General features: G+C 40.2%; 1 protein-coding gene and 1 pseudogene across 5 annotated transcripts; both read left to right on the top strand.

Moving 5' to 3' along the window:
* Nucleotides 1-1155: 1155 nt before the first annotated feature.
* On the top strand, nucleotides 1156-2450 carry LOC308617284 (tubulin alpha-1A chain-like; annotated as a pseudogene). The gene has a single exon. The product of its transcript is annotated as a tubulin alpha-1A chain-like (transcript).
* A 69232-nt stretch (nucleotides 2451-71682) lies between these two features.
* Nucleotides 71683-125288, top strand: CXADR (CXADR cell adhesion molecule; the record flags this gene model as incomplete). Of its 4 annotated transcripts, XM_081235416.1 has the most annotated exons (8): nucleotides 71683-71745; nucleotides 103636-103802; nucleotides 109457-109661; nucleotides 116357-116512; nucleotides 117468-117590; nucleotides 118398-118536; nucleotides 121045-121228; nucleotides 124932-125288. In XM_081235416.1, exons 1-8 carry the CDS (start codon nucleotides 71703-71705, stop codon nucleotides 124941-124943), a joined length of 1029 nt encoding a protein of 342 aa, XP_081091542.1. In that variant the 5' UTR covers nucleotides 71683-71702. The 4 variants fall into 4 exon arrangements, with proteins under 4 accessions (XP_081091542.1, XP_081091541.1, XP_081091543.1 ...); XM_081235415.1 differs by lacking the exon at nucleotides 124932-125288 and having other exon boundaries at nucleotides 121045-121420; XM_081235417.1 differs by lacking the exons at nucleotides 117468-117590; nucleotides 118398-118536; nucleotides 124932-125288 and having other exon boundaries at nucleotides 121045-121232.
* Nucleotides 125289-144179: the final 18891 nt, after the last annotated feature.

The following is a 144179-nucleotide window of genomic DNA, read 5'->3' as shown; positions in this document are numbered from 1 at the left end:
GGGGATGGAAGTCAGTGGATAAATGCCCCAGCCTCCTCAACCTTCACTGAAACAATTCTGAGGCACATTCTGTGTGGTTCTACAGATGATCCCCAGAGTAAATGGGCCTCAGTTTTCCACAGTGATTTCCATCTGGGTAGCATACCCTTTATTGGCTTTTTTCCTTGTCCTACTCTGCCCACTCCCTCACTCTGTTTCCTGGGATCAATATCATCGTCTTAGGTAAGTGCACTTGAACTAGCTACATCCAAGTCCTTGCTTAGGCTCTGTTTTTTCAGGAACCCAAGACACAAAACAATATTCATTATTCTTCTATTCCTTTATTAATAAAACCCCATGTTTTAGCTGCACCCATGGCCACTTAGTTATAGGTTACGTTTCTCCACCATCTTTGCAACTAAATATGTCTATATGACTTATTAGCAACGGGCTATAAGAGAACTTATATGCCAAGCCTTGACATTAAAAGAAATACAAGTGTGGTTTTCTTTCTCCTTTCCCTGTTCCTGATGGCTGAGATGCAGATACGATGGCAAGAGGTGGAACAGCCATTATGGACCCAGAGACAGAAGCTGTCTTTTAAGGATAGACTGATCTGCCCATCCCACTCTGTGATACTTCACTGTGAGCTGATACAGGAGAGAAAAATAAACTTCTCTCTTCTTAAGTCATGGTATTATAGAGATCTCTGTTAAAGTAGCTTAGACAGTATCCTTAAGAAGTTTAAGACTTTGGACAAAGTCACACAGCTTTTAAATAGGGATTCCACAACTCAAGCTCTTAGTAAGCCACTCATTTGTTGTGGCTATGTGACATCCCTCCTATGTGTCTATGTATTGGGACAGTAAAAAGATTGAGAAATATTGCATTACCTATGACATTTTCCAGAAGAGAAGATTTACCTCCCTTTTTCCCATGCAAAAGGGGAAGAGTGGTTCTGAGTCCCATCAAGAATACAAATAAGGCAGGTTCTCTTACATCGACCACCTAAGAGTTGCTCTGGAAGAAGCGACAACCTTGCCTCCTCCTCTCTGCCATCCGCTCGGCAGCCACAAAACAGCAACTATATGCTCGTGCATTTCCATTGATGCTGGCCAGGGTGGTGTCCAGATCGGCAATGCCGGCTGGGAGCTCTACTGCCTGGAACGTGGCATCCAGCCCAATGGCCTGATGCCAAGTGACAAGACCATTGGGGGAGGAGATGACTCCTTCCACACCTTCAGTGAGAAAACTGCTGGCAAGCATGTGCTCAGGGCCGTGTTTGTAGACCTGGAACCCACGGTCATTGATGAAGTTCTCACTGGCACCTACCCCCAGCTCCTCCACGCTGAGCAGCTCATCAGAGACAAGAAAGATGCTGCCAATTACCATGCCCAACATCACTACACCATTGGCAAGGAGGTCACTGACCTCGTCTTGGACCGAATTTGGAAACTGGCTGACCAATGCACAGGTCTTCAGGGCTTCTTGGTTTTCCACAGCTTTGGTGGGGGAACTGGTTCTAGGTTCACCTCCCTGCTGATGGAAGGTCCCTCTGTTGATTATGGCAAGAAGTCCAAGCTGGAGTTCTTTATTTACCCAGCCCTCCAGGTTTCCATAGCTGTAGTTGAGCCCTACAACTCCAACCTCACCACCCATACCACCCTGGTGTACTCTAATTGTGCCTTCATGGTAGACAATGAGGACATCTATGACATCTGTCTTAGAAACCTTGATATTGAGCACCCAACATATACTAACCTGAATAGGTTGATAGGTCAAGTTGTGTCTTCCATCACTGCTTCCCTGAAGTTTGATGGAGCCCTGAATGTTGATCTGACAGAATTGCAGACCAATCTGGTGCCCTATCCCCACATCCACTTCCCTCTGGCTACATATGCCCCTATCACCTCTGCTGGTAGCAGAGATCTCTAATGCTTGCTTTGAGCCAGGCAACCAGGCTGTGAAATGCAACCTTCACCATGGTAAATACTTGGTTTGCTGCCTGTTGTACCGTGGCAATATGGTTCCCAAAGATGTCAATGCTACCACTGCCACCATCAAGACCAAGCGCACCATCCAGTTTGTGGACTAGTACCCCACTGGCTTCAAAGTTGACATTAATTACCAGCCTCCTACTGTGATACCTGGTGGAGACCTGGCCAAAGTACAGTGGACTGCATGCATGCTGAGCAACACCACAGCCATCGTTGAGGCTTGGGCTCACCTGGACCACAAGTTTGACCTGATGTATGACAACTGTGACTTTCCCTGGTATGTGGATGAGGGCATAGAGGAAGGAAAGTTTTCTGAGGCCTGTGAGGACATGGCTGCCCTTGAGAAGGATTATGTGGAGGTTGATGTGGATTCTGTTGAAGGAGAGGGAGAAGAAGAAGGAGAAAAATACTAAAGTGAAAACATCACAAAGGTGCTGCTTTTACAGGGAAATTTATTCTGTTTTAAACATTGAAAAGTTGGGGTCTGATCAATTAATTTGTATGTACTCATATACAATTACTGACCGATGCTTTAAAAACTGAAACTTTGGGGCTTCCCTGGTGGCGCAGTGGTTGAGAGTCCGCCTGCCGATGCAGGGGACACAGGTTCGTGCCTCAGTCCGGGAAGATCCCATGTGCCGCGGAGCGGCTTGGCCCGTGAGCCATGGCCGCTGAGCCTGCACGTCCGGAGCCTGTGCTCCGCAACGGGAGAGGCTACAACAGTGAGAGGCCCCCGTACCGCAAAATAAATAAATAAATAAATAAATAAACGACACTTTGTTACAGACTCAAGCTATCCATTTCTCTGATGGGTTTGAATAAAGTATTTCCTATCTTAAATGAAAAAAAATACAAACAAAAATGAAGAAGCCGTGAAGCTATGGAGAAAACTTAAATCTATTGTCTTTTTTATAATACCCAAGGAAAAATATTTAATCATAACATGGGCTGAATTGTGCCCCCCAAAATTGTATATTGAAGTCCTAACCCCCCGTGTCTCAGAATGTGACTATATTTGGAAATACGGTATTTAAAGGAATGCTTAAGTTAAAATGAGGCCATTAAGGAGGGCCCTAATCCAATCTGACTAATGTCTTTATGAGAAGAGGAAATTTGGACACACACAGACACCAAGGAGGTTCACACAGAGATAAGACCATAATTAGAGGCAGCAAAAGGGCAGCCAGGGAGACGGCCTGAGAGGAAAGCAAACAGTCACCTTGATCCAAGACACCTTGATCTTGGACTTCCAACCTCCAGAACCATGAGAAATAAATGTCTGCTATTTAAGCCACTTAGTCTGTGGTACTTTGTTACGGCAGTCATAGTAAATTAATACAATCACTTACTTTCCAAATCAAGGAAGAACCTAGCATCTATTTCTATTGGATTAAACTAAGTAAATGAATAAATGAATGGTGATGTTGCCATACTGCCAAGAAACATCAAGACATTTTTCTCTGTAACAAGCCATTCATTAAATACATACATTTTAATTGACTTGACTGAGGGAGAAGAGTAGTGGCATGACCTAGCTGAGATATTTGTAGCATTCAGAAAGGACACAAGAGTCTCTGTGAACTATTCTAACTTTGCTAAATATAAAATGACATCGGTCTAGATGCATCTGCAGGCGAGTCAAGAAATCTGAAATGATGAAGCAGCAGAATTCTGAACCACAGGCTGAGCAGCTGCCTGAATTTCCAGAAGTGAAGAGTTTCTTAAATGAACCATTAAAATTTTATCAAAAGCAGGCCGCAAGATGTCAGAGGAAAATGAGGTTTCACAACTTTAAAACACATATATTTCGTGTTTGATTTCTAAGGAACCAGTTATGTCCATGGTTATTAGAAGCTTCCTATCTTCTGAAATAACATAGCTTGAACACAAAATGTCAAAAACTGATTTTTTCCTGGAAATTACCCTCTGGTATATATTCAGTTTTGGGTGTTGGTGCCATCATCCGCATAGTCACTCGAACGCAAATTTCATTTTTGTGTAGACCTAAGAACAAAACCTTCTCTTCCTTCTTTTTATAAAATAGTATCCTGAGATTCTGAGATAACATTTTAAAACTGTCACAATTTGCAACTACTTATCTCTGTGAATCAAAATTATCTTGTCACTGTACAACAAACAAAACTCAGACATAAAAGAATTGCAATGCTGAGGCTAACATAAGACATAACTGTCATCCATAATCTCTATATCAATTTTTTATTCAAACAAATGTCAGTATTTTCATTGTTTTAATTTATAAAATAATGCATACTAATTAAATTTCCTTTTAATCTAATTTTATATTGGCGTGCCACACAAGATTTCATTTGGAAAAAAATTCTGCTGCTAAAATTACTTGAAACAAATTATTATCTGTAGAATAAAAAGCAAGGTCCTCGACAAGAGACACAGTAGCATGAGCCCATTTAATCTCTTCAGCCCTATCTGCTGCTACTCAGTCACATGTAGATCCCTGAAAACCCATCCTGCTTCTCATTTATCTCCCTTCTGTCATCTTCTGTCTACAATATTCTTGCTTTTTCACTTCATGTAAGGTTCATCCTTTAAGACTCACTTCATACCTCTCTAAGAAGTCTACCCTGGACCACCAAGGCCCAGTTAGAAGGACCTCTTTCATATGTCCCTTATAATAACATATGGGTTTTTTTGGGTGGGGGGGTTGTTTTTTGTTTATCTTCAACAGGTAAATTTATTTTTAAGGAAAGAATGTGACAAAAGTTTAGTTTTCAGAAAAAGCATTCATGAGTCTCTTCTAAAATATCTTTTCTATTTTAATTAAAAAGCTTTAAATTAATAGCTCATCATGAAGTTCTTTCAGTTTGTTTGGTTTTGGTTTTGAAAGTTCTTTTAAAAACTTAGGATAGGGCTTCCCTGGTGGCGCAATGGTTGAGAATCCACCTGCCAATGCAGGGGACACAGGTTCGAGCCCTGGTCCAGGAAGATCCCACATGCCGTGGAGCAACTAAGCCCATAGGCCACAACTACTGAGCCTGTGTTCTAGAAGCCGCGAGCCACAACTACTGAGCCTGCGTGCTACAACTACTGAAGCCCACGTGCCTATAGCCTGTGCTCCACAACAAGAGAAGCCACTGCAATGAGAAGCCCATGCACCACAACAAAGAGTAGCCCCCACTCGCCACAACTAGAGAAAGCCTGCACACAGCGACAAAGACCCAAAGCAGCCAAAAATAAAATAAAATAAAATAATTAATTAATTAATTTTGAAAAAGGCCTTCAGGGTGAGAAAAATGATTATTTAAAAATATAATAAGAATAAAAATAAAATAAATGAATTCAAGTATGTAATTTCAAAAACTTATATACACAGAATATTTCGAAGGTGTGGGATGATCAACAATCCTTGAAGAGCACATACAGGAAGATACAACACAAGAAACACATATTTCATCTCCTGTTGAGTCTCCTTCGCAGAAGACCAAAAGTGAGTAGCTAATTGTAAAACCCCTTAAATGATACTAGACTAATAACATATGTTTTTAATTTTTATATTTATTTTTCTACCTTGCTCACTGAACTCTGAGCTTTGGGAGGACGGACTGTGCTAGAGGGATTAGCGCATGGTAGACATTCATAAATATTTGATAGAAAATGAAGGAAGTTGTGGGATACAAAGTTAATATACAAAAATCAATCAATTTCCTAAAAACCAAGAATGAACAAGTGGAAGTTGAAATAAAAAACATAGTATCATTTAAATTAGCACCCTAAAAATGAAATACTTAAGCACAAATCTAACAAAATATGTACAAGACTATTTGAGGAAAACTACAAAACTCTGATAAACAAAATCAAAGAACTAAATAAATGAAGAGATATTCTATGTTCGTGAATAGGAAGATTCAATATTGTTAAGATGTCAGTTCTTCTTAACTTGATCTATAGATTCAATGCAATTCCAATCAAAATCCCAGCAAATTATTTCATGGATATCAACAAACTGAATCTAAAGTTTACACAGAGAGACAAAAGACCCAGAATATGCAACACAGTGTTGAAGGAGAACAGAGTTGGGGGACTGACACTACTCAACTTCAAGACTTACTATAATGGTACAGTAAACAAATACTGTTTACTATAGTAGTAGTGCGTAGTGTGTATTGGCGAAAGGATACCCAAATAAATCAGTGAAATAGAATAGAGAGCCCAGAAATAGACCCCCGTAAATATAGTCAACTGATTTTTGACAAATGAGCAAAGGAAATACAATGAAGCAAAAATAGTCTCTTCAACAAATGGTGCTAGACCAGGTAGCTGGAGCACGCTGAGAAGAGTAGGAACATTCTGGGTCCAGAAGAGTATCTGTGTAGATAGTTCAACTCATGGTATGATTTAAATGTTTATTCCCTCAATAGACGAATACTATTTGCATTTAATAGACATCTATTGTTCTCTTCTTTGTTTTCTGTGGGTTTTTAAAAATAAATTTATTGATTTTATTTATTTTTGGCTGCATTGGGTCTTTGTTGGGAGGGCTTTCTCTAGTTGAGGCGAGAGGGGGCTACTCTTCGTTGCAGTGTGCTGGTTTCTCATTGCAGTGGCTTTGCTTGTTGTGGAGCACAGGCTCTGGGCACATGGGCTTCAGTAGTTGTGACACATGGGCTCAGTAGTTGTGTCTCACAGGCTCTAGAGCAGAGGCTCAGTAGTTGTGGCGCACGGGCTTAGTTGCTCCACGGCATGTGGGATCTTCCCGGACCAGGGCTTGAACCCGTGTCCCCTGCATTAACAGGTGGATTCTTAACCACTGCACCACCAGGAAGCCCCTATTGTTCTCTTCTTTGAATGACCAACTTTAAACTTTTTCTCATTATCCAACATGATTGTTTGTTACCTTTATTATTGACTTATTTTTGACCTTATGTATTCTGCATTCTAATATTATGTTATAGCTTTTCCAAACATTTCTCCTAGTCATCCACATGTTAATATTTATTTTGGTATCTTTAAAATTATAAAAACTTTAAATTTTGGAAAAAAGGAAAAACAAATGGTGCTAGAACAACTGGACATCAGCATATGAAAAAATGAATCTAGACATGGACATTACACTCTTTACAAAATTTAACACAAAATGGATAACAGACCTAAATTTAAAACACGAAACTATAAAACTCCTGGATTATAATGTAGGAGAAAACCTAAATGACCTTGAGTAGGGTAATGACTTTCTAGATATAACACAAAAGACACAATCCATGAAATAAATAATTGATTATTATTAACTGCATTAAAATTAAAAACTTCTGCTGTTCAGCAGGAAAACAGTATCAAAAGAATTAGAAGACAAATCACAGACTGGGAGAAAACATTTGCAACAGACATATTTGATAAATGACTGCTATCCAAAATATACAAAGAATTCTTGAAATTCAGCAATAAGAAAACAACAACCCAATTTAAAAACAGACCAAAGACCTTAACAAATACTTCACCAAAGAAAATACATAGATGGCAAATAAGCATGTGAAAAGTTGCTCCACATCATGTCTTCACGAAAGTGCAAATTAAAACAAAAATGAGATAGCACCACACACCTATTACAATGGCCCAGACCCAGAGCACTAACAACACCAAATGCTGGCAAGGATGTGGAGCAACAGGAACTCTCATTCACTGCTGGTGGGAATGCAAAACGGTACAGCCACTTTTGGAGGACAGTTTGGCCGTCTCTCATAAACCTAAACATACTCTTATCATATGATCCTGCAATCACACTCTTTGGTATCTATCCAAAAAAGCTGGAAACATATCCATGCAAAAACCTGCACACAAATGTTTATATCAGCTTTAGTCATAATTGCCAAAACTTAGAATCAACCAAGACGTCCTTCAGTAGGTGAATGAATAAATAAACTGTGGTACATCCAGGCAATGTCATATTATTCAGAGTTTAAAAAAAAAAAAAGAAAGAAAGAAGAAATGAGCTATCAAGTCATGAAAAGACATGGAGGAAACTTTAATATATGTTACTAAGTGAGAGCAGTCAATCAACAGGCTACATCCTGTATGATTCCAACTATACGACGTTCTTCAAAAAGCAAAAATGGTGGTTGCCAGAGGAAGGGACAGGTGAAAGATGACTAGGCAGAGCACAGAGGATTTTTAGGCAGTGAAAATACTCTGTATGATATTATAATGATGACTATGTCATCATACATTTGTCCAAACCTATAGATATACAATACCAAGAGGGAATCCTAGGGTAAACTGTGGACTTTGGGTGATCGTGATGTGTCAATACAGGAGCACCCTTGGTTTAAAAAAATAAAAAGTACCATTCTATTGACTGATGTTGATAACAGGAGAGGTTATGCATGTGTGGGGGCAGAGAGTACACGGGAAATCTCTGTACCTTCCACTCGATTTTGTTGTAAACCTAAAACTGCTTGAAAAAATATTGTCCTTTAAAAAAGGAAGGAAGGGGTCTTCTCTGGTGGCGCAGTGGTTAAGAATCCACCTGCCAATGCAGGGGACACGGGTTCGAGCCCTGGTCTGGGAGGATCCCACATGCTGCGGAGCAACTAAGCCCATGCGCCACAACTACTGAGCCTGTGCTCTAGAGCCTGTGAGCCACAACTACCGAGCCTGTGTGCCACAACTACTGAAGCCCATGCGCCTAGAGCCCGTGCTCCGCAACAAGAGAAGCCACCACAATGAGAGAGAAGCCTGCGTACTGCAATGAAGAGTAGCCCCCCTCGCCGGAACCAGAGAAAGCCCGTGCACAGCAAAGAAGACCAAATGCGGCCAAAAATAAATAATAAAATAAAATAAATAAATGTATTTTTTTAAAAAGGAAGGGAGGAAGGGAAGAAGGGAGGAAAGGAGGAAGGAAGGGAGGGATGGCGGGAGGGAGGGAGGAAGGGTGATTGTAGGGAGGGAAGAAGGAAGAAGACAAGTGCACAGTAAGCGGCTCATAAATGAGGTAAGTGTTGCTGCCATGGTATGATTTGAAGCAATATTGGCAAGCTCTTTCCTTAAAATTATCTCTAATATCTGGCTTTCAGCTAACTGGAAATTCCCACTATTAGAGATTCACTTTTTTGGGTTAAGAATTAGGGACTCTGAAAGTAACCAACAACTTAACCTTAAATACTCCTCTGCAGCTCAAATATGACAGCATGTTCCCAAGGCTTCAGACTTGCTTAACTGAGAGGAGAGAGCCCTGGGAAAGAAAGCGCAGAAAAGCAGAGAATGAGCCCCATTCCATGCCAGTTTCCCAGGATGGGTGGGAGGGAGGGGATGGAATGGTTACAAATTCATGTGTGGTAATTCAGTGCCCAGTTATGACATGTTTAAACACTGCTGTTTTTGTGGTTTTTTCCAGCAACTCTGTGAGATGAGAGGGAGGCACACATTTCTTCATCTGGAGAAACTGAGCTCCTCAAAGATTAGATAGAGGCAAAGCTCACAAGACCTGGCCGACTTTTCAATAGTCTTCTCTTTCCCAGACCAATTCCCTCCAAGCAAGGGAGAGAGACTGTGTTGCCACCCTAATGATAATGTGCTGATTCTGTTCGTTTGACTAAGGCTACACCAGATTAGCAGACCATAATTACAGCTACAATCCATGTCTCTGATACAGCTGAGGGAATGTCTGTTTCACTGAACTGAATCAAGGAAGGTTAAGCCAGGCAGCCTCCTGCTCTCTGAAAGTGATAGCGCTATTTCAGCGTCACAGCGGATACTTCACCTGAGCGGCAGGATTTCCTACAGCTTGGGTTTCAGATGGTTTACTTTGATTTCTTGGGGTGATAAAGAAGTTTGCTCATCTTTAAAGGATGTGTTTAGTGGCCACAGCATTGTAAAACCTTTAGTACGTTCTTTTGTGTATGGATGGGAAGAGATCTGCCTTTTTATTGTTACACAACTTTACTCAAGACTTCTTTCAGTGAATTGTTTTCCTCACAATTCTCTCCCTTTTCATCTTCTTTGATGCTTTGTGGAAATAACGAAGTCTGTTGTTCTTGGCCCTTGCTTCATCAGTCGATGCCGGGTTTTAGTTTTAATTCCTTGAGACTTAGAAGTGGAAATCAATCAGATTACTCTGTCACTGGTGATTTTCTAGAGTGAATCCGGGAATGTCGTCACATTTTGCCAGAATCTTCGAGACGGTTTCTGCTCTTTTCTCGTCTGGTCCTTTCTCTATTCGTTCTTGTCAGCTTTTAAATCATAAAGCAAATTGCAGGGGCTTCCATGGTGGCGCAGTGGTTAAGAATCCGCCTGCCAATGCAGGGGACACGGGTTCGAGCCCTGGTCTGGGAAGATCCCACGTGCCGTGGAGCAACTAAGCCTGTGCACCACAACTACTGAGCCTGCGCTCTAGAGCAAACGAAGCACAACTACCGAGCCCATGTGCCACAACTACTGAAGCCCACGTGCCTACAGCCCGTGCTCCACAACAAGAGAAGCCACCACTCACCACAACCAGAGAAAAGCCCGTGTGCAGCAACAAGGACCCAACACAGCCATAAATAAATAAATAATTAAAATAAATGATAAAAAATAAATAAATTTTTTTAAAAAGCAAATTGCAGGTTAAATTTGACTAAAATTTCAAGAAATACATCAAGGTGAGATAAGTAAGCTGAGGGCCAAGTTGGGAGTAAAGAGAAAGGGGAATGTTTCATTCTTCCCCCAAACCATCCCAGACTTTCCCTAAATAGAATCCATGGTTTGTGGGCTCTCTAATGAGTAGTGGCCAAGAGGAAGCCTCACGTTTGAGGCATGTTATTACCATTTTTTTTTTCACTGCTTCTCCTTAATTGGGGGCTTAAAAGGGAGGCTGCCCACAGTTTCTGACAAACAGCATTAGCCTCATCAGAATGAAATGCCTGATCCTGGAGCTCTTTCGTAAAGACTTGAATGCTTTTGTTGAGGGGCTGCATGGAGTCTGACATGTTCTACCTTTGTGGAATGCAAGAAGAATACCTCAACTGAGAATTAGTTGTGGAGATTTATGAAATCTCTATTCCTGAAGGCTTCGTTTTCTAGAATTGATTTTAGTATTCCTCAACAACAAGGCAGAAGGATAGACTAGATCAGTTTTCACTGAGTTTTGCAGTTTGATACCCACAATAAGAAATACACTTTACTGATACCAAACACACACACATGTACATGAATACACGTGAACACACATGACAAAAATTGCATAAAGTAGTATTTATCCCTAGTACTCACAAGTCCTTCTACTTCCCATTCCACTTTATTTCATTTTTGAAACGCAAATCTCCACCCACTGAGTTGATTTCCCACACTAAGGAGGTGCAACCCACAGTTTGCAAAACACTCAACAGGACGCCCTTTTATTGTTGTCTAACCCTGTAATTCAATATAGAGAGATTTTGATTGAGGACAATCCTGACGAGTTTGAGGCATGGAATAAAGGAGTCTGATCAGCTCTAGGTTTGTTGTATTTTTAAATCTCTCTGTGTGTTCATTCTCTTCACCCCAGAGAGGATTCCATTATCTTTGCTCAAAGAGCAGACACTGCTCTGGCTGTTTCCCCTGCTTCTCTTTGATCGCAGCCCTTCCCCCAAGCCTCCCTTCTATGCTGGTGGAGGCTGTTCAGACTCTGGGGGTTTGCTGGGCCAGGGGCCTGCTGCGTGTTCACTGTGTTGTTTGGCTGTTCCCTATACCCCCAACCTGTGCCATTCCCCTGCTGAGCTTTCATTCCCGATCTGCCAGGTTAATGGGATGGCTGTTCTTCTTTTATTGTTTTCCTATTTGGTACAGGGTTTGTCAGTTTGCTCCTGGGACCATTTTTAACAGGCTGCTGAGATGACAAAAGTCAGTGGAGATTGTATTTTAGGAATAAGTGTTTCTTCATCTGCCAGGATTCAATCTGGGAAGAAATTATGCACTCACAAAAGGCGATTTAAAAATAAGATTTTTTTTCTGACAGATAGAAGACAATTCAATGTATCTTAAGCCACATTTTAAAAAATGCATATATCATCAACATCAAATTAATTACACAGCATTTTACACAGCATTTGGGTCAGAAAGATAAATTGACTGATTATATTATTTATTTTACCCATAATATTCAACAACACCAGCTGTTGCACCTATTAGGTACAAAGTAAGGTATGTAAAACACATTCCGTGACTTCAAGGCATCTAGACCTTCAGAAGGGAGATAAGAAATGCAGGTAAATACCTTTCTTATAAAATAAGATTTTAATAAGTGACTTGGACACAGGACAGTACAAAACCCAATCACAGTATTGCTCCCTTTACAGAATTCATAAGAGTGAATTTTCAAGATATGAGCTTACAGGGAGTTCCCTGGTGGTCTAATGGTTAGGATTTGGCGCTTTCACTGCCGTGGGACTGTGTTCAGTCCTTGGTCAGGGAACTGAAATCCTATAAGCCGAGTGGCTTGGCCAAAAAAAAAAAAAAGGATAGGAGCTTACCAAATTGTCTATTTTTAGTTAATACAAAATTGAATGAATGAATGAATGAATGCATACTAGGTGCCTACTTTGTGCCATGTGCTGTTAGGGTGATGGAATGGACTTCCTATTGATCTCTGATTTCTTCATGTTCTTCTCAAATGAACTGGCTGCCCAAGAACTGGACTTGTAAGGAAAGAGAGCCCCGTACTAGGGCAGATAGAGACTGAGAAACACAAGAGCCATGTAAATAAGGCCATCAGGACTCATGTCTTTCCTTCCCCTCTGACTGGAGCAGTGTTAGCCAATAGAAATACAAAGTGACCCATATATGGCATTATAAATTTTATAGTAGCCACATTTTAAAAAGTCAAAAGAAACAGTAAAATTTATTTTAATATATTTTATTTAACCCAAAATATCTAGATTAACATAACATGTAATCAATGTTAAAAATATTAAGATATTTTACATTTTTTTGGACTATTGTCTCCACAGTTTTGAGCAGCCAGATCTCTAGAGTTCAATAACGTCAAGTCACTAGTGGCTACTGTACTGGGAGAACACGGGTCTAGATCAAGTAGCAGAATTGGAGAAAAGCCCAGGTAGTTAATGAGCTTCTCTAACATTCAGAGGAAATGACTCTTACTTCATGGAAGAGAGAAGGCTGAAAATTATTTCTCTGTGCATATTAATGGAGAAATGGGAGTTGTCAACTAAAGATCCACCCTTGATTCTCCTTCCAGCCTTTCAGACCTGGGGTGATGAGACAGAAATGGTGTGGGGTCTCTCCTACTTCCCCAGTGCACCAGGACAAACATCTGCTCCAAGGAAAACAAAGATGACCCCTCCAGACTTCACACCAGTGTCACGCCTTGCAGCTGATAAATGCTTTCATATAATATCTCATTTAATCATTTTAACCACACTGTGCAGGAGTCAGTGGAAGGTTTTGTTTTTTGGTTTTTTTGTGGTACGCGGGCCTCTCACTGTTGTGGCCTCTCCCGTTGCGGAGCACAGGCTCCGGACGCGCAGGCTCAGCGGCCATGGCTCACGGGCCCAGCCGCTCTGCGGCATGTGGGATCTTCCCGGACCGGGGCACGAACCTGTGTCCCCTGCATCAGCAGGCAGAGTCTCAACCACTGCGCCAACAGGGAAGCCCTAAGTGGAAGTATTGTTATCATCATTTTATAAATGAATGAACTGGAGCTCAGGAAGATTAAATGATTTGCCCAAAGTAGCACAGTTACTATCCAAGTGTCTTGAAGTTTAATCTAGTATGTGTCCCACTAAATCAGAACTGCCTGGTGAAGGAAGTGAAGAAAATATTTACTGAAGTATAGAATTTTTTCTCCTTTGGCAACACCCCAAGTCTCCCCTCTTTCCCTGCAAAAACAAAACAAAACAAAAAACCAACACTGATGATCACTTTACAAAAGTAATAATTAAATAACCTCTTGGCCAATTGAGCTTCTAACTGGGTTTTGTTTTGGGGTTTGTTTTTTAAGTTGGATATTGTTGTCTTGTTTAGCAATTTAGAATATCTCACCATTGAGAGCAAGCTAAAACATTACAATACATACAATGCAAAAAGGCAAAGTTTTTTCATTGGCCCTAAAATGTGTTGTAATCTTTTCTGTCTGGGAAAACAAACAGAAGTGGATCAGCAGCATGTTTGTTATATGAGATGCTGGCCAAGTCCCAGCCCCTAGGACGCTGGCTTACCTAACAACAATACCTCCCTTTCAGGCAATGCCCGCTGTTTTATGAGAAGATCACAGTCCTCTGGGAGTGAACTGCTCTAGTCAGCAGTATCTAGATTTACTAGTGCCATGTAGGGAATTAGAGCACTATCAACTTTTGATGCACCCTCCTTCTGACACTGTGAAAAAGACTGGGACAGACTTTAAAGACAGAGAGCTCACTCCTTAAGAACCCGAATTCTGTCCTTTGGGAAAAGGTCCTTAGAATAAAGGACATTCAATATGTTTATCACTCTCAATTTTAAAAACATAATGGGCTCAAGAGCCATATTTGTCTTGATCTGTTTACCCAATTGTGTTCCCATTTTTATTCCTTTCCTTTCACTCCAGAGCCCATTTGCATTCCTGGTTAGGCCACCAATGGTACCCATTCAAATTTTTTCTTCCTCTTTCATTTTATGCCTATTTTCTTAGTTCTTGGTTACTCCTTCTCTCAGTTAACTTTTGACAAATCATAATGAAATAAGCTTAGCTAGTTGTAGATAGCAAGCAACATTATGGAAACTGGGATGGCCTGGGAGCATCTTAAAAGTCATCTGGATAGCCCTCAGAAAGTAGACAAAATGTCTCTCAGTTGGAAGCAAGCTAATGTGTCCAGCTCATCTCATTCACAGAAAATCTTCTGGAGTTTCCTTACAGCTACCACAGGGATGCCAATTAAGGTGACTTGCTGATTTAAGTGCTAAGTAGTGAATCATTTGCTCTGCTTATATGCCACATACTGTGATTTCCTTAGGGGTAGGCAAATGCTGGAAACAAAAAACAAAGACACTATGGCCCACTAAACCACTCCCATTGTCTAGCTTATCACTCAGTTCTATCCTTTCCTTCCTCTCTAGGAAATGGGGAGTACAGAAAGTATAATATAAAACTTTCAGAAAAATATTAAAATATCCAGACACTTTTGTAACCAGTATTTTTCTTAGTGACATAAAAGGCATAAATAAAGGTATGTATCATGCTCCATTCCTGCCTCCCCAATAAGTCTCTAGAAAACCTACTCTGAACCTAGTAACCAGTCAATATGGCAAATTTCATGATCTGCTGGGCCAACTCAAGTAATTTATTAGCTACCTTTCTGTCGGCTTTTTTAAAATAAATTTTTAGCCCAATCATTTACTAACAAATCAGGAAAGTAGGTGAGAATCATTAGCAATTCAGGGTTAATGTCGCTAAAAACAGTCTGACTCAAAGGAACACAGATTGGAGCAAACACACCTTTATTCCATCATCATCTGCACAAGTTTGCACACACATAAGAACAAACACTTATGGCAAGTTACTTTCTCTTATAGTGTAAATTCTACTGCACATACACTAAAAGTACTTCAAAGGACCCAGATGCTGCTAAAATATTTCTCTGCTAAGATTCTGTCCTTTCTCTGTATCCTACATTTAAGATTTGAGTGACTTCTCTCTGTCTAGGCTACCCCATAATTTTGTGGTTGTTGAAAAGATGTGTTAACATTTAAAACATCAAATTACATGGCTGGAAAACTGGCTTTGCTGACCCAAGTGCCTTGCCTTTCTCAATTCCCATGTTCCCAATAGCATTTATTCAGTCTTTTCAACAGGTATATTGAATGGTATCTTAAATAGTATCTCACTTGGGTTTAAACTCGAGGGTATCTGCAAACACTGGTTTGGTTTGTAAAATACATAGAAAAGTTGCAAGAGAAATGGTCTGATTGTCCACGTAGTCTGTGTACTGGCTTGGTTTCAGGTCTTCTGTCTAGAAGTGTATAGGTATACATTCCCAGGAGCTCTCATCCAGCATTTCTTTTTCTGCTCTACTAGCTCTTCGAACACCCCACCCCACCCCTGCCCCTGCACACAAAGTTTTTGGTTCAGGAGAATCACCTAGGGTGACTCTGTTGGAACTGATGCCAAAATAGTAATGTTCTTACCTGTAAACACCATTGGGGCTGGTGAGGAGACACTAACCCACCCTCCTTCCAGCTCTTTCATGCCAAAAGAATACAAGGAAAGATGTAGCTCCCTGACAGAGAGGGAGAGAAACTGTTGCTTCACTTTAAATGAATAGGGTTTAAAGTTTCACACTAGAGTGAAGGAAGAATATCAAACCAATATTGTTCAGGGAATAGGAAAATAGAAAAGATCTGATGGGGGCGTAAGTCTTTCTTTATCATTATCATCATAGAAGTTAATCATGTTTATTTCATTAAAAGAGAGAAAACATAGAGAAGCATAGAAATCATTAAATCACTAAGGCAGATTAACAATTCTACCTCCTAAACATCTAAACATGTAGATGATGAGTGTGTGTTTGTAGACACATATAGAGAGATGGATTTTGTTACAGACACTTAGAGAAATCTTTCTTAGCCAAATGATGTCATAAATTATATTTTGTTGTATAAATTGTCTTTTTCACCTAGCAATAGATCATAGAAAATCTCACCATGTCAGTAAATAAATATTTACTACACCATTGTTGATGGGTGCATAGTATTCTTTTCTGCGCTTGCACCATAAGTCATTTAACAAATACCCTATGTTGACTATTTGAATTCTTTGGAACTTTTATAATTATAAACAATTCTACAATGAATATCCTTTTGCATACTTTTTTGTGCAGGTATCTAATTTAGTGTAAATTCTCAGAATTGTGATTGATGGGTCAAAGATAATGCTTTATTTATTTGATTTTCAAATAAAATTATAAATTACCCTATAGAAGAATAGTGCCAATTCATATCCTAACAACAATATATAATCTTTTTCTCACAATTTTTATCATTTGAAGATCATTTTCATATAGATGAGAAATAGGTGTTTTCAATCTGATAGGTGATCATTTATATTTGTGTTACTCTCGATGTACTTTACTTTGGTTATTAGTAAAGTTGTATAAATTCTTATGCTTATTGACCATCTGTATCTTGTATTTTTTTTTGTATCTTGTATTTTTTGAATTGTCTTTGCCTTTTCATTTTTTGATTTGTTTCTTCCTAACTAAATTCTTATTACATACGTTATTAGAATTTGTCAAAAACACTGCAAATATTTTTCCAAGATAATCTAGATTTCAGATGTCCCCTAATTTTATTTTTTTTGTTTGTTTGTTTATAAATTTATTTACTTTTGGCTGCGTTGGGTCTTCATTGCTGTGTGTGGGCTTTCTCTAGTTGCGGTGAGTGGGGGCTACTCTTAGTTGCAGTGCGCCAGCTTCTCATTGCCGTGGCTTCTCTTGTTGCAGAGCACAAGCTCTAGGCGTGTGGGCTTCAGTAGTTGTGGCACGCAGGGGCCCAGCAGTTGTGGCTCGTGGGCTCTAGAGAGCAGGCTCAGTCATTGTGGCGCACAGGCTTAGTTGCTCCACGGCATGTGGGATCTTCCTGGACCAGGGCTCGGACTCTTGTCCCCTGCATTGGCAGGCAGATTCTTAACCACTGCGTCACCAGGGAAGTCCCTGTCCCCTAATTTTAGAAGTTGGTGGGGGACCAGGGGGATAGCACAGTATCCACATAGCTGCCTTTGTGTTTGTCCCATGCCTCTGACTACCAGGATACATGAATTCAGCATGTCTCTGATGCTCTTAAAAAATCTTCTCATGCAAAATCCTCAGTGAACAGGAAAACATAACTGGAGTTTCCATGAGAAAGGTGGAGAACAGGTTTTGCAAAACACACCCTACAAAAACATCCCTAGTAGACAAGTCTGTTATTATTAGCTTGATGTGGGGCTGAAATAGGGAGTGGCTTACAAACAATCCAGTTTTTCTCCTCCACTTGCTTCCTCAATCATGTCTTGATGTTCAGCCAAACAAAAGGCCCTCCAGTTACCAAAACTTGCCCTCCTTAGAAAACAGCTAAACAATCATCTTAACCAATTTCCAACATGCTCTTGATATCATGCCCAACTCCAGCAGTTAATCAGAGTATTTCTTCTGATCTTTTTCTGTTGTCTCTTAAGTGTTAACTTTTCTTACCTAGTTTCTGCTCATTTCTTGTCAATTTTTTTTCTAGGTATCTTTTCTTCTTTTTCTTCTTTTTTTCTTCCTAAACCACTGGACCACCAGGGAATTCCCAGAAATTAACCAATTGCTACAGCAATTGGTAACTTTGTTCCACTATATTATCTAACCAATCTTTTTTATATATAGAAAAACTATTGATTTGGATATTTTTGCGTGTATATGAAATCAACCACCTTACTGATTTACCTCATTGTTTCTAATAATAATTTTTACTTTTCTGTTTTTAATATATTATCATCTGCCAATGATGATAATTCTCTCTCCTTCTTTCAAATATTCACGCCTCTTCTTAATTTCTCATGTCTAATTACATTGGTCAGTACTTCTCAACTAGGAGAAATGGTAATGATGATGGGGTTCTTTGTCTTTCATTACAAAAACTCCTAAATCTTTCATTAAATTGATGCTGGCTTTGGTATATTGTGTATACACACACACACACACACACACAAATATAATTTTAATGTCAAAGAGATTTACATCTTTTCCTATTACACTGATGGTTTGGGTTTCTTATTAGGATTTTTCTTTTCTTTTGCTTTTTTTTTTTTAATTAGGAAAGAATATTGGATTTGTCAAGATGTTTTAGATACCAGTCCAGGATCTGTCAAAGGCCTTTTAGATACCAGTCCTTGATCCAACTAAATTTGAATTATCATCTTTTTTAAACACTTAATTAAGGTTAGATATGTTTATGGACTGTTAATTCTATTGCACTGATCTATAAGTCATTTCTAATACTAATACAAGTTTATTTATAGAGCATTTTGACACATTATAACAGCTAGTGATACTTTTATTTCTCCAAATCTTAAGATTTTCTTGGCTAATATGGGTCAATATCCTAACTGTTATTTATATTACTATCATTTAAGTAGTTGAAATTAATAAAATAGAAATAATACAAAATAATTTGGGGTATTTTGATTTAAAAATTAAAAATAAATCAAGTAGCACAAATCTAGGGGAGGCAGAAATCAATATGAGCTTAATGAGTGATGATGCAAAGTTTCATAGAAGATTTACTTTTTCCAAGTAAAGAAGAGGCTAGGAGACAGGGGAGATAAATTACAGAATGATGGCAAAGGCATTCTGATTAAGGGTTTGTTTTTTTTAATTGGAGTATAGTTGATTTACAATGTTGTGTTAGTTTCAGGTGTACCTACTTAAGGGTTATTTAGTTTAGGCTGAAATATGTATGTGTAGGAAAGCACCCTGATTCTACTTACAAGAATAATTTCAGTGAAGAAAAACAATTTATTATTTAGCCAAAAATTACTAGAATAGGAAGTAAGGAATTAAAATTTAAGCTAAGGAAATAAACTCTGGTGTAATAATAATATTAGGTCAAAGAGGAATGAATGAAAATTTTAAAAGTCAAACAAAGTGGATACAAGTTTAACCAAACCAGGAATTTGCTATAATCATGTTTTGAATTATTTTCTTATAGAGATTATTATTCAGTTTATTTACATAGAATAATGTACATTTCTGAAAACATCTCATTAATGCTGTAGTGGTGGGGAGAAGTTAAGTGATTGCATTAAGCTCTAGGGAAATGAGGAGAGATAATTACATGGATAAAATTCAAATACGGTCTTCACAGTACGCTCCCCAGTAAGCTCTCTATCCTTATCATGCCAAACTGCCAGCAGTACACTGAACTCCTTGTACTTCTCAGAGGACATCACATCTTCCCTGTTACCCCGCCCTCCAGTGTCCACCTCCTTTTCCTCTAGATACCTGTACTCACAGTTTCAGGCACAGAATTGTAGGGAAGTCTCCCCTGTGCCCTAGTGTGGGACAGGTGCCCTTTCTCTTGGCTCCACTGCAGCTCATGCATACTTTTGTGAATCCCTGGTTTTCTTGACTATTGCCCTCAGTAAAGACACCATGGAAGGCATGTTAATTGTACATTTAGCGTATAAGGGACATTAAAAAAAATTAATGGAAATTAACTTTTTTTTTTTTTTTTTGGCCACGCCACAGGGCGTGTGAGATCTTAGTTCCCCAAGACCAGGGATCAAACACAGGCCCTCAGCAATGAAAGTGAGGAGTCCTAAACCACTGGACCACTAGGGAGTTCCTGGAAATTAACCTTTTCAAGAAAATCTTGAGAGATTTGGGACACAAACTCCTCTTCTACTGTACTTATTTTTCTCAACTCAGTATGGTTAACATGTCACATAATGACTGCATAGCTCACGTCTGTAACTATTAATTAATCAAATAAAGAAAGCCCTCCTCCTTTACCATCTATAAAGACTAGGTAAGAGAAGGAGTCCAAGTCAGTAAGCATAAGAATAAGTGGAGCATAAAGTTGGAAAGTCCCACAAAATCAGTCAACCAGTGGCTTCTAATGCTGGTTGACCATTTACTAATAATACCAATGCCCAGGTCTTACCTCAAGGGTAATCTGATTTAGCTTATCTGGTGAAGCCAAGTAGCAGTATTTTTTTAAAAAATAAATTTATTTATTTATTTTCGGCTGCATTGGTGCTTCATTGTTGAGGGCCGGCTTTTCTCTAGTTGCAGAGAGCGGGGGCTACTCTTCGTCATGGTGCGCGGGCTTCTCATTGCGGTGGCTTCTCTTGTTGTGGAGCATGGGCTCTAGGCACGTGGCCTTCAGTAGTTGTGGTGAACAGGCTTAGTTGCTCCGTGGCATGTGCGATCTTCCCGGACCAGGGCTTGAATCTGTGTCCCCTGCATTGGCAGGTGGATTCTTAACCACTGCGCCACCAGGGAAGTCCTAAGTAGCAGTATTTTTTAAAGTTCCCCAGATGCTTCTAATATGCACCCAGAGTTGAGAGCAACTGATATAATCCTATTCCTTCATTTTGCTGATGATTCAAACATGGGATGTGAAGTTACTTGGGTGAGTGGGCAGGGGACACACTGAGAATAACCAAGGTTTCTCAACATACCATGTAGTTCTCTTTTTGTTACATCATACTCAATTAAGAACAAATTATTTTAAAAAAAAGAACAAATTATTTCTGTAAAGATGAGGAGATAAATCCTGTAAAGTTTAATGGAACAGTGTGATTCATTATAGAAGGAATGATGAGGAAGTCAACAGATTTAGAAGAAACTGCTTACTTAAGATGACCACTCTGGGTAAGATCAGCTGGCCTGAAAGTAAAGCAATCACAAGCTGTGTATGGTGGTACCTCAAAATAGGCATAGTGAGAAGTAATGGGAAGAAGAAATAAAAAAGATTTCTATTGCCAAGTAAAGGAGGAACTTGTGCAGGAAACAACTTGGCTGCATGAAGAGATTAAAATTTGAGATGTTTCTAAATCAGACAAAGCTGGACTATTTAGCAACTTTATTTACTTGTAATTTCTTCCCTGTATAAATCTTACGCTGGTCATGAGCATGTATTGAAGGCACTCTTCAAGCCTTATCCCTGAGAAAGAAAAAGGAAAATTTCCTGGTTCACAGGAACTGAGAATGGAAATTACACTGGAGCAAGAGGCCAAATTTTTCTCAGATTTATCTTGCATATTTAGAATATTTAAAAAATTAAATTGGGGATGACAATGAGAAAGGTCAATTAATATTTATTGGCAGAGGAGCAAGAGACAAAGGAAATTTTGTTGCTACCTTGTTTTCCTAGCAACAGGTCTAATCTCTTCGCCCCCCCTCCAGCTCTATTTTTAGATGGCCTTTAAGTTCCAAGACTTAGAGAAATATAGTCTTATCCAGGATAAAAACTCCTTGCCTTAAAAAAAAAATAAAACAAACAAACAAAAACTGCTTGCCTTATTGTTTGACTTCTATTTTCACATAGCAATCATTTTATACTACTTCTCAATGTTTAACATATAGATTAATCCTTCAATACATAGTCCTCCTACCTCACTTTATGATCCTCATCATATAACAAGTAACATAATTTTGTGACATCTTTCAGAATATATTTCTTAGCTTCCTGTTTTTATACACACACATACACATAAATTTGTTTTTCATTTCAAGTTGAATTTTGTGCCTAAGGATACATGGTAAAAGCTCCTATCCACCATCCAGTCTCTTTTCTATCAGTTTGTTTTTTTAAAAAATTCAAATGGTTCTAATTTCAAAATAAATCTGACTCAGGTTTAGTCAGGAAAACTCACCCCCAAAACCCATTCCTTCACATTTTCCTCTTAATCCAAAATTCTTACATTTTTTCCTAACAGAATCCATGTATGATTCTTGGATATTTTACCACACATCCTCCCACAAATCTCCCTCTTCTACCCTCGCCGAAAGGTATAGTTGTATCTAACGAGTTGCAAATTTTCTTTTGTTTCCCTGCCTAAGCACTTGGTACTTGTGGGACCCTGTTACTAAACTTCTCTCAGCCAATTTTACAGCTTTAAAATAAGTGGATCAGGGACTTACCTGGTGGTGCAGTGGTTAAGAATCCTCCTGCCAATGCAGGGGACACAGGTTCAAGCCCTGGTCTGGGAAGATCCCATGTGCTAAGCCTGTGCGCGACAATGCAACTACTGAGCCTGCACTCTAGAGCCTGCGAGCCCCAACTACTGAGCCCGTGCACCACAACTACTGCAGCCTGTGCATCTAGAGCCCGTGCTCTGCAACTAGAGAAGCCATGGCAATGGGAAGCCTGCACACCACAACGAAGAGTAGCCCCTGCTCGCCGCAACTAGAGAAAGCCTGCACAGAGCAGCGAAGACCCAACGCAGCCAAAAATAAATAAATAAATAAATTTTAAAAACTAAATAAAATAAAGTAAAAAGTGGATCCATCTCTGCCTTGTATAATTACTGTGAAGATTAGGGATAAAGAGTCCCGACATAGCTGAAGCACTCATCAAGCATTAACTATTATTTTTACTATGTTCTCTGTATTCAGTCTCTTGCAGGAAGAGGTTCAGAGTGAGGACATAATGAAAAATTAATACCTAGACGGTTGATAAGAGTAGTCAGAAAAATAGGTGTTCATTCCAGAACTTGCTTCCTAGTAAAGCAGGGTCCTCCGCCACCTTCTCTGAACCTTGATTCCACTGCATTTTTAGTTTGTGAAGAGGTGGCTTAAATGAATCCATTTGAACTATTAAACTTAATGCCATTTGAGAAAATTCGTAACTCTAGAGAGAGCTCTTGCAAAGCATGAACTAACATAGCAAGCACATCCTCAAATTTCAGAGGTGGTGGGTCTTGTTTGGGGGAAAGCAGTCAATCTCTCCTGCCTGGGTGGAAACACCACACGCAAGGAAAATTACAGCTTTGTAATTTCACAATAAAGGAAGGTCAACTCCTGAGAGGGTCTTGGAGTCCATTACTCCAAATCTTCATTTAATTTCAAAAACATTTGCGAGCCCCTGAAGGCTTTTGAGAAGGGCAGTAACATGATCAGACTATCGCTAGAAGATGAGCCTGGTTGCTTAGAAGAGAACAGATGAAGAAGGTAAATGAGGGAATTCCCTGGTGGTCCAGTGGTTAGGACTCAGCACTTGCACTGACAAGGGCCCAGGTTCAACCCCTGGTTGGGGAACAAAGATCCCACAAGCTGTACCACGGCCAAAAACAAGGAAAAAAAAGGAAAGTAAATGATAAAATTTTGGTCGCTTGAACTACTGCTAAAGGTATTCGCTGTTAACTATTATATATTTCAAATTGTTGTAGAAAGAATAGCTTCTAATAGGAGATGAAAAACCAAGCATTTCATAGATAAGTCAACTAAAGAAATAAAGGGTCTGTGGAGACATAACACCCAGATGAGTGCATGCCAATTATTTGTCCACACAAACACATAATCTCCGAAATGCTCAATTTTTTAGAGGTAAACTATTTAAAGACCATTTTATTTTGAGCATTTCAAACCCTGACCTGGGATTTAGGACTGTGTCATTGATTTCTTGAGTCACCTTTGGCAAACCATGTAACTTTTTTTATTCTAAATCTTTGGGGGGTATTTCAAAACAAGCTTTGAAATCACTGGCATACACAGTCTATCTTTAATCTTTAGGATTCTTGCTGTGCTCTAAAAAGGTTTCTCTTGATTCATTCTGATTCATGGCACAATTAAATGTTGTCTCAGATCTTTGGAGGAGTTGGGGTGGGGGGTTGTAGAATTTAATGCCTCAGATAGTTGCATGAGCATCTTTTTTTAAAATCTGTGTATAATTGTATTTTTTTCTTTTTTTATTGAAGTATAGTTGACTTACAACGTTGTGTTAGTTTCAGGTGTACAGCAAAGTGACTCTGTTTTATATGTGTGTGTATATATATATATTCTTTCTCAGATTCTTTTCCCTTACAGGTTATTACAAAACACTGAGTATAGTTCCCTGTGCCAAACAGTAGGTCCTTTTTGGTTATCTATTTCATATATAGTAATATGTATATGTTAATCCCAAACATCAATTTTGAAAAGAATTTGTATCTGTTGTATATAAAAATATAAATTGCATTAAACATTTCCCTGCCTTCTTAAGCAGAGTATGCTGAATATGATTTAATGTTTTATTGATGACTCAGCCCTGTGATAAACGTCTCTTATTATCATGGTGAGCTGTGACTCAGTGATGTGTGACACAACCACCAAGTAACTGAGTGTAATGAAAGTCTACTTACCTTTGCAAATTTCAGAAAAAAATAAGCAATAAGAGATTGTTTGCTTTCTAACTACTCATTTCACCCCTGAACTCTGACTTTAGGCAGGATATCAGCAAAGTAGAGCATTCTAGAGCAGTTAGGATGGTAAATGGTCTTGAAATAAGGTCCAGTCAGGGAAATGACTGAAAGAATTAGAGAGGCTTCACTTACAAAGAGGAAAGTTAGAGAAGATAAATATTGAAACATCAGTAGTGTTGTCTTGTGAAAATGCGTTAGATATGAATCGTAAATACCAAAAGCAGAGAACCAGGACCAACAGGTAAAAATTATTTTTGGGAAGTGGATTTTGACTCAGTATAAGAGGAACCCATCTTTGCAATTCACTTTGGTTCACAATGTATATGCAAGACCTGATTTAGCTTCACAGGTAATAGAAAGATGAGCAAACCAGAGTACAGGCCTCCCAAAAAGAGATATTAACCTACTGCAGCTGGAATGTGGCATGTGTGGGGCAGAAAGCAAGAGAGTTGGAAAAGTAGATGGAACCAGACCATGGTGGGCCTGGAAATCTAAGTTGAGGATATTACATTGTTTTAAACAGGCAATTGGGAGTGATAAAGCATTTTTAAGTTCTTTTCAACTCAAATTTTAATTAGAAAAATAATTTTTAAAAGTAAATCAAGTTTATTGTTAAAAAAACAGAGATATCAAAATATATTACGTACAAGGTGAAAGGTCACCCCCAAACCCAATTCCCAGATGTATCCATGAACAATTTAGCTTGTATCTTTACTTAACCTTTTTGTGGCTCAGGTTCCTCATCTATAATAACAGATAATAATAGTGCTTACCTAACAGAGGTGATATGAGAATTAAATAATAATTGCTAAATCCATGAAAGCAGGGATTTTGTCTTGTCAAGGTTTCTAAACCTCTGCACCGTTGACATTTTAGGTTGAATAATTCTTTGCTCTGGGGAGCTGTCTTGTGTATTGTAGGATATGTAACAGCATCCCTTGGCTTCTATTCACTAGATGCTAGTAGCAACTCCCATATATGCAAACTCTTGTGATAACAAAAAATGTTTCCAGACATGGCTAAGTGTCTCCTGGGGGCCAAAATCACCCCAGGTTGAGAATCACTGACCTCATTTACTGTTGAATGCCTATCATTTAGCACAACATGTAATAAATATTTGTTGAATTGAATGAAAAGAATTAATACATGTAAAGCTCCTTGAACATAGGAAGCATGCACATAGGAAGCCCTCAGTATTAGCAGTGTTAGCTTTTTTAATTATACTAGTTTCCTATAGGACTATACCATATAAAACTATTTCCACATAAATGGAATCATATGTACTTCACTGTAACTTACAATTTTTCACTAACAATATATCTTAGACATCTTTTTATGTCATTACACATAGATGTAGCTCTATCTCAATCATTTTCTATGGAATCATAGTATTCTGGTGTGTGGAATATGTCCTATCATATCGATTCATTTATCCAATTCATTATTGATGGATATTTAGGTTAATTATTGCTATTATAAACAATGCTACAAAGAACATTTTCCATCAAGAATTTTTTAAAAAATAATGACACAATCAGAGCTACACAATGTATTACATTCTAATTTCAAAGATTCTGTATTTAGGGGTCTCCAAAGAAACAGAACCAATAGGAGATAGATAGATAGATGATAGATAGATAGATAGATGATAGACAGATAGGCATAAAATGATTTATTTTAACAATTGGCTCACATGATTATGGAGACAGGCAAGTCCAAAGTCTGCAGGGTGGGCCAGCAGGTTAGAGACTCAGAGAGGAGCCAATGTTGTAGTTCACTTCTAAAAGCCATCTCCTATGGATGGGAATTCCTTGGCAGTCCAATGGTTAGGACTCTGCACTTCCACTGCAGGGGGCATGGGTCCGATCCCTAGTCTGGGAACTAAGATCCCGCATGAAATGCAGTGTGGCCAAAAGAAAAAAAAATGGTTTAAAAGCCATCTCCTGTGGAATTCCCTCTGTCTCAAGGGAGCTCAGTCTTTTCTTCTAATCAGGCCTTCAACTGATTAGATGAGGCCCACACCCAAAATATGGAAGGCAATCTGCTTCACTCAAAGTCCACCAATTTAAATATTAATTCATCCAACAGAGACATCCAGAATGATGTTTGATGACATATCTGGGCACCACAGCCCAGCCAGGCTGACACATAAAATTAATCATTAGCATATTCCTGGTCAACTATAGAGAATCTCATCAGTAGTGACACATTAACAGAGGCTGTCTAACCATCTGAGAGGAAAACTGTAAAGATGAACCATGTGCTGACTGGGAGGCTGGCCTGGATGACCTCAGTGTTCTTTGGGGTTCTGAGTCTGGACTGTAGTGATGATGCCCCCTGGGGAGAGTGATGCCTGCCTTTCCCCCCGCCCCCATCATGGCAGTAGACTAGTGTATTCTTGTGGTTTATGTGCCAACTGCTTAGAATTCTTCTGTCGTCTTGGGGCTGTCAGGCAGTCAACTGTCACTTCTTGAAGTTATTGCTGTATCTGCCTCAAGCAGCTAAGAATGGATGTGAAAGCCCTTTGTATAATTGTTAATGCCAAGGAAATGTGCAGCAATGCACCACTCTAGTCTCCTGTGGGCTACATAAACCCAGATAACCACGCTTATTGTATAATTATGTCTAAAGTTTAAGTAAATAAACAATGAGTGAGGGCCTAAGTGGGTTTTATGGCTGAAAAGTACTGACTGACTTAATGCATGAATCTTGTAACATCTATTTATATGCAGTGACACTTGGGGGGTTACTCTAGTTTCCCATCTGGGTTCTAGATACGTGAGATGAGTGGGTGAGGTAGTTTTACATCGATGCCATGTTGTCCTAAATTACCCATCATTTCTGCCTAAATGGTCTGTGGAACAAGGCACCAACTATACAAATAAATACACTAAATAAGCACACAAATAATAATTCTCCAGTCTCCATAAGTACTTCTCTACTCATAAATTGAAAAATTAATAGTCTCTGCTTTGCTGCTTAGTATGAAGTTCCTTTACGTTAAAATTAGGTTCATGTTCATGAAATAAGGTTAGAAATTCAGAGAAGGGAAGAAATCTACTATTTAAAAATGTACCACTGTTTATGTTTAGCTAACACTTTTTAGCATCTAGATATTAAAATATATAATGATTAGGAGTTAAGGGTATTCCATAATGTCATCATTCTTTTACTTCAAGAGGCCCATCATTAACCTTTCCATTAATTCTATATCTTTCAGATCTTCCTAAATCAACACCTTCTCTAAATTACTACTCAAATTAAACACTAATTTTACATCTGCAGTCTCTCTGTTCTAGTCTGAAAAGCCTACCAGCTCTTCTGTCTAGTCCTCATTTCTACCTCACCCCAGAATCTGGCTCGAAGCCTGGACTTTCACGAATCCAACTGCTGGCAAGCAAATCCTCTACCAAACATCTCTCTCACATGTCTGTGTATTAAAAATAGCTCTCATGACCCACTAATGCTTCTTACTCACACGAAGGTGCAGCTCCAGACCCCAGGGATGGCAGAGTGGAAGAGGGCAGTGTGTGAAGAAGGAGAGCACCAATATTCAGAAATAATTTTCTAAACTTTCACATTGATGTTGAACTTGTCCCTGGTATTTCCATCAGGAAACATATTTGCAAGTGATTTTATGTGGAAATTTTTTTTAACTCACTTTCCTGGGGAGGCACATTTTCTTAAGTGTCTGGGATGACTAATTTGACACTGCCATGTTTATTTATGGGTCACACTGTTTAGACTAACATTATACCTTTGAATTCAGTCATTCTTTCATTCAGGAATCACTACTCACTACTGAACACTTTGATGGGCAGGGTTGCCATGTTCCCCAACTCCAGAAAGCACTATTTTCATTATATTCCCTGGAGTTGAGCTCTATAGAGCATTCCTTGCAGTTGCATATTTACCAAAGAGAATTTTAAAAGTATGAATGACACAGTCACATAGCCTGAGCCCTCTGGGAATGATCAATAAATATTTTTCAACATAAGTAGATTATTGTGCATTGTGTTATTCATTCATTCCTGCTGGTTATTCATTAATGAATAGCCCAGGCTTATGTTTTTCTTGGCCTCCATCTGGTGGCTCTCTCTCTATCCCTGACATGAAAGTACACTTAGTAATCAATGCAAGCACAAAACAGACAGACATTCGAAACCAACTATGAACTAGGCAATAAAAATACTAGTTTCATTAAAAGCTTCTGTCTTGGACTTCCCTGGTGGCTCAGTTAAGAATCCGCCTGCCAAAGCAGAGGACACGGGTTCGAGCCCCGGTCCAGGAAGATCCCACATGTCACGGAGCAACCAGGCCCATGCGCCACAACTACTGAGCCTGCGCTCTAGAGCCTGCAAGCCACAACTACTGAGCCCGCGTGCCACAACTACTGAAGCCCGCATGCTAGAGTCCGTGCTCCACAGCAAGAGAAGCCACCGCAATGAGAAGCCCACACACCACAGCGAAGAGTAGCCCCCACTCACCACAACTAGAGAAAGCCGGCACCAGCAAAAAAGACCCAATGCAGCCAAACATAAATAAATTTAAAAAAAAAGTTTCTGTCTTGTAAAATGTTGATAACATTTATTAACCAGTGAAATAAAGTCCAGCCCTTCTTCCCAAACAGCTGACAACATGACCTTCATAAACAACAGAAAGCCAAGTATGATTTTCACGACCATTACATTTTTTTAATCAAGCTATAAAAAATTATTTTCCTTTTTTTATTAAAGTACAGTTGATTTACAATATTGCTTCTCTTTAATACAACCAATGCAGAAAGTTCATAAAATCTAGTAGCAAGAGGTTTATTACCATTTGCAGAAGTGTTCTTTCAGTCAGAGAAGTTCTTTTCCTAGTGTAACTGACCTTTGTCATAATTCTTTTTCACCCATCAAACATTTCTAAGACTTGACATAACTGCTTATGTTAGTTGGGTCAAAAACATCTTGTGATTCGGGTAGAAATAATTCTTTAAACGGAGGAATTTATATGACGCTGCCTTTTACCATTCATTAAGCACCTTTTTATGTTGGGCCTACTTGTAATGTGTATTACAAGTGTATTGTGTATTATGTAATGCACATATGTAATGTAATACATAATGTATTACATATGTATTACACATTATGTAATGTGTATTATGTCAGCTGATAAGAGGAAATGGCGTTCAGCATTTTCACTAGCTTCCAGTAAGAAATCTCTCTTTCAAATAACCTTCACTCAAGACTCACCTGTACTGAGTGCTGGAAGGAGGTGGGTACAAAGGTGAACCACGTGTGATCTATGCTCTCTATACGCATGCAATCTGGTGCCTGAGACACTCGTTTCCTCAAAAGGCAAACTCACAAGGGCTATAACCATGGATTAAACGTAGAGCTTTGAGAATATGGGAAGATTAATTCTAACTGGGGGATTTGCAAGTGTGTATAGTGACCACGTGGGAATGTCAGAGGAACAGGAAAACGAGATTAAGGAGTGAAGAGAGACTTGAGAAATTTAAGAATGGAAGTCTGGTTGAGGAATTCAGACTTAACCCATATAAATCCTGGGTCTTGAAAGCCAGCTTGCTCAGATCTGTGTTTCCTTAGCACCACCGTATGCATTCTCCTGTTTCACACGGGAGAATGTGTTATTTAAGGTCTACCAAACTCTCCCCCACCCTCCCTTCAGCTGCTGATCCCCTTGACCTTTCAGCTCCTGGAAGAGCGCTCCACTTCCACCAAACACTTTCACTCTTACCTCCCTGTGTGACTTGAACTCTGTCACCTTTGTGGTTTTCCTCAAGCTCTACCATTGGTCTGGCATCCTTCCTTCCCCATTCCTCTCCAACTATCCAATTTATACACTCAGGATTTATTTAAATTACGTGTGTCTGTTCTTTTTTTTTTTTAACTGAGGGCCTAAGTATATATTAAGCAGTGTGTGAGCTACAAGTTATACCAGATCAGGTCAGTGCTAATCAGGGAGTTTACGGCCTGTCTAAATCCTATCCATCCTTTGAGAGAACATCTCCAGACCTCCAGACCAGCCTGGCCTGTGAAATTCTATGGTATGTTCAGCAATGTCAGTACCAATTACATAAATGATCTAAACTACTTCCTACACGTCTCCCTTTAAAAAAATGTTGTTTGAAATATTTATTATTGTTTACTTTTTTTTTTTTGGTGGTACACGGGCCTCTCACTGCCTCTCCCGTCACGGAGCACAGGCCCCGGACGCGCAGGCTCAGCGGCCACGGCCCACGGCCCACGGGCCCAGCCGCTCCACAGCATGTGGGATCTTCCCAGACCGCGGCACGAACCCGTGTCCCCTGCATCGGCAGGGGGACTCTCAACCACTCTCAACCACTGCGTCACCAGGGAAGCCCTGTTGTTTACTTTTTCTTCAGTTAAATAACGTTAAGCTCCTTCACGGTAGGGACCCCATTTCATCTATCTTTGCTTATCTAATAGCACAAATCTTAAAGCTTTCTGTATTATACTTGCTATCGGTGCTCAACAAATAATTGATCTTTACAAAAGAAGTTAATGAACATTATAATATTAGTATATTTATATTATATGTTAATATATATGTATCTAATACATACATTAGCATAATGGACCAGTGTTAAGATGCACTGCATGTATCTGCACATTTTTAAATTTCATGAACCAATACCTTCTTAAAAAAAGTAATGCATATATGTGCATGTGTGTATATATATGACGAAAGTTTATTTTCCTAATTAAGATTTCTTCAAAAATCCATTGTTACATAAATTATACCACCATGAAGTTGTTGTGCAAAAAATCTGTTAATTTATTATCAGATTTTTATAAAGCTAAAAAAATCAATTTTTCATAAAAGTAGAAACATTACCTTAGAATAAAGAGTAGGATTGTAAACTGAATAAACTAATGTGAAAAATCATTACAGCATCCTAATTATTTCGTCATTTAAATCATTTAAGCAAGCTACAGAAATCTTGAGGTGAGAAAGTAAAAGTTAGAAAGACAATGTCATAGTATTGTTGGTTGAGTGAGTTTTTCAGTTAATTCTTACAGGCAACCTACAGAGAGATCTCAATAGCTACAGTTGGACTCAAAGAAGTTAAGTAATTTACCCAAGTAAGGTCCCTAAAACCCAGTATTCAAACCCAGGTGTCTGTGACACCAAGGTCCTCACTCTCTCTACCGTGTTTCCTGGTACTACCTTTAGCAGGGAAGTATAGAGAAACTTCAAGGAGGTGGTGGCATTTTGAGTTTGGCCTCCAGGAAATGATAGGTTTCTGTGTGCCGAGATTGAGGGTAAAATATTCCAGGGTGAGGAACAAAGTGTATTAAGGCATGAATGCAGGGAATGAAGTGAATGCTATGGTGAGCATCCCAGATCCCCTCTAGGATTGAGGCATCCATTCCCCCAGCAGCTGGCAGGTGGGTGGGCGATGGCTCTCTAGGATTTGCTCTCAGAAAGAACCACCTTTCCATGGGCAACCCACACACATAACTACTCAGTGTTGGATGGAGGGTGGGAATATGAAGCCTAACCTCCTTGCCTCAAGATGGGGCCATTCTGAAGGGTCACCCCAGCTCCAGAACTTTGTTGTGACACATCTCCTCCATCTTCTGCCTAATCCTACTTCCTTCACTTCCCAGTAACTTTCTTCATGCACATCTCCATCTCAGAGTCTATTTCCCAGGGAAGTGAACCTAAGGCAGTTGGAAATATATGAATCAATCAATCAATCAATTGACAAGATGGCATACAACAATGATAAAAGAGAGAGAAAAATTCTGTTTGGAGAAAACCTTGAATTCCATGCTAAGGAATTTGGACTTTATCCTGTGGAACAATGGTTTCCATACTTTCATAAATGTCTACTTTTCTGTCTTGTAATATAGAGCATATATTAGTAAAGTAGTACATACACACACACACACAGGTACTTTTATGTGCTTTAATTTTTTTTTTTTTTGACTAATAGATGTGTGCAATCAAAGATTGAGACCACATTGGGAAAGTCAATTAGGTCTTTTTTATTTATTTATTTTTTTTTTAGAAGACAGGTACGCTCGGGGCATAAATTAGAATAGTGGGTCTCAACCTTCAACCCAGGAGAATCAACTGGGAACTATTAAAAAAAATATTAGTGACCAGGCCCCACGCTGTGGTGCTCCAAGGACAATGATGCTTCAAGGACAAAGGATGACCCTGCCTGAAAAAGTTTCAGCATTACACCCCCTACCAGACTCTTAATCGCCCTCCCCACCATGTTGCTATGGTTACGAAATTCCTGAGCCCAACCTGGGTGACGCCCACCTGGGCAACGGGACCTGTCCCAAATAAGGAAAGGCATATGCCCTGTCCCACTCCCACCCTATGGAAGGAAGGTATATGTGCCTCTACCAATCAGTAAACAAAATTTTCACCTCAGACCATTCCTTTGTTTTCTGGCTATAAAAACTGATCAATAGCACATGTTCGGGCTCGACTCTCCCAGACTACTAGCAAGTCGGCCCTCTGTTCTGTCAGTGACGCTTCCCTCTAATAAATTCTATCTTCTTTACATTCTGCCTTGTGTCTGAAAATTCCTTTCCATCCCACGTTCGGACCACAACACACCCCAAACCAATTACATTAACTCGCTGGGTGGGAAAACAACATCAATATTTTTCTTTTACCTTGATGTTTCTAATGTGCTGGGGTTAAAGAACCACTGAATTAGAGTTACAATCAAGCTTGATTTGAATTAATTAATTTGAACTATTAAAGATCCTGAAAAGTAACTATCTAGTTACAGAGGAATAGAAACCTAAATATTTAAGAAGTGCTTTTACCTTAAGTATAGGGTCTGTATTGGAAATAAATATGTTATTCTCTCTACATTTTGTTTTCACTTCCTTGTAAAGCCTAGCAGTCCCGTGGCCCCCCTCCAGAAAGAAATGAGTAACTCACCCATTAAGAGACCTTTTACATAAGCCACCTTCTTATCTGCTAGAATTTGAGTGAGCTCTCTCAGCCTCTCAGCTTGTTTTCCTGAGTTTACACAATAATAAAACACACACAATGACCCTCTTACTCTTCTTTTACCAGCCATTATTTAATACTGATTAGCTTTGAAATGCAAACTGCCATATCAAATAGCAAGCTACTTGCAGTCACCTGGGCTAAGGCTGAATTCGAGTGAAAGTCAAAATGATTTTATGCAAAGACAACATACAAAGTCCTTCCAAAGCCCCCTAGGAGATGACCAATTTTTTTCAGGATTATATTCAGGATATGAAATTCTTTGAACTAACAGATTATCTTTTCTCCTAAATTCAGTGAACCTTTGCTGACCAGTAGCTGAACTTTCAAAGCAATCAATGCTTTCAGCACTTTGTTTACATCAAAGTACGACTAATACCCGTATGAGAGGGAATTTCTATAGGAGAATCTCATCTAGCCTATTACCTTAGGACATTAGGATCTGTCTTAACTAGAGAGTAATAACTTTTTTTTTTTTTTTTTTTTTTTGCCCTGCAGCACGGCTTGAGGGATTTCAGTTCCCTGAATCCTAACCACTAGACCACCAGGGAACTCCCAGAGAGTAACAACTTTAGCACTGCAAAATATCTTCGAGATTACCTAATTCACCCTCTTCAGTTTACAGATAAGCACCGAGGTCTAGAGGGGCTTTACTAGGTCAGTATTAGGAAACAGGGTTGGTTGCTGAAGGGTAAATTCCTGGTGGGGTAGAAACTGAGCTGACATAGGCAGGTGGGTGTCAAACCAGCTGAAGTCCCTAGCCCGAAATTCAAGGTTTGAAAGGAAGATACAGAGGCTGAGCAAAACTTAAAAACAGGATATCAAGACTAGGACTGATTTCTCAAAAGCAGCAGGAGGGAATGGGGCTGCCCCTAGAGCCACCAAGCTGTGGTCAAACTAGGCATTCCTCTGTGAGGTCGATGTGGAGAAGCCAGATTACCCAGTGGGATAGTTGAGAAACGACACAGACCTGGGGCAAAAGTGCAATGCCTGCCACAAGTTATGGAAGCACCATCCTGTTTTCCTTCGCCTTAAAATATCTCCTCTTACAGATAGCTGCCTGGTGGTTGCCAAGGGCTGGAGGGAAGGCAGAATGGGGAGTTCTTATAATATTTAATGGCTACGGAGTTTCATTTGGGGATGTGGACAAAAGAATGTTGCCTGTCATTCCAGTACAACAAGTGTTGCTGTCCCGACTGTGCACCCTCAGGGGAATTCAGGATGGAGAAAAATAGGATACTGGCCCTAGACAGTTAAGATGCATGGCAAAGAAATAATTTCAATGAGCCCAGACTCTTGCATCTCCCAATACATAGAAAAGCACTGGGCCTCCCTGGTGGCACAGTGGTTGAGAGTCTGCCTGCCAATGCAGGGGACGCGGGTTCGTGCCCCGGTCTGGGAGGGTCCCACATGCCGCAGAGCGGCTGGACCCGTGAGCCATGGCCTCTGAGCCTGCGCATCCAGAGCCTGTGCTGTGCAGTGGGAGAAGCCACAACAGTGAGAGGCCTGCGTACCGCAAAAAAAAAAAATGGTTGGTGGTGACGGTTGCCTGACAATGTAAATGTACTTACTGCCACTGAACTGTACACTTAAATACGGTTAAAATACCAAATTTTCTGTTACATATATTTTACCACACAAAAAATCTGCCATTAGTTCTTAATTCACCAACGTCTTCTGCCTTTTTAATAAATTCCCCATTCTCACTTTTTAAAAAAAACTCCAAAAAATTCAAGAATTCTGCTTGAGAAAATCATTACCAGACTGAAAATCACTTGATAGATAGTGAAATCTCTGAACAAATTTAATTTTTTTTTAATTTTGTCAGAAGCAGTTGATAAACAAAAAACACAAAGAACTATAAATTTTAGAGAAACTAAAGTTTTCTCACAACCACAAATAAAAATGTTAGTTCTCAATACTACTTTCCCCAAATAAAAAAGATCTTTCAAAATAATAACATATAGAACTGTCTCTTTGTAAGCATTTAAAACATGCAAAAGAAATAGGTAGGGGAGCCTTTTGGAATTGCCATTTTACAGTCAAGAAAACAGGATTAGAGAGGGTAAGTATCTTGCCCATAGTCATAGAGTCTGGAAGAACAGGTCTACCCTGGAATCTAAAGCAGACTCCAAACCCTCATTGTTAATTTGTTCTTCATATGCAAATGTATTTCTTGCTTCAGGTTATGTAATCATTGTAAATAATGGGGTAGGGATGAGAGTAAGGCAATGGCATTGAATAATGCCCCAAATAACCAAAGTAAATTCTTTCTAAGTAATGGGAGTTCTCGTAAGGCACTCCACCTGGAACTTCCCTCCAAAAGCAGGCCATCAATAAAAAATAGCAGTGGAAGCAAAAAGAAAGCCATTTTGCAGAGGGAAAAAGGAGGGTTATATACCACATACACAGAGCTGACTGTAGCAAACAGAAATATCTGGAACAATTAGCATGATGTGGATGAAAAGTCTGAGTGTTTCCAACTGAATTTTGAATGGTTGTAGACTGAGAATTCTATACAGTTTCTGTATTTAGCCCCATAGCGGGAAGTTCCCAGCCCAGCATGAATCTGTATGGTACAGCCTAGGATAAAGACTGGAACGAGAGTTTCGAAAGAATTAGCAGGTGAATCAGAGCCAGGACAATCAAGAGAACAAGTAAGTACAGAGATGTTTATCTTACTTTCAGTTACAGGTTTTTCCAACACCCTACTGAGAAGGTGTTGACAGTCAACACCTTTGGGGTCATATATGGTCTAGATATCTTGGTTCTCACATGTATCAGGAACAATGTATTTGTACATGTATTTATATTTAGGTAAGCCAGGCCTAGGGAAAAACTATGGGCAAAGGCAGCCACAAATTTGCATTTCCCCATATCTACTCTTTATGTATCATTTGAGAACTCCAATTTTCTCCTATTCCTCCAGAATTGTTCTAGGGGGCACTAAAGACTATTTTCATGATCAACTTGGTCTAGTTCTTAGAACCAGTTTTTTCCCTCTCTGACTTCAACTCACCGTAGTTATTAGATATGACTCTGGTCACTTCCAATCTGCTGAGTAGCAACTGTGATGCCAACGTTTGCTGAAGTTGCTGCCACTGCTGTTGAACTTGCAGAGGTATGCTGTTCTGGCTCCAGTGTCTGCTGGAGAAGGCAATATCTCCTTTCTTTAATCTGTGAAGTCAGATGGCCTAAGTTCAAATTCTAACGTTGCCATTTACTAGGTATATTAATACTGACAGGACTTCCCTGGTGGCACAGTGGTTGAGAATCTGCCTGCCAAAGCAGAGGACACGGGTTCGAGCCCTGGTCCGGGAAGATCCCACATGCTGCAGAGCAACTAAGCCCGTGCATCACAACTACTGAGCCTGCGCTCTAGAGCCTGCAAGCCACAACTACTGAGCCCACATGCTACAACTACTGAAGCCTGCACGTCTAGAGCCTGTGCTCTACAACAAAGAGAAGCCACTGCAATGAGAAGCCCGCGCATGGCAATGAAGAGTAGCCCCCGCTCGCCACAACTAGAGAAAGCCTCTGTGCAACAGTGAAGACCCAACGTGGCCAAAAATAAATAAATAAATAAATAAATAAATAAATAAATAAATAAATAAATAAATAAAAATTAGAAAAAAATACTGATAAACATTTGTATATTTATCAAATAGGGATTTAAATAGCCCTTACCTGAGAGAGTTGTGGTAATGATGACACAATGCACGTAAAACATTTCGTTAACATTTACTGAGCGCTTCTCTCTTTTTTGAATTGCAATATCATTTAATACTATTTTCAACTGCTTTAATGACAGTATCAATTCTGACAGTTTGAGTACAGTATACAGAAGTCAGATTGTGGGTAGCATGGTGCAGTTGAAAGAAAAGAAGCCTTGGAATCTAAACCCAAATGATCAAGATGAGGTCACCAGTAAGGGAACAAATGGGCAGGATGTGATTGAGTGCTTCTTTTACTCTTTTTTTTTTTTTTTGCGGTACGCGGGCCTCTCACTGCTGTGGCCTCTCCCGTTGCGGAGCACAGGCTCTGGACGCGCAGGCTCAGCAGCCATGGCTCACGGGCCCAGTCGCTCCGCGGCATGTGGGATCCTCCCGGACCAGGGCACGAACCCGTGTCCCTTTCATTGGCAGGCGGACTCTCAACCACTGCGCCACCAGGGAAGCCCTGAGTGCTTCTTTTAAACTGTCTTAATCTGTTTGGGCTGCTATAACAGAATACCATAGACTGGGTGGCTTATAAACAACACAAATTTATTTCTCGCAGTTCTTGAGGCCAGGAAGTCCAAAATCAAAATGCTCACAGATCTGGTGTCTGTTGAGAGCCTGCTTCCTGCATTCTGGAGAAACATCTTCTCACTGTGTCCTTACATGGTGGAAGGTACAGGGGACTCCCTGAGGTCCCTTTTATAAGGGCATTACCTTACCATCATATTGGCAGTTTGGATTTCAACACAGGAATATTGAGAAGACACAAGCATTCAGTCTGTAGCATGAGCTAAGCAATGTACTGATATTATCATTATCGGTAAGAGGGGGAAGATGCCACCCTCGTGGCATGTTGCTTATTGCAATAAATAGCTCTGCCCGTGTTTAACTTAGTCTTTATATACAGCCCCTCACTTTAGGACCCAGACTGGCCTAGAACAACATGAATGGCAGACACCGCTATACTCAGAAACAGCTGTTTGCACAGGCCCGGATATGACTCACTCCTGGGGTGAACCAAGTATCCAGGAGACTTGATAAACTGTACCTAGTTCCTTATTACATAATTCCAGTACAATAATAATGTGTTTCTTTTTAAAGTACCAATTAAAAATTATCATATAAAAAGGAAAAAACCCCACAATTTTCAGCGGCTTTCAGGCATTCTTAAGGAAGACCCCAAATATGATAAACTCCTCTAAAATTTGAGTTGCCCAGGCTCAAAAAAACACAGGTAAAGTGAAATATTTCTTACAGAAAGGTGCCTGGTGGGTCATATTTATCCTACATGAGAAATTTTATGAATTCCTCCTGGGAATTTGTCCTATAGACATACTTCCATATGTATAATAGGTATATGAAAAAAGATGCTAATTGCAGCAGTGTTTATATATGCATGAAAGGAAATAAATATTTACCTGCAGAGAACAAACTAACTAAATCATGGGGTTTTTTTAAATTGAATTAAATCTCTATGTTCTGATATGGAAAGATTTCCGATATAAATAAGTTTAAAAAGTACGTACAAAAAATGTCTCTAGTATGTCCCCATTTACGTGTATGTGCAAGCATTTTAACAGACATATACATGTTTGGGTTTATTTACATAAAACAATTCTGGAAATATATTTTAGAAATTACTGATGGGGGCGTCAGTGGCAATAGCTGTTTCAGATGTTTTGATTGAATACCTTGCCAACTTTGATTTCCATAAAATTGTGAATGGACATAAAATAGACAAGGGACAAATCAATTACATCTGTAAGATTTAGTAATCAAAATGATACCCCATACTACTTCCTCCTGATGGTTTGCTTATTTTAAACAATACTTAACATGGCAAAATTCCAATGAAAGAATTTGGATAATCTCTAGGAGTTTGTTAGGGAGAAAAAGTGTTCTACATTATGGTAATTTCCTTTTACTAAACCTGCACTTAGGTTGTCTTCTCCAGATTCTTACTGACATCCCAGAACTGGTAGGGCCATATAGTTATTTAAGTATTATCCATTCCTTCTTCATGTTCACAAGACCTGAGAAAAAAAATTACTTGTTTGTAGTGACCTGAGAGAATGGAATGTTGCAATGAGTTATTTAATATTATTTCTATATTCTCTCACTTTTGTTAGGGTCACATATTATAAAGAAGAAAATGTCTTACAATTAAACTATAAAACAGCTTAATGAAAACATAAAATGCATAAATCAAGAACCCTCAGGTAAAATGGTCAAATAACAATGATATTTTGAAAAGAAAGAAATATTGCAGTCCTAAAGGAAAAAAAAAAAAGAGAACCAAAACAATATTAAGATACAACTAATGAAATGATAATAAATGGTAAAGGGTGAGATAACCACAAGTAAAATCTACCTTACTAAAAGAGATCATCACAGTGAAAGCAGAATGAAAAAGCCAAGGATAGAAGCAATTAGAGAGGGGCTAATAGATATGGAAGATAAAGGTAATCTAGTATAAATGATGTTCTTGGAGAACTTAAAAATGTAAGAAAAAAATTTTTTTATTTTTTTTTTTTTAAAGATCTCTGTTCAAGTCTCTCTCTCTCTTTTGTTGCTGTTGTTGTTGTTGTTGCTTTTGGCCATACGGTGTGGCTTGCAGGATCTCAGTTCCCCAACCAGGGACTGAACCCGGACCACGGGAGTGAAAGTCCAGAATCCTAACCACTAGGCCACCAGGGAACTCCCCCTTGCAAGGAAAATTTTATCCAAGGATATAATTCAAGAAATGTCCCTGAAATGGCCAAAAACTGAATATGCAGAACAAAATATCACCTCCAAAGAAAATTTGATATAGAACATTCAACTCATAGACAAACTGATGGTCTTCAAAAACAAATTTTTTTCAGGCATCTAGGTTTTATAGGTAAACTACTAGGCAGGGAGAGAATTTAGGTTGCCTTCTGACTTCTCCATGATAATACTCAAGGCCAGAAGGAAAACAGCAGTAGTAGCGAGCCTCCAAGAAGACCTTCCACGATCCCTGCCTCCTGGTATTCACACCTTTGTGTAGTCCACTCCTTTGTTTTAATAGGGTTGGTCAGTGTGCCCAACAGAATCCTGCAGATGTGGTGACATGTCACTTCCAAGGTTAGGTTATAAAAGGCACTTCGGGGCCTCCCTGGTGGCGCAGTGGCTGAGAGTCCGCCTGCCAGTTCAGGGGACACGGGTTGGTGCCCCGGTCCGGGAAGATCCCACATGCCGCGGAGCGGCTGGGCCCGTGAGCCATGGCCGCTGAACCTGCGTGTCCGGAGCCTGTGCTCCGCAATAGGAGAGGTCACAACAGTGAGAGGCCCGCGTACCGCAAAAAAAAGGCACTTCGTCTTCTGCCCTGGGGGCACTCTCACTCTCTCTTGGATGACTCATTCTGTGGTAAGCCAGCTGCTACGCAAAGGCCACGACGATGAAGAACCATCTAGAAAGGAAGAGTCTCTGGACAACAACCACCTGAGAGCCATCTTGGAAGTAGATCTAGGCCCCGCTAACCCTTGAGATGCCCACAGCCATAGCCCACAGCTTGAATGAATCCTCATAGCCCACAGCTTGAATGAACCCTCAGAATGAATCCTAAACCCGGACCACACAACTAAGCCTCCCCCAGTTTCCTGATCCTCAGAAATTGCGTATGATAACAAAGACTTGTTGTTAATGGCTAAAATTTCACATAATTTGTTGCACAGCAGCAGATAATTAAAACAGTCCTCAAAAAGGGAAATAGAATATGACCCAAGGATAATATACAGGGTAACCTAAGAACAATCTATTCTGACAAGATGTTATTCAAGAATAAAAGTAACCAGTAGATATTTTCATAGAAGAAAAACATGAGGCAATGCAAGATCCATTAAAAGAACTACTTGTGAGGGAGGGGATATGGGAACATATTTATATGTATAACTGATTCATTTTGTTATAAAGCAGAAACTAACAAAAAAAATTTAAAAATGAGTATTTGAACCCCCCCCCAAAAAAAAGAACTACTTGTTTAAGAAAAAATCAGCCAGTTAAGAGATTAAAGCAAAGAATTCAGAGACAGAACTCACGGTGAAAAAACTGACAGTGAGTATTAACTCTGTGAAAATGGAGGAATGACACCTACTATGGAAATTTTGCTACAGACGGGAAAATAAATGTTAGAAATCATACAATGTATAAACTATAATAATAACAGCAACAATAATAATAGCGTAGATAACAAACAACATTGGGAGGAATTGCAGGAGTGGTAAGGTCCTTGATCTTTCTTAGCGGTATGAAAATAAAGGAAACCTCATTTACAATGAAGTTGGGAAGCCCTGAAGGAGAAGCTCTCATGCATATGACTCACCCCAGCTTGCAGACCCCAGCAACAGCAAGCTGCCCCCCACCTGCAGCCAATGAAGAACCACCACAGCCCTCCCCAATTTCTTCCTTTCCTCTCTAAAAGCAGGCCCCACTTTTCTGTTCTCCAGACTTGCCTATGATTTGCCACAGTTTGCATGTCCTGACGTGAAATTCCTCTGCTCTTCCTGAATAAATTCATTTTTCTGGCTCCTTTTTTTTTTTAAGGTCAATAGCAGGATATTAATTACTATCAGCTAAGATGTAAAGATTTTATTAAAAAATAAACAGGACTCCAATCTCTGTATTTTTCATAGATTCCCTGCTAAGAGGAACTTTTTAGAAAATATTCTCTCTTGTAGTGAAGAACTATGTTTTTAACCAACATCTTAGAAAGACACCCCATTGAAGTAAAAAGGTATTTATTTGGGGTTCGTTAGGACTGCAGCCCAGGAGACACAAATTCAAGAAGCATTTGAATTGTTTTTGGCCTCTCTACAAAATGGAGGAGACTTATAAAGACAAAAGCCCCAGGGTTATAGTTAGTTACATGAGTTGTTTATCAAGAATTATAATGGAAGCTGGCAAGAAGTAAGGATGCTTGTTAAGTAAGGGTTGGTTGGGGTCTGGAATGGTTGCATAGTTAGGAGGGGAAAGCTTGAAACCATAAGGTTGCAGCTGGCAGGTGTTCTGAATACGCTTGGCGGTGTTCTTGGGTCTGGTACAGTTCAAAGAAAGTTCAAGTTTTCAGTGGTGCAGAGATGTGACCTAGAACAGATCCTCAATGGCTGCCCAAGTCCATTTTTGCATGCCTGAACTGTGATTACTGCATTGTAATTTCAATTTGTCAACAATGTCCTGATTTTGAATTTCAAAAATTCCTTTAGTTTCACTTTTCTTATGTTGTATATTTGAATTAAATTGTATTTAGAAATAGGGTTATATTACCTCACTTGTAGAGAAGTTTATCTTTCACTCTTCCTCCTTATTTTAACTGAAAAATGTTTTAAGTAAGGTTTACTACTGCGTTATTTCTTAATGACAGAATTTGATGATTTTTTTTCACTTTCATTTTTGTACTTTTCTGCATTACATAAAATCCTGGCAACGTGTATATGTTGATTTTATAATAATAACTGAGTAATTTTTAACAATAAGATAAAGTACTAGAGGCACATACAATGTGTTTAGTGATTTATTCTAGATGATGGGAACATTTATGGTTGTGATTTTCTTCTTTGTACTTTTCTATATTTTAAAATGTGAACGAATAAAATATGATTTTTTAAAAAGCAACAGGTAACCAAAAGATTTTTCATAGTATGCATGTAATTATTGAAATATTTTCTGTGACATACAATTTATTGCTTTATTGACTATAAAAGTAACACATGGTTATTTTTTGGGGGGGAGGGGCTGCATTGGGTCCTCACTGCTACACACGGGCTTTCTCTAGTTGCCGCCAGCGGGGGCCCTCCCCATTGCAGTGCGGGGGCTTCTCATTGTGGGGGCTTCTCATTGCTGTGGCTTCTCTTGCTGCAGAGCGCAGGCTCCAGGTGCACAGGGTTCAGTAGTTGTGGCACACGGGCCCAGCTGCTCCACGGCATGTGGGAATCCTCCCAGACCAAGGTTCGAACCTGTGTCCACCGCATTGGCAGGCAGATTCTCAACCACTGTGCCACCAGGGAAGTCCCGGTTATTCTTTAAAAAATGTGAACAGTGTAAAATGTCAACATATAAAATATATTTTAAAATGTAAAGAAAAGATGTAAAAAATCATGGCAGTCTATGTTCCATTACACAGTGGTAGGCCCTATAAATAAGCATTTTCTTATGGTTTCTTATTGTGTATATAATCCACTGGGATGAATGTCCTCCTGGAGAAGGATAGTGACAATCTGTTCACTGCTATATCTCCTGTGCCCAGAACACTGCCTGCACATATGTGGCACTAAATTAATACTTCCTGCTTCAAGTTACCATATAATCCAGCAATCCCATTCCTGGGCATATATCCAGAGAAAACTCTAATTCGAAAAGATACATGCACCCCAATGTTCATAGCAGCACTATTTACAATAGCCAAGACATGGAAGCAACCTAAATGTCCATCAAGAGATGAATGGAAGACAAATACCGTATGCTAACACAAATATATGGAATTTAAAAAAAAAATGTCATGAAGAACCTAGGGGTAAAACGGGAATAAAGACACAGACCTACTTGAGAATGGACTTGAGGATATGGGGAGGGGGAAGGGTAAGCTGTGACAAAGTGAAAGAGAGGCATGGACATATATACACTACCAAACGTAAGGTAGATAGATAGTGGGAAGCAGCCGCAGAGCACAGGGAGATCAGCTTGGTGCTTTGTGACCGCCTGGAGGGGTGGGATGGGGTGGGTGGGAGGGAGGGAGATGCATGAGGGAAGGGATGTGGGAACAGATGTATATGTATGACTGATTCACTTTGTTATAAAGCAGAAACTAATAAAAAAAATATATATATATATATTATAATAATAAAAAAAGAGATGAATGGGTAAAGAAGATGTGTTATACTAATCATCAGAGAAATGCAAATCAAAACTACAATGAGGTATCACCTCACAACAGTCAGAATGGCCATCATCAAAAAATCTACATACAATAAATGCTGGAGAGGATGTGGAGAAAAGGGAACCCTCTTGCACTGTTGGTGGGAATGTAAATTGATATAGCCACTATGGAGAACAGTATGGAGGTTCCTTAAAAACTAAAAATAGAACTACCATACGACCCAGCAATCCCATTGCTGGGCATATACGCTGAGAAAACCATAATTCAAAAAGAGTCATGGGGTTTCCCTGGTGGCGCAGTGGATGAGAATCTGCCTGCCAATGCAGGGACATGGGTTCGGGCCCTGGTCTGGGAAGATCCCACATGCCGCGGAGCAACTAAGCCCATGAGCCACAACTACTGAGCCTGCGCGTCTGGAGCTTGTGCTCCGCAACAAGAGAGGCCATGACAGTGAGAGGCCCGCGCACTGTGATGAAGAGTGGCCCCTGCTCATCACAACTAGAGAAAGCCCTCACACAGAAACAAAGACCCAACACAGCCAAAAATTAAATAAATAAATAAATAAATAAATAAATAAATAAATAAAGAGTCATGTACCACAATGTTCATTGCAGGTCTGTTAACAATAACCAGGACATGGAAGCAACCTAAGTGTCCATCAACAGATGAATGGATAAAGAAGATGTGGCACATATATACAATGGAATATTACTCAGCCATAAAAAGAAACGAAATTGAGTTATTTGTAGTGAGGTGAATGGACCTAGAGTCTGTCATACAGAGTGAAGTAAGTCAGAAAGAGAAAAACAAATACCATATGCTAACACATATATATGGAATCTAAAAAAAAAAAAAAAAGGTTCTGAAAAACCTAGGGGTAGGACAGGAATAAAGATGCAGATGTAGAGAATGGACTTGAGGACATGGGGAGTGGGAAGTGTAAGCTGGGATGAAGTGAGAGAGTGGCATTGACAATATATACACTACCAAATGTAAAATAGATAGCTAGTTGGAAGTAGCCACATAGCACAGGGAGATCAGCTCGGTGCTTTGTGATCACCTAGAGGGGTGGGATAGGGAGGGTGGGATGGAGACCCAAGAGAGAGGAGATATGGGGATATATGTATATGTATAGCTGATTCACTTTGTTATAAAGCAGAAAGTAACACACCATTGTAAAACAATTATACTCCAATAAAGATGTTAAAAAATAAAAAGATGTGGTATATATAACACAATGGAATGCTAATCAGCCATAAAAAGAATGAAACAATGCCATTTGCAGCAACATGGATAGACCTAGAGATTATCACATTAAGTGAAATAAGTCAGGGAAAGACAAATATGATATCACTTTTATGTGGACTCTAAAATATGATACAAACGAACTTATTTAGAAAACAGAAGTAGACTCACAGGGACTTCCCTGGTGGCGCAGTGGTTAAGAATCTTCCTGCCAATGCAGTGGACACGGGTTTGAGCCCTGGTCCGGGAAGATCCCACATGCTGTGCAGCAACTAAGCCCATGCGCCACAACTACTGAGCCTGTGCTCTAGAGCCCACGAGCCACAACTACTGAGGCCACATGCCACAACTACTGAAGCCTGAGCACCTAGAGCCCATGCTCTGCAACAAGAGAAGCCACCACAATGGGAAGCCCACGCACCGTAAAGAAGAGTAGACCCCGCTTGCTGCAACTAGAGGAAGGCTACGTGCAGCGACGAAGACCCAACGCAGCCAAAAATTAATTAATCAATTAATTTTAAAAAAGAAATAGACCCACAGACATAGAAAACAAATTTATAGTTACCAAAGGGGGGGATAAATTAGGAGTTTGGGATTAGCTGATACAAACCACTATATATAAAATAAACAACAAGGTCCTACTGTATAGCACAGGGAACTATATTCAATATCTTGTAATAAGCTATAAAGAAAAAGAATATGAAAAAGAATATGTATAAATGAATCACTTTGCTGTATACCAGAAACTAACACAACATTGTAAATGAACTGTACTTCAATTAGAAAAATAAAGTACTTCCTATTTAATTAACAAATGGTTTTAAATTGAGATAATGGAATATTTATGGGTTTGCATTTCTCTTTATCCATCTATTTCATATATATAATAAACTATTCCCCATGTGACTAAACATTTTATGTCTGCTCATCATCAATTATATGGAGTTCATTTATTTCACTATTTCCCTTTTGTTACAGATAAATTTTTCCTAAAATCTCATTTTTATAGAAGTTCAACAAATAGCCTTGTACATAAATTTGTCTGCATATCTATTGAAAATTTGTCTGCATATCTATTGAGGATTATCCCTCAGAACAGAGTCTAGGGGGCTTCCGTGGTGGCGCAGTGGTTAAGAATCTGCCTGTCAATGCAGGGGACAAGGGTTCGAGCCCTGGTCCGGGAAGATCCCACATGCCGCGGAGCAACTAAGCCCATGCGCCACAACTACTGAGCCTGCGCTGTAGAGCCCGCAAGCCACAACTACTGAGCCCATGTGCCACGTGGCTACTGAAGCTCACGTGCCTAGAGCCCCGTGCTCTGCAACAAGAGAAGGCACGGCAATGAGAAACCTGCGCACCACAACGGAGTGCAGCCCCCCCCACCTCACGGCAAGTAAAGAAAGCCCACCCGTAGTAATGAAGACCCAACTCAGCCAAAAATAAATAAAATAACATAAGTAAACTTAAGAAAAAGAAAAAAAGAACAGAGTCTAAAATGTAGAATTACTAGATCAATGAGCATAAATATTTTTTAGGTACCATGATTTAGTAGTTTATGACATAGTTAAAACTAACATTTGAGAGTTTACTCTGTATCAGACATTTTACCAAGAACTTCAGTCATATTGTCTCTTTGAGCTATTACAGTGATGCTACAATGTTAATACTGTTGCTATTCTCATTTTGCAGATAAGAAAACCTAGGCTGAGAGAATAACTTTCCTGAAGTCGCACAATTAGTAAGTGGTGGAAGCAGGACTGGAAACAAAGCAAGACAACCCCAGAACCTAACTCCATCCTCAAAAGTGAAAGTTTGCTTGGGTTTGTATCTCACGAGCACCCATTTACTAGCTGTGGGATCCATGCAAGTTACTTAATCTCTTTGGCTTTGGTTTTCTATAAAATGGAGTTCATAATAGTACCTTCCATTGTGAGAATTAAATGAGAAAGTGTACATTAAACTCTTACTAGTGCTGATACATAAGAAGAGCTCAACATAAGTTAGCTACCCAACTGTTATCTTGTTATTTATAAAGTTCTGAATATACCCTGCACATTTTGTATCAAAGCCTCACACATTACATTCCCACCAGGAATGTTGTCAACAGATTTATGTTGCTGCAGATTATACTGGGTTCCAAGAGTGCCAAGAAAAATAATACACCAAAGAGATGACCTATGCATAACAGAACTTACTTCCTTTTGCTTGCACATCATACATGCATCCTAAAGGTGTTATTTGAATTTCCAACACTAAGCTTCCTTTCTGTTCTTTGCCATAATATTCATTTTGGCAAGAGGAATGTAAATAAGTGGAGAATTGGCAGAGTAATTTTGGTAAATCAAACTCTTAAAATTAATTTGATATGAAACCTCTGGTTAATGAGGGCAAAACTGAGCTTGTTTGAAATTACTGATAATTTCATCACTATCCTATGTTTTTTTTTTTCTATGCATACAAGAAGATAGGGGAAGAGAAGTAGAAATAATGGTACTCCTAAGACTTTGCTTAATATTTGAACCACATAGAGACATATTTAATTTATACATTATTACTTATTTCATCCAATTTTTTCATCCTTACTGCAGCCAAACCAAGCAGTTTGATATTATACTCAACATACTCTCATAATTTGTAGACAATTGACAATAATGATCTCAAGAATTTAAAAAATGTAATTATATTCAAAGTATTCAAAGTTTGATGATGAAAGTACAAAGTGTAGAAATTGGATAAGTACTTTCATCAAAATATGGAAATTAAAGGTAAAAAATCAAATAATAAAAATTTCTATATTTTTCAAAAATATTCAAAGATGTATTGAAATGAAACTACAATTCTAACACAAATTAGAATTTAACAATATCACGATTTAAATCGACATGATTTTTAAGCGCTGAATTTTTATTTACCTTTTGGAAATTTAATTGCATTGTATTAATTTTTTTAAATTAATTAATTAATTTATTTATTTATTTTGGGCTGTATTGGGTCTTCATTTCTGTGTGAGGGCTTTCTCTAGTTGTGGCAAGTGGGGGCCACTCTTCATCGCAGTGTGCGGGCCTCTCACTATCGCGGCCTCTCTTGTTGCGGAGCACAGGCTCCAGACCGCAGGCTCAGTAGTTGTGGCTCACGGGCTTAGTTGCTCCGTGGAATGTGGGATCCTCCCAGACCAGGGCTCGAACCCGTGTCCCCTGCATTAGCAGGCAGATTCTCAACCAGTGCGCCACCAGGGAAGCCCACATTGTATTAATTTTTTAAACTAAGCATAATTCTAGCATTCACTGTCCATTGAGTTGCCAACGTAAAGAATCATTATCCCACGTCAATATGTACATGTAAGAGTAACATGAACTCTTCAACCTCATTTGCCACCGTTCCAAATACCATGTGAGCACCAAACTGAGACGTACTCACAACTGGGAACATGAACAGAAGCAAGAAACTGGAAGCTCCCCACTAACTGGAAAAAGACACATCCATTAAGCAAGGATCTACTGCATTTGTGCTATCTGAAGGGAAGGACTTGACAATTTGTCCTTTCTCTTACCTGGCATTGCTGCTCTGCTAATCCTCCTCGCACTGTAAGGCAGTGTGTTTTTCTGACACTGGCAGCAGCAGACCTCAAGCCTTCACATTTGGTCACGGGTAGTCTTTAGTTTCAAGGAAAGAAGGCAGGAGAAGCATTTCCCTGGGGCCTGAATGATAGCCACCGGAGTGAATCTGAGGGTCACAGGCCTCTTGGATCCACGTGCCCAGGATAAAGGTGCTGTCTCAGTTCAGGCTGCTACAACAGCATAACTTACACTGGGAGACTTAAACAACAAACATTTATTTCGCCCAGTTCTAGAGGCTACAAATCCAAGCTAAGGGTGCCAGCTTCTCAGTGAGGGGCCTCCTCCTCGTTACATCATCACCGTGTTTTCCTTGGTGCACGCACAGATAGAACTCCCCTTTCTCCTCTTCTTTTTTTTTTTTTCCCGGTACGCGGGCCTCTCACTGTTGTGGCCTCTCGCGTTGCGGAGCACAGGCCCCGGACGCGCAGGCTCAGCGGCCATGGCTCACGGGCCCAGCCGCTCGGCAGCATGTGGGATCTTCCGGACCGGGTCACGAACCCGCATCCCCCGCATCAGCGAGCGGACTCCCAACCACTGCGCCACCAGGGAAGCCCCTCCTCTTCTTATAAAAGAGCATTAATCCCCTTGCCATTTCACCTGCCTTCACTAATCAAGGTCATTTTGAGACTTGCACGTCCTCCAAGAGGCAGATAGCCTAAACAATATGATGCTAGCCAGAGTTATTCTCCAGGAACTTGAAGTCAGCTGTGTCTAGATAGAACTGAGCTGGTTAAGACTGGATAGGACCACCGACCTTCCAACTGGGCAAGCGCGAGTGTCTGTTCGGTGACCTTTTGACGTCATCAGATGGTGCTAAGCGCCTCCATTTCACAATGCGCACAGGCCTGTAGCTTAGTACGCCTGCACAGAATAATGATTATTCCAATCACCTTTTTTTTTTTTTTTTTTTGCGGTACGCAGGCCTCTCACTGCTGTGGCCTCTCCCGTTGTGGAGCACAGGCTCCAGACGCACAGGCTCAGCGGCCATGGCCCACAGCCCACGGGCCCAGCCGCTCCACGGCATGTGGGGTCCTCCCGGACCAGGGCATGAACCCGTGTTCCCTGCATCGGCAGGCGGACTCCCAACCACTGCGCCACCAGGGAAGCCCTCCAGTCACCTTTTCCAATCACCTTTCCCCATGCCGCCCGTGCTCCCCACGCCTCAGACAGTCCTGCTTCTTTACTCTTTACCTCATAAATACCCCGAGCACCTTGCCTTGGGAGAGGTGGATCTGACACTTGTCCTCCTGTCTCCTCATTTGGCTACCTTGAGAATAAATCCTCTCTTGGCTGCAAACCGTGGCATCCCACTGTTTCGGCTTGCTGCAGGTCAAAAATGAACCCAGTTCAGTAACACCACCCTAAGGGCAGAACCCTCAAGACCTCCCAAAGACCTGCTGACAAATACCATCGCATTGGGGGTTAGGGTTTGAGCAAATGAATTTGGGAGGGACACAGATGTTCAGTCTACAGCAGATACCCATGTGTTCTTTATACTTTTTTTTTGTGGATGTTTTTGTGATATGTGTGGCCCTCTACAGTGTGGGACCCAGGGCATCAGTATCTCTTGCCCAGTTCTAAGAGCCTAACTACTGCAAGGGAGTGATTATTGCTTCCATCTTCAGAGTTTCTGTGCAGAACACCCAAGTTGAGGTTCCTACAGTTAGAGCTGCTGGAACAGAGCCCTTTAAAATTCTCAGTAAGGGGCTTCCCTGGTGGCGCAGTGGTTGAGAGTCTGCCTGCCGATTCAGGGGACGCGGGTTCGTGCCCCGGTCCGGGAAGATCCCACATGCTGCCGAGCGGCTGGGCCCGTGAGCCATGGCCGCTGAGCCTGCGCGTCCGGGGCCTGTGCTCCGCAACGGGAGAGGCCACAACAGTGAGAGGCCCGCGTACCGGGAAAAAAAAAAATTCTCAGTAGGTCCTCGAGGGTAGGCATTCCTTCAAAGGCCAGAATCCCGAGGGAGAGTTCAAAGCGTCCACCTCTTACTTTCACAACAATAGCAAGTCCAGGAGGAGAAGAGCTGGCTCAGGACAGACGGCAGGGCTAGCTCTTCCAAGGCCCTACTTCTCCTTTTGGTTTAGGGTCAGAGCCAGCTCCTTGTTCCCACTTCTTATTTCAGAGGCCCTGCTGCATTACTTGCACCTGGGCCTTGGTCGGGACCATCCTAGTCCAAATCCATGAATCTACCTGAAATTAAACCTCAGGTAGAAAACCTGGGGAGCAAGGATTGAAGTATTTATCTCTCCCTTCCAAGAAGACCCCTGGGATCCTGATGCCCATGGTTTCCCTCAACTTCTCAGCTCAGCAGCTGGCTTTAAACTAAGTCCTTCTTTTACCTTTCTTCTGGGCATCACCCATGTCCTCCTAGTGTACAAAAGGCATAATGATCTACTCATAGGTGATCTTCCATCTCTACTGGTACAAGGAGGGAGTGGTAACATTTTTGCATAAGAAAAGAGAGAAAATATTTATATAATCCCTTCTAGGGCATAAATTTGGCAGATAATCCCATTTGGCAAGTCAATAGAAGTTTAATATTTATATGCTTGTTAATTCGGTGAAACCCTGCAGACAATGCTGAGATATTATCATAGTAATTTGATACATTTGGTAATTCGATATATTTTATCTAGTTAGTGTTCTAGGAGAATATATACCTCTATTGTTTGTCAAGACTAGTACCTTGGTTGTTTATTAGTGGTTATTGTTAATTAATCCTGATGTTGTATGAATGCTTGTCAAGATTCTGGATTTCACCACAGAGGCAGTCATAACATATTAGTCTTTAAAGATGAGTATGAAATTTCTTAACACTTTTAGAGATAAAATGAATCAGTTTTTTTATTTCTTTTACGTGCAACTAGCACGTAAAAGGAAATTTTTACTGCCTAGGATGTGGACTTTAACTATAGAACACTTTAAAATTATTTTTATTACCTATAATATTTTTTCTGATTACAAAATTAATTAATGCTCTCTACTGAAAACATGGAGGATATAGAAAAGCACAAAGAAAAAAATAAAAATCACCCACATTTCTAAATTCAGATTTAAACCTCTTCACATTTTGATGTAAGATCTACCAGTATTTTTTTCAGCACATATATATATCATTTATTTTAAAAACTGGGTTCTGAGCATACATTCAGTTTTACAGTTTGATGTCTTCATGTAACATATTGCAAATTTTTTTTCATGTTATTCAATATTCTTTAGTGGTTTGGTTTTTTTTTTTCGGCTGTGTTGGGTCTTCATTGCTGTGCGTGGGCTTTCTCTAATTGAGGTGAGTGGGGGCTACTCTTTGTTGTGGTGCGCGGGCTTCTCATTGCGGTGGCTTCTCTTGTTGCAGAGCACGGGCTCTAGGTGCATGGGCTTCAGTAGTTGTGGCACATGGGCTCAGTAGTTGCAGCTCGCGGGCTCTAGAGCGCAGGCTCAGTAGTTGTGGCACACGGGCTTAGTTGCTCCTTGGCATGTGGGATCTTCCCAGACCAGGGCTCGAACCCGTGTGCCCTGCATTGGCAGGCAGATTCTTAACCATTGAGCCACCAGGGAAGCCCTCTTTTGTGATTTTTTTAATGGCTGAAGATCATATCATATAGCTCTACTATTTAACCAACTCCTATTTTTAGACATTTAAAATTGTTTCTTGTGTTTTACTATTAGTAACTCCAAGCAGTTAATAGTGGAAGTAGTATTATAGTAGAAGTAGTAGAATAGTAGAAGTTAATAATTCGACTTCAATTCTAGAAGTAGATTCTTGAGTAGAAGTATCTATACACGTTCTGGTTCACAATACCTACTGCAAATTGTGCCCAGCCATCACCCTCACCTTACACCTCACATTTACAGGAAAGCCCATTTATGCCCTTATGAGAAATGCATACAAAAGCCTGTTCCCAGCACCTTCCTTCGTGGGGTGTTATATGTTTTTCAGTATTGCCAATTTCTTTAGTTACTAAAGAGGGTTCTTTTTTTTTTCATATATTTAATTGATTCTTGTGTATACTTTACCATTTTTATCTAGGGTATTCACATTTCTTAATAATTTTTTTTTACTTTGAAAAAATAAATATTAAAGTAATTATCCTTGTCATATATTTGCAAACATTTTCACAGTTTGTCATTTTCACCTGTAATTTTGTCTGACATTTTTTTGACATACAGATGTTTTAAATGATTTGTGTTGTCAACTTTATGATTCATTTCCCTTATGTTTTCCTCCTTTGGTTTTATATAATTACACAGAAGTTTTCACTCAGTGAAAATCTATCCAGCACACTTATGATTTGTTCACTTTTCCATATTTGTGTTATATTTCAATAAAATTTGCCAAAACTAGTAAAGATCTTTTCTAGCCTATATATGTATGTGTATATATACACACACACAGATATCTATATTCTCTTGGTTATTTTATTACTTTATTTTTAAATTCTTTAATCTATTTGGGTATATTGTTGTAAAGTGAACTAACTAAATGTATTTTTCCAAATTGTCAACTAATTTTAGCAAAATAGTTCTTCTTTGAATAAGAATAAATTAATACCTCTTTTCCCCCTGAACCTTAGCATCCACATTTGCAAAATGAGCAAGATGGATTGATCTCTTGGCTTTTCTCTGTGTCTAAAGTTTTCTGATGTAGTAACATAGATGTTAGAGAATAACCTATGGTGATTTAAAACCATAAGTGGAGGAAACACTGAAACTAAATATACTTCATCTAACAAGTTTGAACAGACTTGAATAACCAACCTAACAGCAAAGTCCATGATATTAAAAAAAAGATGAAGATGAAGGTAGAAAAACTGATTTTTCCAGACTTGCAAGGGAAGTGGTCCAGGGAAGAAATTACCAGAAGAAGCCAATCTAGCCACACAGCAGCTGAGCAGTTCTTTATTCAGTGGATGAGTTGGCAGCATGACAGCACCTTCTCCTACCTTCGGTAATGGGATTTTCATTCAGTACTATGGTTCCTGCACATTGATATATCCCTCCATCAGCTCCTGACATTGATTTTGGAAGCACTGCAGATTCTGACCTAGTTAGGTATAGACTCTGGAAAGTGTATTACTATTACTATGTTCATAGAAGTCAATTATCATTTGCCCTTGAGCTCCTCCAGAAATTGATGCATTCATTGAACAAATTCTGGAGTCGAAGTTATAAATCCCAGAAACTGGACCTAATGGGATTTAGCATAGAAGTAAACGAGAGGTAATTCTACTCATTATCACTAAATCACTGTTTTTTCCAGTGCTTCTCAAGGTCTCCTAGTTGAGGGAGCATACATTGCCATCACCTAGCCTAGCTTCTGCTATCACTGTCATGACCACCTACTGCCTCCTAGAGTAGTAAGGAGGGACCCTACAAATTCATGAAGGCACCTATGCTCCGATATAACTAGAGAATAATTTCCCACCATGATAACCTGAAGTACTCTTAACTCTTTGGCCCCTAGAACATGGAGCTTCATGAAATCAGTATACTTCCTCTTTGACCCAATACCCAGGTGCTCCAGGAATTCTAGATACCAATGTTTATTAAAGGCTTATGTGGGACTTCCCTGGTGGCCCAGTGGTACGTAAGACTGAGCTCCCAATGCAGTGGGCCTGGGTTTGATCCCTGGTCAGGGAACTAGATCCTGCACGCATGCCACAACTAAGAAGTCCACATGGCACAACAAAGATCCTGTGTGCCGCAGCTAAGACCTGGTGCAGCCAAAATAAATAAAAATAATTTTAAAAAGTAAATAAAGGCTCATGCAGCCCTTAATATTATTGACAAAACAACCCATATTTATTGCTTGGGGTAGGGGTCAGTAATGAATTCCAGTTTGCATTTACTACTCAGGACAGACTGCTGTTATAAACTAACACTGGTTTTCTGTTAGTTCCTTTAATCTCACGCATCCTTTGTCAAAACTCTAGCATCCCTGGGTCTGAACCTCTGCCCAGGTCTCATTTTGAATAAAAGAAGTCAGGAGTTAAAAAATGAAAAATACCTTCCACATCAATACTGAACATTCAGACATAATCACACCATTTTGACCATATTACACTCAAGGGATCTTATAATGAATTGCATTTTCTACCAAATCAAGGCCTGGTAATCTACTCCAGGAGCACAGAAAACTTGTCTATCCTGCTCCCTAATTTATCCCTAATGTATATAATAGTATCCATCACATATTTATTGAGGAAAAAAGAAAAGAGTATTTTAAAGTGATTTATTTATTTTTTGAATAGGTAATGTATGCATATAGTTTGAAATTCAAAAGATATTATATGATATACAGTGAAAAGTTTTTCTCCCATGGTCTCCCAGACAGCCAACTACCCTCCTCAAAAGCAATAACTATCATCAGTGTTTTTCTATTTCTTTTCAGAAATAATAATCATATGCATACACACACTCATATACATTCACACAAGTAGTGGTATATGATAGACACAGTTTTGTATCTTGCTTTCTTCAGTTAACAAAATATTCTTGATATATTATTATTGCACAAAGAGAGATATATTATTTCATAAAAAGCTGCCTCAGTGAAAGATATTTCGGTTTTCTCATCTAGTCAATATGCGAAGTTAGTTAAAACTGGTTTTGCATTCCAGTGAGAAAAAATTTTGTAAACTAAAAATATGATTAAAAAAAGATTGCATTTCCGGGCTTCCCTGGTGGCGCAGTGGTTGAGAATCCGCCTGCCGATGCAGGGGACGCGGGTTTGTGCCCCGGTCCAGGAGGATCCCACATGCCGCGGAGCGGCTGGGCCCGTGGGCCATGGCTGCTGAGCCTGCGTGTCTGGAGCCTGTGCTCCACAACAGGAGAGGCCACAACAGTTAGAGGCCCACATACCAAAAAAACAAACAAACAAACAAACAAAACAAAACAAAAAGATTGCATTTCCAAGAAGAAGCCAGTAAGAATCCAGAAATTAAATGTCTTCCTGGATTGGAGTATACCCTATAATTCAAAATTCTTCCAGAATGCGTTAGTTTTCAGATGGATTCAAGCAGAGTCTTTTCAAAGATCCAAGAGTATGTAGGGAGAGGTCTGTCTTCCTCTAGATTTATGAGTGCTAAAAGCCACATGTAGAAAGGGCCTACCTAAAATAAAGCCAAACTGAGAAAAAACAGAGCCAAAGGAACTAGCTAAGTCATGATGTGTTCATTTGAACTTCTGGATTCAGCCATGCCTGAAGCAGGTCAGGACTAGGGTAAGGCAAGTGAGGCACTCATCTCAGGAGCAAAACTTGAGAGGATGCAAACAAAACTCAGTAATCAAAAAAAACAGTATTTAGGGCTTCCCTGGTGGCGCAGTGGTTGAGCGTCTGCCTGCCGATGCAGGGGACACGAGTTCGTGCCCCAGTCCGGGAAGATCCCACATGCCGTGGAGCAGCTGGGCCCGTGAGCCATGGCCACTGAGCCTGAGCGTCCGGAGCCTGTGCTCCGCAACAGGAGAGGCCACAACAGTGAGAGTCCCGCGTACCACAAAAAAATAAATAAATAAAAATAAATTAAAAGAAAAAGAAATCTTACCAGTAAACCTGAAAGCCATCTTCTTAACCTGGAACCAACAGAGAGGGCTATATTTAGTGATGGTTTTGTGATGTTGCCTTCGTTCCAAAGTCATGATGACATCACGGCAACAGTGGACACTGTTTCAATATTGGTTCATTTTCCTAGGAACTGGGAATCTCCCTCCTATGGCTCTCAGCACTATTAACACTACCATGTTTGAAACTGATAACAGTTACTGTTTCTGGAAAAATTAGAGATGACTGGCAGTCAGGGCATAAGTCATGATTTTTGTTTTTATATCCTTTTATAGTTACTGAAGTTGGCGTTATATTATTGCATTATCCACTCAACAAACTGTAAAATAAAATAGCTTATTGTGCTGTTCTAATAGGAATTTTAGGTGGTCTTACTAAAATCAAACCAAGACTCAAAATTCACCCACTGCGGAAGATACTCATCCTAGTCTGTTTGGTCTGCACTCACAGACTGAGTAGCTTAAACAACAAATATTTATATCTCACAGTTCTGGAGACTGGGAAGTCCAAGATCAAGGTGCCAGCAAATTCAGTGTCTGGCAAGGACCAATTTCCTAGTTGAATGATGACCTTCCTCCCACTGTGTCCTCACATAGTGGATGGGGTGAAGTAGATCTCTGTGGCCTCTTTTACAAGGGCACTAATTCCATTCATGAGGGCTTAACCTCATGACCCAGTCATCTCCCAAAGGCTCCCCCTTCGAATACCATCACATTAGGGGTAGGGGTTTCAACAGATGACTTTGAGGGACTTCCCTGGTGGTCCAGTGGTTAAGACTGTGCGCTTCCACTGCAGGGGCATGGGTGCAGTCCCTGTTTGGGAACTAAGATCCTGCATGCTGCACAGCACAGCCAAAGGAAAACAAACAAACAAATGATTTTGGGGGCAACACAAACATCCAGTCTATGGCAATACTACTCTTCAATCACTAGGTATCTCTCTGACACAACACTTTAAAACATCTTAGCTATGCCCCCTGTTACAGGAACACCTGGGCCTCCCCCCCTTCATGTCTCTGAATGCCCCTAATAATGTCCTCCATTCCTCCATCTAGAACATGGTGTTCCAATATAACTATGGAGTCTATTATTCAGATCTGACAATGCCTTCTCCCACAAGGCTTTCCAAGATAGATAATTCCTTAGCTGGCCCCAGCCACTCTGTATTCACCTTTCAGCAAGCTGAGACAAGGTAAAAATTTTCTATAGGTCAGCATAGACCCCCAAAGACCGAGATTCTTTGACACCTCAAGTGGAACTTTACAATCCCAAAAAATTGAACGCAAAATCATGTATATATATGCACTTTTTTTTTATAGTGAAAGGATCTATGACTTTTAATCAAATTCTCCAAGTGATTGATAACCGCCAAAACAACTTAAGAGCCATGTAACACATGCTGTAGGTGCCTGGCCTATATCCATCCTACATTTACTGTTCCCATATTTCCTATGGGTAAGAACCAATGACTGGGGCTTCCCTGGTAGTGCGGTGGTTAAGAATCTGCCTCCTAGTGCAGGGGACACGGGTTTGAGCCCTGGTCTGGGAAGATCCCACATGCCACAGAGCAACTAAGCCCATGCACCACAACTACTGAAGCCGGAGCGCCTAGAGCTGGTGCTCCGCAACAAGAGAAGCCACCGCAGTGAGAAGCCCGCGCACCTCAACGAAGAGTAGCCCCCCTCGCCACCACTAGAGAAAGCCCGCGTAGCAGCGAACACCCAACACAGCCAAAAATACAATAAATAAAAATTAAAAAAAAAAGAATATTAAAAAAAAAAAAGAAGAAGAACCAGTGACTGACTGCCTAAGAGCTTCTCCAGTTATGGAGTGTGGTAGGTCCTGAAAGGACAGATGGGAAATGCTGAGGAGTTAATGTCTCCAGGAATAGCCTTGAGCCATTGACAGATGAGAGTTGGAAAATAAACACCCCACCTCCTCATCCATCATATGGAACAATGCCAAGAAAGACCTACTCTACATAATTTTCCAGGATCTCCCATTGGGATTAAACCATTAATCACAGAGTCAATCTGCTCATCAACATACCTTCTATTGACTTTCTTCCATGGTTGTCTCACTTCCCCATTTCCCTACTTGTGTGTCCTGGGATCACCTTCTAAATAAAAACCTGTACTCAGATCTGTACTTCAGCGTCATCCCAAGTCAAACCACTCCCCTTTTGGTTCCCATATAGATAATCCATTCTGGCTGTCATTTGGGTCATCTGTACTCCAACCAACCAATACTAAAATCAGAATGCTTGTTAATGGGCCTAGTTCTATATCCATCTTTGGAAACCTACCTGCGTTTTGCTAATCGCTCCTTAGTGGTTACATTAGACCCTACTTTGTATTCAACCTCACCACACTCCATACCACACAAGGTAACGTATGGGAAAATGCATTACTCTTCCTAAAATTTTAGGCTCCTATGCCCTGCACCACTACTTAAAATTTCTCAGCAGCCCTTTGGGGCCTGAGGAAAAAAATACAAGGAGTGAAAAGGGAGCTGACCTAGGCTATCAGGATGCTAAGTGTTTATTTTCTCATTCTGTTGAAGATTACAACCTACCTTGGTTTATTTGTTTTTTGACTTGAATTTAGACTCTTCCTTCTTGCTGCCATTACTTGGCTCTCATGCTTCTTAAGGAATTAATTGGAGTCTTAGTAGCATTCTAAGAAGTCGGCCCCTGGAATCCACAGGCATGTCTTTTGGCAGATGGTTTTTTGCAGTTCTGCAGACCAAACCTAATTATCCACTTTGAGTTGTCATCTGAGTTTCTATTTGAGTTGCCAATGTTTGTCCATTTGAGTCTTCTCCTGTCCATTAAGCAATTATAGTGCATGAAAGAGCATCTGCAGAAAAAGAATGTCAGGAAACCAACAGCCATTTGTTGAGAGCCATATGGGGCATGCTGGGACAGTCACCAGAAGTCCATTTATTTTCTTAATCAAGCAACTAGGAAACATATAATAATGGAGAAAAGAACTCAAAAAAGATATGACCTAGCACATCTACAGGACAGTTTGGAAAATTCCTCTCATGTTAACAGAGTCCAACATATGCACCGAACGCATTTCTACTTGGTCAAGCAGAGTGTACTTAATCTCTACCAAAATAGCACAAAAACAAATGCTATAAATTGGAGCTACCTAAATACTTTTTAAATAAGTACATATTAAATATGTTTAAATGTCCTTTCCTCAGTTTTAAGTTTCTACAAAGGGTCAACTTCCACCCCCATCCCTACCCAGCATCTCCTGCCAAATCGGAAGTTTGTCTGACCCTCCGACACAAGAAAATTTAATTTTCTTTCACTGATTCTCCCTATATTCCTTCCTTGCTTAGTAACAGCAGCACGAGGAAAATAGAAAACAAATAAACAAACAGAAAACTAAAATCAGCCAGCTTATTTTTATAAAGGTTTACATAAAAGTGAAATCACAATGCTCAGCACTGATAAGAAAGTTTTTTTAATGATAAGAGGGACATCTTAAATCTTTCAAGTGCTTTTGAATCAAGGATGCTTATCTTACTTTCTTTTTTTTTTTTTTTTTCCAGTACTCGGGCCTCTCACTGTTGTGGCCTCTCCAGTTGCGGAGCACAGTCTCCAAACACACAGGCTCAGCGGCCATGGCTCACGGGCCCAGCCGCTCCGTGGCATGTGGGATCTTCCCAGACCGGGGCACGAACCCGTGTCCCCTGCATCGGCAGGCGGACTCTCAACCACTTCGCCACCAGGGAAGCCCTTAACGTACTTTTAAACCTATAAAAGTAGGGACAGTTGAGATCACCTTGACAGCATGCCCGTCTTCACAGTAGTAAAGTTCCTCCCAGAACAAGTTTCCTAGTCTTTTAGAGCTTGAGTTGTAAATTGGGCTAATTTGTTCTACTAGAAATCCGAAATTAGAAATAACCAATATACCTATGACTGGCTGTCTTAGCCAGGGAGTCACCGGGTTGTGTCCAAAGAACAGCCTTTCCCTGCCCATTCTCACGGCCCCTGGGCCCCCTCCACATTACCTTTCTTCTCTTTTTCAGTATTGATTAGCAGAATCCCTGGCTGTTAAAAGTTCTGTTCTCCAACTCCAATGAGTGTGTACGCTACCAAGAAATTCTCTGATACCATTTGGGTCCTACAATTCAACTCAATTCTGACACTATCTACCTGGATAGTGCATCAGATTCCACAGGTTGAGAACTTAGTCCTTCAAGGACTGCCCCCACACACACAAAAACACACACACACCTTCACAGGCCAGTTGGAAGCTCTTATTATCACCTGTGCTTCTGACGAACTGGCTGTAGATTGGAAGTTCCAACCACCTCCACCATGGGTTCAAATTAATTTCCTAGAGCAGACTTCAGTTGCCAGTCATAAATCCACGTTGTTACCTGTACTTCTGACCAACTGACTATGAAACAGATGCTCCCATTGCCCTTATTGCTTAGGAAAATTCCAAGAGTTTTGGGAGCTGTGAGCCAGGTACTGTGGACAAAGACCAAATCTATATGAGAAACATATTTTGGTCATCCGAATGACCAAATACATGTCACAGTATCACAGCTATTATCTTCCCAAACTCATCAACAAGGTCACCAAAGCTGCCTGGGATCTGTGGTCCCAGGCCTTCTATTCTTTTTTTTTTTTTTAAGATTTAAAAATATATTTATTTATTTGGTTGCACTGGGTCTTAGTTGCAGCAGGCGGGCTCAGTTGTGGCATGTGGGCTCCTTAGTTGTGGCATGTCAACTCTTAGTTGCGTCATGCATATGGGATCTAGTTCCCTGAGCAGGGATCAAAGCCAGGCCCCCTGCTTTGGGAGTGTAGAGTCTTAGCCACTGCACCACCAGGAAAGTCCCTATGCTTTCTGTTCTTGCTAATCCACCACCCCTGCTATTCCTCCAACTTTAACCAGGATCTTTCACTCCAACTTCCACAGCATCCGTACCAGCATCTACCCATGCTAGATCACTTATTCCTACCTGAATGATCTGCCAATTCTCCCTCTCCCTTCTTTAAATGCAGAGTCCCTTCTCCCTAAAACTACAAACAATACTGGTTCCACACCATAATATACGTGATTTGCCCTTAAACATTTTATGCTCCATTGTTCCTGGCGAACAGAATAAGTTTTGGCAAAGAAGTCTCACCCCCAGTTCTATGTCTGAGTGAGAGAAGCTGCTTTACTGGGGTCCTGTGTGGGCCTTGTAAATGCAGGTCCCCATAGAAACATTCTTATGAATGACATTTCATCTGCTCTATCAGGAACATAATAGTCTCAGGGAATGTTTGTGGGCTTTCAGAAATTAGCATGGCTGCTATGAGATTTACAACCACTATAAAAAAAAAAAAAAACTAATTCCTCAAAGGAGTGTAATCTAGGTTCCAAAATCTGGATTACCAGCCAGGTCGTCTTTCTTTCTGGCACCTCTACTTGGATGTCTCCCAGGTGCCAAAAACCTAACATTTACACTCCACTGAACCTGCTTGTTCTCTATTCCCTGTTTAGTTAATAGCACCTTACCCACTGATTGCTCAGACCTGGAAACCTGAGATGGCTGTGCTTGTTTCCTGTTCCTCCCAGGCTCACATCCTGCTAGTCCTTTCTCTGAAATGTCTCCCAAACCTCGCTCACCACCATAACTTGAGCTCAGACCCCACCAGCTTTTACTGTGACGACGACAGTGGTTTCAATGATCCCCTTCCTTTGTTTCTTTCTCCTCTCTTCAGATCCATCCTTGGTACTGCCCCTTCCCAAAACACAGGATTATGACAAGCCCTGTTTAAAACAAAAAGCAATAACAACAACAAAAGCAACAACAAAAACAACACACACACCTGACTTCACAAGATTCTTTTTTTTTTTTAGGTATATAATTTTTTTAATTGACGTATAATTGACCTACAACACTATGTTAGTTCCAGGTGCACAGTGTAGTGATTTGATATTTCCATACATTACAAAATGATCACCACGAAGAGAGGTTATTGCCCACTCTGTGTTACACTCAAGTGGTCAGTACATCTATGGCTTTTGCTGGCAGCAACTCTGCATGCTCAGATGTGAGCCCTTCAGTAAGGCCAGGGAACAGACAGCTCAAATGCATCTAGTCTCTCAGGCTTGCTCTATCGTGAGTCCCTCCTGACCAATCAAATAAATGTGAGTTGATGACTGGAGGTCACAGAGACAAAGGGAAATACAGAGGGAAGTCCTCTTCTTGGGTTCAAGTGGGGACTCCAGCTACAGAAATAATCTCCTAACTTTCTTGTCTAATCTCAGATTTCCAAAGACTAGAGATAAATTTTGTGTTAAGTTGTGGTAGCTCCTCTTAATCACAGTTTTTATGTGTTCTCCCCCTTTCACCATTTTCCTGATATGTCTCTTGTCATCTTACTGGAATTTTAATGGTTTTAGTTTGAATTAAGTTGTTATAACAGTCTATATATTTTCCTATTCCGATATGTTAGAATAAGGACTTAGAATGCCAACCATTTTCTTCCTGTTCAAACTCTGAGAGAACACTTTCCCTAAAATCTAAATTAGTTCAGTCAACAAGTATGTTTTGAGCCCGTATTTAGCACCAAGCACTAAACTTGATGCTGGGGCAACAACAGTAAGGAAAACCAGGTATGTTCCCTGCCCTCCTGGAGCCTATAGAAGAGAGAGTGGAATAGGCACTAACCAATCACATAACATATTCAAGTATAAAACTGCAAGTGCTCTGAAGGGAAGGTGCCTGGTACTTTGAGAAACTCTAAAGCTGAAATTTGATTTAATCCAGAGGTTTCCTAGGGAGGGACACTTGATCTGAAACAGGAAGGGTGACTAGGAGATACCCACTTGAGAAGGTCAAGTATTCCAGGCAGAGAGAACAGTTTCTGCAAAGTGGCTGTAGCCACAGGGGCATACGGAGTATGAGATGAGCTTGGAAAGGTAGGTAAGAGCTAATCCCATTCATAGTTAAGACGTATCATCTCTGTCATAAACACAGTGGAAGCCCTTGAAGAGCTAACTTTATAGGGAGGGAATGTGTGCTACTCTGTGTCATTATGGTCTAATCAAAGAGAGGGGAACTTATTCTGAATTCCATCTCTGACTCCTGGAATGCTTTGTTATCACTTTAATGGCTCCATGACTCAAGTTTCTTTGCCTATAACCAGTTTACTTCACAGTGTGTTGTCTCAAGTGTTGTAGAGATATTTTAAGGAACAATGAATCATAACTGCTGAGTTCTTTGAACTCCTTGGATGAAAGATGTTATACAGCTTATTAATATAAAGCATTGTTATTACCTATCAGACAGAAAGTTGTCTCCAGCCAAAAAGAAACCAGCAAAATATAAAGTATATGAGGCTCCATCTACTTCTGTAATACTTAAATTTATAATCTAGGTATAAATTAAATGGGCTTAATGCTGGGTAGTCTCAGCATCTTTGATCTAAAATGCCCAGAGCACTCTGCAAATATGAAGTCATCTATTCTCAGAACACCAGCCACTATAATTCTTTCTTCCTGAGAATTATGATAGAGTTCACAAAGTTTACATTCTTTTCTAAAGGTCACCACCAAAATTAGGGTAAATTTGCCAAAGAGGAATAAGCTCCTGGTTTATTCTGCCAGTCCTAGTGATGGTTTGTTTGCTTGGTTTTCACTCAGACAAGCAAACAAAAACACCTCAAAGCCAAAATATAAACTATAGAACATGGAGATGGAGGAAGAGCTTAAAAAAAAACCAAACGAGCAATAAACTTTCTCCCCTAGGTAAATATCTTACCTCTTTCTTATCTTTAGTATACAGCAATTTAATACATTATGTATTGTTTTGGCCTAAGAGGAAAAGTAGACAAAAGGAACTGCAGATGAAGAAACCATAAGGTTAGGGACTTTTGGCAAAAGAAGTGAAATAGAGACAGAGATGAGAAGGAACTTTGAAAGCTGACTCCTTTTATTTCCTTTCAAAGAAAACCTTTAATATTATTGGTATCTTCATAACAACTTATGTTAGGGGTGGAGAGAGGGAGGGAGAGAGAAGCAATGCCCAGTGCCAACTTATCCAGGGCCTGTGAAAATGTTTTTAGTTCTTTTATTTATTTATTTTAAATTTATTTATTTTACTCATTTATTTTTGGCTGTGTTGGGTCTTCGTTGCTCTGCACGAGCTCTCTCTAGTTGTGGCAAGCGGGGGCTACTCTTCATTGTGGTGTGCGGGCTTCTTATTGCAGTGGCTTCTCTTGTTGCAGAGCATGGGTCCTAGGTGCATGGGCTTCAGTAGTTGCAGCATACGGGCTCAGTAGTTGTGGCACAGGGGCTTAGTTGCTCCACGGCATGTGGGATCTTCCCGGACCAGGGATCAAACCCGTGTCCCCTTCATTGTCAGGTGGATTCTTAAGCACTGCGCCACCAGGGAAGTCCTCCTTTAGCTCTTCTAAATTAGAAGAAATAATGATATGATCTAGCCTGAATTAAATTTGTCTTTATATCAACACAGCCATAAAAGACAATTTTAAATATTTTTTTTATTGGTAGAAGAGGTTCACAAAAGCAAAAACACCCAGGGCCTGTGAAAGTTAAAACGTGGCCTTAGAAATGCCCTAACTTAGATATTGTGAAGAAAAGTTGCTGAGGAAATCCTTAACAAGGATTTATTTTTCTACCCAGACACCAGAGCATCTCACAAAAGCAACTAAATATAATGTTTTTCAAATGATTCAACAAACTGAATGGAGCAAGCTAAGTGAAAAAATCTGGAGGGTGATCAACAAAGGAAGATGTGGTTTGATTTCTCTATACAGCTAATCTACAGAGCATGGGATTGTTATTTTATCTAAAAGGGCTATTGAAGTGATCAGAGTGATGAGCCTCATTGAGAATTTATAACTACAAGCCCTTCCTCATGCTGGTTTCTGATCCAAACTTACATTAACTGTGTTATCTGATAAACGTAATGCCAAAAATCAGTTTTTAAGTTTCCCTGGATTGGTAGTGCCCCTAAGATCCTGGAAGAAGCTAATACAAATCCTCTCTCAAGGAAAGCACTTAAATCCCTCAAATGATTCACACAGATAAAGTTCCACAAATACCAAGACTATGATAAAAAATAATCATAAAACATGAAAAAAGAAGCCTAACATGAGCAAGAATCTGCATAAACAACAAAGAAATAAAATGGGACACATAGATTTCAAATAATGTAATTATTGTACACCTAATCTATATTAAATGTGTTTAATATGCTTAAAGAAATATAAGAGATATTTGGAAGTATGAGTAGGGAACAAACAAATATGAAGAAAGATTAAATATCTATAAATGAAAAGTGGAGTTGAAATTAAAATCCATTTGGAGAACTGAATAGAAGATTCAACACAACTGAAATGCAGAGTTATTAACTGGAAGATAAAACCTGGGATTCAGTTCAGAATATCAAACACATGAAAAATATGAGAATGAGATATGAACGTTAGAATGAAGAGGTGTAAAATACATCTAATGGGTATCTCAGAGTATGATAAAAGAAAGTGGGAAAAGCAATATTCAACAAGATTTTGAATACTGAGATTTTTCCAGAATTGGGGGATGACAGTAATTCTCTCAGGTTCAGGAAATCGTTGGCTGGATAAATAAACAGCAACTCCAAACTAGACACAATTGTAATGAAATTGAATAACAAATCAAAGAGTTCTTAAAAACAGCCACATTAACTACAAGGATCATTAGATTGACTTCATTAGAGCAGCAAAGGAAGACAGAATACAGTGGAGTAGTATTTTGAAAGCATTGACAGAACAGACTAATAAGCCCCAAATTCTATATCAAGAACTCTACCTTTTAAGAATGAGGCAAAATAAAGACATATTTTTAGACAAACAGAAACAAAGTTTACCTTAAAGAGATCCTCAGTGAAGGAATTTGTAAAGGACATACTTCTGGAGGAAGGAAAAGAAGTGTTTTGAGATACAAGAAGAAATGGTGAAGAATGTGTAGACTGTTGATGAAAGAAAAACACACAGGGCTTCCCTGGTGGCGCAGTGGTTGAGAATCTGCCTGCCAATGCAGGGGACACGGGTTTGAGCCCTGGTCTGGGAAGATCCCACATGCCACAGAGCCACAACTAGGCCCGTGAGCCACAACTACTGAGCCTGCACATCTGGAGCCTGTGCTCAGCAACAAGAGAGGCCGCGATAGTGAGAGGCCCGCGCACCGCGATGAAGAGTGGCCCCAGCTTGCCGCAACTAGAGAAAGCTCTCGCACAGAAATGAAGACCCAACACAGCCAAAAATAAATAAATTAATTAATTAATTAAAAAAAAAAAAAGAAAAACACACAATCTAAAAGTTGTGAATGAAGGGCTTCCCTGGTGGCGCAGTGGTTGAGAGTCCACCTGCCGATGCAGGGGACACGGGTTCGTGCCCCGGTCGGGGAAGATCCCACATGCCGCGGAGCTGCTGGGCCCATGAGCCATGGCCGCTGAACCTGCACGTCCGGAGCCTGTGCTCCGCAACGGGAGAGGCCACAACAGTGAGAGGCCCGCGTACCACAAAAAAAAAAAAAAAAAAAAAAAAAAAAAAGTTGTGAATGAAGGTTTATTTGGGGACCTTATGAGGATATAGCCTGGGGAGCAGTCTCTCAGATAGTTATGGGGAACTGCTTTAAAGAGGTAAGGGAGGAGCCAGGATATACATAGGAGTTTTTTGCTGAAAAAAAAAAAAAACACCACACACACATGTCGTCAAACATCAAAATATTACTGCTAATCACAAAAAAACAGATATCTCAAGTCAGTGATTTTAGTGCTTTTCTCTACGTGGGAAGATGCAAGAGTCTGGGCTCCCTGAAATCATTCCTTAGACAAGCATCTTAACTATCTAGGGCTGGTATCCAAAGCACAGAATGCTTCCTGTTTTTCTCCATCCTGAATTCTCCTCAGGGTGCACTACTGGGTGGGGGAGGGCAGTTGCAGTGGTTGATGGCTTGATCCTTGTAGAACTGGAATGGCAGGCAACATTCTTTGTTTATCGGAGTGGCGGGCAACATTCCCTTTCCACAAGACAAATCTAATTAGACACTGGCTATAAAAAAAAAAGACAATGTATAATTATAAGGTAGACAGAACAAAAACAATGGATTACAATAAATTAGGAGAGGGATTTGAGAGGGGTTAAACCAGTCTAAGATCCTTGTGTTATTCAGGGGAAGAGTAAAGATGTCAATTCTCTTCAGACTTAAAAAATTTCAATATTCATGGGAACATTTCACCCCAATCAAGGGCAGATTTTTGAATAAAGATGGAGAGTTATACACATGCATCTGCCTCTACTCTCCCAAAGAAAACCTCACTAAAATCACAGTAAATAGACTTTAAAAGGCCTCCAGGTATAAGGACAAAGAAGACAGAAGATGAAGTACCAAATTTTTGGAAACTGAAAAGCAGATGGATGAAAGTTTACTGACTGAATGCACTCAAGAAAGTTGAATTCTGGGGCTTCCCTGGTGGCACAGTGGTTGAGAGTCCGCCTGCCGATGCAGGGGACGCGGGTTTGTGTCCCAGTCCGGGAAGATCCCCCATGCCACGGAGCGGCTGGGCCCGTGAGCCATGGCCGCTGAGCCTGCGCTCCGCAACGGGAGAGGCCACAGCAGTGAGAGGCCCACGTACCGCAAAAAAAAAAAAAAAAAAAAAAAAAAAGAAAGTTGAATTCTAGGCCAGCAATGGTCCAAATGAAGCTCCAAATAGTTTCAAAACCGAGCAGGACCCCATGGGGCCCTCCAGGGTACAAATCCTTTCTGTGTCCCCATTTCTTGTTTGTAGGAAATAGGTTTCAATCAGCCTCTTTGACTTTCCCTGAAGTCCAAAGGGCAGGTTCAAACAGTTGCTAATCAGAAAAGTGAGGGAATGCAGAAACAAAGGAAGAGCAATCAAGAAACAATAGCACAGCAATAAAGCAGGGTCCTGCTCAAGGAATATACATAACAATATCTTTGAGTTCTTCTGCAGGAACTAAGGCCCCCGACCCAGGCGGAGGAAGGTAACTCCAGGCTGAGCACAAGAGTCCTGGAGCACCAAACTGTCACCTCACCACTAACCAATCAGAAGAAAGTCTGCATACAGTGGAAGATGACAAAGACCCTAAAATCCTCCCCAAATGATTAACTGCAATTAACACCCCCTTTTTCCCTTTAAAACTTTTCATGGTCAAGCAGAGTCTTTGGAGTTGGTTCTTGAATAACTCCACCTGGAGGTCCATCTTCTCCCCAGGTTGCTGGCCTCCTGAATAAAGCAACCTTTCCTTTCCAACAAACACTTGTCTTGGAGTGCTTGGTCCCTAAGAAAGGGCAATTTATTTAATGGTTGCGTGCGATTTGTTACCTTGGTTTGAGGATACCAAACAATCCATAATCTGTACATTCCAGAATTAATGAGATTATCTCATTACAGATTCCAGGAGACATAATTTCCAAGCTGACAACAACAACAAAGACTATTTAAGGTGTCATTAAGAAGTTTCAGACTACTGCATAATTTCAGCTACTGTTTATATGAAAGAATGTACTCATAAGCCAAAGTCTAAAGATGACTTCAATTCAAATAACTTTTTTCCCCAGTTTTAATGTAATTTCTAAAAGAAAAACGGTTCACTCAGTAAGATAAACTGCTCCTTTCAAAGTTACTTAAATCTTAGAGATGATACATTAGAAAAACCTGTGTTCAGTAACCTAAAGAAGTAGAAAACAATTTCGTGAAATTTACCTTTACTTGCTAAAAAGCTATATTAAGATGCAATGATTTGTGAGTTATTGTACAGATATTTACATACACTTTATTAATATATGAATTAAATATATTCAGCTCAACAAATGCTAGAGAACCTACTATGGGCTGTGCTCCCCAGAGTAAAAAAGATGAATAATGTGCCTTTTGGCCTTCTAGGAATATTCAGAGTAAGAGAAGTGATTGATAGGTATGAAAATGCCTACCACAGAAGGAGGCAAAATGTAAGGAGTGTAAAACAAAGTACCAGAAGGAAAAGGATTAAGATGAAAATCCTTTTGGGTAATTGCTAAAGATTTCCTCTAGATGACCCCTGAGATGACCCCTGAGGGTGGGTTTGCTTTCTACTGAAGGAGACACTCAAGGTAGCAACCTGATAACAAAATGTGTGCCGCTTGGAAGTGATTAATACTAGAAGAGTCCTCATAAACAGTCTGAAATAGATATGAACTTTAATACTTAATCTCTTCTAATCTCATAACATATAACGTGGTACGTAAAATTTCAAGTTCCAAATATTTTATACCTTCAATCATATCCAGTATAATTCCTGTTTCCTCAACTAATAGGAAGTCCTTAGCAGTTACTCTGGACTCTCCTTAGATCAGCCAGGATCCCACTGGAGACAAGTTAAATCAGGATCGCTGGAGTAGGGGTTCAGGTATTTGTATTTTACAAAAGTTCCCCAGATAATTTTAATGTGCAGGCCAGGGTTGCAAATCACCTGCCTAAACTGCAGTTGGGCAATTTTGGTCTTCCCGATAACTGGTTTAATTTCTTTGCTGGTTCAATAAATAACAAGAGTTTTCCTATATTATTTTCTATTAGCTTCCACTTTACTGACCATTTACTATGTGCCAGGCACGGTGCCAAGCATACTTTTGCGCATTGTCTCTAATTTTCATAGCTACCCTTGGAGTAGGTGCTGTTTCTAAGTTACTTGACCAGTTACTACCCCATTCCGGAGCCCAAGAATTTACCCACTGCACAATACTGCTTCTCTCCTCACTGACTCCTCATAAGGAGCTGCCGTGAACACCAAAGTCTCTCAGCAGATATAAATAAACGTTATCTGGAAAGACCAACGAAGAACAAGTAACGGAGGGCACCGGGAGGCAGAGGCGACATTGCAGGGCTGACCGGGAGATTCTGCGAGACTCAAGATCTCTAATCCCCTGGTCTCCCAGCTACCGCCCGCGCCCCCTCCGCCCCAAGCCTTTAACCGTCCCTACTTAGCCCCGCTTTTCAACCTCACTGTTCCTTGTTGGCCAATTTCAGAGCTGGAATAACGTTTAAACACAAGGGAGGAAGCCCAATCCGGGTATTTCCCAAATTAGCTTAGTCATTACTGGAGATGGGGAAAAGCCTTCTCTAGCATTCTTCTTCATCAGCCTGAAAGGACTCTACAAGATGGGAGCAAATGCCAGGGCTGCCCACTTGGCTTCCTCTAGGGCCTTAGGTGGAAGAGCACGCCCCAGCAGCAAACATCCAGAGACAGGAGGCGTGGCTGGAGGCTCCCACCCCTACTACCCTGAGGGGAGGGTGGGGTAAGTGCAGGCGGGGCTGACTGCTTTAGTTGCCTTTCAGGGTCCGGGGGCAGGTGGGCGAGTTTTGTCCCGTGCCTTGCCTTTAAGCCAGGGTGCGATAGCAGTTTCAGTCGTCTGGGGAGAGGGGCTGGCCCGACCCACGTGCACAAACCCAATTTAACTGAAGGCATTGAGGGGGGGATCCGAGTTCAGGCTTGGGGCGAGTGGCTGCCGGCGCACGTCAACGCCCCAGCTCCGCTGGCAGGAGTTCCTTACTCGCGTGGGTCCCAGGGCAGCCCGCCGGGGGGGCTCCCGGTTGCCATAGCAACCCCACGCGCCTGGCAGGGACGGCGCGCGCCGCGGGGCTTCGCTACTACCGGAAGTGACGTGTTTCACCTGCCGAGCGAGGGCGGGGTGGGACCGGGCTGCGAGGTGCCGCCGCAGCCAGCGGGTCGGGAACGCGCGGGGAGCCGGGTGACTGAGACCCCGGGTAAGGAGAGCCGCCTACCTGCAGTCGTCGCCCACAGTTGGGCCGCCACCATGGCGCTTCTGCTGCGCTTCGTGCTCCTGTGCGGAGTCGCGGGTGAGTGGGGGACAGATCGGTCCCTCGGGTCTTTATTGCCTGGCCAACCCTGGGGCGCTCGCTGCCTGCTGCCACCCGGGAACAATGGGGCTTGGGGGAGGGGGCGGGCGCGATTTGGGGGCGCTGCGGCAGTGGTGGCGGTGCGCGCGGAATTGCACCGGGGTGATTTTGCCGGACCGGGCGCGCGAGCCCCGAAGGTGGGTGGGGCCGCTGGGAGGGGAGCCCTGCGGGGCCGTGGGGTACCGGGGGGGGCGTTGGAGTGGGGGACGGAGCCCCGGGATGTGGGGCGGCGGTGGAGAGGGCTCCCCGGGCGCGGGTGGGTGGGCGCGGCGTGCCGGCTGCGCCTGGCGTCTCTTCCAGGCTATTCTTTGCCGCGGGTGCGGGCTTTGCTTTATTTGCTCTTGCCCTTTCCCTTGTTAGCCTCGGTGTCGTTTCCATCGGGGTTACCCGGTTTCAGAAGCCTTGGGCGGAGAGTTTTCAGGTGTCGAGCAGTCCAAGCCAGGAGACCGAATTACAAACGCCATGATTAAATGGACACTGAGCTTTTCAGTGCCTCGGATCGTCCAAGCTACCTCTAGGAAAGAGGCGCTGAACGAACTGTAGGCTGAGCCTTCTTGGTCTCGTGGAAGAGGCGAGCCCAGGCACGAGCTGTTAACTAGACGGTAACTCAACGAAGTGGACTGTGGAAAATCAGAAGTAGATTCCTGCAAAAATGCAGTATTGATTTCTGCAGTCGCGGGGCAAAGTGCAAAGGAGAAATTAGTAACCTTGGTTTTGAGTTTATAATGTTTTGATTCATTTTGATAAGATGACTTGTACAGGGAATTTCGAAAGGATTCGCCAAGTAATGCATGTTCGACTGCGCCTTTCTTGGGAGGGGGAAAAGGGCATTTAAAGCTGCGTGGATATAAGGCATAATCGTTCGATATCTTTAAAAAACTGATTGGTTGCCATGTCCGTGCTTTAACCAACTGATATTGTTTTGTCAAAGTAAGCATTTTAGAACCAAAGGATTCATTAAACCAACCACAACAACAAAAAAATCCATCGGTGGGACCCTAGGAGGCACACTTTGTGTAGCCTCCGGAAGGATAATTTTTTTAAGCGCTCTAAAGCTGGATCGACTGGCCCTTTCTGTTGGGATGGCTCTCTGCTTCCTGTTGAAATGTTAATTCCATTGTTGGATGCCCCAGCTGTGAGCATTACTCATGGGATCAACATTCTATTAACAAGTCTAATCTTCGATATGAGTCTATAGCATTACACTCCACCTTTTTAATACATATCATTTAGACATGGCTGAAATTTCCAAAGTAAAGCTTCCGGAAAAGCTAAGAGTCCGTAACCATTTTACATGATACGTTACACCTTGTTTTGGTCAAGGACTAAACTGAAGTAGAAGTTGAGAACATTGTGATCTCTGTGGAAAAAAATGTTTTAGCCTATATCTAGAGCAGAGAAGTGGAAGAACATAAACCATATAGAGGATCCCCACCCCCACCCCGCCCAGGGATATCAGGATAATTGTCTGGATTTCATTTTTTTCTGGATGCCTCACTTTGGTAGGCACAATCTCATCCTAGGATATTTTGATACATATAGAGTCATTCTGCTCATAAACTGTACACTATGGTACAATGAACATCTCTTTAAAGGACTGCTGGCTTCAACTAAACTATTTTACTTCAATTTTCCAGCTTAGGAAACAACTCAAAAACTATAATTGATGTATAGCTTTGGCTATTTCTTCAGATACTTCTTGACATCTTAGAAATTTATTGCCATGAACTCAGTTTGAGGGGTAACATGATTGGATTCTACAATTGGCAAAACAAGTTGGAGGCTTACATATTAAAAATTTCAGTGCTATTAGTATATCTTCCTCTAGAGCTGTCTATGTGGGTTGTAGAGTTTTGTGTTGTACTCTGGTTGCTGATGGAACACTTTTTGATGCGTTTTTATCACCTACCTAGTCGTACCGCTAGTAATAGTAGGGTCAGTAGTGATAGAGCAGTAGCAGTGGTAGTAAAAATAAAGCCTTGATTACGCAGTTATTTTTTTTAATAAATTTATTTATTTATTGGCTGCGTTGGGTCCTCGTTACTGCGCGCGGGCTTTCTCTAGTTGTGGCGAGCAGGAGCTGCTCTTAGTTGAGGTGGCTTCTCTTGTTGCGGAGCACGGGCTCTAGGCACGCGGGCTCAGTTGTTGTGGCACACGGGCTCTAGAGTGCAGGCTCAGTAGTTGTGGCGCACGGGCTTAGTTGTTCCGCGGCATGTGGGATCTTCCTGGACCAAGGCTCGAGCCTGTGTCCCCTGCATGGCAGGCAGATTCTTAACCACTGCGCCAACAGGAATGTCCCTGATTACTCAGTTATTAAATGCCAGGCACTGTTCTAGGGCTTTACATACACTCATTTAATGTACCTTGCAGCCCTAGAGGATATATATGTATTATAATGTTCCCTACTGTACAAGTGGAGAAACTGAGGCATGAAGTGGTTGTATAACTTTACTCGCCAAGGTCACAAATTTCCTTCTGAATCCCTGCTCTTATCACTATGCTGCCACTTTCCTCTTTGATTACCTCTAATCGACATCTTAAATTTGTATCACTGGTTATCTGTCATTTATTAAGAACCTGCTTTTGGTTTGACCGTGTGCCAAATACTGAGGGCTTTTATTATTAGCCTTTTAATTTCTTGATCTTAGTTGAATATTTTCAGGCCCTCTGCGAACACGAGGATCCAGGGCTTAGACTGGTGTTGTAAGCTTAAATGGCCCATGACCCAGCAGCATCATTGTCACCTAGGGATGGCAGTGTTAAAGTTTGGGGTGCTGCTGCTTTTCACAGTGTCAATATGAGTGAAAGTAAAGTACTGGCCAGTGATTCTGGTCTCCAAACCACTTGTTAGCCATGCAGTGGCGGCAGGACCCTGTTCTCTGTGCTTCAGTTGCTGCTGATGTCAAGAATGGGAATCCCACTATATCAGTTGATATAGTGGGAAATGTTTATTGTTTTGCTTTACCTGGTGTTTTCTTAAAATAAATTTATTTATTTATTTATTTATTTTTGGCTGCATTGGGTCTCTGTTGCTGCGCTCGGACTTCCTCTAGTTGCGGCGAGCGGGGGCTACTCTTCGTTGCGGTGCGTGGGCTTCTCATTGTGGTGGCTTCTCTTGTTGGGGAGCACAGGCTCTAGGCACGCGGGCTTCAGTACCTGTGACTCACGGGTTTCAGTAGTTGTGGCACGCGGACTCTAGAGCGCAGGCTCAGTAGTTGTGTCATGTGGGCTTAGTTGCTCCGCGGCATGTGGGATCTTCCCGGACCAGGGCTCGAACCCGTGTCCCCTGCATTGGCAGGCGGATTGTTAACCACTGCGCCACCAGGGAAGTCCCTACCTGGTGTTTTTTCCTTTACTTGAAAAAAATGAAGATTATTAGATGTGAACTTTATCCCCTCCATATGCCTCTCAATTACATTCCTGTCATTATACCACCACCAGGGCAAAAGTTGCCCTTCTCCAAGGCAAGCCACCCAACATTGGCTCCTTACCCTATCTGTTGTGGGGTTTCCATAAAATTACCCAGTATATCTCATTGCACTAGGTCAGAGGGCAGGGGCATTACCTGTGCTGCTGTTCATTGTCACAGTCCCGGCGTTAGCTTGTGGCACCTGGCAGATCGCAAGTGTTCAGCAAATGTTGCATGTCTGAATGTTTTCAGCCTCTTTGCCCATAGGCCTATGTATATGATATGGCTCTCATCAGTTTTATCTCTTTCCCTTCTCATCCAATAAAGATGGTCCTGGGCTTCCCTGGTGGCGCAGTGGTTGAGAGTCCGCCTGCTGATGCAGGGGACACGGGTTCGTGCCCCGGTCCGGGAAGATCCCACATGCCGCGGAGCGCTGGGCCCGTGAGCCATGGCCGCTGAGCCTGCGCGTCCGGAGCCTGTGCTCCGCAACGGGAGAGGCCGCAGCAGTGAGAGGCCCGCGTACCGCAAAAAAAAAAAAAAAAGAAAAAAAAGATGGTCCTCAACTAGTGACCATTCCATTAGCCTTTCTTCATTCCATTGTTAGAAGTTAAGCCTCTGCTTTATCTCTGACCTCATTCTTCTGTCTCACCCACCTGCTTCAGTTGCCAAAGGTATCAATAACCACGTGCCGAATCCATTTATTTCTTTAGAGCTCCTTGACAGCTACTTTGGTTCTTTCCTACTCTGTTAACCTGTCCTTCACTACCTTCCTTAATAGGTCCCTTAAATGGCAGCCTCCCCCATGATTTAACCCATAGCCCTCTTCTCAGCCTCCATCTTAAACCTGGGTGACTTCATCTGTCCATCACTGTACACTCAGAATCGTTGCTAGTGACTTAAAAATGTTGCCAACTCACCTCTCCTTTGAATTCTGGGCCACTATTTCCAACTGCCTAACATTCAGCATCCCACCTGAATGCACTTGAGTACCTCAGACTCTGCAGGTCCTCAACTGAAATTACCATTAATTAACTGATTAAATGATCCCGTCATTCAAATATCTATGGCCTACTGTATACTATGGCTGTGCTAGATGCCCCTACAATAGTACAGGCATTTGCTTGTACTATTAATTACCATTAATTAACTGATTAAATGATACCGTCATTCAAATATCTATGGCCTACTGTATACTATGGCTGTGCTAGATGCCCCTACAATAGTACAGGCGTTTGCAAGGTGCAAAAGGTTTGGTGGAACGTTCCCAGCAGATGGAGATCTGAAAGGGTATAATGTGCCTTGGGTTCAGTGCATATAAGGCATCTAACTAACACTTCTCTTTTTGATGTGCACCTGAGTCATTATGAGGACGTGTGGGGTGGAGCTTGAGAGTTTACATTTTAACAGGTTCCACATGATGTCACTGCTGAGTGCACTTTGAGTATACAGAGACCCAGAGACTGTGCCAAGAGCTTAGGAGATGATCCCCCAGGAGTGGCACTGAGAAGCTTGTGGAGGTGTTAAAGAAGTGAGGTTATACACTGAGATTTATTCTCTTGAATGGTGTAGAACTCTGCAGCAGTTTTGGAGGCAGGTAGGACCAATAGATCTAATGCATTGATCCATCTGGGATGACCTGGACACAAGCAGTCCCTGTTGAAATACAGCAGAGTGGTGCTGGGCTTCCTGTTTCAAATGAAAATTGTTCTGAGGGAGATGCAGAGGAACCTGTATCTGGTGGATTGAATGAGTGGCAAGAAAAAGTTGGAGGAAGCCAGTAGGATTTCTGGCTTGAGTGAGTGATCACGTCACTAACCTATAGGGAATAAAGAAAGGAGAAGCAAGTTTTAGGGAGATGACAGTGACACGTCTTCACACGTCCTCACGCCCTCATAATGACTCAGGTGCACATCAAAAAGAGAAGTGTTAGTTAGATGCCTTATACGCACTGAACCCAAGGCACATTATACCCTTTCAGATCTCCATCTGCTGGACACTTTGTATTTGTGATGCCTGAGGGGAATGGAGGTGAAAGATACCCAGTAGGAAGACTTAAGCAAAGGACTGGATCTCAGGAGAGAGGCAAAGATGGGTGATACAGAATTGAGAATCACTGCTGATAGGTGGCATCTGTGTCTGGTTAACCAGGAAAAGCAGGTAGGACTAGAAAAGAAGGTGAAATGTGATGCTGGGGAACATCAACATCTAATAAGTAGTCAGGAGGTGAGGAACCCAGGGACAGTAAGAATTTATGGAGAGTGCAGGAGAACTAGAGGATGAGGGTGTCCCAGAAACTGACGAAGAAATGAGGCCAGTGGGTCTTACATTAGGAGATTATTGAGAACATCTGGGAAGTGATCGAATCCAGAGGGAGGACAGTACGTGTACTGAGAGTAAAGCTAGATTTTAAGAGATTGAGGAGAGGGCATCAGGTAAGTAGAGAATAAGAGATTACTTTGCACTTGCAGTTGGTTTAGTGCACGTTGCACGTATGGCCTTCATTCCAGGGGACAGTAGCAGACTCCATGGGAGAAGGTAGAAGCCAGAAGATGAGAACTCTAACTTCTGTGTGTGTGTGTGTGTGTGTGTTTATTGAAGTTTAGTTGATTAACAGTGTTTCAGGTATACAGCAAAGTGATTCAGTGTGTGTGTGTGTGTGTGTGTGTACACACACACACACACACTTTTTCAGATTCTTTTCCATTATAGGTTATTACAGGGTACTGAATATAGTTCCCTGTGCTCCACAGTAGGTCTTCATTGTTTATCTAGAACTCTTAACTTCCAACCACCCAGACATAGAACCTTGTTCACATGATCATTCTTCTTTAAAACAGTGTATTCCTCTTTACACTCATTCCGGGACTCTGAACCCTTTGGCTTCCCAGGGGATGTCACTGTCTCATCCCACCCCTTATGTAGGGATCCCATCAACTTTAAAAAAGCTTAAATATCCCTCCTGACATGGCTTCAACCCTTATATCCCTCTTTCAGCACCGCCTGTCTCTCCTTTTCTCCACCGGGTTTCTCGAAGGAGTGGATTTTCCTTCATATCCATTAATTCTTCCACCCTTTGCAATCTGATTTCACCCCCCCTCTACTCCTGTGAAACTGCACTGGCCGCTGTGGCTGCATCCAGTGGACATGTCACACCTTCAATCTCTTAGACCTCTTAGCGAGAATGGTTCTATTGACTAATCTCTTTCCTCCATGAGCTGTTCCTCATTCTCCTTTGTGGGCCCACTTTCCTCCCTCTACTTAAATGTCAGTTTCTGGCTTCAGTTACCATTTATGTCCTTACAGCCTCCAGTCTGTTTCCTGTCTCACTCTCCCAAAGCTTTGCCCATAATGTCAAACTGCTCACTTGACAGCTCTGCTTAGACTTCCCACAGGTACCACCAGTTGAACCTGTCTCCAAACTACTGTTCTCTCTCACATTAAATGGCATTTTCAGCCACCAAAATGCCCAGGCAAAAATCTGGGTACCTTACTTGACTTTCCATATTCTCTTCCCAGCTTACACCCAGTTTCGAAGTCACTTGTATCCCTCCAGCCACTCCTGGAGGGATACAGCATACCTCAGTGTATACCACCATCTCTTAAGATGGTTGAAGTAGCTTCATAATTGGTTTTTCATTGAGTGAGGAAATAAATGGGGAAAGATGTACTAGGCATGAATTTCTGTTTGTTGGCTTGAGAAAAGACCTGGAAGGGAAAGAGTATTTGAAGATCAAGAATAGGTATATCGTTGAAGAGGTGAGCAGGGCTGGGCTCGGCGTCCTGCACAGGCCAGCTTCGGGTGTGTCAGCCCTGCCATGCATTCAGTATTGGAGTGAGTTTATGTTACCACTCCAGTCTCATTTTAGTCCCCTGCTTTCAACCTGTTCTCCCCTCTCCCTTTGTTTCTACCTTTCCTCTATCATACTCAAATCATTATCAGGTGTAACTAAGTAAAGGCAAGAATTGAGACTGGGAGCTTTTGATTTGCTTTATTTGGTGGGCAGCAAGTAATGGATGTGAACGTTAAAATAATTTTAAAAATTTTAAAGTAATTATTAAGGTAACCTGGAAAATAATTAAAAATTATCTAACTGAAATGAGCTTATGGCTTTATCTGTCATCTACGTAGCATTTTTATTTTTATTTATTTATGTATTTCGGCTGTGCCGGTCTAAGTTGCGGCATGTGGGATCTTTAGTTGCGGTGCACATGCCGGATCTAGTTCCCAGGCTAGGGATGGAACCCAGGCCCCCTGCATTGGGAACTCAGAGCCTTAGCCACTGGACCATCAGGGAAGTGCCTCCCTTGCATTTTTTAAAGAAAACAAATCTAATGTTCTAGAATAATTGTTAGATTGGTTTTGGAATTAGATTGGTTTCTATTAAGAATATGATGCTAAGTGGAAGTAAAGAGCAGTAACCTTTTTTAGCCCTGGCTCCTTTATTTTCTACTTAATTTTTTCGGTGGGGCTGAAATTACAAATGGTAGAGTGTGAGGGGGGATGGGAGAACTTCACCTTGGCACAGTGAAGTGGTCTGTACAGGAAGCTGGTAGTTTATGGTTTGGTGATCTCTTGGGGCTCATTTATTGATATTCTTTGTAATTTGTTCACTTTGTTGAATCCATTACTGTCTCCACGTAAAAGAAAATGGGAAGGAAGTTGAAAATGTTTCTGTATTCAGTGGCAAAATGGTGACTTAAAGGAACATTTACCTCTTTTGTGCTTTCCCACTGGTCTTTTCTGTAGGCTTTCCCTCCCCTCATTGACTCACCCTTTCTGGTTTCTAATAATGAGTTAGCCAATTAAAGTTTAAGCCTTAAAGGCCTTAGCTTGACTCAGTAGTATTTGTGGTTTATTTTAATTGGCAGGGTGCTGGTAGAAGAAAAGGTTATTGCCTGCTCTGTTGACAAAGGGAAGGTAGGATAAGGGAAGGAGATAGTAACAGTCTATTTTTAGGGTAGGTGTGAGATCAGTGGCATGGTCCAGTTTGACCTTTGATAGTTGGTGAGAAAAGGATTAATGGTCACATTAACCAATGTTTATACATACTGAGACAATGCAAATTTCTTTACAGACTATTAAATCACTTTCATTCTTTCAAAGATATTTTACAGGTTGGAATGGGAATGCTGTTTCATTTACTTCTAAGAAATAAAACTTTAGATTTCAGGAAGAAGCAACATAACTAATCATGATTACTTTTTCACTTCCCTATCGTGTAACTGTATGTTCTGTGTGAGCTTTTATCTATCTATCTATCTAGTTATCTATCTATCTATTTATTTATTCATGGCTGCCTTGGGTCTTTGTTGCTGCAAGTGGGCTTTCTTTAGTTGCAGCGAGGGCTACTCTTTGTTGCGGTGCGCAGGCTTCTCATCGCGGTGGCTTCTCTTGCTGTGGAGCACGGGCTCTAGGCACACGGGCTTCAGTAGTTGTGGCATGTGGGCTCAGTAGTTGTGGCACAAGGGCTTAGTTGCTCCGAGGCATGTGGGATCTTCCCAGACCAGGGCTCGAACCCATGTCCCCTGCATTGGCAGGCGGATTCTTAACCACTGCGCCACCAGGGGAGTCCCTGTGTGAGTTTTACAGGTTTCTCCAAAGGAAGTATGGTTTGGCTGCACAGATAAAAATGCTCTCAAGGAATCTCAAGGAATATGCAGATACGGTGAAATCAAACGTGTTGAGCCACATCTTTGTTGAATTGTTAGAGTGACTCTAGTTGACCCTCCTCAGTCTCTCAGATTCCCCAGTGAAGAGTGCTTTGAACTCTTGAATACCAGACTATTCCCATGGGGGTTTTCTTTAATGGACCAGACAGAAACTTCAAGTGTTTTGTGCCCCGGATAGTTCTACAGTAAGAATTGAGAAGACTCTTTAACCTACTTGGTTGTACACTGTGAAATCTGATACTTTTAGAATGAGCTGGTAACTCTGGGCTAGAAAAGTGATCTTACTGTGTTTTTAAAGACAGTTTCACATGCATCTCATTTGAATCCACTCTCCTGACAGCCTATGGGTAGGAAGGACACATTTTTTTTTTTTTTTAATAAGGAATCAAGTTGTAAAGCCAAGGCCTTAAGTTCAATAAATTATGGCATTGGTCCAAGACAATGCTGACCTAGTAGAAACATATGTCATTTAAAATGTTCTGGTAGTCACATTTAAAAGTGAAAAGGAAAAGGTGAAATCAATTTGTATATATTTTGTTTAACCCAATATATACAAAATATTAATTCCATATGTGGTCAAATTGAACATCAGTAAGATTAATTTTTTTTTCATACTAAGCCTTCAAAATCTGGTATTTTACCTACAGCACATCTCAGTTTGCACTGGCCACATTTCACGTGCTCAGTAGCTGTGTGTGGCTAGCAGATACCCTTTTGGTCAGTACAGGTCTAGAACTTGGAGCTTTAGTTCCCAGTAACCTTCCACCATATTTAGTTTCAGAACATTCCACTAACTAAAATAGCATGGGTGTGGTGTGTCATCAAAACAGCTTTGTCAAATGGAAAATGCCTTTGGAACTGCTCTCATGAGATTTTATCTAAAATAATTATTTGTATCACAGTATTCCCGTTGACAACAAGTTAAATAAAGTTTCTTGTTATTTAGTTTCTTGTAATCATCAGAGCATTTGTTGCACACAAAATTATATCAGCTGTCCATTTTTGGTAGTTATATGCATTTATATTTTAGGTATAAGGTAGACAAAACAAATATATGGACAAAAATAATATTTTTAGTTTGCCTATGTGGGGAATAAATGCATTTATGGAGAGATTGAAAGTAAGGATAGAGTGGTCCCTGGTGATGGTTGCTAGGAAATTTGAATTTATTTTGGGATATTAGAAAGGAAATCATGCCAAGATTGAGGCAATCTTACAACAGTTAGACATGCTTACAACAGGGTTTTTTATCATTATTATTATTATTGTAACTAACCTTGTCTTTATTAACTTAAGTATTTTCCGCAAGTAGGTGACATTTGCTTGTTTTGCTGTTACGTCTCTTTGCTTTTTTTTTTCCTGTGATCTCATCTTTATAAGACACTTCACCTGAGTTTCTTTGCTTTTTTTTGTTGTTTTTTTGGCCAGGTACTCACTTTTCCTGTTTCATGTTAATTAAAGGAAGAAAAGAAAACTTGTGGTTGTTTTTGAACGAGGAGGCAAAGGCAGATTTCTTAAAATGAAGCGATACATGTTATTTTACGAAGGTGATGAAAATATTCACTATGGCAACGGATCTGCTTTACCCATAATGCAAAATACCCTATTTGCATTTGTTTTGCCAGAGACTTCTGAAATTAGCATCTCTGTATTAGAGAACATGGGGAAAATAATACACTACATAGATTGAAAACAGGCTGAGACTTAATTTTCTTTTTAAGGTTTAAAAAAACAAAACTTTTATTTAGAAAGGCTAAAATGATTGCATGCTAATTTGAACAGATAGGTTGTATAAGAAAATTCCATTTTTGATACCCTCCAAGAGTTGGATTCCATTATGTGTGCTTTGCTCTTTCTTCAGACCTCTTAACTTCAGACTGGAGTTGAACAGAAATGTGACTTACTCCTTTCCCCTCAATTCACTAAGAATTAATTTTATTTATTTATTTATGGAAGGGTTTTCTTTTTTTTTAAATTAGTTATCTATTGTATACATATTAGTGTATGTATGTCAATCCCAACGTCCCAATTCATTACCCCCCCCACCGCCCCCGCCGCCCTGCTTTCCCCCCTTTGTGTCCATACCTTTGCTCTCTACATCTGTGTCTCTATTTCTGCCTTGCAAACTGGTTCATCCGTACCATTTTTCTAGGTTCCACATTAATGGAATATAGAAATTCCATTCTGACTTACTTCACTCTGTATGACAGACTCTAGGACCATCCACATCTCTACAGATGACCCAATTTCTTTCCTTTTTATGGCTGAGTAATATTCCATTGTATATATTTACCATGTCTTTATCCATTCCATCTGTCGATGGGCATTTAGGTTGCTTCCATGACCTGGCTATTGTAAATAGTGCTGCAATGAACGTTGGGGTGCATGTGTCTTTTTGAATTATGGTTTTCTCTGGGTATATGCCCAGTAGTGGGATTGCTGTGTCATATGGTAATTCTATTTTTAGTTTTTTAAAGCACCTCCATACTGTTCTCCATAGTGGCTGTATCAATTTACATTCACACCTACAGTGTGAGAGGGTTCCCTTTTTGCCACACCCTCTCCAGCATTTGTTGTTTGTAGATTTTCTGATGATGGCCATTCTAACCAGTGTGAGGTGCTACCTCATTGTAGTTTTGATTTGCATTTCTCTAATAATTAGTGATGTTGAGAAGCTTTTCATGTGCCTCTTGGCCATCTGTATGTCTTCTTTGGCCCATTTTTTGACTGGGTTGTTTGTTTTTTAATTTTTAAAAAAATAAATTTATTTATTTTATTTATTTATTTTTGGCTGTGGTGGGTCTTCATTCTGCATGCAGGCTTTCTCTAGTTGCGGTGAGTGGGGGCTACTCTTCGTTGTCGTACGTGGGCTTCTCATTGTGGTGGCTTCTCACTGCAGAGCACAGGCTCTTAAGTGCGTGGGCTTCAGTAGTTGTGGCACGTGGGCTCAGTAGATGGGGCTCACGGGCTCTAGAGCACAGGCTCAGTAGTTGAGGCATAAAGGCTTAGTTGCTCCGGAGCATGTGGGATCTTTCCGTACCAGGGCTCGAACCCATGTCCCCTGCATTGGCAGGTGGATTCTTAACCACTGCACCATCAGGGAAGCCATGTGCAAAGGTCCCATTTGTTTATTTTTGTTTTTATTTCCATTACTCTAGGAGGTGAGTCAAAAAAGATCTTGCTGTGATTTATGTCAAAGAGTGTTCTTCCTATGTTTTTCTATAAGAGTTTTATAGTGTCTGGCCTTACATTTAGGTCTTTAATGCATTTTGAGTTTATTTTTGTGTCTGGTGTTAGGGGAGTGTTCTAATTTCATTCTTTTACATGTAGCTGTCCAGTTTTCCCAGCACCACTTGTTGAAGAGACTGTCTTTTCTCCATTGTATATCCTTGCCTGCTTTGTCATAGATTAGTTGACCATAGGTGTGTGGGTTTACCTCTGGGCTTTCTATCCTGTTCCATTGATCTATGTTTCTGTTTTTTGTGCCAGTACCATATTGTCTTGATTACTGTAGCTTTGTAGCATAGTCTGAAGTCAGGGAGTCTGATTCCTCCAGCTCCTTTTTTTTCCCTCAAGACTGCTTTGCCTATTTGGGGTATTTTGTGTCTCCATACAAATTTTAAGATTTTTTTGTTCTAGTTCTGTAAAAAATTCCATTGGTAATTTGATAGGGATTGCATTGAATCTGTAGATTGCTTTCGGTAGTATAGTCATCTTCCAATCCAAGAACATGGTATATCTCCATCTGTTTCTGTCATCTTTGATTTCTTTCACCAGTGTCTTATAGTTTTCTGAGTCCCGGTCTTTTACCTCCTTAGGTAGGTTTACTCCTAGGTATTTTATTCTTTTTGTTGCAATGGTGAATGGGATTGTTTCCTTAATTTCTCCTTCTGATCTTTCATTGTTAGTGTATAGGAATGCAAGAGATTTTTGTGCATTAATTTTGTATCCTGAAACTTTATGGAATGCATTGATTAGCTCTAGTAGTTTTCTGGTGGCATCTTTAGGATTCTCTACTTATAGTATCATGTCATCTGCAAACAGTGACAGTTTTAATTCTTCTTTTCCAATTTGTATTCCTTTTATTTCTTTTTATTCTCTGATTGCTGTGGCTAGGACTTCCAAAACTATGTTGACTAATAGTGGTGAGAGTGAACATTCTTGTCTTCTTCCTAATGTTAGAGGAAATGCTTTCAGTTTTTCACCATTGAGAATGATGTTTGCTGTGGGTTTGTCATATATATGGACTTTATTAGGTTCCCTCTATGCCCACTTTCTGGAGAGTTTTTATCATAAATGGGTGTTGAATTTTGTCAGAAGCTTTTTCTGCATCTATTGAGATATCATATGGTTTTTCTTCTTCAATTTGTTACTGTGGTGTATCACATTGATTGATTTGTGTATTTTGAAGAGTCCTTGCATCCCTGGGATAAATCCCACTTGATCATGGTGTATGAACCTTTTAATGTGCTGTTGGATTCTGTTTGCTAGTATTTTGTTGAGGAGTTTTGCATCTATATTCATCAATGATATTGGTCTGTAAGTTTCTTTTTTTGTAGCATCTCTGGTTTTGGTATCAGGGTGATGGTGGACTTGTAGAATGAGGTCGGGAGTGTTCCTTCCTCTGCAATTTTTGGAAGAGTTTGAGAAGGGTGGGTGTTAGCTCCTCTCTAAATGTTTGCTAGAATTCGCCTGTGAAGCCATGTGGTCCTGGACTTTTGTTTGTTGGAAGATTTTAAATCACAGTTTCAATTTCATTACTTGTGATTGGTCTGTTCATATTTTCTATTTCTTCCTGGTTCAGTCTTGGAAGGTTATACCTTTCTAAGAATTTGTCCATTTCTTCCAAGTTGTCCATTTTATTGACATAGAGTTGTTTGTAGTAGTCTCTTAGGATGCTTTGTATTTCTGCAGTGCCCATTGTAACTTCTCCTTTTTCATTTCTAATTTTATTGATTTGAGTCCTTTCCCTCTTTTTCTTGATGAGTCTGGCTAAAGGTTTATCAATTTTGTTTATATTTTCAAAGAACCAGCTTTTAGTTTTATTGATCTTTGCTATTGTTTTCTTTGTTTCTCTTTCATTTATTTCTGCTCTGATAGTTAAGATTTCTTTCCTTCTGCTAACTTTGGGTTTTGTTTGTTCTTCTTTCTCTAGCTGCTTTAGGTGTAAGGTTAGATTATTTATTTGAGAGTTTTGTTTCTGGAGGGAGGATTGTATTGCTATAAACTTCCCTCTTGGAACTGCTTTTGCTGCATCCCATAGGATTTGGATCATCCTGTTTTCATTGTCATTTGTCTCTAGGTATTTTTTGATTTCCTCTTTGATTTCTTCAGTGATCTCTTGGTTATTTAGTAACATATTGTTTAGCCTTCATGTGTTTGTGTTTTTTACGTTTTTTTTCCCTGTAAATGATTTCTAATCTCATAGTGTTGTAGTCAGAAAAGATGCTTGATATTTCAGTTTTCTTAAATTTACCAAGGCTTGATTTGTGACCCAAGATGTGATCTATCCTCGAGAATGTTCTGTGTGCACTTGAGAAGAAAGTGTAATCTGCTCTTTTCGGATGGAATGTCCTATAAATATCAATTAAATCTATCTGGTCTATTGTGTCATTTAAAGCACGTGTTTCCTTATTAATTTTCTGTCGATGATCTGTCCATTGGTGTAAGTGAGGTGTTAAAGTCCCCCACTGTTATTGTGTTACTGTCAGTTTCCTCTTTTACAGTTGTTAGCAGTTGCCTTATGTATTGAGGTGCTCCTATGTTGGGTGCATATATATTTATAATTGTTATATCTTCTTCTTGGATTGATCCCTTGATCATTATGTAGTGTCCTTCTTTGTCTCTTGTAATACTCTTTATTTTAAAGTCTATATTGTCTGATATGAGAATTGCTACTCCAGGTTTCCTTTGATTTCCATTTGCATGGAATATCTTTTTCCATCCCCTCACTTTCAGTCTGTATGTGTCCCTAGGTCTGAAGTGGGTCTCTTGTAGACAGCATATATATGGGTCTTGTTTTTGTATCCATTCAGCAAGCCTGTGTCTTTTGGTTGGAGCATTTAATCTATTCACATTTAAGGTAATTATCGATATGTATGTTCCTATTACCATTTTCTTAATTGTTTGGGGTTTGTTTTTCTAGATCCTTTTCTTCTCTTGTATTTCCCACTTGGAGAAGTTCCTTTTGCATTTGTTGTAGAGCTGGTTTTGTGGTCCTCAGTTCTCTTCATTTTTGCTTGTCTGTAAAGCTTTTGATTTTCTCCTTGAATCTGAATGAGATCCTTGCCAGGGTGAGTCACCTTGGTTGTAGGTTCTTCCCTTTCATCACTTTAAATATATCATGCCACTTCCTTCTGCTGTAGAGTTTCTTCTGAGAAATCAGCTGTTAACCTTATGGGAGTCCCCTTTTATGTTATTTGTCATTTTTCCCTTGTTGCTTTTAATAATTTTTCTTTGTCTTTAATTTTTGTCAGTTGGATTACTGTGTGTCCTGGCATGTTTCTCCATGTGCTTACTCTGCCTGGGACTCTCTGCGCTTCCTGGACTTGGGTGGCTATTTCCTTTCACATGTTAGGGAAGTTTTCGACTATAATCTCTTCAAATATTTTCTCAGGACCTTTCTCTCTCTCTTCTCCTTCTGGGACCCCTATAATGAGAATGTTGTTGCATTTAATTTTGTCCCAGAGGTCTCTTAGGCTGTCTTCATTTCTTTTCATTCTTTTTTTCTTTATTCTGTTCCATGGCAGTGATTTCCACTGTTCTGTCTTCCAAGTCACTTATCCGTTCTTCTGTCTCAGTTATTCTGCTATTGATTCTTTCTAGTATATTTTTCATTTCAGTTATTGTATTGTTCATCTCTGTTTGTTTGTTCTTTAATTCTTCTAGGTCTTTTTTAAACATTTCTTGCATCTTCTCGATCTTTGCCTCCATTCTTTTTCTCTGGTCCTGGATCATCTTCATTATCATTAGTCTGAATTCTTTTTCTGGAAGGTTCGCTATCTCCACTTCATTTAGTTGTTTTTCTGGTGTTTTATCTTGTTCCTTCATCTGGTACATAGTCTTCTGTCTTTTCATTTTCTCTTTCTGTGATTGTGGTTTTTGTTCCACAGGCTGCAGGATTGTAGTTCTTTTTGCTTCTGCTGTCTGCCCTGTGGTCGAGACTTAATTTTAATCAGAAATGAAATTTGATTGCTTTCCTGAGATGAGTATGTGTGTGTGTTCATGAGGGGCAGGGGGAATGGGTGGGTCACAATCCAGTTCAACAGATACTTACAGAAAATCTATCTGTATGTTCACATTCTTAACTCCCCCGTTTGGTTTTACATTATAATTTATACTTTCCCTGGTCCTGATTTATAAGTTATATGTTAAATTTCTCATACAGAATCTCCATCCCTGTGGAAGAAGTTTGGGGGGTAAATAAATAATCTGTACATGTGGGTGAGACATTATAATAGGTGCTTCAGGAGGTATGAGGAAGATGCCGTTCCAGTACTATTTGCACGCTTCAATCTGGAGGAGGGAGACTGACACTTACTCTCGAGTAAAATAAAACAAATAAATAAGTAAATAAATAAGGCAGAGCAGGGTACTGATTTGAGCAGATGTGTTATGTGATGTAAAACCATATGGTTTTCTGATTATTCTCTTGGGGACCCACTGCCTTCTCCAGATCATTTTCCCCCTTCACCTTGTGTACCAACCCTTCAGCCCACTGTTTACGCCAAACTTCTGGTTACTTTCCCACACTGACCATGAAATGCCCTGCCTCATACCCCCCACTCCCATCGTACATTATCTTGGTATTTTAGGATTTTTGTCCTACAGTTTGCTTTTGCAACATCTCTACACCACAGTTCTTGATCCCTCAAACACAGTGATTTTCTGTGCATTTCACTTAGGCAGTCCTCTCCTTACACTTAGTTCTTCCTTAGAAATCTTGAACTCTATTGTCACTATTTCCCAGCTTTTTCAAATTTTCATCACACCTTGCTGTCATTGCGATCTCCAGGTCCTTGCCCCCTTCCACCCTGCTTCTAGTCTTCCAGTTACTTTAAAACCAGAATTTCTTCACTAATCCTGCATCCTATAGTCAGATTTCAGCTCGCATTCCTGGTGTGGATCAATCCTACAGGCCAGTTTCTTTGCTCCTGCTCATGGACTGGGTGCACAGCTGGAGAAAAACTGCACATGCATAGCTTCATACATTAGGGAGACTATTGGCTAGACTTTTTGGCTAGCCATTTGGCTAGACTTTTTTTTTCAATTGCATTTATAAAACATCAGAATGTTTATATATATATACATATATATATATATATATATATATATATATATATATATATATATATATTTACTTTTTGGCTGCACAGCGCAGCTTCCGGGGTCTTAGTTCCCTGACCAGAGATTGAACCCAGATCCTGGAGTGGGAGTGCTGAGTCCTAACCACTGGACCACCAGGGAATTCCCAGAACATCATATTTTTAACAAAGACAAAATAAAAATAACTTTTTACCTTTAACTCCTTCAGTTCTTTTTAAATTCATTTTAAAATAGGCCTTCTATTTGAAGTATGACATTCATACATAGAATGGCATGCAGTTTAAAGCATTATTTGCCAGTTTACAGGTGAGAACATTATTACAAAGCAGACCCATCTATACAGTTGTCACCCAGATCAAGGTATATTACATAACCCACAACTCAGAAGTCCCCTCATGCCCCCTGCAGTCACTTCCTTCACTGTCTTCTGATTTCTAACAGCATAGATTAGTGTTGGCACTTTATATAAATGTTATACAGTATAAGCTTTTCTCCCTAAGCTTCCTATCATGCTTGTACAATTATTCCCATTGTGTAGCTCTAGTTTATTCATTTGCTTTGCTATATGGTATTGCATTGTGTGACTATACCACAGTTGATTTACCCATTCTACTGTTGATGGACATTTTTTCCCTCCAGTTTTCTGCTGTTGTGAAAAATGCGGCTGTGACATCCTCAGGCATTTGTTTTAGTGCACATGTACATACAGTTCTCTAACTATGACTGGCTTTCTGGGGTCTTATAGATTATACATCTGTGTAGCTTTAGTTGATGCTGCCAAACATTTTCAAAAGTTAATTGTAGGACTTCCCTGGTGGCGCAGTGGTTAAGAATACACCTGCCAGTGCAGGGGGCATGGGTTTGAGCCCTGGTCTGGGAAGATCCCACATGCCACAGAGCAACTAAGCCCGTGCGCCATGACTACTGTGCCCACGCGCCTAGAGTGCGTCCTCCGCAACAAGAGAAGCCACTGCAACGAGAAGCCCATGCGCCGCAACGAAGAGCAGCCCCCAGTTGCCACAACTAGAGAAAGCCCGCACGCAGCAACGAAGACCCAACACAGCCAAAAAAATAAACAAACACACACACATACACCCCAAGTTAATTGTACCAGTTGACACTCCCATCAATAGAGATGAGAGTTGCTCCACATCCTCATCATAGCCTTTTTTCATTTTGTCTGCTCTGCTAGGTGTGTAGTGTCACATCATTGTAGTTTTCTTTTTAAAACATTTTTATTATGGGAAATTTCAAATAAATATAAAACTAGAAAAAAAAGGGATGATAAACCATATATCTTTGCTCAGCTTCATCAGCTATTAGCTCATCTCTGTTGGACTCATGGTACCATTCTGCAGTCATTCGATTCTTCTCCCATTCCTCTTCACATAGTTCAGACTTGAACCAGTCTCCAAAAACCCCTCTACCCACATTTTTTTCTGCCTCTTTTATTCTAAGTAAATACTCTGTGCCTCCTTTGTTACAGAGGAAATGTCCTTCCCTCGAATCTTATTTAAAGTTGTCTTATCCCCTGTTTTCTAGGTCTCGTTGTCTCCTGGAGTCTTGATCCTTCACTCTCTGAGTGTTCTGTGTATTTTAACCTCCCATTCTATTTGCTCTTTCCTTTTGAGTCATAAACGTGCTCTACATTTCTCATTTCAAAACAGCCTTTCCTTGACCACACAGCACACTGCTGTCTCCTACTCTTGGGAGCCATGTTCCTCAAAAGAGCAGTCATTTTCTGTCTCTGCTCACATATTTCCACCTCTGTAGTTAGAAATATCCCATTGCACCCTCCCCCAACCCCGAGCCTTCAATAAATCAAATTTGGCCTAGGTCACCAATGAGGTTCTGATTGCCAAACCTAATAGATACATGTCAGTGTCCTTTATTTACATAACAGATTTTGAGTTCTTCCTATATGGAAGGCTCTGCTTAGTGTCAGGGATAAAAGATTAAATGACACCTTCCCAACACTACACGAATTTATTTCCTAGTAGGAATGACAGGCTTGGAAGATGACAGTCAGTTGTCATACTGGATACTGTCTATTTTATTTATCTTTGGGTGAAGTAGAAAAGAATAGCTTTATTGCTTTGCCAGGCAAAGGGGGCCACAGCGGACTAATGCCCTCAAAACTGTATCCCCACCTGGAGGAGGTAATGAGGAGTTTTATAGTAACGGTTCAAAGAGGGCATGGTCAGCTCATGACATTCTTCTGATTCGTTGGTAGTGAGGTAATTGGGAGTCAGCATCATCGACCTCGTTCCAACTGGTCTGCTTGTATGCAGCACACAGTTAACTTCTTCTACCTGGTAGGGGTTTCAGTATCTGGTCTCAGGACTTAATGAACCTCAGGTTCTTTTTTGTGTGTGTGTGTGGTACGCAGGCCTCTCACTGCTGCGGCCTCTCCCGTTGCGGAGCACAGGCTCCAGAAGCGCAGGCTCAGCGGCCATGGCCCACGGGCCCAGCCGCTCCACGGCATGTGGGATCTTCCTGGACCGGGGCACAAACCCGTGTCCCCTGCATCGGCAGGCAGACTCTCAACCACTGCGCCACCAGGGAATCCCAAACCTCAGGTTCTTGATGTCTCATTGCAGAAAGAATTCAGTGAGAGATAAAGTGATAAGTAAGAAGTGGATTTATTTAGAGAGAAACACACTCCACAGACAGAGTGTGGGCCATCTCAGAAGGCCAGAGAGTCCTGGATACTGCTTATTGAAAGGATGATACCAAGTTGTGCTGGAACTATTCTAAGAACTTTACATACATTGTTTTACTTAATCCCTATAAAGAAGTAAGCATTGTTACTACTAATTCCCATTTTACAGAAAAGAAGTTAAGACTTTATTTATTTTTAAAATTAATTAATTAATTAATTAATTTTTGGCTGCATTGGATCTTCGTTGCTTCATGTGGGCTTTCTCTAGTTGTGGTGAGCAGGGGCTACTCTTCGTTGCAGTGCGCGGGCTTCTCATTGCCGTGGCTTCTCATTGTGGAGCACGGGCTCTAGGAGCACGGGCTTCAGTAGTTGTGGCTCGCAGGCTCTAAGAGCGCAGGCTCAGTGGTTGTGGCACACGGGCTTAGTTGCTCCGTGGCATGTGGGATCTTCCCAGACCAGGGCTCGAACCCATGTCTCCCGCATTGGCAGGCGGACTCTCAACCACTGCGCCCCCAGGGAAGCCCCAACGTTAATACTTGAAAAGGTTAGACACTTGCCCTGGCTAAGCATTTGGTAAGCTCAGTTTGAATTTGAATGCAGATCTGACTTCAGAGCCGATGCTGTTTGTGGGCAGAATTGCTTGCATAATTCAGTCTGCTCATATGTCAGAAATGTCTGCACTTGCTGTGAGGTGAACTCAGAGAACTGTCGCTACTGCCTTTGAGTTGTGCAAGGAGGGGAGGGGATGGATGTTGAGGGAAGGCTTCTTGTTGGTTGCTTGATTGATGGTCATATGTAGGACATATTTAGATCTGAAACAGATAATTTACTAACACTGTTTATTTATGTTTGAGCCCTAGAGAAACAACATGTCCAAAGTGATAGAGCTTTTTTGTGACAAACTTGACAACAGATCCTGGTCTGGTATTTGTTTCTCTGTTTAAAAAAAGGGTCCAGGGCTTCCCTGGTGGCGCAGTGGTTGAGAGTCCGCCTGCCGATGCAGGGGACACGGGTTCGTGGCCCGGTCCTGGAAGATCCCACGTGCCGCAGAGCGGCTGGGCCTGTGAGCCATGGCCTCTGAGCCTGCATGTCCGGAGCCTGTGCTCCGCAGCGGGAGAGGCCACAGCAGTGAGAGGCCCGCATACCGAAAGAAAAAAAAAAAAAGGGTCCACCCAAACTCCAGAACCATGTGCTACCTAAAATGCTGTCTTCTTGGAAATCTAGTATAGGAGAGGAATAGTGTAAAATCCTGAACCCTTCTTCCACCAAGGTGATTGGAATGGGGTCTAATAACTTACTCACTGTGTTACTTTGTAGTGACTTTTAAAAGGAAATGTCTTATGTCTGGGGGTGTTGACTGGTGGACTTCTTCTTGCAGGACCAGTGTGGCTTGGGAGCCAATCTGCCTAGATTTGTATCTTGCTCCCATAGTAGCTTAGATACCTCTCAGTGTCTCTGTTTCTTCATTGTAAAATCGGGATGATATTAGTACCTCTCTCAGAGTCGTTATGAGGCTGAAAGAGTTAATATGTGTAAAATATTTTGAAACGTGCCTGGCATATAATAGGTACTCAGTCACTGTTAGTTACTATTTATGGTTAAGATGATGGTTTCCTCATTTCCGTCTCAGTTTATTTCCTGGGCACTTGCTTTTTGATTTCTCATTGCGGGTGGGGAGCTGAGAATTGATATAAAAAAACAGCATAGAAAAAACCAGCATTAAGTAAGTATACTTAATGTCATTTCTCATTGTTATTTGACTGTAAGTATTATTTTCTTAGCTAAGTACATATTGACAATCCTGTATTGAGTAACACATGGGAATTAAACAAAAACTCCTAGACAGCAAAGAGCGTAATTTCTATCTACCTTCTGGTGTTTTCTTCTCTTCCCCAGCAATATTTAAAGGCCTAGTTGGGGTAGTTAACTAGTGTTAACATACTTAAAGTGTTTTTCTTTTTCCTTTCTAGAAAGAAACACTATTTCGGTGAATTTTTTTTTTTTTTTTTTTTTTTTTTTTTTTTTTTTTGCGGTACGCAGGCCTCTCACTGTTGTGGCGTCTCCCGTTGTGGAGCACAGGCTCCGGACGCGCAGGCTCAGCAGCCATGGCTCACGGGCCCAGCCGCTCTGCGGCATGTGGGATCTTCCCGGACTGGGGCAGGAACCCGTGTCCCCTGCATCGGCAGGCGGACTCTCAACCACTGCGCCACCAGGGAAGCCCTATTTAGGTGAATTTTAAACATTGCTAATCCCAAAACGACTCCCTGGTGAGAAGGAAATTGGCAGATTGGCATCAGGGTCAAGGAGATGGTCTAAATAGCTTGGCAGTTGCATTTTTGCAACATTTAAAAAGGGTTTAAAGTATCCCAATGACTTACTTGCTAACCCAGACATCTGATGTGTAGTATTTGTTATCAAACATACACAACAAAATTATACTTGTCATGATCAGTCCCTTAAACATACCACTTCCTGATTTTCCCAGTTTATTTTTTAACATTGTTCTCATGAATTATTATTGAATGTTACTGTATTTTTATGTAAGGTTCCTGAATTCTGTATTCTGAATTAAGCAGCACAATTGAACATCTTCTCTATTTAAAATAGTAATCTCTATGACATACTTTGACATTTCTCACAAAAGTCAATATCAAATACATTCTTTGTAGCAATTGACATGAAGGTCATCATAACATACCCCTTTTCAAGAAACCAAAGAGATATGCAAGACTTCTGAATGTGAAGTTAAATTATTCTTATTCCTAGTTTTTCTTTTTTGTTAATATCTTTGGAATGACTCCAGATTTTCTTTCTTTCTTTCTTTCTTTTTAATTTTTGGCTGTGTTGGGGCTACTCTTCATTGCGCGGTTCATGAGCTTTTCATTGTGGTGGCTTATCTTGTTGCAGAGCACGGGCTCTAGGCACTCGGGCTTCAGTAGTTGTGGTGCGTGGGCTTAGCTGCTCTGCGGCGTGTGGGATCTTCCCAGACCAGGGATTGAACCCATGTCCCCTGAATTGGCAGGCGGATTCTTAACCACTGTGCCACCAGGGGAGTCCAACTCCACATATTCTGAGAAACCACACATTGGTGTGTAACATTTTTCTCCTTTTGCTTCATGTTGTTCTTGAGATAGATAGACAAGCAACTTTTCTTCATCCCTAGTTGTGATTTTAGAATATTCATGAATAAAAGTTTTTCTTAATATCATATTTCTTTCATGTTAATATAACTATACTTAAGGACTTCCCTGGTGGTCCAGTGGCTAAGACTCCACACTCCCAATGTATGGGACCTGGGTTCGGATCCGTGGTCAGGGAATTAGATCCCATGTGCTGCAACTAAGAGTTTGCATGCGGCAACTAAGACCTAGTGCAGCCGAATAAATAAATAGATAAATAAATAGGTAAAATATTTTAAAAAATGAGTGACTGATCAGGTAGGCTGCTTTAAAATATATATATAACTAAACATAAAGTTGCATACACATTAATTTCTTACCACATTTGCTAACATTTCTTGTAACGTGAATATTAAAGTAATAAGCATCCGTCTTTACTCCTGTTAGCATACGACCAAGCTTGTTCAGCTCCCTCTGAGCTCCATATATCTCCAGTGACTTCACTGTTCCTTTCCTTTACTTCCCTGGATGCACAGTCTTCCCGTGGCTCTCCTTCCCATACTTTTCCCGAAAGGTTTCATGGTCCTCTCTCCCATCACCACTCCTCTTTCAAATGGCTCCTTCACCTTCCCTCTGCTCTGAGCTCCCGCCCTCCACTGGAACTGAGCAGTTTCGTCCAAGGCAGGTCTGGGGTCTTGCTGAATTAAGGCTTGGAACATGCCCTCCAGAGGTGAAACCCCGGCGCCCTGTTAAGCAAGTGAAAGTATGTGGTTAAGGGTAGGGACATGTAAACAGCTACCTTCAGTAGAGGTGGGGGTTGTGTAATTGAGAGGAGGAAGCAATTAACACTGCCTGTGGGGGCCTGGGAAAACTTCGGAGGAGGCCACAGGTGAGAGGTACTTTGAATGGCTGCAGGTGCTTTCAGTGGGAGAAAGCGGGCCTTTCAGACGAGGGAAACGTGCACAAACACAGGTGCTCCTCAAGTGTGCGCTTAACTCATCTTTTCCCCCTTGGTGCTTTCTCTGATTTCTTTGCTTTCCTTCTGTGATTGGCTCCAGACCAGGATACTTTCATTGTTGTGGTTCCATCTTTAATAGAGAAAAGTCTTAAAGTATTTTCACCTACTTTTAGCCACATTACATCTTGTTAATTTTTCCTCACTATTTTGAAATGAAACATCTTTCATTTCTGGTAGATCCTCAGTTTCCCTTCTCTTACACAAAGGTACTACTTGTGCCTGTGAGTTTTCCTTTTCCTTTTTTTTTAAGCTGAGCACCAGAAATTTTGCTAGGCAATCAATGATAATCAAGAAGCTTTGGCTTCTAAATCAAATGCGAAATATTCACTGAGGGTATAGGGTAGGAAGGACACACAGTGAAGAAGCAACCTCAGTAAAACAGGGTAAGTACTTGTGATGGAGGCCTCATCAGCTGACTGAGGAGTCCATTGGATTCAGTCCGTATTTGGGCACAAAGAAAGAATGCTCTCTGGGGAAGTGCCTGAGCCGAGACCAAAGTAATAGAAGTGAGTCCAAAAGGTGGGATGGAGCAAGGAAGGCAGTGTTATAAAGCGTGTGGGTGCTCAGTGCTGCGGCACGTGGGGAGAGTGCGGGTGCTGAGCAGCCAGAGGTGGGGAGGCGCCTGCTCACCAAGGGCCTTGAGGAGGATAAAGGTGTCTGAACCAGGGAGGGGCTGCCAGGGTTGTTCAGGCATGGCAGTGGTATAATTTCAGAAACAGCTGTTCAGAGCACACGGGTGAAGCATGGAGGTGGTCAGAATGAGGTAGAGTGGGTGCAGGGAAGACAGCAGGCTCAGCCTGTGGGAGAGATGGTTGTGGCCTGGACATAGAGAAAAATGGTTGCATTTGGGATATTTTAATTTGACACCAATTCTGCTGTGTGTGTATAGGGGGCCCTCCCCGCTACGTCCACCAAGGAATTCTTTGACACCAGCTGGATATTCTGACATCATCCACCCGGAGGTAGCGTCAGACCCACAGGTTCATAAGGGCTCGGTCCTGCGAGCCTGCCACCCCCCCTCATGCGCACACGCACTTCAGATGCCAGTTGCGCGTTCAGGTTGTCAGCTATGCTTCTATAGATCTGGGGTTCCCACCACCCTCTCCTTAGCTCGATTTACTAGAGCGGCTCGCAGAACTCAGAAATTTTTACTTCCTAGATCATCAGTTTATTATAAAAAGGATATACAGCCAAATGGAAGATGCCTAGGGCCAAGGTATGGGGAGAGGCTTCGCGCTTCTATGCTCTCTGAGCATCTCCATGTGTTTAACAACCCAGTTCTATCCTAATACTGTCCTTTTCGGTTTTTATAGAGTCTTCATTACAGAGGCATGATTGATCAAATCATTGGCTGCTGGTGAATGAACTTAATCTCCAGCCCCTCCCCCTCCCCTCCCCCCCAGGGTTGGGGGTGGGACTGGTAGTTCTAATCCTCTCATCACATGATCGCCTCCCTTGGCAACCAGCCGGTCCTTAGGTTCCTTAGGAGTTCTCTAAAAGTCCCCGTTATCATAACAAAAGACACCTTGATCGCTCCTAGGAGCTCTGTGCCAGGCACTGGGACACAGACCAAATATATATGTATTATAAATCAGAACATCAAAGTTACATTAAGGAGGGCTTCCCTGGTGGCGCAGTGGTTGAGAGCCCGCCCGCCGGTACAGGGGACACGGGTTTGTGCCCCCCGGGAAGATCCCACATGCCGCGGAGCGGCGGGGCCCGTGAGCCATGGCCGCCGAGCCTGCGCGTCCGGAGCCTGTGCTCCGCAACGGGAGAGGCCACAACAGTGAGAGGCCCCCGGACCGCAAAAAAAAAAAAAGTTACATTAAGGAGGTACCAGTTCTTATCGAATTAGGGCTCCGCCCTTCGACCGAATGTAACATAATCACCTCCTTAAAGGCCGTCTCTAACACAGTTACATGGGGGATTCATTAAGGCATCCTCAAGAACTATGATGGGACACGATTCAGTCACTAGCACAGTCCCCCCAGAGTATTACTATACTTGTATATTTATTATTAAACGTGTATGTTAAAGGTCATATTCTTTTTGAAAGATCTAATTTGATTAGATAACTGTCTTTGCTGTCAGGTAAATGGAATTAAACCTGGTGGTGGCAGTGTTTAGTCGAACGTCCATTAATATAAGTGGGAGTCGATTTTACTACCTGAAAGCCATATTTTAGTCAGGTCCTTTGGCTGGAGCGGGCTCGTTCTGGCCTAGTGTGTTTGCTCTAGTTTTTTGTCTCAGGTAGGAGAGCTTGGATTTCTTACCTTAATTCTCCTGCCTGTTATTAGGCGTCTAGGTTGTTTTCGGATGCTGCCTTTTGTCGGACATTGGGGTTGTTTTCAGATGCATGCTTGCACGTATTAGGTCTTGTGAGTTCAGCCTCAGTTCCTCAAAGTGGGTTTGCTCATTTGCATTTCACAGGCCTCCTGTAGTGTTGGTCCAGTAAGTTGGACTCGCCCTCCATGGGTGCTGCAATATTTCCAACACTTTTGCCTAGCTTGGCTTTTTCTGTTTCCATTCTCTTAGACAGAGGTACTTGGGCCTGTGAGTTTGCTTTGCCTGTGCTGTCCCCAGCGTATTGTGACCTGCTTACCTCGGGCATCCAGAATTTCTTGAATGCCGTTTGATTCTGTTGTAATGAAGCATTTCATTGATTGCTTAGATCTCTAGACAGCTTATGTGGGAGCCCCTCTCTCCACGCAGGTGAAAACACCTCACTCATCACTGCTTGAAAGATCCCTGTGCATATGCCATCTTTGGTCAGACTCCACATTTAGTGTCTTGCTTGTATAGATAAATATGTGGAAAACACGTTTCAGGTGATTCCTTTTGTCTCATTTCCTCAGTGATAGAACAGCAGAAAACCTTCCTTCGTTCAGCAAGTTTTGTTGAAAGCTAAATGGTGATTTTTTTAACCTAAGATTTTTAATATAGTTAAATTTATGTGTTTTCCTTCATAGTTTCTGTGTTCTCTGTTTTGTGTTCTCTAGTTTTTTTTTTAAAGGAATTTTGCCTTTTTAAATATATTTTATTTATTTATTTATGGCTGTGTTGGGTCTTCGTTTCTGGGCGAGGGCTTTCTCTAGTTGTGGCAAGCGGGGGCCACTCTTCATCGCGGTGCGCGGTCCTCTCACTATTGTGGCCTCACTCGTTGCGGAGCACAGGCTCCAGATGCGCAGGCTCGGTAATTGTGGCTCACGGGGCCAGCCGCTCCGCGGCATGCGGGATCTTCCCAGACCAGGGCCCAAACCCATGTCCCCTGCATTGGCAGGCAGACTCTCAACCACTGCGCCACCAGGGAAGCCCCTCTAGTTTTCTTTAAGACTTTCCTCAGTCAAAACATTATCGAAAATTCTCACACATTTACTTCATTTATTTTTTTAATCAACTATAAAGTTTCATGAGCACATTCCAACTTCCTATGATTTTAAGATTGACAGAAGGAAAAGATAGCTGAAGACCATCCAGGTTAACATGTAGCTTAAACTTGAAAAGAAATGGAAGAAGTAAGGCAGGTTATCAGTTGCAAACGTTGCCTGCCTTCAGGAGGAGTACTGCCTGCCACGCTCTCCAGTTGTGCTCCTTTCTGACGGTGGAAACAGATCGAAGGCCTTGGCAGAAGATGACAACATCAAAGCTGAAAAATACTCTGATGAAGTCATGTCATTTTGATGCTCAGATAGAAGTCAGACTGGGCAGAAGAGAGGTTCCACAGACTCAAGTGATTTGGAATTTGGAGATTAGAGAAAGCAAGCAGAAAACTGGGAGATGTTATTTTAGTCACTGCCAAAAAGGGACATGATTCAGTCTGTTTATTTACATAATCCAGTGCTGAGCACTTGTTAACAGGACCCTCCAAGTACTTGTGGTTGATCATGTGCTGCGTATTTCATCACATTCTGAATATGTTTGAATAAAATTATAAGAAGATTTGTTATTTGACTTAGTTTTGAGACCATGTTTGAACTTACAAGTAGTTTGCAAGTTAAATTATCACTCAATTTGCTGCATAAATAGAATTGGGCAGTGTTAAGAATATCCAGAGACACTGCCTGAGACCAAGTGTCTGCCTTTTGTCTTCTACAATTTGTGACGGATGCATACATCAGTGCTTGAAAAACTATGCCCTCGTGCAGAGAGGCCCCTTCAGTGTTGCTAGGAAACCCAATAACTGTTTTCTACCATCTTGAGATTTTAATTCATTTCTAGTGCAACACAATGAAGAGCAGTTGAATGTTTTAAACATTTTTGGAAAAAGAAATGCTGAAAACCGTTTAAGAGTCTGTTTAAAATTTCTTTTAGCAGTATACATATTAAGGAAATCTCATTATAAAGCTCACCTTTCTTAAAATCTCAGTTGTGAAAAATAACTAACAGTTTGATATCTATCCAGATCATTTTTGTACACATGAAACTGTTTTCTAAGATACTCTTTAAAAGAAAAGTAATTTTTATGTATCAAAGAAGAAAGAATGGATGATACTATCATGAAAACGAAGTTACATTTCATTCTAATGACTGTAGTATAAGTACTGAGCATGAAGTAGGAGAATTTAAACTTTCACTTATTTAGATATCTAATTGATGCCTCTAAAGTTTTCATTTGATTTTTTATCAAATAAAAGCTCTAGAAGCACAGAGTAACCAGGAAGTTTTAATCAAATTTTCATTCTTACTTATATATATTTTTTGCCTCCATATTTTTGGACTGTGTCTTGATTTGTTTGAAATGGAATTCTCATCCTGGACTGTACTTAGATTGTTCTTATCTTACATCATACATATGGTATTCATACCCAGACAAATGCAGACAATTGTAGGAGCTATAGACAGGAGATCTTCAAGTAGCAGGACCTTCTGGCAGATTAATGCTATTTTTCAACATTTCTAAAATTCATCAAAGTTATAATCCAGTCACCAGTTATTTTCTACTAATGTGCAAGGAACACAACAGAGGATAAAGGTATCCACAATTTCTGCTGACCCTGATGGAGCTAATGGTGAATCAGGGCATGCATTTAAAACATTCACTGAAAATTACAAAGTAGTATGGGAAGATAAGCTCATTGATATCTAGAAGATGGGACAAAAACCATGGAGCCTGAGTTTATAAAAGGAAAAAAAAGAAGAAGATAGTATTCGCTGAGCGCCAAATGGGTGATAACGGATAGCAGAAAGTAAAGTACTGTGAGCATTACTAGGAAGACAGAGGAAAAATCATTGTAGGCTGGAGAGGTAGCAGAGTGCCTGAGTGAATGAGGTGGGAATGGAATTGAGTTTATTAGAAATGATAGAAAGTATTTATTCAGAGGATTGAACATTAATCAGGAGAAATAGTTGCGATTACACAGATACCTATCAAATCATACCATCTAAACTAGAAATGTGCACATGAAATGGAGATTGGAGTAGTATGGACTTCTGGGGGGATGGTAAGTGGTCCATTTGGGCTGAATCAGTGGTTTTGGATGGCATACCAATCTTTGCTGTTTAGCAAACTAACCCAAACTTTAGAGGCTTTAAAAGAACAATCGTGTATTAGTTCATGATCCTGTCTAGGGTCACTCCTGGAGCTGCAGGCAGCTGGTGTGGACTAGAGTGGTGTTTTAGGGTGGCTGCAGGTTGGGTACTTACAGCTGTTGGTCTGACACCTCAGTTCTCTCTGTGTGGAGCAGCAACGCCTCTTGAAGCCTAGCCCTGGGACTGGCTCAGCAGTACTCAGGCTACTTTCTATTCGCCAAAACAAGGCCACCTCTGATTTAGGGGAGGGCCTGCAGAGAGTCTGTGTCCAGTTTTAATTTGCTGTTTGATGAGTGCACTTAAATGTGATAAAAGCCTAGGATGGTGCCTGAATATAAATGGTCTTGAATGTAACCTGACTTTTCTTTCCTTCTCAATCTATTGGCTACAACCTAACATTTCATTACAACTGATAGTCTGCGTGTATTAAGCCTCTTCTTCTAAGAGCTAATGGAAAGGTTCATATGATGGATAATAATATAATTCTTCATTTTGGTTTGTTCTGTTGGAATGTGTCATTTGAAAACCAGCAACAAAATCATCATTATGGAGAATTAGGACTTGGATTTACTTTTAATTTTGCTCTGTGTTTATTTTTATGGTGTGAGCAGGGGGATGGGAAGTGGGGGAGAGAGGAAGGCCCCATGTATCATAATCTTTGTGCTTGGGGTCTCTTCCAGGTCATCATCCAGCCCTGAAAGTCAGGGTTGGGTGACGTAGAGGCCCACGTTGTAGAGCTGCTGAATGGAAACCAGTGTATTCATTTGAAACTTCAGATCTGCATACGTTACACATTTGACTTTACCCATAAGAAAATGTTAGGTTATCACAAGAAAAACATACAGTGACAGACTAGTGTGGTTCAAACTTTTATAGTGTAAATAGTGGAAAAAAAAAAAAGTTTTGTGTGATAGTTCGTTTACAGACCAAATTTGCATTATATTAAGTTGTTGGTTGCTCAAACTGTAATCTTTTTCTTTTCTTTTTTTTTGCGGTACGCGGGCCTCTCACTGCTGTGGCCTCTCCCGTTGCGGAGCACAGGCTCCGGACGCTCAGGCTCAGCGGCCATGGCTCACGGGCCCAGTCGCTCTGCAGCATGTGGGATCTTCCCGGACCGGGGCACGAACCCGTGTCCCCTGCATCGGCAGGCGGACTGTCAACCACTGCGCCACCAGGGAAGCCCGGTTGCAGTGGGTTTTAGCCATGTCTCTCACAAACTCAGTTGGAAGAAACTATGTTGGAATTTTTGTTTGGGGCTCGGGACATCTATTTTTGCTTTTATAAAGTTTTCAAATATTACCATCCAGCATTAGTGTGATCTAAGTGGAAGTTTCATAGAATACAAATTTGAGAATGGGTTATGGAATTTTATGATGTCTTTTAAAATATGATATAATAAATATGTCTGACTGTTTTTCAGAAGGGAAATAAGAAGGGACAAACGGTAAGAAATGTCTTAAAGATAATATTGAGGTCAATTATTTGGTACATTTAAAAATATATAAATTGACAGTTTCTTCTCTTTTTGAATTGTCATCAAAATTTATTGCTTAGAAATATTTTTAAGCATTCAATAAAAGTTACAGAATCAAATTTAATAAAAATTTGGAATTACAGAAGCCTTGGCAGAAAACGTGTCAAAATTCATCAGCATGTGCCCCAGTGATGGGAGTTCCAAGTGTGTCGCTGGCACCATGGAAGCGTGAATTAATGTGGCCTTGAATTAGTATGACATAATTGACTTTTCAGAGACTCTAGCCAGGTTCAGTTTTAAACATCTGCTTGGATAATAGAAATCCTTTACTAGGTTCTTATGATTCATATGAGAATGCTGGTATTCCATATAATGTTGGGAACTTTCCAGTGTTCTGAAAGGAAATTGTGTTGAATAAGATGGATATTAATATTTGTCATTCTATTTCTACAGAAGCACAAACTTAAAAACTGGGGACCGCTGAGTTGGAATTTCATTCCTGTGGTCCCCAATAAAATCCTGTTTCACCCACATCCTGTGCTCCCTCTGAAGAGCTGAGGTGTGCTGAGCGTGCTGCCAGCCTGAGAGCAGATGCTCAGTCGATATGCATGTTTCATATTCTAGATTTCGCCAGAAGTTTGAGTATCACTACTCCTGAACAGATGATTGAAAAGGCCAAAGGGGAAACTGCCTATTTGCCGTGCAAATTTACCCTCGGTCCAGAAGACCAGGGACCTCTGGACATCGAGTGGCTGCTATCACCAGCTGATAATCAGAAGGTGGATCAAGTGGTATGTGTTGCTTACTCGGCAGATGCCGGGGAACTGGTCTTCGGTGTCTGTCACTGTGCTGATGATGGGGGGGGGGGACGTGGGGAGCTATGAAGAAAGTCATAGCTTATGGTGTAGGTGAGGAAGGCACATGCTGTGGAAATTGAGGACACTTATGTAATGGAGTGAAGTGGATAATAAGTGACCTCCGATTTCAAGAGGAAGAAAAGGTCACCAGACTTCTTAGAGAAGGCTGCAAGGAAGAAGAGGAACTTGTGAACGTTCTGAAAATCTGGACTTGGAAATATATGTGAGCCAGGGAGCAGGGGAGGCGTATATGGAGCAGGTCTGACAGTGCAGCAGGAATGTGCATAACGTGTTAGGGGATGCCTGGTAAACTAGGCTTTGTGAAAGGTTAGGTAGAATTGAATTTTTACATTTCACACAAGGATTGTATAAGGGTCAAGTCTAACAGTGTAATGAAGGTATGTATTATTACAGTCTGCTTTCCATATTTTTGCAAGTTAAATATCCTATACATTGAATTCCTTAAAAAATAAAACAGCAGTTGGCCCTTCATATCTGTGGGTTCCCCATCTGTGGATTCAACCATTCATGGATTGAAAATATTTGGGAACAAAAATTCCAGAAAGTTCCAGAAAGCAAAACTTGAATTTCCCACATGCCAGCAATAATTTACATACCATTTACATTGTATTAGGTATTGTAGGTAATGTAGAGATGAGTTAAAGTATATGGGAGGGTGCATATACTTTAAGTCATCTCATAAGTACGCTATCTTGTATGAGGGGCCTGAGCATCTGCGGATTTTGGCATCTGAGGAGGGGAGGGGGAAAGGGAGGAGGTCCTGAACCACCCCCATCCCCACCCCCACCGGGGGTATGGAGGGATGTCTGTATTATTATTTTTTTATTTTAATTTTTTTTTTATAATTAAGATCTAGTTTCTTTTTTTAAAAATTTATTCATTTAAATTTATTTATTTTTGGCTGCATTGGGTCTTTGTTGCTGTGCACGGGCTTTCTCTAGTTGCAGAGAGCGGGGGCTACTCTTCGTTGTGGCGTGCAGGCTTCTCATTGTGGTGGCTTCTCTTGTTGTGGAGCGCAGGCTCCAGGCACGCGGGCTTCAGTAGTGGTGGTTCGTGGGCTCTAGAGCTCAGGCTCAGCAGTTGTGGTGCACGGGGTTAGTTGCTCCGCAGCATGTGCGATCTTCCCGGACCAGGGCTCGAACCCGCATTCCCTGCATTGGCAGGCGGATTCTTAACCACTGCGCCACCAGGGAAGCCCCGGGATGACTGTATTATTATAGAATTTTTTCTAATTACAAATTAATAAGAGCGTAATGTAGAAAACTTGAAAAGCCAAAAGTAGCACAAAGGAGAAAAATTGCCCCATAACCTTGGTATTTAACCAGGTTTCTTTGCCTGACTTGCAGCAAGACAAATGCTGAAAGACAAGAGCTGAGATGCCAAAGTTTACAGCTGAGAAAGAGTTATTCACAAGGCAGCCAAGTGAGGAGACAGAACAAATCTCAGATCTGCCTCCCTGAAGGCAAGGGACTTGACATATTTATGAGAGAAAGAAGCAGGGTGGGGGCTTCCCTGGTGGTGCCGTGGTTGAGGGTCCGCCTGCCGTTGCAGGGGACACGGGTTCGTGCCCCGGTCCGGGAAGATCCCACATGCCGCAGAGCGGCTGGGCCCGTGAGCCATGGCGCTGAGCCTGCGCATCTGGAGCCTGTGCTCCGCAATGGGAGAGGCCACAACGGTGAGAGGCCCGCGTACCGCAAAAAAAAAAAAAAAAAAAAAGAAGCAGGGTGGTCTTACACATGGGGAAAGGTGTTTGGAGTTAGGAAAAGGTAAGGTCATCAGTGTTCTGTGCAGATTTATCTTAGTTACATGCTTTTTCTTGAGATTCATCTTCAGAAATGGAGGCACTTAGCATGATTGAGGGTGGAGTTTTCAGCCCTCTGACGTCAAAAGGCCATTCAGTGGACACCTGCCCAGACTCAGTTTTAGGGTTGGTGGTCCCAGCCAACCTTAGCCGGCTTGAACTGCACAGAAGCCAACTCCCAGTTCCTGGAAAACAACTTAAGCCCCCCCATCACTATGTGACCCATACATCAGCATTGTCTATAAAGGTGGTTAAGGAGTTAAAAAATAATTAAGGCGAGCTGGGTCAGAGAAGGTAGGGTACAAGTGGAGGGGTTTTGAACAAGCTGTGCTCTTCTTATGTGCTGTTCTCTAAGACAAGCTCAGGAATTCCTGTTAGTCACCAGTTTCTGTTAACCCTCTGCGGCACGATTTCAGCCTCATCTCCAGATACACATATCACGCTTTGCCTTTTAATGGTACCAGAATATTCCACTAATTTAGAGTGCTTCATATTAGCTTCGCCTGATATATTTAATTTTAAAAAATCAGTGTTGATAAATTATATTAAACCAGGGAGAGAAAAAGAAGTTCACATATTTGGAGGAATATTATATATAATATATTTGGAAGGGAAATGTTTACTTATGGTCCATGTTAAAGAAGGGGTTATCCAGCTGTTTAATGGCTGAATCAGTGCAGTTAGGTAATTAACTATTTTTGGCAAATACAAGCAGTCTGTCTATGATGTATTTGTGAAGAAAAAAATTAAGGTGCTTTCCCAAGTTGTAAATGTCTAGGGCCACCCCCTCCAAGCGTATATCTCTGCCCTGATTCTGGTACTAGAACTTCCTTCTCTCCCCCTAAGCAAAATAAATTGAGCCTGACTCATCCTGTATACTCAGCCCAGATACCCTGTCCCCTCTCATCTTGCTCTTCATCCCGTCTCTCTCTCTCTCTTTTTTTTTTTTTTTTTCTGCCATACACGGGCCTCTCACTGTTGTGGCCTCTCCCGTTGCGGAGCACAGGCTCCGGACGCTCAGGCTCAGTGGCCATGGCTCACGGGCCCAGCCTCTCCGCGGCATGTGGGATCCTCCCGGACCGGGGCACGAACTCGTGTCCCCCGCATCGGCAGGCGGACTCTCAACCACTGTGCCACCAGGGAAACCCCATCCCCTCTCCCCTTTCCATGGCAGTGCCAGCACCCTGAGCGCAGGCTTCTACCTGAGGTCCTACACACCCCGGACTCCCTTGCCAGTGCAGTGCCCATCCCCCTTTAGAGTCCAGGACTCTGGTTCCGTGGTTAAGATGCATGAATGGAGAGCACAGGTCATAAATGCTTCTGGCTTAAGACTCACGGGTGAAGCCCTGTGACCAGGTACGACTCGAGACCAAGAAGTTCAGCGTGCCCTATAGCCTTGTGTTTCTATTCATGTAAGGAGACAAGGACTTCTGTGCTGAGTGGGAGGCCCAGGCTTGCTGCCTACAGGACTTGTGAGACAAGTGTGAAACTAGGAACTGGGTTGAAGTGTCCATTTCTGGGCAATTTTGGCAAATGTGGCAAAGCCTAGCCTCTAACCTAAAACACAGTAAAGGAAGACCAAAAGAAAGAAGGGCTAGGGAGAGATTGATGCAGAGGAGGATGCTTACATAGAATTTCAGCTACATTATAATTACATTATATATTATAATGCTCGCTAAATCCTTATTTTAATATTTTTAAGCTAGCAGGCAGTGCGGTGGGGGACTGGGCTGGAGAAATTTCCATCCCCATTCCCTGTGTGATCTCTTTAGTCAGCAAACAGTTACCATGTACTGTGCACTTACTGTGTGCTGGGCAGTGTTTTAGGTACTTTAATTATATATACTTATTTAAGCCTTAAAACAGCATCCCGGAATGAGGATGATTATACATGTGAGGAGGAGGAAAATGAGGCCCAGGGATTTGAAGGAACACGCCCAGGGTCACGCAGCTGGCAACAGACACAGCCGGGGCTCTGAACCCCAGTCTCTCTGACCTTGCCCTGCCCGCCACCCCCCAGCCCGCACTTGATTATCCTCTGCACTAACGTGTACTACCTCCTCTGTCTCCTCATGTGTAAAATAGGAACAAGTACACCTGCCTCAGGGTTGTGGTAAGAATCCTCTGAAATACTGTATGCATTAGCATTTCGTAAGCCTGTAAGTCATAAAGAAATGTTTATAAAGTCAGTCAGTATACAGTGTCAGGCCACATGGATCTGGTTTGCATCTCAGCTGTGTGACTTTGGGAGAGTAGGTCTGTGACAGCCCCTGCTTTCCTCAGGTTAAAGGTTAAATGTGGATAGTCTCTCCATCGCTGCTGGGTTGTAAAGAGGAATCAAAATTGCCTGGTAAATGTTACTTCCCGGTTTCTTAACTACTGTTTATAAGACTGTTTTCATGGGAAAACATTAAGTTAGTTTACAAAAATGACTGACAGTGGAGACACATTTTATTTGTCAGGCCCTCCTTGAAAGACTCCTGAAGTGTGTGTGTAGCAGAATGAGGGACTGAACTTTGTGGCTCAGGAGAGCCCACGGTTTAATATAGAGGAAGAGACACTGTCTCATTTGAGGAGTTTTCAGTGTTGCTGTTGTCAAGTGGGTGTGGGGAGAAGATGGAACAAACAAAGTGATGGCTTGTTTTACACAGTAAGTCAGCTGTGGACCCTTCGACTGTGTCTTTTATTTACTTAGCAAACCAGTATTGAGTGCGTCTGCAATGCAGACACTTTATACAAGCAAAAGATCTTTAGTGAATTGGGGGGGTGGTCAGCATGGTAGTGGAGGTGATAATAGAAGAACCCAAGTCTGTGCCCTGAAGAAATTCCTACAGATGGCCCTGATTCTGATCTTATTTTTCATAATAAACATCTCAGATAAAAAATTATTTGCAGGATGTAGACTGTAGTTGTCTTTTCTGATTATTATTTGACTTTGGTACCACTGCTCTTTGGCTCTTTGGTCTCAGATGGCCAGAATGAAGGATTTTATTAGCGAATGAAAAATTATAAAGTGTGTTCAATTAATTTTAGTGATAGTTAGAGATGACTATTATAAGTTCTCTTCCAAGTCAAGTTTAGCAGAATTTATTTTTCCTCTAAATCTAGCCTTTAGTTATTTCCATCAAAGCCTATAACAGTGGTTCAGAAAACTTAGTGGAATTAGGAAAGGTCTTTGCTCTTCATCACAGATTAATTGGAAGGTCCTGTGTAACCTGGCTGGGCACACACATTTTAACAGGTTTATTTTATTATTTTATCTATTAGGGTCTGGAACCTTCGAGTACCTCCAACTTAGTATATTAAGACAAAAAATGTTGTCTTTTTTGTCTGTAAGTTCCATGGGTAAATTATCATAAGCCCTTTTTGGGCAGTAGTGGTAGTTTGTACCTGATTTTATACAGTTGATCGGCATACTGCATCCTCTGAGGCAGCTGAAAATAGAGTGTTTCAGAATTCACAAATCCATGCTCTTGTGGAGTCTCACCGAATGGCTCTCTGATAGAGGGCTACATTACTTAATCATGTGGCGGTCTTGGTTTCCCCATCTACACTGACAGTGTGTGACCATACTTTGGGATCATATTGTGGTTTCTTTCCGTTTTCTTAACCCGTGATTTGAATAATTGTAGATTCCTCATGATACCGTGTTCTTATTCTTTTTGTGGATCCTACATTACCATGGTGTATCCAGAGCTCCTTTAATGAGACAGAGAGTTTACTTGCTTGTTTGTTTTTTCCTTGTCTTATCTTGACTTTCTTTTAGATTATTTTATATTCCGGAGACAAAATTTATGACGACTACTATCAAGATCTCAAGGGACGAGTACATTTTACAAGTACTGATCTCAAATCTGGTGATGCATCAATAAATGTAACAAATTTACAGTTGTCAGATATTGGCACATACCAGTGCAAAGTGAAAAAAGCTCCTGGTGTTGGAAATAAGAAGATTCAGCTGACAGTTCTTGGTAAGTTATTTGTAATAATGTTACTTATTAACAGGGTGAGTGGTTACAGTACTATAGTAGCAGCATTTAAGTGAGACAAAGCTTAGGTTTTTAGAATAATAATTATAATACTTGACATAATTCTAATGTCCTCTAATAGCATAAAACATAAAGCTACCTTTTTTTGGGGGGGGTAGGAAAAATAAGCGACCAACTTCTTTGTGAAGTTCATGAAAGCATTTGAAAGTAAACGAAGGAGTTTTGTGATATGGGAGAAGAACCCTGAAGCAGGAGTTAGGGGATCCAGGCTTTTCCCATAGTTCTCAGGTTTGCCCTGAGAATTAAATAGAACCTCTTCATTTCCTGGGCCTCAGCCTACATTTTAGAAACATAAAAATAATTATCATTAAATCTCTTTGCAGTCTTATTCAGCTCAAAACTGTGATGTGTGCCTTAAGCTTTTTCGAACTGCATTTCCCAAAGAATAAATGAGGTTTCTATGATGAATAATCGGAGTATTTAGAACAGAGGAGATGGAACATGGTAGCTGGAATATTGAATTGGTGTAAGGCCTTTAGACCTTAGATAGTCCTTTAACCTCCATGAGCATCAATGTTTTTCATCCTTAAAGTGAGGAGATTAGACAGGTGGCCACTAAGATGGAGCTCTCCAGGACAGTTAAGAAGGAGATATGTATAAACTGCTTTATAAACAGTTAAAGCCGGCAGAGTTTGTTATCCTCCTCTAGATTCTGTGGTCATGCACAAGCACTCTTTACCGCTGCAAACTGAGAAACTCTGAAAGGTACTGTTCATAAATATACTTCTAAAATCTTATCGTGGTAGGCTTTATCCAAAAGTACAATGGCTGCCATGTAGAAAATCTCAACTATCTAGCACTATTCAGTGACAGTAAATTCCCCTGTGACCTAAGGTGTCAGGTTTGGGGGACACTTGGGCACCCACTTTATGTAGGAAATACTGGTTGCTGGAATCACCTGCCATACCCCTGGAGATAACTAATCTGGACAACTCCCCCCACATCAACTTCTACCTTTCGTTCCTTTTGTTTTAGAAACTGAGCAGAGGGGTTAAGTGCGTTGGATTCCAGACTCATCCTGAGTAGCATTCTTTTCTAAAGAATGAATATCAGAGCAGGTAGAGATTAGGAATAAGAATGCGGATTTCTTTTCACCCCAATGGCAACTCCAGGGGTTATCTTGGTTGGTAAGGCAGTATTCTGGCAACATCACTGAGGGGAGCACACGAGGGGGACCTGGTAAAGGGCACTCCATGCTAAATGGAACTCATTCAGAATATGTCTGTGGTATGAAAGCAAGTGAACCTGAACAAGGATCCAGAAAAAGGAATACGGAAACATTGGAAATTCTAGCCTTTTGTGTTTACATTTAGCGAACATGGAGTTGCCTTTCTTTTTTATAAATATGAAAGCAGATAAAGTTGAATAATTTGTCTGAACTCTTAGCCCAGGCATACCTGGAATTATAACCCTGAGTATATCTTCTTTAAGCTCCGCTCTCCAGGAAGCGTTGAGTTAGGATATATATGAAAATTTAACTAGTTCATGCTGTACCAAGCAGACTATACATGTTTATCAGAATTATTTATTGTGAAATCCCTGTCTGATGGGGACAGGTACACTGGGAGGAATGCGATTGGCACATGTTCCCAGAAGAGGTGTGGACAGGCACTGTGTGTATGTGAGTGTGTGTGAGAGGGAAAGAGAGATCCCTTAGGAACAGGCTCTGGCCGGGCACACTGAGGCAGCAGCCATGGCTGTCGGGCGGGAGGGATGGCCTTTTAAACCTCACACCCCTGGCATCTTATTCCTCAGCCTAGATCTGTGGGGAGCATTGATACAGTAACTCCTTTTGTTAGCTCCGTGGGGCATCACCGTGGCCAAGCAAACCCTGAAGTCAAATCAGGGAGGGAGAGAGGGATTAAAATGAGGGGTAGGGGAGAATGGGGGCAGTGGTTGCTGAAGGGAAGTGGGGATGACTAATCCTCTGACCTGGCGAGGCTGTCTCAGAGCCAGAGGAGAATTTCTTTATCTCTTCCGTGTTTCCAGGTGAGTCATGACCACTGTGGGAGAAAACATTAAAAGTTTCTCTTGAAAGTGAGAGCTGGACAGAAGCCTAATTTGCTCGCTTTTTTTCTGAAAATTCTGCTTAGACAATCTGGAGGAAAGATTAAATAAAGTGCCCTCTAGGGACCAGACTGAAATGGCAGTCCAGTGGAGCTCTTGCTTGGTTCACTGTCAGAGGCTCTGCCTGACACTTTGATTCGTTTGTGGGAAACCTGAAGATGCCACCATGGTGTTCACGGAGTAATGAAAGCTCGTTCGGTGAGCCGTGGGCGCTGTGTGGACTGTTAGCTGCCTCGGTGTGAGGGGTGGTATGTTGCTATCCCTCGCTCCATTGCTGGGGCCCACCCTGCTCTTTCAGATACACCAGACGTATAAGTGGATGCAACTCGGGAAAGAAACTGGACAGGGGTGATGATAACAAAGGGAATCGACAGAGGGTTAATATGGTGGCCACACATTACCAGCACCTTCCCTGAGAACTCTGAAAAAGCCTATTATTGAGACCTGTTGGTATAAATAGACTGGGTTGTTTTGCAGAGGAGAGCATGCACAGTTAACTTTCCTTCATGTGTGTATATGGTGCACTCAGACTGCACCCACATGACAAGAACACGTGGCAACAGCATGTGTGGGGACTCAGTCAACACTGGGATTTTTTTTTTCAACTTTTTATTCTGAAATAATTTTAGTTTTACAGAAAAGTTGCAAAAATACCAGAAAGTTCCTGAGAGTATACCCATAACCTAATTTTTCCTAATGTTAACATTTTATAAAATCATAGTACAACTACCAAAAGCAAGAGATTAATGTTGGGACAATAATATTAACTAAACTACAGGCCTAATTTGAATTTCACAGCTTCCTGTTAATGCCTTTTTGTGCTGGGGTCAAATCTAAGATCGCTGCTGCATTGACATCTGTAGTCTCCAGCTAATGTTGGGGGCACGTGATGTCCTGTCTTATTGTTAACCATGATCACTTGGTTTCAGTTTAATCTGATAGGTTTCTCCGCTATAAAATTACTACTTTTCCTCTGGGATTAAAAAATAATCCCATGTTGGTGGGAATGTAAATTGATACAACCACTATGGAGAACAGTATGGAGGTTCCTTAACAAACTAAAAATAGAACCACCATACGACCCAGCAATCCCACTACTGGGCATATATATACCCTGAGAAAACCATAACTCGAAAAGAGTCATGTACCACAGGGTTCATTGCAGCACTATTTACAGTAGCCAGGACATGGAAGCAACCTAAGTGTCCATCAACAGATGAATGGATAAAGAAGATGTGGCACATATATACAATGGAACATTACTCAACCATAAAAAGAAATGAAACTGAGTTATTTGTAGTGAGGTGGATGGACCTAGAGTCTGTCATACAGAGTGAAGTAAGTGAGAAAGAGAAAAACAAATACCGTATGCTAACACATATATATGGAATCTAAAAAAAAAAAAGAAATGGTTCTGATGAACCTAGGGATAGGATAGGAATAAAGACGCAGACATAGAGAATGGACTTGAGGACACGGGGAGGGGGAAGGGTAAGCTAGGACGAAGTGAGAGAGTAACATGGACATATATACACTCCCAAATGTAAAATAGATAGCTAGTGGGAAGTAGCTGCCTAGCACAGGGAGATCAGCTCGGTGCTTTGTGTCCACCTAGAGGGGTGAGATAGGGAGGGTGGGAGGGAGATGCAAGAGGGAGGGGATATGGAGATATATGTATACATATAGCTGATTCACTTTGTTATACATCAGAAACTAACACAACATTGTAAAGCAATTATACTCCAATAAAGATGTTTAAAAAAAAAATCCCAGCGGGGGAGCCACTTTAAGACTATGCAAATATCTTGTTTCTCCTCAGACTTTTGCCCATTGATTTTTAGCATCTATGCATGGATTTTGCCAGGAGTCAAGGTATTTTGAGCTAAGCAAAAATATTCCTGTATGGGTGACGTGATGATCAAAGCATATTCTGTCCCAAATAGAGATTTAGAGTGTTTCCTATAGACTGAGGCAGTGAGCCACTAGCATGGAGGGATGATGATATAATACACAGATGGAGCACAGCATTGCTAAATTGGTGGGTCACTGACCGAATACAAGTTGACGGCCACGTACCCTTAACTGAGAAGGACTTTTTATTAGCTCTGCTAATGATCATGGTGGCACATGTTCTGAGGACAATAGCTAGATATCCTGGAGCCCCAGACCAAAGAAACCTTAGCGGGTAAGACTTTATTTTTGTTCCTTTTGTGGTTTCATCTTTCAATTCATCGAAGTGCCGTGGATTAGGAGTTCGTCTTTCCGGCTTTTTAATGGTGGGGCTCGCATGTAAAAGACTTGCACTTTCTCCACCCAGCGGAAAGCAGGCAGCTGGTCCTAAGCACCGCTCAGAACCAGTGCTGGTAAAAATCTCGTTCTGCTGTGCATAGAGTATGTTGAAATCTCAAACTCAGTGGGACCCTGATTTCCTGAGCAGCCACTTTAAACAACTGCCTGTTATTGGATATGTTTGGGCAGGGGACATTTTTCAGTAGAAAAGGAGAAGGGTTAGGGTTAGAACGCTGTATTGCCAATAGAAGTTTGATGTCCAAAGCATTGCTTCAGTATCTCCCTTACTGCTAGTTTGTGTAATAAAGGATTTATTTATTGGTAGTTTGAAGAAATGGAGAACAAGGCTCATTTTGTTGAAGACTCAGAGGATGAAATGATGCGCAAAACTGATTCAAAAGTCCAGTTGACGTAATGTCCAGGGCAACTGACCAATCTGAAAAAGAAAGAGATTTGCTTAGGAAAGTCAACAACGCAGTTAAATGCATCTGTTGATCCTTACTAAAAAGTAGAAGTAGTAACAAAGGGGAGGAATCCAATTACATTTAAGAATTACCAGGACATGTGTGAAGTGAGATCATGATTGACCACCTTAGGTGAAGATGCCCCACTGCGTATGACAGACCCTGTCAGCCAGATCTGGAAAACAGTTTGGCACTTTCTTATAAAGTTAAACATTTACTTACCTGGTATGAAAAGGGAAAACATATACCAGTATTTACAAGCAGTGTTGTTCAAACTGTTCACGTAGTACCAAACTGTAAATCCCATTCACATTTATTCTTAGTAGTGAAAGAATAAAAGCCCACCCAGGATTTGAAAGAATGAAAATCAGAAAAACAGAAGAAAAGCAGTCCTGCCATGTATCAGATTGGGAGGAGAGATGCAAATAGAGGCAGGTACAGGGTTTATGGGGAATGTTGCTCTCCCAAGGTCGTGGGACGCTGAGAAACTGTAGCCCACTGCTGTCTCCTCATTGCTGCCCCCAGACCCACTTTGCACTGCTGATCCTTTACTGGGGGCACTCAGGTTGCTAAATGACCCTCGTCTCCAGTTTAGTCCCTGCTTCTCCTAACCCTGCCTCAGAAATGGCATCCGATTCAGAACTGATCTCTGCCTCTAGCAGACTCTTCTCAGAACCTTCAGAATCCCTCTCTTCCTTGTCCCAGCTCCTCACAGCAGTCTGATTTCCACAGACCTCACACCTGCTCCTGGCCAGTTTAGCTAATTAGGCTTTAACAGTAGCCCCAAGACAGGAAACGGTGTGCATGAATGAACAAGCAATGGGATACAACTCGGTAGTAAGAAAGAATGGACCACTGATCTATATACAACAACATAGATCAATTGGATCAGTCTTAAAAAGCCTTACGATGAATAAAAGAAACAAAAGCGCATACTGTATTTTTCCATTTATAGGACTCATGAAGCAGCAGAACTAATCTATAGCAATAGAAATCTTGGATCAGTGACTGTCTGGGACCCGGATTGTGCAGTGAGATCAACTGCAGTCAGCTTGAGGGAAATTGCTCGGGAGAGGATTGGAGTGGTGCTAGTGTTGAAAGTGATCAGCTCACATGATTAAAATGTGTTAATTTTATTGTATCTGTATTCTGCCTTAATGCAGCTCAGCAAGAGAGTCTGAACTGCCAGGGTGTTAACCTAGTGTTGAGGTGGGTTTCACATAATGGAGTTAGACCTGGAATATAACCTCAGATCTGCCTTTTTATAACACTGCTCTCTGGGTGGTTTTGGATTGCTGTAAATGTGGAAAATAACTGGTCCTTCCTGTACTAAGCGAATTGTCCCTCTTATCAGCATAATTTATCGTCAACCCCCTGATTGTTGGGTTAACAGCACACAGAGAGGAATGTGACAGTGCACATACTCCCAGAGGGCTACATGTCAAGCTCCAAGTAGAATAGGTTAGGAATGGGGGGTGGGGGGAAGAAGCTTCCTTGGGTCTGAAGTAGCCCAGCCCGCATCATCCTTGCTTTTTTCACATGTGCCCCATGGGATGGAGGGGCACAGAGCCGCACCTGAGATGCTGCCTGGCCTTGTGCAGTGGCTGCTTGCCTGAGCTCATTCTTGCCTGTTTTGTGCTGGATCAGGCTGAGTAAACTGGCGCTGGCAACCTATTGTAGCCTTTCAGTCTTGTCCACTCTGGACCCAGGACCCCCTGCTGTCGAGTTAGTGGTTGTGCGACATGCACATACATTCCGTTCTCTTGTATAAAGTTATAACTTATTTTCTTTTCTCAGTTAAGCCTTCAGGTACAAGATGTTACATTGATGGATCAGAAGAAATTGGAAGTGACTTTAAACTAAAATGTGAACCAAAAGAAGGTTCACTCCCATTACGATATGAATGGCAAAAATTGTCCAACTCACAGAAACTGCCCACCTCATGGTTACCAGGTACTGCTGATGATGCACTTTGAGTCGTGTGCCATTGATTTGGACTTAAGTCTAGTAGGGTTTGTGCATGTAAATGTATATTTTTTAATCCCCATATACCTTCCCTTTTCTAGACAGAGCAATCAGGATTCTGTGGGAATTAGTCAGTGTTTTTATAATGACAGCTTGGTGTCATGTAGTGTAAGTGAAGAGATATTTTTATAATGATCACCATTTAGGATATTATAATTGGTTTCTTTGTTGTGTGTTTATTAATTGTTGGTAATATTGATGGAAACTGTTCATTATCATAAATTAGTGGTTAAGTTACAGCAAGAGTTGGATGTTGAGTGTTTTGCCTGGATTCATGTTGAAGATATGGTTATTTAACCATGGCATGTCTGTTAAAACAACAAAACAACAGCTATGACTAACCAAAAAGATTCAAATTGTTTAAATCTGATTACTCATCTGTATGTTATAATTAACCTGTTATTCAAACTGGTTACCATGCTCCACCCTCCTTCCTCCCACCCCACCCCGCTCTTAAGCAGGATCTCTCTCCACCTCTGTTTTTCAAACTAAGAGGCTGAACAATACGACCCCCTCTAACTTTCTTTTATGTTTCTTCTGTCTGGGGGGATGAAATATATTTTGTAAATCTTCCTGCTGCACCTAAGGGGCTTTGTGGCACAGAATGTTTTTTATAGTCAACGTGGCTCTGCTTCAGCAGAGACTCCCTGTGCCTGGCTGAAGGGGTCATGATTACCTTGGCTTTGACATAAATGAACTAGAGGCACAGTCGTTTGCATCCCGGAGACATGCACGTGTCTTGCCAAGTTTTTTCTGTATGTAGCTTCAGTTTGTCTCACTTTTACCTGGATTGTCAACCAAGTAGAGTTTGCCTTTACTAAAAACTCAGCAGTATGTTACTATAAGAATGGGTTTTGCTCCCTTACCCCCTTTCTTCTCATAGAAATGACTTCACCTGTTATATCTGTAAAAAATGCCACTACCGAATACTCTGGGACATACAGTTGTACAGTCAAAAACAGAGTGGGCTCTGATCAATGCCTGCTACGCCTGGATGTTGTTCCTCGTAAGTTATCTTCTTTCTGCTGTGATAGTGTTATCTTTATACAGCCTCCTTTGGTTCCATCAGTGAGTGTGGGTATTAAGGGCAAGGGGATGCTAACTTGGAGCAAAGCACTCTGTGGCTTGGTTGCTAGCTTTTCTAAGTCATGGAAAGAAAAAAAGTACTACATTTTATTAATAAAACCTTCTTCATTATTATTATTATTGTTATTATTATTATTATTATTTTTTTGTGGTACGCGGGCCCCTAACTGTAGTGGTCTCTCCCATTGCGGAGCACAGGCTCTGGACGCGCAGGCTCAGCGGCCATGGCTCACGGGCCTAGCCGCTCCGCGGCTCGTGGGATCTTCCCAGACCGGGGCACGAACCCGTGTCCCCTGCATTGGCAGGCAGACTCTCAACCACTACACCACCAGGGAAGCCCAGGCCTTCTTTATTACTGTAGTGACATTAAAGAGGCAAGAGTTGTCAAATTGACTCTTGTACCGTATTTAGCCAGTGTCAGTGAGGACAGGCTTTTTAGAACATTCTTATATGCCAACCAAGATAGCTGTGAATATTAAAATCTTTTATAGTGGTTTTATTCTTTTTATCCTTGAAATAGCTTACACAGTTCAGAAGAAAGTTCTTTTAGTGGATTTTCCCCTAGACCAGAAAAAGCTAACTAATTTGTCTCTTAATGTTAATATATGCGATGAAATCAATGTCATTGTGTATCCTTACCTTCAAAATGATTAGATGGAAGTTTTTTTGTTTGTTTGTTTTGCTTCTTTAAAATATTAATTATTTTCTTATTAACACTTTATTCAAGCTTCAAATAGAGCTGGGACAATTGCAGGAGCTGTTATAGGAATTTTGCTTGCACTAGTGCTCATTGGTCTTATCGTCTTTTGCTGTCGTAAAAAGCGCAGAGAAGAAAAATACGAAAAGGAAGTTCATCATGATATCAGGTAATTAAGTGACACAGAAGTTGACTGATATATACTCAATTTATTATGTCACTAAAGCATTAATTCTCTTAACCATCTGAAGCATTTGCCCCTATGAGAATTGGATGAAAGCTATCGCTCTTCCCTTCAACACATTTGAAAGCTTTTACTTATTTCAAGTGTGTGGAGCCAACCAACCTACATTGTGCCCTCCTCCCCCGTTTTGGGCTCTACGTTAAGAAGCATTGCAAAATGCTTTTCTCAAGATGTCTACCTTCTCCCAATAAAGTATAGGCATGAAACAGCAAAGGAAACCATAAACAAGATGAAAAGACAACGCTCAGTATGGGAGAAAATATTTGCAAATGAAGCAACTGACAAAAGATTAATCTCCAAAATATACAAACAGCTCATGCAGCTCAATATCAAAAAAACAACCCAATCCAGAAATAGGCGGAAGACCTAAATAGACATTTCTCCAAAGAAGACATACAGATTGTCAACAAACACATGAAAAGATGCTCAACATCACTAATTATTAGAGAAATGCAAATCAAAACCACAATGAGGTATCACCTCACACCGGTCAGGATGGCCATCATCAAAAAGAGAGTGTGGAGAAAAGGGAACCCTCTTGCACTGCTGGTGGGAATGTAAATTGATACAGCCACTATGGAGAACAGTATGGAGGTTCCTTAAAAAACTAAAAATAGAACTACCATACCACCCAGCCATCCCACTACTGGGCATATACCCTGAGAAAACCATAATTCAAAAAGAGTCATGTACCAAAATATTCATTGCAGCTCTCTTTACAATAGCCAGGACATGGAAGCAACCTAAGTGTCCATCAACAGATGAATGGATAAAGAAGATGTGGCACATGTGTACAAAGGAATATTAGCCATAAAAAGAAATGAAATTGAATTATTAGTAGTGAGGTGGATGGACCTAGAGTCTGTCAAACAGAGTGAAGTAAGTCAGAAAGAGAAAAACAAATACTGTATGCTAACACATATATGTGGTACAACAACAACAAAAAAAACGGTTCTGATGAACCTAGGGGCAGGACAGGAATAAAGATGCAGACGTAGAGAATGGACTTGAGGGCACGGAGGGGGAAGGGTAAGCTGAGAGGAAGTGAGAGAGTAGCATGGGCATATATACACTACCAAATACAAGATAGCTAGTAGGAAGCAGCTGCATGGCACAGGGAGATCAGCTGAAAGCTTTGTGATGACCTAGAGGGGTGGGACAGGGAGGGTGGAAGGGAGGCTCAAGAGGGAGGGAATATGGGGATATATGTATACATATAGCTGATTCCCTTTGTTGTACAGCAGAAACTAACATAACATTGTAAAGCAATTATACTCCAATAAAGATGTGAAAGAAAAAAAAGTACAGGCATAAAGTTTTCAAAAAATGGAGATGTTGGGTTTCCCTGGTGGCGCAGTGGTTGAGAGTCCACCTGCCGATGCAGGGGACACAGGTTTGTGCCCCAGTCCGGGAGGATCAAAACCCCAAACCTTAACATCTCCATTTTTTTTTTTTTTTTTTTTTTTTTGGCGGTACACGGGCTTCTCACTGTTGTGGCTTCTCCCGTTGCGGAGCACAGGCTCCGGACGCGCAGGCTCAGCGGCTGTGGATCACGGGCCCAGCCGCTCTGCGGCATGTGGCATCCTCCCGGACCGGGACACAAACCCGTGTGTCCCCTGCATCGGCAGGTGGACTCTCAAGCACTGCGCCACCAGGGAAGTCCTGGGTTTTTTTTTTTTTTTTTTTTTTTAAGATCTGATTGTATTAAGTGACATAAGTAGTTAATAGAACTATGGGTAATGTGATTTTATTTTATTTTTAAAATATTCTAAACCAGTAGATCTTAACTAGAAGTGCACATTGGATTATAGAACTTGTAAAAATAATAACATATGACCAAAGTAACACCCAGAAAATTGACATTTGGTGGGTCTGGGCACTTTTATTTTTTAAATGCACAGAAGTAACTCAGATATATATTCTATGTCAGTGCTTAGTGTGAAAATTCTTATGCCTAATTCTCAGTTTTTGCAAACTTCAATCTGCTAAGTTTTCAGCTAAAGTCTTAGATGAGTAACTTTGATAATAAAAAGGATATTTTGTCTTTTTTTTTTTTTTGGTAGAAATATCTGCAGGTGTTAGTGCTTTATTGACTATAGAGTGTTACGTGACTGTAACCAGGTTATCTTGATCAGTGATACTAGAATATGAAAATATTTGAAGTTTGTTCTTTGTAAGACAGCATTATAGAGTCTCACATTTTTGTAAAAATATTTCATTGTGTGTGAAGATAGAAACTGTAAATGATAAATTTGGGACAGATACACAGTTCATGACATTATGCCTTATTGTGCTTGTGTTTTGTGTGTCACACACGATTTTATGTACTTAATGCTTAATTAGAGGCTCTTCCCTACCCATGATTCATAGCGTACGTATTGTAGGTTTTTAGAAATTTGTTCTTTGAACGTGTATTGGGATCTTTATTTCTAGGGAAGACGTGCCTCCTCCGAAGAGCCGTACGTCCACTGCCAGAAGCTACCTTGGCAGCAATCACTCATCCCTGGGATCCATGTCCCCTTCCAACATGGAAGGGTATTCCAAGACTCAGTATAACCAAGTGCCAAGCGAAGACTTCGAGCGCGATCCTCAGAGTGCGACACTCCCAACTGCTAAGGTAGCTGCCCCTAATCTCAGTAGGATGGGAGCGGTGCCCGTGATGATTCCAGCACAGAGCAAGGACGGGTCCATAGTATAGAGCCTCTGTACCCTTCATCTGTGCTCTCCTCTTGAGATGTGAGCACCTGTTTTAATTTTTGCTACCAGCCTCAAAACAATATATATATATATATATATATATATAAATTAACCAAAAACTGTAAGAATAATACTTCACAAAAAGTTTTATTTGGTTATATTGAAATAGTAAAGGCATTAAAGTTCTAAGGACAAATTCACCATCTAAATAGTATTTCCTTTAAGAGCTTGACTTTATACATTTCTGACTATCAATACTTAAGTCAGCTGTGGCACTTTGAATATGAAATCATAGGCGAAGAAATAAATTGGTGAACTTACATGCATACCAAGTTGATACTTGAATCATCTGAAAGTGGTACTTTATTATTTGTTATTTTTATATTGCTTTTTTCAATTAATTTATGACCCCCACCCCCTGCCAAAATTGGTAAAGAAAGATTCATGGCAAAAATACTTACGTAGATTTATGTTTGTTCTTGTTTTTGCTTCTTTGAAAACTCTAAATGTGTTTGACGAGTCTCTAATAACTAGAAAACACTGCTAGAAGTCACTAGTTCTGAGTTAATTCATAAACCTTGTATATGAAATGACTTAAGTATTTAATTGCTAGATTGCTGTGGGCAGCAGGGACATAGTAAGCTCTTTCGTATGCTAAAATAAAAGAGCATTTATCTGATTCATTTAGAAAATTTGTTGTCAGCTACATATAGCGATGACACTAGTGGTGCAGTTGTGAGGATGACTTTTGTTGATTAATGTTCCAATGCCCTGAGGCCTGTGGTGGTCTTCAGAACAGTGACCTGCTATCAAGGAAGTGTAGTATTTTGCAATTCCCAAGTAAATGCTGGTCCTCCACTTTAGGTGATATTTTTCTAAAAAGAAAAAATTATAACTCATTTATTATTTGACAATTACAGATTGTAATTCCATAATTATTGGTTCTAAATTTAAATTTTTTTTCCTGGTTCAGTGTTTTGTTTTTGTTTTTGTGATGGTGTTGTACATTATATGTTCTAGAAAGGTAATCTTAACTTACCGTCTTGAATGCAGTTCCTGGAGGATATTTTCTTCATAGACTTAGAATGATGAAATATACTTTAAACTAGTAAGTGTCCTCTATCAATTCTGTGTTTCAAACTTGGGAGGATGTACAGTTGCTATTGTATGGCCAGCATGTCTTGTGTAGTTGCAGAAAATCAAGCTGAGCTTTGAAAAGTTTGTCTGAGCTTTGTGGAAGTGACTTAATCTTTAAAAAAAAAAAAGAAAAAAAAGAAAAAAATAAGAGAGAAATGAAAGGAAAAGGAATACTCCTACCTGCCAAATGTGTTAAGTACTGTTTTAGTAGATGAAAGTGAATTTATTGTACTTTCCTTAAGATTGTGAGGGAGTGTGGATTGAGTAGAATGAGCCACCAGTTTCTTTATAGTAATATGGTCTGCAGTAAATTATTTCACTAGCTCTGAAACCTTTGCCCTAGATTTTAGTAGGGAGTTGGTTTCTGTTCATCTCTTTGGGTGCTGTGGTGGTAAATGCGACATTATAAATTAATGTTGGCATGAATTTATGATTAGGCAGAGTATTGTATACACTTTTTAACGGTAAATTGAAGCTGAATGTGTAATGGATTCGTGTATAGTTTTACGTATTTGGAAGCATTTTAAAAATAGGTTTTTAACATTACATAATATTGCTTTTACTCTTGTGTTAACGTTTTCATCTGTGCCTTTTGGGTAATTTAGTTTTTATTATGAATTTCTGGTGCCTATGAACTAGCTATCACCTGAAAGGTGCTTAGAGGTGAAGGTACTGTTCCTAAAAATGCATCACTGTGATACCTTTCTATCCTCATACTTTCAGTCTTGCCTCTTTTCTGATCTTTTTGGATGCAAGTTAACTGATTGTGTTACTCATAAAGTTTTTAAAATTTCAACATCCCCTATACTCTTTTGACTGTGTTTCTGATTTTATAATAACTATTTTTGAATACCAGGCCTCTGGTCTGTTTCATATGAATAAAATTTATAAGATATTGTAAAAATAAATAGCAGAGCACAGACATTACTAATAAAAATTTTGGTCCTCTCTAGTCCCAGTTTTCATATAATGAAAATTATGCTATCAATCTAAGTAGAAATTACTACAAAAGGTGGACATATGTAAGGCTTTCCTTTCCTTAGACTTCATAGTTAGTCTAGGATTTGGTTATAAGTAAATAGGAATCTCTTCCAGAAATGCTTCCTTCCAGTTCAGGGCCATTACCAGCTACAGCCTGAGAAACAAGCTTGGAAGAAAAACTACTGTTGTGACCTGAAGAGACCCACTGGGTGTGGTTGAGTTTAGAGGACAGAACTCAGTTTTAGGTTTATGTCTCCAGCTACTCATTGTAAATTTCAGTGAATCCAAAAGTCAAATAGTACTGATAACTTCCTAAATAATTCTCAGTGGTAGTTTCTGGTGAACTAGAGATCAAGTATTTGTTCTAGAATTACTATTGGTAATCATCAAGCAAGTCAACAAAAAATTGTTATTCAGGCATTTCCACTAGAAGCCAAACATCAGTCAAGGACGGCACTGAACCTTCAAAGCAAAACTCTTCCATTCTACTTCATACCTAAGAGACTTGACACCATCTTTCTGAGTTATGCAGGATAATTTCAAAAGAAATATCATAGAGGATGTAATTCTGTGCTTTGAATATGTAGATTACAGGTTTCTTTTTCTTATGTCAACGTTACTAATACTTCCCTGTTAGAAGGCCAGAAACAAAAACCTTATTGATAAACGGGCCAAATAACTCTCTTTAAATTTGGGCTATCTGCCAGGAAGTTGTTACAATGGAAACACAGACTGTGTCTTAGGGGGAGGTTAATTCAAGAAACACAATTAGATTATTGGTATGAATTAATACCTGGTTTTTATTAAAAGATAATTTTTAGGATTGAGTTCTGGAAATTTGGAGCAAGTGAAGGGGCAAATAAACATTTTGATTAAATATGAAAAGAACTCATTGCATGAAGTTGGATGTCAAATTCTGTAATGTATGGCTTCTTAACTATTCTGTTTTTCTGTGTGCGTGCAGCATGTAAATCTGAAGTTATATGAATGTTTAAAGTTTTTTTTCTAATCTTGTTTCATCTCCACAGTGTTTAGGGCTTTCAGATGCCTTATTGCAGTGTGAACAGAAAAAGTCCTTATTTTTTGTGGTTACTGCTTTGATGTGTCATGTAAGGAGTAGTTTGTAGAAAATGTTAGCATAACTAACTTTTTAGTGGCTTGTGACATTATATATTATATATATGTATATATATATCTTTATAATATTCCTGTGTTTAGTAGTATAATGCTCTGGGCAAGTTTTAATATTTCAAATGCCTTTGGATATTCTTGCCATAAAGGCAACGTGTTCTGTAGTTAGATTTTTTTTACTCATTTGACACTAAAATGGTCTATAACTGAGCACAAATTCTACCTAATAGAAGCAGGAAAGAATAATAAATAAATTGGTGAATTGTGGTTCTGTTTATCTTATGGATGGTAACACCAGCAAATATTTGCTGCATTTGGCTTCTCACTGTTCATTAAAATCCAGTTTTACAAAATACACTATTTTGTAATTTCAGAGTGTGGTGTGAATATCATCAGTTGGATTTGGTTTTGACCCTGAACACTAAAAGCTCCAAAGAACTCTGTTTTCTACTAACTTAATGACACAAGTGTTAAGAGAACCACAATTCACTGATTGACTGATTTTCATCCCTAACTGTGAATTTCTGTGACAAATACTCTTATACTACTGAGAAGTAATATTTTGACACTTCACATATGCAAGTAGAGAACTGGTAGTGTCAGTTTCAAAAATGATTTTTTGTATTTCAAGTTTCTGGCTTAAATATCCAATGGTGCAGATTTTGAAATTTGTAAGAACAAAATTTGGTTTAAAGAAAAGCCAAAAACTTGCTCTGGTTTTGTGACCTTGTGTACCTTAAAAAATAAAATAAAATCAAGAAAGCAGTTTTCTGCCTCATGGTGTGGTTTCATTGTACCTTTTATAAAAAAAGGTCTACTTTATAAAGCTTCATTATACTCTTACTCCCTGCTTTTCTGAGCCAGGGTTTCCTTTACCCCTCTCCTTTGCATCTTTTATTAAACAAAATAAATATCAGAACAGTAACATCAATGAAAACATATCAAACATATTTATAGGAATTTCTCCAGTCCTGTGCATCTATATGACACTAAATAACATAATGTATTTGGGGTTGAAACCTCCAAAGTTCTGTTATCATGTCACAATTTACAGTGTAAATTCAAGAGTTTTTCAGATGAATTAAAAATGTGCGTACATAAATGTATTAAATACACACACATCTAGTTATATTTTAAAGCTATTTTCATTGACTCTAAATGTTGATTTCAGAAAAAAAACAGGATGGGGTTAGCAGTGCTTTTGTAAGAAGGTATTTTGAGAAATATTTTGTTTATACTACAGTTTCTCAACCTTGGCACTTTTTAACATTTTGGGATGGATGATTCTTGGTTGTGGGAGACATCCTGTGCATTGCAGGATGTTTAGTAGCATTGCTGTCCTTTACCTACTAGGTGCCAGTAGCTCTTGCCCTCCTTCCCCCAGATGTGACAACCAAAAATGTCTCCAGTGTTGCCAAATAGCCACTGGGGTGCGGGGCAAAACTGCCCCTAGTTGAGAACCAGTGGTTTATACTAATGTGAAGTTTTCTACTCGGAGGTTAAAAGAAGAGCATAGGCTTTGGACTCAGACATATCTGAATACCACTTATTACTAGATGCTTTACTTAGCTTCAGTTTCCTGGTGCTTAAAATGGGGATAAAAATACCTACATCACAGGGGATGTTGGAGGATTTTAAAGAGATAGAATTGATATAATGAAAATTCTTTGCACTTGTCCCTGTTTGCTGGGATGCTGATAGTGGTACACAGATTTTCAAAGAATCAAGATTACAGTAAAATATGCTAACAAACTACTAAGTATAATTTAATGCCTTTAATTTAGATCATATTTTAATCATGAAGTTCTAAAGGCCAGATCATATTTCTGGGTAATTAAGTACCAAATGGCAAAAATGTTGAAATTGAGTCAAAATTGAATATAAAACAATCTGTTGTTAAATATTGATAAAAAATGGTTTTAAGTCTATGTCATAAACAAATGTAGTTTCTAAATGCAGTAAAGGCATCTGAAAAGATCAGAAAACCAGTGCTAGGAATTCAACTCAGTATTTCTTGGTGATATTTCTTCAGTATAAATCAAATGGGATTTGTTGTTTTGTTACTTAAATGATGTTTCTAAATTTTATAACTATTTATAGGGGAAAAATTGTCCTAAGGTAACTGCAGAAAAAGTAGAATTTCTGAAGTTAATGGAGAACTGAGAAATAAATTTCAGTCTAGTTAATCAAGGGCTTGATCAGTATGCTTCTCGTTTCACTGCTGAGCTAGGAAATTCTAACTCTAATGGAGAACGAGAGAGGTGGGAGGAGATACAGGAAATTACAGAGGGAAAACCTGATGTCAGCCCTCAACAAAGTGCTAGAAGCCGTCGTGATCTTGTCTTTCCCCAAGTCATTCATTGTCCACAGTCCTAGTGGATTAGTTGTTTTAAAATGTAAATCTGATCATATTAAAAACCAGATCATCTTAAACTGACACAGAAGGTCTCTGATGACCATTCTACTTCTCTGTGGTTTATTTTTTACACACCTCTAGGTGCACCTTTGTGATAGCCATACTCCATAGCTAAGGGGCTGTGGTCTCATACCTTTGTGAACATGCAATTTCCTCAGCCAGAGAGGAACCCATCCTTGTTTACCTGCCCAGTGCCCTGCAAGTGTCAGTCCAAACTGTCTCCTTGGAATCATTTTTCCTATTTTCACCCCTGCCCCTCACTCAAGTTAAATTAGGGGTGCATCTGGGCCCTCTACATTGCCAGTATGGGTCTTTATGGCACAAAACCCTTTTTGCATTCTAATTATTTAACATTCTTAATAGACCTCCTTGATGAGTTTGAAGCTGGTTCATTCACCTTTATCCCCAGTTCCTAACTCTGACTTGCATATTGCTCAGTAAATGCTGAATGAATTTTTAGAAGGGAAGTTATGGGCATCAGGAGCAAGTGTGCATTTATCACGTGTGCGTCATGTGTTCTGCAAGACAACGGGCCTGGTTTCTTCCAAGAACGCAGTATCAATAGAAAAAGGGTGAATGTGTACGGGTGGTAAGGGAAAATTCTGCACAGGGCTTAAAAAGTTAACTTGCACAAATAAAGACTGGGTGACCTGACTCAATAGGACCCAACACAGAAAGAAACCTAATTATTATGCAAACCTAGAGAAGTGGAGAAGCATTGGAGAAATAAGCTTCTAAAATCCTCCTCAGAGATTCTGAGTGGGTTTGGGGTAAGATCGGTGGCTGTTTCTCTCCCAGGTTATTTCAATAATCATTTAAACTTGGGAACCTCTGAATTGTTTAGGAAACCCTGTGTAGATGACTGGTGTCCATGCTAAGTCACTAATAGGTAGAATGTTTTTTCTTGGACCTCACAAACTTTCAGAAATATTTGAGTATACCTTTTTAGTGAGGCCAAAAAACTTACATGCTTAGATATCATTGCCTAATTTGAATATAGTAATATTTCAGAATTTTTAGGGAGACCTACTTAGATAGATAAAACACCATATCTTGGAAGATTTTAATTTTTAAAAAATGACATAATGTCAGTTGTTTTCAAGTCTTTTAAAATGATTAGTCTCCTGAAGAGACTAGTCATTTATAATTAATTCTGTGTATAACTGTATTAGTTTGCTAGGGCTACCATAACAAAGTACCACAAATTGGGTGGTTTAAAAAACAAATTTACTGTCTCACAGTTCTGGAGGCTGAAGGTCTGAGATCAAGGTGATGGTAGGGTTGGTTCCTTTTTTTTTTTTTTAATTGAAGTATAGTCAGTTGATTTACAATATTAGTTTCAGGTGTACAACATAGTGATTCAATATTTTTATAGATGATACTCCATTTAAAGTTGTTATAAAACAATAGCTATATTTCCCTGTGCTGTGCAATATATACTCGTAGCTTATTTTGTACATAGTAGTTGGTACGTCTCAATCCCATACCCCTATCTCCCTGCTGTCTCTCTCTCCACTGGTAACCACAAGTTTGCTTTCTGTATTTGTGAGTCTGTTTTTGTTTTGCATATACATTCATTTGTATTATTTTTTGATTCCACATATAAATGACATCATACAGTGTTTGTCTTTCTCTGACTTACCTCACCAAGCATAATATTCTCTAGGTCCATTCACTTTGCTGCAAATGGCAGAATTTCATTCTTTTTTATGGGTGAGCAGTATTCCATTATATGTGTGTGTGTGTGTGTGTGTGTGTGTGTGTTATATAGATGCTATATATATATATATATATATATATATATATATATGTATGTATATCACATCTTAATCCAATCATCTGTTGATGGGCACTTGGGTTGCTTCCATGTCTTGGCTATTGTAATAGTGCTGCTATGAACATTGGGGTACATTTATCTTTTCAAATTAATGTTTTCATTTTTTCTGGCTGTACACCCAAGAGTGGAATTGCTGGATCATATGGTAATCCTATTTTTAGTTTTTTGAAGAACCTCCATACTGTTCTCCATAGTAGCTGCATCAATTTACACTCCCACCAACAGTGCAAGAGGGTTCCCTCTTCTCCACATCCTCCCCAACATTAATTTGTAGACTTTTCAATGATAGCCTTTCTGACAGGTGTGAAGAGATACTGTGGTTTTGATTTGCATTTCTGATGATTGGTGATGACCATTTTTTCATGCGCACTTTTGGCCACTCATATGTCTTTGGAAAAGTGCCTATTCAGGTTTTCTGCCTATTTTTTTTTTTTTTTTTTTTTGCGGTAGGCGGGCCTCTCACTGTTGTGGCCTCTCCCCTTGCAGAGCACAGGCTCCGGATGCGCAGGCTCAGCAGCCATGGCTCACGGGCCTAGCCGCTCTGCGGCATGTGGGATCTTCCCAGACCGGGGCACGAACCTGTGTCCCCTGCATCGGCAGGCGGACTCAACCACTGCGCCACCAGGGAAGCCCTTCTGCCTATTTTTTAATCAGGTTGTTTGTCTTTTTGATATCGAGTTATATGAACTATTTATATATTTTGGATATTAACCCCTATTCGTCTTACTGTTTGCAAGTGTTTCTCCCATTTAGTAGGATGTCTTTTCGTTTTGTCAGTGGTTTTCTTTGCTGTGCAAAAGCTTTTAAGTTTAATTAGGTCCCATTTGTTTATTTTTATTTTTGCTTTCTTTGCCTTAGGAGATAGATCCAACAAAATACTGCTACAATTTGTGTCAAAGAGTGTTCTGCCTATGTTTTTGTTTAGGAATTTAATGGTTTCTGGTCTTATATTTAGGTCTCTAATCCATTTTTAGTTTAGTTTTGTATATGGTGTGAGAAAATGTTCTAATTTCCTTCTTTCACATGTAGCTGTCCAGTTTTTCCAGAACCACTTATGGAAGAGACTGTGTTTTCTCCATTGTGTATTCTTGCCTCCTTTGTCACAGAATAAATGACCATAGGTGTGTGGGTTTATTTCTGGGCTTTCTATCCTGTTCATTGATCTATGTATCTGTTTTTATGCCAGTGCCATACTGTTTTGATTACTGTAGCTTTGTAGTATAGTCTGAAATCAGTGAGCATGATTCCTGCAGCTTTGTTCTTTTCCCTCAAGGTTGCTTTGGCTATTGGGGATCTTTTGTGATTCCATATAAAATTTCAGATTATTCTAGTTCTGTAAAAAAATATCATGGGTATTTTGATAAGTATTGCATTGAACTGGTAGATTGCCTTGGGTAGTATGAACATTTTAATAATATTAATTTTTCCGATCCATGAACATGGAATTTCTTTTCATTTAATTGTATTGTTTTCAATTTCCTTCATCATTGTCTTACAGTTTTCAGAGTATAGGTCTTTCATCTCCTCGGTTTATTTCCAGGTATCTTATTCTTTTTGATGCAGTTGTAAATGGAATTGTTTTCTTGAATTCTCTTTGTGATAGTTCATTGTTAGTGTATAGAAAAACAACAGATTTCTGATATTAATCTTGTATCCTGCAACTTTAGTGAATTTATTTATTAGTTCTAGTAGTTTTTTTGGTGGAGGGGGTTGGTTCCTTCTGAGCATTGTGAAGGAAGTTCTCTCTCCTTGGCTTGTAGATGGCTGTCTTCTCTCTATGTCACTTCATGTCACCTTCCCTCTGTGTGTGTCTGTCTCTGTGTCCTAATTTTCCCCTTTTATAAGGACACCAGTCATATTGGACAAGGACCCACCCTAATGACCTCATTTTAAATAATTGTATCTTCAACAACCCTATTTCCAAATAAGGTTACATTCTCAGGTACTGGAGATTAGAACTGCAGCATAGGAATTTGGGGACACACAATTCAATCCATAACAGAAATGATGATTGGAAACTGTGAAGCAGGACTAATAAATAAAATGGAGAAAGTTGGTATGGAATACATTCCCAAAGAGTTTTTTTTTTTGCTTAGTTGGTACAGTTAAAATAGCAGCACCTGAGTAACTATGCCAATATAGTTATTTCATGGTTCTCAGTCTCCCCCATCCTTACCCTCAGGAGTGTACTATTTTTATTTCAAATATGCAGTGACCATAATACACTATTAACCTCACATCTGCTTGTCAAGTGAAAAAGTAGTTGCTGAAATGATTATGGATTGTCTTCTTAAGAATCTTGCTGACAAGATGAAACTATTTTTCCAGGGAAACAGAGTTTTTAAAGTTCTGTATTTCAAGTTGTTTATATAATATTTGTGAAATGAATGTTTTTTTTAATGTTTCAAATATTAACTGCTATACTCCTTCTCCGTAACAGTAAAATGAGGATAATAGCATCTATCTCATGGAATGGTTCTGGGAATGATAAATTAATACATGTCAAGCACTTAGGCTGGCACATGTCAGTGCTCTGTAAGCACTGGTTGCTGTCATCATCATCATTGTTATTGTGTTATAATAGCAACATTTGCCTCATATCTTATAGGATTAGGGCACTATATCCCAGTTTTCCCAAGACAGTTCTGTCTTATGCCTGTTATCTCACTGTAATTACAACAGCAATAGACCTTTTGCTCTAGAGTGTCTCAGACTGGACAGTAAGAATCTGTGGTTACCCTACCTTTGGGGTTTATAGAGTCATAGTGATCTAGTACTTGGCATGAAGAATGTAAAATATTTCACCCAAATGACATCAGTACCAAAAATCTTTCTCTTTTGTTTCTCTTCTAGTATATTTAAGTATACATATTATTTTTAAACTGAATGTCCTCTGTTAGTTTCTTTTATCAACTTGGTGTTGAATCATACTTGTATGTGTATCTTAGCTATTGTTGGAAGTATTTATATATATCCATTTTAATAGCTGCAAGATGTTTTATTAAGTTGATGTTCCATAATTCATTTTTTTCTTATTTGTGGACCTAGACGCTTCCAATTTTCTGTTATATGGTAATATTGCTTCCTAGAGTTTTTTCCCATTCTTTTGAGGTATTTCAGAGCACAGGTATTAAAGCAGTGGGTTGTTAGGGCAGATTAAGTTGTGGGATTTAAGTGAAAGCACTATGAAGTTGTTTCTTACACACAGATCATTTCACAAGCTACTTTTTGTGGATGCAGTGATCTCTAAACTACAATTTAAGGAGACTGGTAAAGAGAAAAAGTGAAGTTCTGGCCTTTTTAAGCCAAAGGCATGTGTATTAATATGTTAAATCTACAAAAGAGGGTGCGATTATTCAGGAAAGAGTGTTTAGAATGAGAAGAGGACTGGATTCAGCCCCCTGGGCCACAAAAGACTGAGAAAGAAACCATTCTGGGAATGAAGTCACTCATGATGACAGACCAGTTCTGGTGGAACAGTTGTGCCAATCCTTAGTTCCATGGATTGAAGCGTGGATGAGAGCTAAGGGAGATCTAGAAACACAGTTAGCATGCAAAACATGCCTCACTGAGATTAAATCCTACAGAGTCCAAATTATATAAAAGATGAAACGGCTATTGTTTGTCTCCCCATAAGATCCCCACCAGCTCTTGAGACGTCTGATTCACAAGAAGCAATTTGAAAACTATACTAGACTATTCTTTCAATATTCTTGGCCATGAAGGGAAGGAGGAAGCCAGAGGAAACAGCAACTAGAGTAGGGCAAAGGTCAGCTTGTTTGTGAGGATGGGAGAGACTTGAGGCTGTGGAGAAGGGGCCTGGAAAGAGGAAGGAGCCAAAATGTAATGTGGGCGGGATTAACTTGAAGAGGGCAAGGAGAACATCTTCCCCAGAGGTTGAGGGGGAAAGTCAGTGAGGTTGGGGGGAAGAATCAGTGAGGTTGAGGGCAGATTTAATAGGTTTGTGGTTGTGTGGACGGGATATAATTAGATGATCTCACTTTCCTCCAGGAAGTAGAGGTGAAGTCATACTCTAGGAGCATGGCGGGAAGGTAGCTAGGTAGTAAGAGGACTGAGGGAAGAGGTGAAAGTAGGAAATTTCGGGTGAAGCATGGGAGAGAGAAGAGGCTAACACACACAGAAAAGGAACCCTGAATGGTCCTGAGAGGGCAGATGAGGTTTGGATCATGACTGTATGCCTGGCCTGTTTAGCATCTGGTACTATAGCTGACTAAAATCAAGTATTCAGTGAAAGCGTGCTTGTATGAATTTATGATTCGTTTCAGTTCTGCTGCTTTTATAAAAAGAAACATCATTTCCCATTCATTTACTACTGCTTGGAGAGGACTTGGAAGCATCTAATCTCAGGAAGACATGAAGAGGTGATGGACCACTTTAGAAAGAAATGACCTACCTGACAATAGAAGCAAGTAGATGACCATTTCTCTACAATTATCTTTTTTCTAGACAAGAGTTGATTAAAACTCTCCAATTCGAAGTTAATTTTCTTAAAGCTTTAGGTTCACTCCCTTGCTTGAAAGCTTTCCTGGACCTCTAACTTAAAGTCTAAACTCTAGCCTAGCTTTTGACTTTCATGGCTAGCCCTCTACTACAACACTGACTCTGTGCTTACACTTGCATATATATGTGTGTGTATATATATATTTTTTTAAAATAAGGTTTTATACACACTTGTGTTTTTTTTTTTTTTTTTTTTTTTTAATTATTTATTTATTTATTTACTTATTTATTTATGGCTGTGATGGGTCTTCGTTTCTGTGCGAGGGCTTTCTCTAGTTGTGGCAAGTGGGGGCCACTCTTCATCGCGGTGCGCGGGCCTCTCACTATTGCGGCCTCTCTTGTTGCGGAGCACAGGCTCCAGACGCGCAGGCTCAGTAATTGTGGCTCACGGGCCTAGTTGCTCTGCAGCATGTGGGATCATCCCAGGCCAGGGCTCGAACCCGTGTCCCCTGCATTAGCAGGCAGATTCTCAACCACTGCGCCACCAGGGAAGCCCCACACTTGTTTTTTTAATTTAGCAAATCCTCAGATCATTCTGTATATATGCATCTATCATTTATATATCTACCTATCTAAAACAACCTTATTTGTTTTCAAAACTCTATAATACATCAACTTGCTACACTGTAACTTATTTAGCCAATCTCCAATTGGCCATTTAAGTTGATCCCATCTTTTTGATATAATGAATTATAAGTAGTATATTTGTATATACATCATTTTTCATATATGCAAATATATCAAATTTCTAGAAGGGGAGGTACTGAGTAAAGAGTATTTTGACAGCTATTATTACAATATCTCCTTAATATACTCCTTAATAAGTGTAGCAGCTTATGCTTGCAGTGGATAAGAGTGCTCATCTACCCCCAAATCCTCACCAATACTCTTATCTGACTTTTTTTTTTTTTTTTTTTTTTGTGCGGTACGCGGGCCTCTCACTGTTGTGGCCTCTCCCGTTGCGGAGCACAGGCTCTGGACGCGCAGGCTCAGCGGCCATGGCTCACAGGCCCAGCCGCTCCGCGGCATGTGGGATCTTCCTGGACCGGGACACGAACCTGTGTCCCCTGCATCGGCAGGTGGACTCTCAACCACTGTGTCACCAGGGAACCCCTTATCTGACCTTTTTATCTTTCCTGATCTCTGAGAAGAAAATTTTGTCATGGTTTGAAAGTCTATTTCTGTTTGGTCTGTTGAGCATCTTTTCCTATGTTTAAAAACCATTTGTGTTTTTGAGAACTATGTTCATATGCTTTGCCCATTTTTCTTTATATTACAATTCTGCTAATCTGGAGGAGCTGTTAAATGTTAATAAAATTAGCCCTTTGTGATATGAAATACACCCTCCCCCCCTTTTTTTTCTTTTGCCAGGTTATCCTTTTTCTTTGACTCTGTTTATGGGCTTACCCTTTTCTGACCATGTAATCCTAATCCTTTCTAAGATGTTCTCCTAATTTCTCCCTTCTTGAGATTGTAACCTCAGAGGAAGCTGAGGGTCACCTGTCTTCATGTATCTGTCTCCTCTCCCTAAGCAGACGCCAGACTTCTCAAAGGTGGAACATGTTTACATCTAAATGATCAACACATAATAGATTCTCAGTGTACTTTGTTGATGATAATAATTGCAGCAGTTCTGGCTATGTTCGTATCAAGTCATTGCCACAAGTGTTCCCATCACGGTGTATTTCTTCATCATTTATCTTTGGTTTCTTTCTTCAAGTTTCTGGAGTTTTTGCCCAGAGCAGTTTTATGGAATCAGCACAAACTACTAATGGAGAAAATGAGTTATCTTGCACTTGAAAAAGATGTGTTGGTCACATGTTAGGTGAGCTGTCACACACTGTTCTAATTTGAATGTTAGCTACTGGCACTGTGCTCTTTTCATGTTGCTAAGTAGGATATTTTTCCTCATGGAGTCCCAGAACTATCAACAGTGAGAACATTTCTAGAGAACAGTAGAAAGATCTTGCAATTCTGAGAGGAGACAGTGTGATAGTGAAGATACAGTAGTTCCCCCCCTTGTTCCTGGGGGGCTACAATCCAAGATCCCCCAGTGGATGCCTGAATCTGCAGGTTGTATCAAACCCTAGGTATACTGTGTTTTTCCTACACATACATACCTATGATAAAGTTTCATTTATAAATTAGGCACAGTAAGAGATTAATAACAATAATAATAAAGTAGAACAATTATAACAATATGCTATAATAAAATTTATGTGAATGTGGTCTCTCTCAAAATATCTTATTGTACAAACTTAATACATTTTCCATTTAACTAAGTACTTAACCACACACTGTAGCTATAACTTTTTCAATTTGAAGTGTGACAGCAAAACCAACACAATTTTTTTTTCCTTCACAATTTCCCGGATAGAAGATTTATTCTTACTGTAGATCTTAGCAACCTCGGCATTTTTTTCTTTCCCTATTAAGTAAAGAACTCTCACCTTTTCATTGAAAGGAAGCACTTTACTGCTTCTTTTGTGCATATTAGGATTACCAGCATCACTACCCTTGTGCTGTAAGGCCGTTATTAAGTAAAATAAGGGTTACCTGGACACGAATGTCCATCTGATGACTGAGAGGGCCACTAAGTAAGTAAGGGGTTGGGTACACTGGACAAAAGGATGCTTCACATCCCAGGCGGGACAGAACAGGATGGTGCAATATTTCATCACACTGAACAGAGTGCAGCTTAAAACTTAAGAATTGTTTATTCATAGCAATAATATTAAATGGAAAATTGTTTGGACCTTGGTTGGCTGCAAGTAAATGAAACCGTAGAAAGTGAAACCATGCATAAGGGAGGAACTACTGTGCCAATGATTTGCAACCTTTTGGAAAATCACAGTCCTCCAATGTTCAGCCTCCACCAGGCTTTTGATCTCCTGACAGGGGAAGACATTTTATATGTTCACAAAAACAAGAGAACACAAAGTAAAATAATTACATGAAATGAAACGTAATCTCTGCCTTGCCAATTAAAAGATACAATCTTAGGTCCAGGACAAGGTAAAGATGCACTGTATAGGAGGCAACAGGACTTTATAAACACATGTTTATGTAGGTTTGATTTGTGTGTGTGTGTAATTTTGTAGCATTTTTGTGTTTGTAATATTATGGGCAAAAGATTTATAATATAGTTAAATGAAGAAAATTTGCATAGCAGTTCAAATTTGGTAAAAACCAAACAAAACCCCCAAAATATCTATGGGCTATGTTATCTAGTTCAATATCATTTTACTAAAATATCAAGATTCGGAAAGGTTTTGATTTCCCAAGGCCAGTAGTTAGGAATGAAATCCAGGTGTCCTGATTCCTGGTCTAGTGTTTCTCTAGGAACCTTGAGTCGTTGGCAGTCCTGCCCTGAGAGAACTATATAAAAGGAAAGAAGGGAGGAGGTGGGAGGTGTGGCTCTTCCTCACCTCTGATCCCCCTTCCCGGCAACACCAGCCCAGGAGAAGGCCCATGAAAGGAGAGGAGACTGGCCTCAGCACGCCCTCTGCTCCCCCAAAACGGGGTCCGCACGCAGGGCGCACTGACTCTTCTTGACGATACCCATGGAGGCCCCGGTGGCCTGTATTATTGACGAGAGTCCGCTTTGTTTGGTACCAAGCCTGTTTATGCTTGTTGTATTGCTGATGACATAATTAAAGTAAATCGTATATACCAACTGTACTAGATATAGTGAAGACATGATAATCAGAGGGAATGATTCTGCTGGCACATTGATTCAAAAATATGTTGCTTTCACTTGACTGCAAAGAAACCAAACTTTAAATTAGTATCAATATATTATGGATGTAGGTTATGGAGAAAAGAAAACAGCTTCTAGAAATAGACTCATATTCTAAGAAAAATCTTAACTCTACATCAAAAATTTGGTGCCTGAATGTATATTGATACATCTTAAACATTTAAAATATTTAAGGGATGTATCATTTTTAGTGGTTTCCCACTTAAGCTTTTTTGATTGGCACTCCTAATTGTGCTAGGGAGAGGGATTTTACAGTAACTCTGCATGCCAAATCCCTATATCAGATCTTGCATCTTAGCTTTTTGTGTATTCCTTTCCAGATTTTACAGTGACTGTCAAGCATCACAAATGATCCTTTCAAAATTATTTACTCAAGGATCTCATTAGCTATCAATATCAGATTTTAAATATAGTCTGTTTTAACATTGGCAATATTAGGAAACATGAAATACTCAGATTTCACTTTAACTCAGATAAAAACTGATGTTTACATTCTTCATGTTCCAGTCACCTCAGAAAAGTTTAAAATTTTTAAATACAAAGGTTTTTTTTTTTCCCATTGAATTTAGTGAAACAGTCAATCTATTTTTCTGTTGAAATTTCACAGCTTTACTTATTAATTTGACTCTAAGAAATCTATCATCTATAGATTTTTTGTATGTAGAACTGCCAAATTAAATTGGCAGTTCTAAAATCAGTTTGCCCATTTATTTCTGGACTTCAAAGGAATACCCCCCTCCCTCAACCCACTCCCAACAAAGGAGTTATATATTTAGATATACGACTGAAAAAAAATTTCCAAAAGAGATCGGTAGCTTAATAGCTAATGATAAAGATTGGTTAAATCAATTAAGGCAATATATATGAATACTATGAAACTATTAAAAATCATGTTTTAGGAAAAAAATCCATGACATAAGATGTTCCACATTCCCAAATTGTGAGACCATAAAATGATTATATTTCATAACACAACAAAACAGGAATCTAAAAAAGAGGGAGCTAAAGTAAAAGCTCCCTCTTTTAAACATTCCCCCATCCACTAAAATATTAACAGTGGTTATCTTTGCTGGAAGGATTATAGGTAATTTTAATGATCTCTTTGTGCTTTTAGGTAATTTTATTCTCCCAAATGAACTATACATTTCTTTTTTAACAAAAATCATTCTAATAACTAAAAGTTGTATATAATAACTATGGCATACTTAATTAACATTCTCCATTAGCAGTGGCAATTTCTGTATGTAGATGCATAGGAAAAGCTGTGATTTAAACTATAACCACTAATACTTTTCATGGAGAAGGGAGATTATTTACAGCCTTTAGCTTGGAAGTTGGAAAAAGAACATCTGATGCCCTCTTGTGGCCAATAATTTTTATAAAGTGATTTGTTCTTTTTCATTGAAATCCAGTCTAAGCTAAGAGAATAATACCAAAATATCTATTCTATTGCTTTCTAAAAAATATTGCTTACACACTATTATTAACAGTTTAAGGGTAACTGTTAGAAACAGTTTAGTGTATCTTTCCAACCCCCTATCTTGCTCTTAAAAGCATGTGTCCTGGAGTCATATTGCTTGGGTTTGAAGCCCTGCTAGTTTAGGTCACCTGGGACAACTTAACTTGAATACTCTGAGACTCAGTTTCCTTGTGTATAAGGTGAGGATAATACTAGAACACAAAAAAGTTTATCATCAAATGGAAAGCACTTAAGTACCTGTCAAATGGAATTTCATTTTGCTGGATGAAATGCTTTATAAACATGTATGCAGGGCTTCCCTGGTGGCGCAGTGGTTAAGAATCCGCCTGCCAATGCAGGGGACACGGGTTCAGACCCTGGTCCAGGAAGATCCCACATGCCGTGGAGCAACTAAGCCCGTGCACCACGACTACTGAGCCTGCGCTCTAGAGCCCGTGAGCCACAACTACTGGAGCCCGTGAACCTACAGCCCATGCTCCACAACAAGAGAAGCCACCACAATGAGAAGCCCGCGCACCAAAATGAAGAGTAGCCCCCGCTCGCCGCAACTAGAGAAAGCCCACGCGTGCACGCAGCAACGAAGACCCAACACAGCCATACATAAATAAGTAAATAAAATCTATTTAAAAAAACAAGTATGCATATGTATGAACTATTAATGGTTAACATTATCCTGTGATAACCTACCTAGATTCTATTGCCCTCACTTTTTGTACCTATTTTCATCCTTCATACATCTTATGTAAACATAAAACTTATTGAGCATTTGATATTTGCCATGTATTGGAGTGTTTTATATTAATCATCTTATTTCACTCCATGATAAACCTATCAAGTTCTATTACTATCCTCACTTTCTGTACCATTTTTACCCCTCACAATATGGTGGACATCTTTCCACAACAGATACAGATCATTCTTTTACTGGCCTCATGCTCTTACATAGTATAAATGAATTATAATATTTTATTATATAAAAAAAGGCTGCACCCATTGTACATTAATTTTTATACATTTTTGAAAGTATTTCCATAGGCTATCTTCTATATATATGGCATTTGAATTACTGGGTAAGAGAATATACACATTAAAAATTTTTTTGACATTGTTAAATTGGCTTCCACAAAGAATGCAAGCCACTGTCTTTTCAATGTCAAATTTGTTAGGTGAAAAATGGTATTTCGTGGTTTCAGTGTATACTTCCTTTGTCATTAGTGTGCCATTAGCACCTCTTTTAATTTTTTAGCCATTTGTATTTCTTTATATTTATTTGGCTCTGCTAAATAACTTAATTATATGTAGAAGCTATTTGTATATTAAGAATACTAATTCATTTTCTTTTAAACATTCTGTAGAAAATTTCTCCCTCTTTGGAGTTTGTCATTTTTTTTTTTAACTTTTCTGAAGATTTAAATTTACTTATTTATGGCTGCGTTGGGTCTTCATTGCTGCGTGCAGGCTTTCTCTAGTTGTGGTGAGCAGGGGCTACTCTTCGTTGTGGTACACAGGCTTCTCATTGCAGTGGCTTCTCTTGTTGCTGAGCATGGGCTCTAGGCACACAGGCTTCAGTAGTTGCGGCACACAGGCTCAGTAGCTGTGGTGCACAGGCTTAGTTGCTCTGCGGCATGTGTGATCTTCCCGGACCAGGGCTCGAACCCGTGTCCCCTGCATTGGCAGGTGGATTCTTAACCACTGTACCACCAGGGAAATCCCAGAGTTTGTCTTTTTAAGTGTATTTATGTCTTTAAATATGCAATTAAAACTTTTTTTTCAATTCTAAAATGCCAATTTTTCTATCTTCATGGGGAAAATTTTCCTAAGCTAAAAGTTTATGAATATCTCCTTCCATATTTCCTCTCAGTACTTTTATAGTTTCATATTTTACATTTTATCTTTAATCTATCTGGAATTTATTTTTATGGTTTGAAGTAGGAATTTAACTTTAAAAATTGCATAGCCAAATATAGTTTACAATTAATTTTTTTATTAGTGAATTATTTTCCATTTGAAAAGCCACATTCACCATACAGTAAACTTCTGTATCTAAATGTTTCTGGTTCTGCACTTGTATTGTTTCATTGGTATATTCACTCCTATGTTATATTGGGTTGGCCAAAAAGTGCCTTCGGTTTTTAAGTAAAAATAAAAGACACATTTTTCATTTTCACTAAGAACTTTATTGAACAACGTAGTCATCCTTTTGTTCCACTACCTTCTGCCATTTTTCAGGCGACTGCATAATTCCATCTTCCCAAAACTTTTTATCTTTTTGAGCAAAGAACTGTTCCAGGTGCCTTTTACACTCTTCCAGGGAATTGAAATTTTTTTCTATTAAGAGAATTTTGTAAAGACCTAAATAAATGGAAATCTGAAGGTTCAGTGTCTGGTGAATACGGTGGATGAATCAGAACTTCCCAGACAAGCTGTAACAGTTTTTGCCTGGTCATCAAAGAAACATGCAGTCTTGCATTATCCTGATGGAAGATTATGCGTTTTCTGTTGACTAATTCTATTCGCTTTTCGTCAAGTGCCGCTTTCAGTTGGTGTAATTGGGAGCAGTACTTGTTGGAGTTAATTGTTCGATTTTCCGAAAGGAGTTCGTAATAGAGGACTTCCTTCCAATCCTACCATATACACAACATCACCTTATTTGCATGAAGACCGACCAGCCTTTGGTGTGGTTTGTGGTGGTTCATTTCACTTGCCCCATGATGTCTTCTGTTCCACATTTATTGCACAGTATCCACTTTCCATCACCCGTCACAATTTGTTTTAAAAATGGGATGTTTTCATTACGTTTAAGTAGAGAATCGCACGCGGAAATATGGTCAAGAAGGTTTTTTTCATTTAACTTATGTGGAACCCAAACATCAAAGCGATTAACGTAACCAAGCTGGTGCAAATGGTTTTCAACGCTTGATTTAGATATTTTGAGTATGTTGGCTATCTCCTGCCTGGTATAACGTTGATTGTTCTCAATTAATGTCTCGATTGCTATCAACTTCAACTGGTCAACCTGACTGTGGAGCATTGTCCAATGAGAAATCTCCAGCACGAAACTTCACATACCACTTTTGACAGGTTCAGTCAGTCACAGCACCTTCTCCATACGCTGCACAAATCTTCTTTTGCGTTTCAGTTGTGTTTTTACCTTTCTTGAAATAATAAAGCATAATAGGCCGAAAATGTTGTTTTTCTTCCATCTTCAATATTAAAATGGTTACAAAAAAATTAACCAATTTTGATAAGAATGCATGCTGATAAGACAGCTGTCACATATAATCTAACAAAATTGTTTCGAATGAAATTAAAAACAACTAAGTGCTACTAGAGCCATCTTATGGAAAAAAACGAACGAACCTTTTGGCCAACCCAATACTTTAAAGCATATTGATAAATTACTTAAAAGGAAGAACACTCCCTGTCCATTGTTCTTTTTTTAAAAAAAATTCCTGGTTATTGAGAATTATTCTTCTTTCTATGTAAACTTAAAATCAGGCTTTCAAGTTCCACTAAAATTTCAGTGGGATTTTAATTGATTTATATTGACTTTACATATTAATTTGAAAAATAAAGTTTTTTTATAGTATTGTATCAATTTAAATATGGCATATTCTTCTAGTCAGTTATTTTTGACTTTAGGCTAATTCTTATAAATTTTTCTCTGTGGGACACACTCCTTTCTGTTGTTAAAGTTTACTTCCAGGTATTTAATACCCTTTCTTAGTAACAGGGATTTTTCTCCCACAAAGTACTATTTAAAAATTTTCTCATGAAATTAATATATATCATTGGGAACATTGGAGAAGTAATACAACCACTTTATTAAAAGCATTTATTTTGGAAAATTTCCTTCTAGACACAGTATGATCAGCAAATAAAATTTTGTCAGCACACTGCAATGGTTTAACTCAGAAATGTACCAGATCGTCCATATATGCAATTTGGTTATCAGTGATGTATAGTATTTGTATTTGCTAAAAATAAATCCACTGGACTTGTCTTAAATTGAGTGCTCTTTAAGAAATATTTGTCCGTTCACTTCTCCAGTTACAAAGTCATAATAGTATAAATATCTGAAATGTGCAATGTAGGAAAATGGAGGTTCTCTGTATCTGCCCCTCCCCTGCCTCTGAGAACCCTAACTACTTTTAACAATGGTGTTTATTTTTCCAGACAATATTGGCACCATCCTAGATGTAACATTTCTTTCCCCACTTGCAGTATTTTCCCAACTTGCAACATTTTATCCCACATCATTAGAAACTGATGTACTTTTGTGTGTGTGGCTACATGGTATTTTCCACAGTATTTTCTTGAACAAATGTTCAAATTTAACTGTTCATCTATTGGGTTTTTATTTTTGCTGTTTACAAACATTTTGCAATGAACACTTTTACATAGGTAACAGCCCCTTGTTTTTGAGTATTTCTGTAGATACATTCCTAGAAGTATATTTGCTTGGTCAAAGGATATGCATATATACATTTTTAACTGCCTTTCAAAAAGGTCATATTACTCTTTCAAGCCTGTACTAACACTATGTGTGTGACTGCCTCCCCACACTTTTAATCTTATGACTATCAAGATAAACCTGCTTTAATTGCTAGTGAAGTTCACTTAACAGTCATGACACTAAAATTATGTATAGAAGTTAGCCATTAAACCTCTAGCCTGGCTAGAAATACTTACCATCTTTAATGCAGGGATATTGTGTTTCCCGTAGAGCCTTACAGTGTTACTGCTTCACAACTGGGATACAAACTCCAGAGAATACATGAGAACATCATATACCACGTCAAATCAACAAATGTTTGATACTAAGAAAAAACGAAGTCCTGTGATAAACTTGGGCCATACTAATACCGCTCTCTTTTCCTTGACCAATCATTGGTAGTTTGCTTTGTCATCTCAATCCTCAATCTATTGGGCTATAGAAATATTGCAATTTGATTTAGAGTTCAAGCGAATAAAAGGGCTGTCAAGTTATTAGTCAGCCCCTTTTCAAAATATCTTAATAGTTTGTAAAAAGGAACTTCGTCAAGGGTTTATTAGTTATTAATCAAGATACTTTAATGTCTCGTATTCACACTCAATCTAATTTTTGCATCTGTTCCTTTTTTTCCAAATCTTGGCTTGATACCGAACCTGTCCTCAAGTTTTAAGAGTTGGTAGACTTTATAGTTAATGAACCAAGGCATTACGGAGCATGGGCTTTACAAAGCCCAGCTTGGATTTAAGTCAGGGCTTCATTACTTAGCTCTCTGTGACCTTGGGCATTTTTAGCTTCTCTGAGAGCCCTTATCTTACCTGGGATGATAATGGTACCAACCTTAGGGGGTTATTATGAGGATTAAATAAGTTGTTGGCATATAGTAATACAAATTTTAAAAACTTACTGTTTACTACTATTATCTGTAAAATGGATAGAATGGTTACTCTAGCAAGGTAAATGCACATAAGTGATTTAAAGTTTTTTTCCTCTTCCAAATCACCAAATAAGAAATCACTTTAACAGTGTAGCTGAGTAGAAGCCAATATAAATGCTTTATCATCTTAGTTTGAAGTCGTTGAAGTTTGCCAGAAAGTTAAATACTCTGAGATAAAT

The sequence above is a fragment of the Mesoplodon bidens genome (genome assembly GCF_964165515.1).
Source record: "Mesoplodon bidens genome assembly, chromosome: 5".
NCBI classification, from domain to species: domain Eukaryota; kingdom Metazoa; phylum Chordata; class Mammalia; order Artiodactyla; family Ziphiidae; genus Mesoplodon; species Mesoplodon bidens.
The sequence above is the reverse complement of the archived record's forward strand: the minus strand, read 5'-3'. Positions and strand labels throughout refer to the sequence as shown.